At 40.2% G+C, this 101,635-nt stretch overlaps 12 protein-coding genes across 23 annotated transcripts; 9 read left to right on the top strand and 3 right to left on the bottom strand.

Moving 5' to 3' along the window:
• Positions 1 to 699: 699 nt before the first annotated feature.
• On the bottom strand, positions 700 to 9,400 carry mon1bb (MON1 secretory trafficking family member Bb). 3 transcript variants are annotated; one of them, XM_063473906.1, is made up of 7 exons: positions 9,294 to 9,400; positions 8,524 to 8,637; positions 7,790 to 7,884; positions 7,107 to 7,700; positions 5,942 to 6,734; positions 5,396 to 5,543; positions 700 to 4,095 (listed from the first exon to the last, which is right to left on the bottom strand). In XM_063473906.1, exons 3-7 carry the CDS (start codon positions 7,866 to 7,868, stop codon positions 3,868 to 3,870), a joined length of 1,842 nt encoding a protein of 613 aa, XP_063329976.1. In that variant the 5' UTR covers positions 7,869 to 7,884; positions 8,524 to 8,637; positions 9,294 to 9,400; the 3' UTR covers positions 700 to 3,867. The 3 variants fall into 3 exon arrangements, with proteins under 3 accessions (XP_063329976.1, XP_063329975.1, XP_063329977.1); XM_063473905.1 differs by lacking the exons at positions 8,524 to 8,637; positions 9,294 to 9,400 and adding an exon at positions 8,406 to 8,512; XM_063473907.1 differs by lacking the exons at positions 8,524 to 8,637; positions 9,294 to 9,400 and adding an exon at positions 8,234 to 8,311.
• A 4-nt stretch (positions 9,401 to 9,404) lies between these two features.
• tcta (T cell leukemia translocation altered) lies at positions 9,405 to 11,219 on the top strand. Its single transcript, XM_063473915.1, has 3 exons — positions 9,405 to 9,740; positions 9,826 to 9,877; positions 10,726 to 11,219. The coding sequence occupies exons 1-3, from the start codon at positions 9,530 to 9,532 to the stop codon at positions 10,766 to 10,768; spliced, it is 306 nt and encodes a 101-aa protein (XP_063329985.1). The 5' UTR covers positions 9,405 to 9,529; the 3' UTR covers positions 10,769 to 11,219.
• A 196-nt stretch (positions 11,220 to 11,415) lies between these two features.
• glyctk (glycerate kinase) lies at positions 11,416 to 17,924 on the bottom strand. Of its 6 annotated transcripts, XM_063473912.1 has the most exons (7): positions 17,644 to 17,924; positions 15,897 to 16,022; positions 15,682 to 15,794; positions 15,138 to 15,524; positions 14,902 to 15,053; positions 13,967 to 14,142; positions 11,416 to 13,867 (listed from the first exon to the last, which is right to left on the bottom strand). In XM_063473912.1, exons 4-7 carry the CDS (start codon positions 15,491 to 15,493, stop codon positions 12,977 to 12,979), a joined length of 1,575 nt encoding a protein of 524 aa, XP_063329982.1. In that variant the 5' UTR covers positions 15,494 to 15,524; positions 15,682 to 15,794; positions 15,897 to 16,022; positions 17,644 to 17,924; the 3' UTR covers positions 11,416 to 12,976. The 6 variants fall into 6 exon arrangements, with proteins under 6 accessions (XP_063329982.1, XP_063329981.1, XP_063329984.1 ...); XM_063473911.1 differs by lacking the exon at positions 15,897 to 16,022; XM_063473914.1 differs by lacking the exon at positions 15,897 to 16,022 and having other exon boundaries at positions 15,682 to 15,756.
• A 118-nt stretch (positions 17,925 to 18,042) lies between these two features.
• On the top strand, positions 18,043 to 24,177 carry wdr82 (WD repeat domain 82). Its single transcript, XM_063473903.1, has 9 exons — positions 18,043 to 18,422; positions 19,056 to 19,153; positions 19,653 to 19,719; positions 19,816 to 19,915; positions 20,043 to 20,159; positions 20,249 to 20,404; positions 20,541 to 20,610; positions 23,607 to 23,749; positions 23,979 to 24,177. Exons 1-9 carry the CDS (start codon positions 18,262 to 18,264, stop codon positions 24,006 to 24,008), a joined length of 942 nt encoding a protein of 313 aa, XP_063329973.1. The 5' UTR covers positions 18,043 to 18,261; the 3' UTR covers positions 24,009 to 24,177.
• A 1,750-nt stretch (positions 24,178 to 25,927) lies between these two features.
• On the top strand, positions 25,928 to 31,555 carry LOC134627635 (twinfilin-2). The gene is made up of 9 exons (XM_063473902.1): positions 25,928 to 26,218; positions 28,448 to 28,626; positions 29,207 to 29,302; positions 29,403 to 29,507; positions 29,646 to 29,660; positions 29,845 to 29,970; positions 30,060 to 30,210; positions 30,479 to 30,600; positions 30,995 to 31,555. Exons 1-9 carry the CDS (start codon positions 26,122 to 26,124, stop codon positions 31,160 to 31,162), a joined length of 1,059 nt encoding a protein of 352 aa, XP_063329972.1. The 5' UTR covers positions 25,928 to 26,121; the 3' UTR covers positions 31,163 to 31,555.
• Positions 31,556 to 36,348: 4,793 nt separating this feature from the next.
• Positions 36,349 to 38,858, top strand: cisha (cytokine inducible SH2-containing protein a). Its single transcript, XM_063473899.1, has 3 exons — positions 36,349 to 37,079; positions 37,452 to 37,615; positions 37,836 to 38,858. Exons 1-3 carry the CDS (start codon positions 37,060 to 37,062, stop codon positions 38,330 to 38,332), a joined length of 681 nt encoding a protein of 226 aa, XP_063329969.1. The 5' UTR covers positions 36,349 to 37,059; the 3' UTR covers positions 38,333 to 38,858.
• On the bottom strand, positions 38,767 to 48,438 carry hemk1 (HemK methyltransferase family member 1). The gene is made up of 11 exons (XM_063473898.1): positions 48,180 to 48,438; positions 46,588 to 46,761; positions 46,410 to 46,501; positions 46,235 to 46,328; positions 45,997 to 46,134; positions 41,444 to 41,508; positions 41,243 to 41,292; positions 41,051 to 41,156; positions 40,135 to 40,230; positions 39,735 to 39,845; positions 38,767 to 39,585 (listed from the first exon to the last, which is right to left on the bottom strand). The coding sequence occupies exons 1-11, from the start codon at positions 48,243 to 48,245 to the stop codon at positions 39,513 to 39,515; spliced, it is 1,065 nt and encodes a 354-aa protein (XP_063329968.1). The 5' UTR covers positions 48,246 to 48,438; the 3' UTR covers positions 38,767 to 39,512.
• A 51-nt stretch (positions 48,439 to 48,489) lies between these two features.
• On the top strand, positions 48,490 to 56,600 carry nprl2 (NPR2 like, GATOR1 complex subunit). Of its 2 annotated transcripts, none has more exons than XM_063473897.1 (11): positions 48,490 to 48,548; positions 49,542 to 49,633; positions 49,740 to 49,908; positions 49,995 to 50,103; positions 52,775 to 52,911; positions 53,223 to 53,320; positions 54,456 to 54,492; positions 55,048 to 55,141; positions 55,232 to 55,349; positions 55,463 to 55,605; positions 55,695 to 56,600. In XM_063473897.1, exons 3-11 carry the CDS (start codon positions 49,747 to 49,749, stop codon positions 55,760 to 55,762), a joined length of 966 nt encoding a protein of 321 aa, XP_063329967.1. In that variant the 5' UTR covers positions 48,490 to 48,548; positions 49,542 to 49,633; positions 49,740 to 49,746; the 3' UTR covers positions 55,763 to 56,600. The 2 variants fall into 2 exon arrangements, with proteins under 2 accessions (XP_063329967.1, XP_063329966.1); XM_063473896.1 differs by lacking the exon at positions 48,490 to 48,548 and adding an exon at positions 48,624 to 49,295.
• A 1,925-nt stretch (positions 56,601 to 58,525) lies between these two features.
• zmynd10 (zinc finger, MYND-type containing 10) lies at positions 58,526 to 68,041 on the top strand. The gene is made up of 12 exons (XM_063474499.1): positions 58,526 to 58,614; positions 62,007 to 62,115; positions 62,229 to 62,345; positions 62,420 to 62,473; positions 62,613 to 62,750; positions 62,836 to 62,924; positions 63,029 to 63,123; positions 63,323 to 63,495; positions 63,915 to 64,040; positions 64,127 to 64,248; positions 64,338 to 64,463; positions 67,960 to 68,041. The coding sequence occupies exons 1-12, from the start codon at positions 58,526 to 58,528 to the stop codon at positions 68,039 to 68,041; spliced, it is 1,320 nt and encodes a 439-aa protein (XP_063330569.1).
• A 664-nt stretch (positions 68,042 to 68,705) lies between these two features.
• Positions 68,706 to 83,492, top strand: LOC134627055 (ras association domain-containing protein 1-like). 3 transcript variants are annotated; one of them, XM_063472973.1, is made up of 7 exons: positions 68,706 to 68,977; positions 71,234 to 71,588; positions 72,560 to 72,684; positions 81,704 to 81,808; positions 81,902 to 82,187; positions 82,276 to 82,391; positions 82,485 to 83,492. In XM_063472973.1, the coding sequence occupies exons 2-7, from the start codon at positions 71,270 to 71,272 to the stop codon at positions 82,629 to 82,631; spliced, it is 1,098 nt and encodes a 365-aa protein (XP_063329043.1). In that variant the 5' UTR covers positions 68,706 to 68,977; positions 71,234 to 71,269; the 3' UTR covers positions 82,632 to 83,492. The 3 variants fall into 3 exon arrangements, with proteins under 3 accessions (XP_063329043.1, XP_063329042.1, XP_063329044.1); XM_063472972.1 differs by having other exon boundaries at positions 71,230 to 71,588; XM_063472974.1 differs by lacking the exons at positions 68,706 to 68,977; positions 71,234 to 71,588; positions 72,560 to 72,684 and adding an exon at positions 79,107 to 79,555.
• Positions 83,493 to 84,277: 785 nt separating this feature from the next.
• Positions 84,278 to 90,127, top strand: tusc2a (tumor suppressor 2, mitochondrial calcium regulator a). Its single transcript, XM_063473895.1, has 4 exons — positions 84,278 to 84,397; positions 85,696 to 85,925; positions 89,192 to 89,312; positions 89,412 to 90,127. The coding sequence occupies exons 2-4, from the start codon at positions 85,783 to 85,785 to the stop codon at positions 89,475 to 89,477; spliced, it is 330 nt and encodes a 109-aa protein (XP_063329965.1). The 5' UTR covers positions 84,278 to 84,397; positions 85,696 to 85,782; the 3' UTR covers positions 89,478 to 90,127.
• A 6,080-nt stretch (positions 90,128 to 96,207) lies between these two features.
• hyal2a (hyaluronidase 2a) lies at positions 96,208 to 101,075 on the top strand. Of its 2 annotated transcripts, XM_063473893.1 has the most exons (5): positions 96,208 to 96,240; positions 96,387 to 96,459; positions 96,895 to 97,867; positions 98,343 to 98,432; positions 100,067 to 101,075. In XM_063473893.1, the coding sequence occupies exons 3-5, from the start codon at positions 96,938 to 96,940 to the stop codon at positions 100,457 to 100,459; spliced, it is 1,413 nt and encodes a 470-aa protein (XP_063329963.1). In that variant the 5' UTR covers positions 96,208 to 96,240; positions 96,387 to 96,459; positions 96,895 to 96,937; the 3' UTR covers positions 100,460 to 101,075. The 2 variants fall into 2 exon arrangements, with proteins under 2 accessions (XP_063329963.1, XP_063329964.1); XM_063473894.1 differs by lacking the exon at positions 96,208 to 96,240 and having other exon boundaries at positions 96,261 to 96,459.
• Positions 101,076 to 101,635: the final 560 nt, after the last annotated feature.

The raw sequence follows: 101,635 nt of genomic DNA, 5'->3' as shown, positions 1-101,635 counted from the left end.
TCTCTACATGCATGATTCCCACTGTGAAGCATGGAGGAGGAGGTGTGATGGATGCTGCTTTGCTGGTGACACTGTTGGGGATTTACTCCACATTGAAGGCACACTGAACCAGCATGGCTACCACAGCATCCTGCAGCGACATGCCATCCCATCCGGTTTGCGTTTAGTTGGACCATCATTTATTTTTTAACAGGACAATGACCCCAAACACACCTCTAGGCTGTTTAAGGGCTATTTGCCCAAGAAGAGTGCTGCCGAATGGCCTGGCCTCCAGAGTCACCAGACCTAAAACCAATCGAGATGGTTTGGGATGAGATGGATCGCAGAGTGAAGGCAAAGGGACCAACAAGTGCTCATCATCTCTGGGAACTCCATCAAGACTGTTGGAAAACCACTTCAGGTGACAAACCTCATGAAGCTCATCGAGGGAATGCCGAGAGTGTGCACAGCAGTAGTCAAAGGGTGGATAGTTTGAAGAATCTAAACTATAAAACGTGTTTTGAGTTATTTCACACTTTTTTGTTTACTACATAATTCCATATGTGTTCATTCATAGTTTTGATGCCTCAGTGACAATTTACAATGTAAATAGTCATGAAAATAAAGAAAAAACATTGAATGACAAGGCATGTCCAAATTTTTTATTTTAATAAAAAAATATATATATATTTTAATAGAACTTGAAAATCTGTTCTGAAGGGCTTCCACCTTTTACTTAATGTTGTGATTTGACGCTATATAAATAATATAGCGCAAAATTCAACAACAGCTGCAACCAGAAGGGCGTGAGTGGACCACCAAAGGAGGGAATATGGTGTTCTCTATTGCATCAGTACTTCTTCATATCTAGTATGTATGGAGAATGACCCCACCAGTCAGGGCATGTGGAGACATGCTGACAGTGACAGTTTGAATGGAACAAGCTGCATTAGGTCTCTTATTTAGAGAACCAAGGTTACAATGTAACCAAACATCCAGAGACTTTTAAGTCATAGGACTGGAAGACGCTTACAAGAAGTTCATTCAGCCTTTTTTTTCCTTTTTCCAGTTTGAAGCACATAAATAAATCACACATATGACACAAAACTATTTCTGTTTATTAGCTGAAAATTCTGCCTTTGTAAAACATACCTTGAAATTATGTTAATATAATGGCATGTTGCTCTCTAAGACCAAGTAGACTGTAAAAAATGATATAATCCTTAATGCTGAGGGTGCAATAAAAAGGAACCATAAAAAAATCAAACAGCCCTTCAGGATGGAGCCTTGTTTTAAACCACTGTTTTAAATTTCAACCATACATTTTTTTCTGGCCACATCACTGAATTACTGAGTCTCTCCTGAAGGAAAGCTTTAACAGTCTTTGCTCGGTGAAAATCTTCATTATCGTGACTTCATCATCATCAAAGCCACTTTCAATCTGAGGAATGAGAAAAGTGCCCAACGTTTCAGTGTAGACCTGTTGATTTACTACTGAGGTAATGAATGCCTTCTCTGCTGGTCTTTTACCTGACACGTCACGATGACATTAGAACAACGCCAGGCAAAAGTTACAGATTTATCAGCGAACATCACTTTCATCCGAACATCCACAGTTAAGGATTGCCCCTCGTTATCCCACTCTAGCCTCGTTTTCGTCTGCGTTTTGATACTGGTGCAAATTTGACTCATTTCTTACGGCTCTGTCATAAACAACAACTCCAGTGTCTACATTTTATATCTTAAAGGCGTATTGCTTTGAGTTTACATCTTACCCGTATGTCTTCCTTTTATAACCTTACCATTTTGTTTGTATTTGCTACAAAGTTTGGTTACAGCTGACTGGGAACAACAACATGTTTTACCACAGTCTGTGCCGGCTTACATTGTTACATGTTCCCTTTCATTATTTCAGCTGACAGCCCTTTTGTTGGAGCCTCGCTCCTTTTCAATCAGCAACAGCTGGTTAAGCAATGCAGATGCTCTCTTTTAACTACACACCTTGTTGGATATTTAGATATCTGCAATTATATGTTTTATAAGTGGGAATAACAAAATGCTTCTATATTTTTATCGATAAAATTAAAAATGGGCCATTAATTTTAAACCATTTGGTTCATTCAAGGTATGTCTAATGAAGCCAGAGCGTTCGACTACCAAACAAAACTTGTTTTGCGTCATATCTATGATTTGTTTATTTCTTAGAAACTACAAGATCATTTTTCTTGCCGTGGGTTTTAAAGCCAAATTGCTTTGAAGCTATTTTGGTGACAAGTTGCTCCAACATGTTACCAAGATGCCTTTCCTTCCTCTAAAGTCATCACCTACTTTTAGCTTTGACTATATTGAACAGTACAGCTGCACAGAAACAAGATGCTAACACTTGTTAGCAGCCTGGACTTGTTATGAGTCATGCCACATTAAAGCTGGTGGAATGCAGGACTTACCGTTAGACTACAAAAGGTGATTCTGATTGTTTGAGGCAAAATTCCTGGTGATAAATATTCAACTAGCACTAGTTTGGTTTCTGCAAAGCTGCACTGCTTTATAAAAAGATGGAAGGTTCAGAATTTAAGAATCAAAGACGTGATATCAATAACAGCTTAATTCATTTACCAGTTGTGTCATTTGGGGTTTCTTGTAAGGACATATATAATGTGGCACTAATTAAGGCATACTCCCCTCAAACCATAACTTTAAAAGTAAGTTTTATATATTTCTGTCATTCTTATTTATTGCTTGGCTGTACTGTACATCCCCAAAACGGCATGTTAAGCTCACCTGTTTTTCCCATGCTTGGTTCTTTCCAGAAAACAGTCATCTGATTTTTTTTTTTTTTTTTTTTGTAATAGTCCACTTAAATAGGACAACTGCTTTTATGCATCCTGGGATTTATTTTGTAACACTACAGACAAACTCTTAAGACTTGACAGGAAATTCCTCATTGGACACAAGGATGAAACAACTTTTCAGACCACCTTTAGAAAACTATTATGCAAAAAGAATACCTGAACTCACTACATTAGATGTCATACTAAAGGTATCTGCAGAACAAAACATGTGAGCTCATTGGCATCTTCCCACCTTATCAAGAAACTGATAAGGTCTGCCTTGTTTCAGTGGAAACACTTAACAGTGACAATAATCAGGCTGGGGTTTCCTACTAATCTGCTGCACAAAATGAAACATCAATAAAACTCAAAGTCTCGTTTCGAGTCTAAACATCAGCAAGATGAGAAATGACATGTTTTCAAATTCTGTGAAGGAGGGAAAACATTCTGCTTGTGGCCTCGTGTGACTCACACCGGGCCTATCCCTCCTCTGGCAGTTCCAGTTCTTCTTATTCCAGTTTATGCTGATCCCAAAAAGCACACACTCTAACAACTTGTATATCCTGTTTTGTGACATTATGTTATGCAACATAATTTTCGTGATTAGGGCGAGGAGATAAAGATTATGAACGATCTTATCTGCCAAAGGTAGTTTAACTTAATTTTTCCTCCTCATGCTAACTCATTAAATATGTAACATATGTTCCATTCACTGTTCATGAGGAAAAGTTCCTGTTGCTGTAATAAAACAATATAAAAACGCTTAAATAGACCATTGCAAATATGTTCTGCCACAATTCATTTTAAAATCTACTAATGCGCTTCTGCCCTGTTTCTGCTCAAAAGCAGCAATGTGATGACATGCTTCCTGGAGAACTAATAACACCGGTTTCGAAGACACCGGTCCTCCTTAAATAGTGTAAAACGTAGTGTTGGATTCCAGTGGTCAAAGTTTGTCGGTCTCATGAGTGTCAAGAGGGTTGAAAAATATCTTGAAACCAGTGTACAAACTATTTTTGAATGAGGCAGAGCCACTTCTATTAGTGCTAACAGAGTCCTATAGAAGAGATAAGAAGCCATTATCTGTGGAGTCTTGCTGGTCAGATTTGCCTCCTCGAGAGCTTTTGCTGGGGTTTGGAGTGGTTGAATACTTTGGGGGGTATCTGATGAACAGACGGTCCTCCTCCTTTTTAATCCATCTTAGAAGCTTAGTGATAGCAGTAATGGCACAGGCCTTTGTCACCAGGGGGCTGAAGCAGGTGTACAGCTCAAATTTACTTGTGACCTTGAGTAAAGAAGAAAACAATCAAGAGAAGACTGTGAAATACATTTAGAAATAAGAAATAGAGCTATTACATTTCTTGCTATGTTAGATGAGAAGATCAATGATGCTTCAGTTAGGAGCTGGTTATCTTAGCTAAGGAAAATACCTGAAAGCAAGCTAACAGCTTTTTTCAACGCCTTCTGAAAAAAGCTTCCCAATGAATGGACTATTAAGCCCCAGTTCCAAGGATTTGTGCTAAGCTAAGCTGCCACTTACTGCCAACTTTTTTTTTTCTTCTTTTTTTTTTAAAGGTACACCCGTTCAACTGCTCTTTAATGCAAATATCTAATCAGCCAATCACATGACAACAGTTCAATGCATTTAGGCATGTAGAGATGGTTGCATTTTCTGCTGAAGTTCACACCAAGCATCAGAAATAGGAAAAAATGGTGATTTGAGTGACTTAGCATGAATGTGCCGTGGGTTTTCATGGCAGACGGCAAGGCCTGAGCATTTCAGACCTTGCATCCCCCCCCCCCCCCCCCCCCCCCCCCAAACCATCTCTGAGGTTTAGAATAACATGAAAAAGAGAAAATATCCAATGAGGAACACTTCTCGGGGCCAAAATGAATGGCAAATGGTCAGAGTGCTTCAAGCTGGGCAGAAGACATCTCTGAATGATCTGAACATTGAAGCAGATGGGCTTCTGGCTTCTGTGAACGAAACACAGGCTCAACTCAACACGGCTCTGTTGAGTCTCGATTTCTTCTGCAACATTCAGATATTAAGGTCAGCCTGCCTTTGGGGGATGGATTCTTGGTACACTTTGGGCCCCTTAGTACTAATGACCATTGTTTAAACACTATGGCCTACCTGAAAAATGTTGCTAACAATGTCCCTTCTTTTAGTACCTCCGTGTACCCATCCTCTGATTGCTGCTTCCAGCCAGAATCTCAAATAGTCTGGTTTCTTGAACATGAAAGGGAGTTCACTGTACTCAAATGGCCTCCACAGTCATCACATCTCAATTCACTTGTGGTGGAACGGCAGATTTGCATCAAATCTGCAGCAACTGTGTGACGCTATCACATCAATATAAACCAAAATCTCTGAGGACTGTTTCCAGCACCTCGTTGATTCTGTGCCATGGAAAATTAAAAAAGTTCTGAAAGCAAGAGAGGGTCCAACCAGGTACTAGCAAGGTGTACCTAATAAAGTGGTCGTTGACTGTTTTGAGTGTAGTGTCGATCTTTTGGAAGAATCATTTCAAAGTTGGACAAACACAGTAAGAAAGAATACAACCACAAACTAATGTACGTACCCAGGCTAGCAGAGTTTCCCTCTCAGCAACATGATAGATAAGCTTAAGGGGTCGTGAGGTGCTGTGGATGCGGCCGTGCATATAACGATAAAGATCCAGCAGTCTCATTTTCTCCTCTTCACTGCTGTAAGGTGCCTCCATCTCTGGGCTACATACAGAAAAGCATCATAGGACACAAGTTACACACAAAAAACACCCAAAACATGTTCAATAACACTGTAGTGGAAAGAGAAACACACAATGCTTGATTTGTAAACTATTAAAACTCCATTTCTAACACCGACAGGACAATGTTGCCTAAAAGCCTAAAAATATCTTAGTGGGCAACTTTTGTACTTCTCACACAAGATTATTATCATTAGCAGCAAAAGGTTTTTACACTGCTTCTACACAGCTAGAAGATAATAAAATGTTATGCAAGACAAATATCACTAACTAACATGCAGCGCAAACATTCAGCATGTTTGCATTTTTAAACTCTAGGTTAGGCTCATATCAGCCTTATGCAACTGCAAGGACAGCAAGCATACACAAACAAACACACACCTGGTGAACTGAGTGAGCTGGCGGTAGTTGTCTGGCACATCAAAGGGCTTGTACATGAAGTGTCTGAGGTCTGAGACGCCCACCTGGCTCACACTGTACGTCTGAGCTTTGGCAATGAGGTTCAGGGAGTTCTGAGCCATCATAGCCTCCTCTATCTTTCTCTTGCACTCAGCTACAGAGTAAAAAGCCTCTTTGTCTGTCGAGAGCAGCAGCAAACAAACAGTGCATTCTGGAGGGTCCAGGTAAGAAATGTATGCATAAAAGTAACAGTCAGGATTAAAGAGCGGGAGGCAAATGGGGGTCCAGATCTCGCCAGCCTGAAAGGCAGAGGAAGCTCCAATGAGGTTAAGCAGAAGGTGAACGTCAGCTGGCTCCAGCCGCGAGTCCTCAATGACGGTCTTTTCTTGGACGATGGTTAGAAGCTGGTTCTTGGCAATGAGGATGGAGAAAACCAGATTGGGTGTGATAGCTTTCTGCAGGATCTGGCTGAGAGAGTCCCTGAGAGAGGAGGCTAGAGGCAGGCAGTGCACTGCCGATAGCAGGAAGCTGGGGTCAGAATCCACCAAGTTGAGGAGACCATCCAGGATTTTTTCTGAGCCCGCTAGGAGTCTCCTCAGGTCGTAGTTTTTCTTGTGTTCAAAGATGCGGGATATACTGGCCTGGGTGAGCATGCTGATGATCTGATAGTAGACATAGAGGAGCTCTCCCCGCAGCTGCTGCTCAGACTGACGACTGCTGGAGACGCAAACCAGAACTAGGGGCCCTTTCTGGAGGAACACTACGGTGTGCTCGTCTGAGGGAAGGGGGAAAAAACATGAGCAAATGTTAGAAAAAAACAAAACAAAAAAACAATCAATGAAAACTAAAACTGCTCCTAAGGATACCACCGATCCCCTAAACTCATTGTTCTCGAAATAAAACAATACAGGGAATGCACTGCTTATTATATTTCAGATACTGTTCTCTATGGTGCAGGAGCTTTTTGACAAGCTGGCAACAATTTTGCCCTGTATAGTAAGTCAGAGCCACGCTTGCTCTTGTTGGTGTGTTTAAAAGAGTCAGATTTCCTTTTAACTTTTAATATGAACATGAAGTGGCTGGAAAAAACCATCATAGATAAAAATCTGTTCTAATTTGCATTTTGGCCGACGCCCAACATTCTCACCTGAATAGACTGAGCGAATGATATTATCTCCACTTTGGACAAAAGACACCAGCGCCATCATCACTCCCATTGTTGATGAAAGAGCCTCTTCGCTGCCATATCTGGAATAAATGGGCTTACCGGCTTCGCTTAGCACAAAAACATGTTTCCTGTGCTGCCGCCAGCTGTCAGCTGTAACATCCTCATCGCGATGAGATGTAAATGACGAAGATTCCGGTGTGCCTGCCTCCAACAGCGGGGACGACCTCCCCTTCACACCTATACCTTGTTCTTCAAGCTTGGCCTTGGCCAGCATTGTTACAACAAATTCCCCAGAGTCGTTCTGGTCATTGTCAGTGGCATCATCTTCAGTTGTTCCATCAGTCGGCTGCGCGGACACGTTGTTTTGGCACTCGGTTTCTGTCTCTTCGGGCTCTAGCTTCATCACTTGGTCAGAAGGAGGCTTCTCATCCAAACCGAGATGCTCTGCCGAAACATCTGGTGGGTGCGAATTCACAGGCTCGATTCTGCTAACAGCGGCGCTCCCATTACTCTCTACTGAATCAGGAAACATGTGATTCTCCAAAAGGGAGAAGGAGGCTGCCAATGAGTCAGCTACAATGAAAACAAAAACCAACGTGTGATGTAAGTGATGAAGATTAAAATTAGACAAGCTTCAAAGAGTGATTACGTAGCTTATTTACCAGGTTGATTACTCTCTAAAGGACTATCACCAGTCTTCACTGCCGCTGCCTCTCCTTCTTGATGATTGGCTGTTTCCATGATACCATCCCAGTCTCTGGAAAGAATAAAGACAGAGAGGAATAAACTGCTTTATAAATCATGCATTGTAGTTTTTGCAGATAAAAATCAAAGATCCCATGCATCTCCAGTCTGTTATGAATAGAAGCACTCATACTGGACCAGTGGTCAGGTCACATGATTACAGAGGAGAGTTACTCCAACTCCAAGTTACTAACACTGTGGAATTTAAACCTGATTACAGCTAGCAGTCTGTCTAATGTTACACTACACATCAACACGGAGAAACTGGACTAAGTGGCCGGTAGAGAAAGAGCGCTAACGTCCGCATGATAATAACTTATCTACGTATGCACGATAAATTTCAGACGTCCTGTAATGCTGACCTTTCTAATAAGTAACTAATAAATGAACGCTGACTGTAGTTACACGGCTAACACTGGGTGCTAGCAAGCGACACATACAGATCAATTTCATGGCCTTGGCTTAACAGTGCTCATGCAGCCAACCGTGGCTATCTAAAATTAGCCGGATAAACAGAGAAAGAGTGAAACTTACGGTTTTGTACCGTCGACGAGTTGGACTGAATGTCTAATGTCAACACTGACTTTCATCAGCAGCCCCACTGCAAACAAGCTGTCAAGAATGAGAAGCAGAAAACAAATTTTCCCCTTACCGAAGCCGACATCCGGAATCTCTGATGACAACTTCAGCTGACCAATCAGCGCGCTCGCTGGCATCGGTTAGTCCCGCCCCTCCCCACTCTCTCGTTGTGGGCTCGTAACAGAAACTTGAACAGACAAATCTCAGATAAACGTGCAGCACATGTATGGATGCTGCTGTAGCAGATATAATACAGCGAAACGCTTTCTGTGACAAAGAAAGGACGGAGAACTTAAAAACCCCTCAATGTGAATTAAAACAAAAATGTTTTTACGTCTATATTGACCAATAAAATGTTTTTTCTGGATTAAACTAATACTTAAATCCAGTATTTTTTCATTTTCCATATTACACTGGTGGCTAATACTAAAGCTAGCATGTACTCCCCACCTTGAACCCTCTGTCATCTGTCATTCCTATAGCACACCTCATTATTGTCTTGCTGTACTCATACATGTCTTTAACCAGGATCCCTGCTGACCTCCTTCTGACCTCCTTCTCATACAGTACCACAGTTCCTCTCCTGGCAACCAATCATGTTTTCTTCAAATATACAAACACACAGTGCAGCTAACTCTGACCTTCTCTATACTTCTCCGTCAACACTCTCACTGCTCACTGATAGTCACCTCTCTCTTTAAACTAGCCTCAACGACTCTTTCCCACATCTTCATGGCACACATGAAGGGGACTGACGGTTTAGCTGAGGTTAAAAAAGGGGGGGGAGGGGGGCATAACACAACCTGGACAAATGATGTCGAAATATAGATTTTATCCACGCACATTTGTTTAACTTCACTGTGTTGGTGCTGAAAGGCTCTGTTGTGTACGTGATGAAGTAGTCGTCCTGCGTACTACGTCACGTCCGATTGCCTCTCCTCTTCTCTCCGTACGTAAACATCATAACGGTAGAAATGAGGAATATGACATCTCCAAACCAGAGTGCTGATTTATAAATCACTAAAACAGACACCGCAGCCCAGTCATTTAATTTGACACCAGTTGAATAAGCGGACGCCATGGAGGAGCCGTGGGACTTTGAGTTTCTGTCCCGCATCGCTGACAGCTGCTTGTCGTTTCTCTCCGAGTTTGTAGACGATTGGCTCGCCAACGACATGAGAGTGTCCATATTCAAAATACTCCTCAGCTGGTTAATTTTTAGTCTAATCGCCATTCACTTCGCGTGGAAAGTCTATGGGAATACAGTGAACGATATGTATTACAGACAAGGTGAGTTTTTCCTCCTGCTTACCGGTGCGCTGCCTGCTAAGTGAGCGCTAACACGCTAGCTTGATCTGTGTGTGTTGATTTTCAGGGACCGGACAGAACGGAGGCACACCTGATACAGCTGCACACACGAGTGGATGGTAGGTGGCCGATTTCGTGGTCACGTTTGCATTGCACAAGTGATTAATAAGAAATCGTGTTCATTACCACCGCACCATCACCAGTCACTTTATTAGGTAAACCTTGCTAGTACCCAGTTTGACACTCTTTTTGCCTTCAGCGTTGCCTTAATTCTCCATGGCTTAGATTCAACAAGTTGCAAGTTGACATGATAGCATCGCACACTTGCTGTAGCTGTGTTTTGGCTGTACAGCCATTAGATGATGAGTACACTGTGATCACAAAGAGATGAACATGGTCAGCAACAATACTCGGATAGGCTGTGATCCTCAGGCCCAGAACTTGACAAGAAAATATGCCCACACGTTTACAGCACCAACATCAGTGAGCCCATGTGAATTGTAGCCTCAGTTTCTGTGCTGTACTAAGCTAAAGGGAGTGTCACGTGGTGTGGTCTTCTGCTGCTGTGGCCCATCACCTTCAATGCCCTACATGTTGTGCATTCAGAGATGCTCTTCTGCATAGCCTAATTCTGATGGTTGGGTATTAGAGGTACTGCCATCTTCCTTTCAGCTCGAAGCAGTCTGGCAATTCTCTGACCTCTTTTTGGGCACTTTGGCCCAAAAAGCTATAGCATACTTGACATTTTCTCCTTTTCAGACCGGTGTCTCAAAATCCTAGACATGCTTGTATGAAAAAATCCCAGTAGATCAGCAGTTTCTTAAATACTCAGACCAGCTCGTCTAGCACTTGTGCCATGCAGTAAGTTGCTGCCACAGTTGACTGGACAGAGGTACCTAACAAAGTGACTGGCAAGTGCATGTTTCACCACACTTAAATGGTTTATTGGATTTTGTTATCTTTGCAGGGAAGGTAAAGCAGGGGATGGTCCAAAGATTCATCGGGATTAATGGGAGCTTGATCGCTGGACTTTACCCAAGTGAGGGCTGGACAATTTGTATGTCCCACAGAGACACGAAATGCACACCAGTTTTTGGTTTTTTTTAGTAACAAAGCGTTACCTTCCATGGATTAAAGATGGTGTTGAGACAGCTTCACCTTCTGCGAATCACTTAGCCATGCCAGTGGACATCACTCTAACAGTGTTAGAGTGATGTCCACTATTCATACAATGTTTAATTTGACCTCTTGATACTGCTCACTGAGCAGGACCTTATTGTGCATAAAGAACTAAAAGGACGTGTTTAACTGGTCACTTGGTGATACGTGATCAAGACTGTACTTGAATAGTACATGAAAGGAAAACAAATCATCATTTTCCAAGTAATGACACAGGATCACATGTATAGTTTTTGTAATATATATACATATATAATACGCTGATTTGAGTATTGCATTGACTTGTGTATGTGAATATTTATGATCCAAATAATTTGCAGTGAACTGTGTGATTTTGTTTTTGATTTTTTTTAATCTTTGCTGTATTATAAATGGTCATCTATGGTCATTTTAAAATCAGACACAATAAAAGCAGATCATGTTTTATATCTTCAGTCTTTATTTTAACAGGCATTTTGCATTCTTATTGAAACTGCAGAGTTTTAGGAGTATCCACCACCCTATAACTTATTCATTTTACTGTTTACATACATACTGTTCTCCTCAAACAATATGCATGTAAAATAATCATTAAAAAATAAAGAACAAATTTATAGCAAAACCTAAATTAGTTCATAAGCACATTTAGTTCATTTGAAATCTACATTAAGTAATATTTTGACAAACAGTCAAAACATTTTAAAATAAAGCACAAAAACTTGAGGGGTATTGAAACAATACATTTTTCACCAAGGCCACTTTTTAAGTTATTCTGTTTACCTCTGGAAAGATTAGCAGAAGTATACAATAAAGGACTTTTAATTGTCACTGAGATTGTTGATCGTAACGACAACGTGATGTGTAATCTTTTCTCGTATGTGCAGTAGTTACCAAGGGGGAAGAATACCGTATCTGAACTACGCTATATGTCAACAGAACCCCAGTAGCCTACCACGAAGCTTAATGGCACAATGTGTAAAGCAAGCTGCCTTTTGCAAGAAAAAGCCAAAGGTGCCAGTACAACATGTCAACTCACCACTAGTGCCTCTGTTTGAGGACAGTGAAAATACCTAGTTTGCACTGATTATGTCAGTTTGTTTCATTATGATAATATTTGTAAGTTAATGGGTCAAAATCAAGGTTATTACAAACTAAAAACTAGAGCTGGGTGTTATTTTATTTTTTTTAGTTAATTAAAATAAAAATACAAACTAGATTTTTGGAGAAAAAAATAAACCGACACAATTTTTGGAACCTGGAAAAAAAACTGAAATAAATTTAAAATCTACAGGAAATATCTTTGGTTTTAAAATTAATTACTTTAGTTATTACAATAAAATGTTTTTACCACAACTTGCCTGATGAGGCTTTGATGAACATATTAGGACGTGTAAAAGACTTTGAGTTAAGTCAAAAAGTTATTGTTTTTATTTTAATACCATTACTAAATCATGCCTTAATGATTACAAAATGACTTAAAACTAATACTGAAACTGGTCAAAACTAAACGTATTCAAACTGTAACTAAAATGAATAAAACCACTCAGGAAACTATAATAAATTAAAAACAACAACAAAAAAACTAAAGAAAAAAAATAGAACAACTGTAACAAAACATCCAAAACATCTAATTAAAACCACTAAAGGATGGTGGAGATTTTTAAACTGTACAAGTGTTTTTATTACTATTACAATGGCAGTGTGTATTTCCAGAAATGTAAATTATGTACTCAGTCCTTGTAAGATGTGGGAGGGAGCTGGAGTACCCACAGAGAACTCAAGAAGACACTGGTAGAACTTACAGACTCCATAAAGAAACGCAGCAACTTTTTTTGTTGTGAGACGACAGGGCTAACCCCCACTCTCACACTTCTTCATTTACTGTTTGCGTTGTAATACTTTTACATATATATGTGTGTGTGTGTGTGTGTGTTTTCAATTACATCTTTATTTACCAATACCAACAATCCTTCATTTAGATTCATAAATATGGTGCAAAAATGTCTGCATAGAGTTAAAAAAAACAGGTTCAGTTTCCTTTAATTTTTTGTGTTTTGGGATTATCTAATGTTAATAGGAATAGCTGGAATCAGTAGCATGTGCACATCCATTACATTCGTGCAAGTTAGGCCGGGTACGAGTAAACGCTGCCCACCAGAAAGACGAGAAAAAAACGTGTAAGAATCATTGTTGATAAGGAAGTTGTCGATGTCCAGGCCCTGAGCTTTCGCTTCATCGTACAAACCGCCATCAGTAATCGCCCCTGCTGCCTCAGTGGGTCCATCCTGACCATCAGTGCCCCCACTAAGAAAGACTGGCCCTTTAGGCGGAAGCCCTAGGCTTCTCAGTTCCAGCCCCACTCGCATAGCCAGCTCCTGGTTCCGACCACCTCGGCCTTTGCCTGTTAGCTCCACAGTGGGTTCGCCTCCAGCTAACAGACATGTGGCACCCCATCCCTCTGTACGCCCTTCTTCCAAAACCTGCATTGTACGGCAGAGGTCCCAGCTCTCCACACCAACTTCAGGGCCCAGCTTCAGCACCTCAGTGGCGATATCAGGAGGAGGTTCCTCTCGAGAACAGGCAAAGCGGGCCAGCAGGCCGTAGAGTCTAGACACAGACCGCACATCTCCACACACACTTGGCGAAAGGACTACAGGGAGGAAGCCCAGCTCTCGAGCACGGAGACCAGCGCGTTTCAGGGCAACACCGTTGGAGCCAATCACAGCATTGAGAACATGTCCCGATGTATCAGATTCCTCCTTATTCTCTTTCCACCTAGAATTCGGTTTGTCAAGGACTTTCTTTACTGATGTCGGAAGCAAGTTTAACAGCTTGTAACGCTCAAGGATTGACAAAACTTCCTCAGGCCACACCCGACTCATCACTGTGGGGCCACTAGCTATCAAGTCAAGAGGATCCCCAATCACATCAGATAGTATCAGTGCAACAACCTGTGAAGAAGGTATAAGAGTGATATTTGACGTACAAATTACAATACTGAGAATTTTAAACTCTGTTTAAAAGAAGGCTAAAAAAAACCCGTCTGTTACCTGTGCAGGGTGAGCATGATGTGCAAGCCCTCCACCCTTTAACAACGAAAGGGCACGACGTATGGTGTTCAGCTCCTGAATAGTGGCACCAGCACCTGCAAGTCTGCGGGTAACATCTAGCTTTTCTTGCAAGGTGATTGGTGGGATGGGTGCAGGTAGCAATGCAGAGCCCCCACCTAAACAATGATGAAAACCAGCATGCGTTACAGATATCTTGGAGTCGTTTTTGACCAGTATATGTCCATCAGTGTGTATATTAAACAAATATTTTCACTGCTTTTTTGCATTTGTGCAATATCTCTAAAATTAGAAACATCTAATTTTAGAAATTGTTAGTTTAATTATTTATTTATTTATTCATACATTCCCTCTAGGCTGTACTACTGTAGTTCATTATTATCGTGAACTAAACTCCCTGAAAAGCCTTTAGCTGATCTAAAATGCTGCAGAGAGTACTGACAGGGGCTAGAAAGACAAAGCATATTTCTCCCATATCGTCTTCTCTTCAGTGGCTCCCTGTTAAGTCCAGAATCAATTTTAAAATCCTTCTCTTCACATACAAAGTCTTGGATCATCAGGCACAATCTTATCTTAAATGCCTCAGGGTACCGTATCACCCCAATAGAGCACTATACTCTCAAACTGCGGGTTACTTGTGGTTCCTAGTATTTTAAAAGTCGAATGGAAAGCAGAGCCTTCAGCTTTTCAGACACCCTCTCTACTTTTAACATTAGGCTTAAAATTTCTTCTGACTGTTGGGGCTTTCTTTGTATTATTGTAGGGTCTTCACTTTACACTATAGTGTCTTGAGGTGACTGTTGTTGTGAATTGGTGCTATATAAACAAAACTGAATTTAAATTAATATTTTAATGATATCTGTGAAACGATTATTGTTTTATTATTTTTAACAATAACCAAGAAGTGCCATTCGTACCTGAAATCAGTACAAGAAGCAAGTGTTTCTCTGTCAGCTCACTGGCTAAATGCTTGATCTCCTCAGCTGCCTTCTGAGCATCAGCATCAGGTAAGTTGTGTTTAGCTCCCTCTATTACTTTGATGCGGCTGTTTTCTTTTAGCAGCAGATGGCTGTGATGGAAAAAGAAATATTATTAACTTTACTTCCTGAGTTAACACTTTAAGTTGCTTTTACCTCTAAATGCATTCGCTTACTCTTTCCCGTGCTGCTGTAATGTTTGCTGAATCCCATGTGGCACGCTTATGACTCCTTTCACTAAATGATCACCCACAATCCTCTCTGCCTCAGCAGCCATTCCCAGCACAGCTTTTCCAAAGCCCACCAAGTGCAGGTTGTGTTTGAGCGCGAATGTGCGACCATCAATAACAACAGAGTCCTCCTTGCGATCAATACTTTGACAGACCACAGTATCTGGCTGCACGGCTTCCACTGCAGCTGCAAACACTTCACGTGCCCGCGTGTCCATTGACATTTTGCAGAACGTGGGTTTTCTCCTCGCCACAAGACGCAGAAAAGGCTGAGACCGGAACAAGGAAAGAACACGGGCCATTGATAATTCAGTGGATCTGAGCAGAAATGTCCTAAGGGATATAGGAGAATTGAACAGATTTTTAAAGAGAGCACAATTTAAACAAACCATAAATAACCTGCAAAGGAAAAGGAAATAGTCATGTATTATTAGGAAGCAATTATAATTAGAACCTTTTCTTAAATTTACTTTGTGTGCCTCAAATTCACCTTTTTTAAGAGCTTGTTTTGTGTTGTTCAGTCATCACACTTCTTGTAAGTCTTGTTTATGGTCAAGTCTGATGACTGCAGGAATACAGAGGAATACATTTTGCTTAACCGTTCTGAAAACAAAAAGAACACCTTTTTATTCTTATACTAGTTAAAACTATACTTACATAAATGCATTTAGGTTTGTGTTTCAGAAGATTCATGAGGCTGCCTACCCGAGAAGGTTGCAAATGTCATATGAAGCTGGTGTATTCCTGTGGAAGCCTGCTGCGTTTGGACTCCAGCTCAGAGGTTAGGCAGTGTGGCAACAATCTGGCCAGACACTGGCTGGAGTTGTGTACCTTTGGTGTAATGATTGACTTCAGAGGATAACAGGCCACATGAAAGTGCTGACACTGCAGCTGCGCATTAAATCGTTTTTGTTGTATTTTGATTTTTTTCTGCCACAGATTGCATTAAACTCAGTGATACCCATACTTTGTTCAGTGCTGTTAAACAAAGCAGCCTCTTGTGTAATGTATTTGAAAGCCACACCCATCTTTAAGCCCTGTAGACATAATTTTAATGTATTTATTTAGTAGGGACAATGCAGTTTAACATAGTTCTGATATGGAGCATGAATCTGATGTGGTGCAAACAGAGTTTATAGCTATTGCTAAATTCCAACCCTTGTCCCTTGTTGGGCTTCTTCATTCACGATGCAAAAACAAAAATTACAACATTCAGTTACAGAAAACCATAATACACCATGAATACAAAACTACAAGCAATACACAGTAAAATAAAGTAAAGTAAAATATAGTGTTGTGCATCTGGTTTTTAGGTAGTTTGCTTGTTTTCTTTTTTTTATAAATGAAAGCTCAGCCACTGGGATTGTGGTATTTTAATGTGATTAGATGTACATGCTAGAAATCCAGACAATAATGACAATATTATATAATGAGATTTTAGATTTGTTAAATTTGTAAAAAAAACAAAACAAAAACAAAACAAAACAAAGAAACAACCCCCCCCCCAGAAACACTTACAGGCCGTTTAGTTAGGTATACCTCTGTAATACCAGATTCTACCTCTTTCTTGCCTTCAGAACGACCTTAATTCTTCATGGCACAAATTCAAAAAGGTGCTGGAAACACCCTGGTGCACCACAGTTGCTGCAGATTTGTCAGCTTCACGTGCATATCTCCTATATCACCACATCCACAAGTTGCTCTACTAAGATCTGGCAACTGTGGAGGCCATTTGAGTTCAGTGAAATTATTGACATGTTCAAGAAACTAGTCTGACAAGATCTGAGCTATATGACATGGTGAGTTATCCTGCTGGAAGCAGTCATCAAAAGATGGGCAATCTTTGGTCATAAAGGGATGGAGTATCTCAACATTGCAGCAAAAATCAAGACTTGTGAGATCTGGAAACGTTCTGCTAACTTTCATGCCAATTTTGGTGAGCCTGTATGAATTGTAGCGTGAGTTTCCTGTTCTTAGCCGACAGGAGTGGCACACACTGTGGGTTTCTGCTGCTGTAGCCCATCTGCCTATTCTGCTCACCTTGGTTGTAACCAGTGTTCCTTATGTAGTGTGACCATTCTCCCTGGAGTGTTTTTTTTTCTACAGATGGTTGATGGTTGGGAAAGTCCCAGAAGTCAGTTTCTGAAATACTCATACGAGCTCGTCTTGGCACCAGCGACCATGCCACCTAACTATATTTGCCTTAACAAGTAGCAAAACAGGTGTACCTAACAAAGTGACCGGTGTGGATAACCTAAATATCATGCTACTTGTTATCTCAGTAAATCAAACCCCTATTGGCAAATTATTTTTCATTTACCCCTGCATGAAATGCATTGGCATTTAATAAAGCAGAATTCTTCCTCTACAACTAAATTTTAGAGATTTCCATAAAAAATAAAAATAAAAAAGCACGAGCGGCAAACAGAACATTTCACTTAATTAATCGTACCATGGACTTGTCTTTCTGTGAGGACAAAACTGTCGTTGGTACTTTCTTCTTCACTTCTGCGTCCATCCTGCAAACCTAGAGGCTGCCAGATAACTGGACCCAGCTGATAAACACACACGGATAACGGTGACAGCCAGAAAGTGCTAATGCTAAGGCAAGAAGGCTTTGCTTTTTAAAAACAGACATTCTAAAACAAACTCGACTACAGTAGCGCTTTAAAAAAAAAAGACAATAAGCTTTTAACTCCTAAACTGCCTTTGGTAAGCAAACTGTGTAAATAACGATGCTGTTACTGGTAAAATGCAGCTATCGCGATAACAACCTGCAATATCGCGTGGTTTCCTAGGCCCGAGTTTGTCAGGTGACGAATATATATGCGCGTCACTGACGTGGCGAAGGCGGCGCTTTTCCCTCCTCCTCCTCTCCGCCGAGGACAGAGAAGTATCCCAGGCGGGATTTTGTCGCTGTGTTTGAACTATCCTTCTTTAAGGAAAAAAAAAGAAGACCCCTTTCACATCTCCGCAGCTCATATATTTGTAAAGATTACATAAGTGGCACTAGTGATTCGGTTTAAATCAAAACGAGGGCGCGCTTACCCTCAGACACAGACAGGCCATCATGAAGCTAACGGACAATGTGCTGCGGAGCTTCAGGGTTGCTAAAGTGTTTCGCGAAAACACAGACAAAATTAATTGCTTCGACTTCAGCTCGAATGGAGAAACGATTATTTCCAGCAGCGACGATGACTCGCTAGTCTTGTATGACTGCCAGGAGGGAAAGTAAGAGCGAGTTCTCCGTATTTTTTGTTATTTTTTTACTTTGCTGTTTTTTGACGTTAGCTGTATGCTAGCTAGCGAGGCCTGTACTGCACTGCGTTAATGCTCAGCGTAAAATTGTCCGAGTGCAAGCAACATCAAATTAACAATAAATCTGTTAGATTTAATGTCTGCAGTTATGCACTATATTAGCAAATAAATATATAGTCACATTGCTCGAACCAAACTCTTAACGTTGAAAGGACTGTTCTCAGTATGTGTGTATTTGATGGGTTTGTGTTGATGAACTCTGGTAGGATTTACAGGGTCCGCTTATATAAATATAATCACCGATAAATGTAAAAGCTCATGACTGAATGACAGAGAAATCCTTCATTGCTAGGGACTGTGTGCCCTTTTACTGCGTTGTCTTTCTTTTTGTTGGTGTTTTTTTGGGAGGGTTTCGTGCAGCAGTTGATTCATCCCATATTTTCTCCTACGGGAGACAGTAAAGTTATTTTGTCTTAAATTGATGCAGTACATAAACACTTCAGATGAAGAGCTCAATGCTCAGTTTTAATGAAATGTTTTTGGTGTGTTTCTTCACTGGCGAAGGGGTTATTTTAAAAGTCCATATGGTTGTTTGTTTGTTTGCAGACCCAAGAGGACTCTCTACAGTAAAAAGTATGGCGTGGATCTGATCAGGTACACACATGCTGCAAACACTGTGGTCTACAGTTCCAACAAAATCGATGGTATGTTGATGCACAAGTGTTTTTTTTGTAGTTTTTGCTTGGTAGTGTAGTAGGATTGAGGGGTTTTTTATGTAATAAGTTTTCTCACATGGTCAAAAATAATAACAACAGCAGTGTAGGAGTAAACAAGGAGGCATGTTTGTTGTGCATTTAACATTTAAGCTATCACATTTAAGGTAAGGTGATATGTGTTTCGATGGTTGGCGTGGACAGGCTGCTGCATGCCAGTGGATGACTGCTGGATTGACTGCTCACTTTGGTCTGAGGTAGTTGTTTGTACAGTTTGAGGGTCTGTGATTCTGCCCAATACAGGAGCTAACTGTACAAGTGACTGCCTTGCCCACGGTTGAGTCTCCTCATCAGATCGACCTGTAATAAACTTCACGCGTGGAAGACAACATGTTTTGGTTTTTGCTGTTTGCTCTTGCTGTCTTGTTTAATGTATTAACTTGGCTGTGGGCTTCCTCCTTTTTTGATTGTGTTTCTCTTTTTCTCCAAGACACTATACGGTACTTGTCCCTTCATGACAACAAATATATCCGCTACTTTCCGGGGCATAACAAAAGGTGAGAACTGGATTTTATTTTGGTTTGAATTGCAGTGTTACATTCAAGGTTACCCTGTTGTAATTTTTTTTTCTTTCTTGTTTGTTTTGTGACCAGAGTGACATCTCTCTCCATGTCTCCTGTGGATGACACATTTATTTCTGGCTCATTAGATAAAACAATCAGACTGTGGGATCTGCGATCACCCAACTGTCAGGTGAGTACATTTGGTTGTAGTTAGGTGAGCTCCAAATGTTGTTGTACTTGTATGCAACCTATTGTTTTATATTGGAGAAGAGCTGTATAACTGACACTGGCTTTATCATGTCACCTTGAAATTTCAGGGTCTGATGCACCTGCAGGGGAAGCCAGTTTGCTCATTTGACCCAGAGGGTCTGATTTTTGCTGCTGGAATAAATTCAGAAATGGTTAAACTTTATGATTTGCGGTCGTTTGATAAGGTAAGAGGCATTAATTCATTAGATACGTTTTTTTTTGGTTTTGGTTTTTATTGGGGGAAAAGTACTGAGTAGTCACCTATCATCCACAGGGTCCATTTGCAACCTTTAAGCTTCAGTATGATCGAACATGTGAGTGGACAGGACTGAAGTTTAGCAATGATGGAAAGCTCATTCTTCTCTCTACTAATGGTGGAGCTCTGCGCATCTTAGATGCTTTTAAGGGTGCTGTGCTTCACTCCTTTGGGGTAAGAGACAAGTTATTACAACACAGAAATTTACTGGATAAAATAAAGCTCAAGTGTTTAAATATGAAAAATAAAAACCAATCCAGTAAAATGGATTGGACATGTATAACTGAATATACTGTTCATGTACACTCAGGGTTACAACAACAGTAAAGGTGTAACACTGGAGGCTTCATTCACTCCTGATTCTCAGTTTGTTATGATAGGTAAGTTAAGATGACCGCTTCTGTCTTGCTGTTGCCTTAGTGTTTAGAATAAAATCTTTTAATGCATTTATTTGTTAGTTTGATTTATATGTAAGTAGCGTGCAAATAAGCAAATTAACAGATGTACAGAAACATACCCCTGAATTCTGTTAACGATACATGGCACACATTCTACATTTGGAAGGCCAGATTTACTAACAGGTTGCACCAGTGCAAGCTTGATTTTTTTTCTTTTCTTTTCTTATTGTAAGTACTTTTAGTATTAACAGTTTTTAACCTTATTGCATATGTATTTGTAGAATTAGTAGAATACTGAATTGCGTAAACTAATCGAATAACCTTTACGACATGCAGTTTATCACTCATTGCCTTGAATACTTAACACCATAATAAAAGCTTGTTTGTTTTTGTTTTTTTGCAGCTGGAATTATTATTACAAATAGATGGGGCAACTTATTTTTAATAGAGAGACACCTGTGTACAAAAAACATATATAACACGTTTTATTTAATAGTGCCTTTATTACTGTAGTAATCCACTCTTTTACAACTGGGAAAAAATCCTTGATGTCATAATCACACTATCGCAATATCAGCACACACCCAAAGCTGACGTTGCATTCTATTTACCTCGAAAGTCAGATGTCATAGCTGGGAGTGACTTCACTCTCGAGGTTCTAGGAAAAGTGAGGAAAAGCAGGTGTTGTGCCCTGGCAAGGTAGAGCCATTCGTGCATGACAAGCAGCACTGCACGGTGCGTGGTGCATTTCCACTTAAAAATACCACCACAGCACTTTCATGGATGGTATCTAGTCAGTGGTCTGCAGATAGCTTATTTAGTGAGTCACAGATACACAACAGTGACAGTTAAGATCGCAAGTTTTACATTTTTACTTCTGCTTGCATTCACTGTTGCTGAGTCATGTTGGTGATTGATCTGCTTGCTCTGACATTGGGTTTAATCATAAAAAAATTGAAAAAGTAATTACTGTCAGCTTTAGAGGACACAGGTATCGTGGGGATCACAGGAAAAACAAGAGTTTTTTGTTTCAAACAGGACCTTAGAATTTTTCTTATATGAAGAAATAAGATTAGGAAAATATTCCAGCCAAAGTTTTCTTAGGTGGAGCCTGTGAACCTCGAGGTTAGTGGATTTCCACAGGCGTTCTACCTTACGACAGTTTCTTTTGGATTTACGAATTGATTCATTTATCCTTGAAGTAAGTTTTGTTAGTGGTATGAAGGCAGATTTTATTGGTGCTACTACGTTAAGAGTAAATGAGCAATGATTATTAAAACATGTAGCAACATCAACATCAGGGCAGTCCCTCAGCAAAGATGGATTAAACAAATCACAGAACTTCTGAGCAACATCCTGAGTAATAACTGGCTTTATGATTCTACATTTAACTGGTGATGGGTCCAAAGGAAAACTAAGGTTGAAAAATGCACAGCAATAAACACTCAAATGAATATCATTAACACATAAATTACTGATATTAAGGCCAAGAGAGAAAACAACATCCAAGGTGTGGCCTTTTGTGTGGGGGGGACCAGAGACATGTTGAATGAAATTAAGCATTAGTAATGGATAGAGTTAGAAGCTGTGTTACAGTTAGTCATCCTGTGACACAGCTCAGGACCTCAAGTTTCTCTCTCTTTAAATCTTTAATAATTAAAGATAAAAAGTATAAAACCAGAGAGAAACGCACCAGCAGGACGAGTAGGGCGATAAATTAAAACACAGTGAAAATATGTTTGATGAACCGACCTTGACTGTTAAACTTTTACCTACTCACTCTTGGACTTAAAACATTAATATATAATATACAGCATCATGAGTTTGTGTATGTCTGATATCAATCTCATTGATGCATCTGGTTTCTTTATTTTATTTAGTTGTTTGGAAATAAACAAATTGTCTGTCTACTGGGGTAACTCCGATCAGGAAGTGGTCAGTCTGTCAGCCCTTGCCATTACAAGAAGTCCGTTATCTATTAAGTCGCCATTTGCATAGCGAGATCATCACGCTTTATGCCAAGCCTGGAAACCCACCGATCAGCCACCCAGCTGGTCAGCCGGGACCAGGAGTTAATGCTGGAGTTCATAGATCCTCTCTCAGCAAGAGTGAGCACTACAGAGTGAATTCAACGGACCCAAAGTGGTAGAAATTGAGCTTGCTATAGCCTTTTTCCATTAGTACCTACTCGGGTCAGCTCGGCGAGGTTTTTAGGGTTTCCAATTAGGTCATAGTACCTGGTTCCAGCTACTTTTTTAGTACCTACTCGGGGTTCCAAGCGATCCGAAAATGAAAACAACAGACTTCATGTCACCGATTGGCTAGTCAGTGGCGTCACACTGTTTGTACTCTGACGAGCACTGGTTCGGAGAGTTCCTGATTCAGAGTAGTATGCAAATTGGGTTGTTTTGTTTTGTTTAAATATGCTTGTGAATAGGTGATTGGGGGTGTTTGTGACACCAAACAGATATGTGTGCGTGCAATAAGGATCCTCCCCCTTTAAAGGAAAAAAGGGGAAAAAAGGCAGAGTTAAGTTCACAGTACGTCAGTCAATAATAAAACAATCAAATACAACCCTTTAACTATTACAGTACAGTATTTAATAATGTTTTGAGACCAGACATTGTAGGTAAATGTAAAAATTGTGTATCAATAATTGGGCAGTTTGTCAATTACAGGCTTGTCATTGCTAAGGAGGATCATCATGAAAGATTAATTGATCAGGAAGGAAATAATTACCTGTGATATTCACAATCAACAGACTTCAAGGTGGTGGTGGTGGGGCACTAATATAAACACTAACACCATAACCAAAAGTGTAGATTCTATACTGATCTCACTCAGGACTAGCAGAACAGAAATGAGATTTGATTTTGCACTAAAATCCACCTTAAATGAAATTAAGACAATTGATAAAACAGTGTGAGATCAAAGGAGACAGGCTGAACATTTGTCACATTTCTGCACACCTGTTTCAGGCTCAGAGGACGGAAAGATCCACGTGTGGAACGCCGAGAGTGGAATGAAGGTGGCTTTGTTAGACGGGAAGCACACGGGACCGATTACCTGCCTGCAGTTCAATCCGAAGTTCATGACGTTTGCAAGCGCATGCTCTAACATGGTCAGTGGAAGCAGCAATGTGGGCTTAGTTTAAAGACAACAGCCCAGAGAATGTAGCTCTGCTAGGTCTTAATTTTTATACTGAGGTTGAACTGTGGGATAGTTACCAGTATCCATTTATTTAAAAGGAAAAAAAAAAAAAAAGCCTGTTTATTCTTTTGTACTGCTGGCACACAAACGGCTTCATATTGATGAAATGTAACCAGAATTGTTCATATTTAATCTTTCAGGCATTCTGGCTCCCCACCATTGATGAATGATGTCGGGAAGCAGAGTAACCAGCAGGGGTCATCGCAGTCAGCTCCGTATGGACCTCAGAGGAAGTGTGAAAAATCAGATGAAATTTGTAAATAATGACTTTACAGAAATGATCAGTTGTGCATTCTTTTTTTTTTATAAATGTTTTTCTATTTAACATTAAAGAGTTTCTAAGAAGTTGGTTTTTGTGTCTGTGATTTTTAAATGAGTTGGATTTTTAGAATGGGAGGGTTCCACAATCACTGCCTACTTTATTAGGTATTACCGGGTTGGAGCCCCTTCTTGCCTTCAGAGCTACCTTAATTCTTTATTGCATCAATTCAACAAGGTGCTGAAAACAGTATCACCAGAGATTTGGGTTCATATTAAAAAGACGGCGTCACACAGTTGGAGCACATTTGTCTGCACCACATCCTAAAGGTGTGGAGGCCAGTTTAAACCAGTTTGAGATGATCTGAGCTTTGTGACGCGGTGTGTTATAATCATGGAGGCAGCTATCGTAAGATATGGTCACAAAGGGGTGGACATTGTGTAGCAGCAATACTTAATTGGGCTGTGGTGGAGGGGCACTACCAGGAGCCTTGAGCAACAAGAAATATTTCGCAGTCTGTCCCGGTGTAGTCTTCTACACAGATGGCTGTAGGCCATTTGCTTCAAGGTTTAAAGGTGGAGTGTGTTCAGACATGCTCTTCTGCATACCTTGGTTGTAATGAGTGATTATTTCAGTTACTGTTGGCCGTCCTGCCAGCTGAAATCATTCTGGTCCTTCACCTCAAGTATCTATGAGGCGTATTGTCATTTTTGTTTGTTTTGTATTAGAGATGGCTGTGTGGGAAAACCAGCCTGTCTGCCACCAACAACCACAAAAACTACACTCCGTCTCTTAAAATTACCTTTCTTATGCATTCTGATGCTCACTGTAATCTGCACCAGGTTGTCCTTACCATGTCTATGTGCCTAAATGCATTGACTGGCTCGTTAGAAAGTTTTGTAAATGATCATTTGAGCAGGTATACCAGTCATGGCTGGATGAGTGTATTAAGATATATATTTACAAAAGTATGACTTTAAACTCACTTAACAAGGGTTTTCTTTGGCATATTTGTCGAGAAGGACAGTTCAAATAGACACAAGGAAAATTAGTTGAATTTGATCGTTTTTCTTTTACACAATATATTTTATGAGGTATTTTATGATGTTTGCACACGTACTGGCAGAATTTGAGCTAGTGCAGGGCTGGGTTTTTATTTTTCTGTCCCGACTTTGATTTAGTGAGATTGACTTTCAGGTGTAACATGATGTAGCACAAACAGCTGGAGATATTTTTAGCCTCGACTTGTCAGATTTAAAATATGTTTCTCAGACTAGGAGAGTGCTGTTGGCGTGACCAGGTATTTTAGAGCTACAAAAACATCTTTCACAATCTGTGCCAACGGTCAAGGTTGATAACAAGAAGCTGAACTGTTGTGTATACTTTCTGAGACATTAATGGGCAGTTTTTCACACCGTAACTCAAATTGTTTATAATATTTTGTTGTTTTTGTGTTAAATTCTAGTAATAGGTATAGCATTGGTGTGGTTCACTCCCACATGTGTTAATGGTAAAACAACAGCATCCTACACAGTCCTGCATTGTGACCGATAATTTGCCCGCAGCAGTAAATATTTAAGTTTTTCTTTGTAAAAATAACTTCTTCAGTCATTCAGAAGTTGGTAATCAGGTCTGGAGGTCATGCTCTCGTGGTCCACTGCTTGGTCTTGGTGTGTGGTGGGCTGTTCACAGGCCGGTAGCTACTCAGTGGGAGCTAAATTTAGGAGAGGTGATCAGGTTCTCTCTCTCTCTGTGCACATGATACTGTCCTAGTTACTTGAGCAATGTCCCTTCTCATACTGTCGCACACTCTCAACAAATCCAGACGCACAGTGATCCTCTTCTTCAGGAGCTCTCTCCTCGTACTCATCGATTGAAGCGAAGGACGCGTACACGCCGGACTTTTAGTTGGACTTGAATAATTTTGGCCTGGTGCTGTGGAGCTTCCACTTCTGTCTCCTGCTTCTGTTTCTTCATCCTGCTACAGCCAGCCCCTGGCGGGAGAAAAACACCGCTGACCCGCCATGTTTCTTGCACTTGTGGTGACACCAGAGTTGAGGCAGTTCTTGGCCAGGGCAAGAGGTGGAACAGTGCGCCTCATCAAGGTGCGCATCCAAGACGGTGAGTGACCAAGGACAGTGTACAATGGAGATGCCGAAAATAAAAACCTCAAGAGGACCGACATTTTATCATTTTAAATCAAATCATTTTAAACCAAGCATCGTGTTAGTTTTTGTGTCTCTTTGAACACACCAAAAATCTTCTGTTAAAGCGTTTTGTCTCCTTTGAAACTGAGCTACAGACGCAACTAAGATTTCTTCTTCTTTCATAAATAAATTGTTAGTTCTATTTAATGTTTAAACATGTAAATCGCAGTATTCTGAAGCCTGAGGTGATGCCTTTAACTGCTCTGGTTTGTCTGAAAACCAGCTAAACTGAGATGAAGCACAGGATGGTTTTAGTTGGAGAAAGTGATGAAAAGAAAAATGTAAGCAGTTGATCATTTGTCTTATTGCTAGAGGGCTAGATCATTGACGTCCCTTTGTGACCACTAATCATAGGTTATCTCCCTGATCATCTATGAACAGCTACACTTTGTTTCCTGTAAAGGACTCCTTTTTTTTTCTTAGAGGCCAGGAGGGTCGACGGGCCTCAAAACATTTCAGCAGGACTTTTAGAATTACCCTGAAATCAGCAGTAAATGTGTTCCTAACGACCTTCTGGGTTTTTCATAGCTCATGGTGGTTTCTCAGATCTTCAAGTCATCTGTGGATGAAAGCAAAAAACAAAGTTGGGAATTGCAACACACCGTGTCTGACGTCTAGGAAAAGCAGACTGTTGGCAGCTGTTGTGTGACAGCAGTCACTCAGCGTGTCAGCTGAGCAGCTTATGGAAACAGTCAGTTTGGCAATAGGTGTCCGGGTGGCTGATTATGGAGGCAGACAGAAATGTTCATGATGTGTTCACGCCTTGTTTTTGGTATCTGATCAATGGCACGCTGTAATTTGATTCAAGGTGAATGCATTCTGGGCCTTTTTTTTCAGGGGGGCTATCTTTGTGGACTGTGCCTATCACGTTGAATATTTGGAGGGACACAGATGGACAGACTCAGCAGAAGGGCGTCAGGCCTGTTTTACTTCCCGACTAAAGCTCCGTGTATGACTCCGTGTGCTATTTTGGAGTGACGTGACACGGTTGCACACTGCTGCAGTAACCATGTCATCGGTCTCCTCTCATGTTTGTTCCAATGTCAAAAAGAGAAGCACGATCATTCAAGCTGATTTCATCACTGCTGCCTCAGGAGGGCACACAGTTGTGTCCTCTGTAGTGGTGGTGGAGTCTAACCAGTGACTAGAAAAGAAGAGGCCCTCCACCTACGAGTGGATAGTTTAAATGCAGTTTTATACTAATATGGAACTGGGGAGATGGGAGAGACTGGCTGATGGAAAATATGTGCGTGCAGAGCTGGAATGCTTTGCAGCTCAGAATAGCAACATGCCCCCAGAGACGGTCAGGAAATCCCCCTGCACCCCTGAGCGACATCAAACTTTGGGTTAATGTGTGCGTTTCAGAGTGTTTGTCACTGCAACGGACAGATTTAACCCGCTATCATTGTGTCAGTCAGAAATGAAGCCAGAGATATTTTTAGCACGGCGTTGCTCTTCTCGTTCTTTCTCCACAGCAGTTGGGGCTCTCAGAATCACAATAGTCACGTGGCTTTATATAGGATGAAGTTATTTAGTCTGCATTATTCCCACATCCAAGTTTTGTATCCGAAATTGTTGCTTTTCTGTAATATGACCATTCTAACCGTCTTAGGAAGGAAATAATGAGCGTGTTTTTCACGGTTTTCTCTTTCTGGTGATAGCGGATGGCTTCAGAGAGCACATTTCTGAAATTTTACAGACCAAACAATTAATCTTTTCAGTTTAAGTTCTGTCTTTCTTCACATGTTTTAGTTGTTTATAAAAAAAAAGCGCTCTAGCTCTTTAAAAATGAGAGAGACGTGATTAGAAATGTAAGAAGCAATTCATCTCTAAGAAATTGCAAAGCAATTGTTGCACAGACCTGAAAATGAGTTGTGTTTCAGAAATGTTGGAAAGTAGTGAAAGAGTAAACATTTGGTCTGATGTAACGTTTCTCATGTACTATAAATAGAGAGGCACCTTCTGCTGTAGCATGCTGCTGAATAATTAGCCAGCAACAAGTGAGGTCAACTTCACCCTCATGCTTTATAATCACAAACAAGAATGCTTTGTGTAAATTTACTGTGAGTGCGGACTACAGCGTCTGAATGTGCTGTGTGAAGGCCGTGCTGAGGTATGTGATGAGTAGTGGTCGGATTTTCAGAGCAGCTGGTGCTGGGGGCCTACAGAGAGCCAGAGAAGAGCTGGGACCAGGATTATGATCGCTTTCTGCTTCCTCTCCTCGATGACCAGGAGCCCTGCTACATCCTATACCGCCTAGACTCCCAGAATGCACTGGGCTACGAGTGGGTCTTTATTTCGTGGTCTCCAGACCAGTCTCCAGTAAGAAATACCAGGTTTCTTTATTCTGTGCCAAAAAAAATAAGCCACGTGAACACAGCGTTGCTGAGCTTTTATGAGAGGATGTATTGCTCCCGGTAGAGGGTAGTGACAGACTGAAGCAGAGGTCACAACATCCTTTTAACTTAAATTTTGATATTGATCCGATACCATGCATCAATTCTATCATGCTAGTATCAATACCAGCACTGGTATCAATACTATTGATATTTGGATCTATTCCACCACCTCTAAAAATTAACGCCAATGACCTGAATAATTCTATATAGACATTTGAAGCATGCTATTAGGCCTTTAGTAAACATGAAATGCAGCTAAGTTTAATAAAATGAAATGCAATTTTAAAAAGCTTTATTTACAAAAAAGATGCCTAATTTGTGAAAGGCTATCTCAGTGCTAGGAGATCCTAGCAATAAATGAATAGATCCTCATCTCCATTAAACTAACTCTGCGCTGTCTGTGATCATTCTTGCTTATTTATGTGGGCCCACCTCTTTAACATAAACTCCACACTTTCAGATTTTAAAGCTGGCACATTCATTTCCCTCTCTGACGGCTGCAGGTGAAACAAAAGATGTTATATGCTGCCACGCGAGCCACAGTGAAGAAGGAGTTTGGCGGTGGCCACATCAAATACGAGCTATTTGGCACAACTGAAGTGAGGACCAGCTAAATTTATACCTCTCCGATGACATGTTTTAGCAGCGTTTGTCTCGAGCTTCCTGTAAAAGACTTGCTTGTTGTGCTTTCAACACTAGGAGGACATCTGCTTGCTGGGCTACCAGCACCATGTGTCATCCTGCTCAGGTCCTGCCCCGCTCACATTAGCTGAGCAGGAGCTCCAGAGGATCAAAATTACAGAGGTAAAAGGTCAACATGCTTTCAGGCGTACTGTCGTCATTGCAACGCAGCTTTGCATGTGAGCTGCTTCTTCTGAAACATGAGCTACAGACTGGTTGTTTCATACATTGAACTTATAACTGTTGTCGTTGTCTTTTCAGGGCCAGGTTAAACAGGTATGTGGATGAACTCTGCTGTAATACTGAATGAATGTGAACCAGTGGTCATACCAACTTATCCTTTTTTGCAAAAGTCCTGCAGCCACAAAAAGTGTTGCTATTGAACATATTGAACACTTTGAGAATTTTTTTTCCAGAAGCTTGAAAACACAGATGCCCCTCTGCTTGCTGCCCTCTGCAGGTGACGACAGAGATCAGTGTTGAGAGTAAGCACCAGACTCTTCAGGGCCTCGCGTTTCCCTTAAAGGATGCAGCCAAAAGAGCCCTACAGCAGCTCGCCCAAAAACGCATCAACTACGTGCAGCTGGTGAGCCAACTTTAGCTCATATTTCAGAGTTCCTTAAAAACTAATATGAGGAGTGGTCTTTTAGCATGCATTTGTTCGCTGTGTTTCAGAGGCTGGATGTAGAGAAGGAGACAATTGAGCTGGTCCACTCTAACCCGACAGAAACTCGAGATTTGCCCTGCAGAGTTCCCAGAGACACTCCCAGATACCACTTCTTCCTTTACAAACACTCCCACGAAGGGGACTACCTGGAATCTGTCGGTATGATACTGATCCTTGCACTCTGATAATCCTCCTGCATTTTGTTTCTGTGGAAAGACAACTGTACACTTACTGGCACTGACACCACATTTATTGTGGATATTTATTGAAAGCTTTTAATACTAAGATTTAAAACAAAGCTACACTGTGTACAAAGACTGTGAGCAGTGCGACCAAATACCGATTCTATTTGTGGAGGCTAAAGTATACACTTTAATGAATCTTAAATGTGTATTTATTAACTCTCATAACGTTTCCCTGTCTCCAGTGTTCATATATTCCATGCCAGGCTACAGCTGCAGCATTAAGGAGCGGATGCTGTACTCCAGCTGCAAGAGCAGACTATTAGAGGAAGTGGAGAAAGATTACCATTTGGAAATCGCTAAAAAGGTATAACAGATGGATAGATATGGGGATGGTGGGTTGGTATATTAGATAACATTGTTTCATAATGGGTTGTAGCTACTGCTGAGATCATGTCATCGTGATCATTGTTTTTGAGTCTGGTGGTTTTAGATTCAGCATGTTTACTTCATTTTAAATCTCACTGGTACACATACATGCAGGATTTAGGATTTATTCAGCTGAATTATCTCATAACTGTTAAAAAATAAAGTATACTGAAGCAGTAATTTTCTTTAAGATGATAAGACTTTACCACCTCTGGGGCCTCTGAAGTCCTGACTACATATATTGATGGAATGTCTAAGACTTCAAGCCGAAATATCTTTAGTGAGCTTCTGAATACAGCCCGTTTTTTGGGGGGTGGGGCTATTTTTTGCAGTTGGAGATTGACGACGGAGATGAACTGACGGCCGACTTTCTGTACGATGAGGTCCATCCTAAGCAGCACACCCACAAACAGGCTTTTGCTAAGCCCCGAGGCCCTGCAGGAAAAAGGGGACACAAGCGGCTTATTAAGGGGACAGAAGAGGCCGTGCAGGACAGCTAGTTCTGTTTGCAGATCCTGGACTTCCCCTCTCTTCCTCCAGACCCATTAACACCTCATTAGGACACAGTGATGCCTTTTCCCTACCGTCTGTGTGTTGAAACAATTGTGATACACAGAAAATGTGTTTTTAGTGGAAATGTTCTGATGAATTATCTTGAATGTGCCTCTCTGGATCAGTTTACTACAGACAAAGAGCATTCAGAAAGATAGATAGTGATTTTATTTTTATTTTTAAAGCAAATCTGTTCTTGAATAATATGAAATAACTCTGCCGTTTACAATATAATACAAAAGGACTGAATTAGAAATGTATGGGGAAATGTTTCAGACATCATCTTGCCTCCATTACAAGTTTTGTATCAACCGTGTTTGTAAGAAGAGTCATAATTAAAAAGAGAAAAAAAAGTGACATGAAAAGAAATTCAAAATAAAATTTTGTTTATACTGTGCTATTGTTTACACTTCAGGGTATTTCCACTCAGCACTTTTCATTGAAGAGAAGTCAAGCTCCGGCTTTTGAAAGACCTCACTGTGTTGCGTGAACTAGATAAAAATCAGTTCAGCTTGAGCGCTGGCCTGTGGATTCAAACCATACAAATCTGCATCCAAGGCCTGCCGTGAAGACTTGGTCAAAAGATTCATTTTCATGGCTGCAGTCGCCTCAGCTGAAGAATCAGCCTGAGGATTATGAAGAAACCGTAAGCTTTTCTTCATAATCCTCCTCCACTGTGTCTTCCACACGATTCCACAAAACACAATGCTACTTTATCCCATTTATTACATTGTTTATATTGCTACATTGTTACTCCTGAGTGGAATGGCTATTCTAATATAGGTCAAGTTTTCTAGTAACAGAATTTACCCTAATTAGTAGATGTAGTGCCTTTGATCATACTTTCACTACCATGAGCATCAGCATGACTTACAAGCAAAGGGTGCTGCTGTTTAACAGGTGTGTGTGTGTAATGCTTATTTAGGGCAATCTTGCAAATAATTAACTACAGCTGAGGAAAATGTCATTAGTTTTTGTAGCAATAAAAAAACTTTGAGACTAAAGATACTTAAAGGAACGCTGACTTGCCACACTCCAAACTGTTCATGCATTTTAGACAAATTCCCAAAAGCCAGCGTCGTGGTGTCGCAGGAGGAAAAAGTCCAGCAGACGTTAAGGTTCTTCAGCCTGGATTGAAGCGCTGGGCGGACTGACCGACCAACCTCTCATTGCCATCCCACTTACCTGCACCAAGGCACTGCTAATGTCTTTTAAACATTGCATCAGCATATTCATGGACATGATTTAGTTTTAATGAAGCCAACCTTGTGTTTTCTCCAATGTAACACATTATCACATTTATTTGGAGAAAGAAAGAAAAATCCACAAAAATAATGCCAGAGGAACAATTTCACAGCTTTGGTCAGTTAAATCTACTAAATCAAACAGTTAAAAGAAAAAAGAAAAAAAAAGCAAACAATTTCTCTAGTCAGCGCCTGCCAGCAGTTCTTTTCAGGACTGTTTCTCTGAACAAATGTGGATGCTCAAGGTTTTTTTTTTCTCCCAACGCAGCACGGATGAATTTATGTTGCCGATTCCAGGCAAAGCTTTTCTCAGAATCCTTTTGAGCCTTCTTTTCTTCAGTTGAGCGCAGGACAACAGTTATTCATTGTTTCCGAGACATCACTCACCTACTAAATCATTGCAAGTTCTGGGTATGCGCCGTGTTTTCTAGTGGTGGAAGTATAACCAAGTACATTTACTCAAACAATGGACTGCAGTACAAAGTTTGGGTACTTTCAACTTTTAGCCCACCACATCCCAGAGGGGGAATACAGTGCTTTTTATTTGATTGCACTTACGTGGCAGTCGTAGTTCTTTTAAAAATAAAGATTTTCACCAAAAAAACATGTAAGGAACTTGTGAAATTTTATGTTTTTTGTGAAAAGATGTTTTACAATTAGAGCTGACAGGATTATGCGATCAATAAATCAGTCAATAGCTGTGAAAATTTAAGAAATGAGGGAAGTTATCAGTTTTCTTTTCAGAATGCAAGGCTAAACAATCACGTTTAATGGAACTGAATGTGGAAGAAAAAGGAGCTCAACTTTAACAAACTACACTGAAGTATCTTGCTTTTACACACCTGCATGAGTCATGTATGCTCCTGAGATCCTTCATTGTCATATGGAGGCATTAAATGCAGGCTTTTTGCACCTTACACTTCATTCTGCTCAATAAAGTCTTTTAAACTTAGTTAAATGGTGCTGACTTAATTATGAGGACATACTTTCAAAAATAATGATGCTTAGGTTTTTTTCTTTTTTTATATCCCAAATAGCTGGGATATATTGAAAATGCAAACCAAACCAGAGCTGGGGTCTCATGAGGATAGGATACTATAAAGGTCACTGGGATATTTTCCACATCAAGCACATTTCAGTGCTTGTGCATTGTGACAATGTGTGTAGTCAGATAACATTTTTATGGCCTGATATTACTTCATATTAAGGATCTGAGCTTTGCTCAAACAGGAAAATTATATTCCATACACACATATGCGATTGGCGTAGGGCATTGGTTTTGGAGCTATTGCTGATAAGCATGTTTGTCCTGGAATGTGAAAATTAAGAGGTCATTTACAGCTGGAAATTCTTAAAATGAATACATTTGTGAACAGGTGGCAATGCAAATTTATGACAATACTGCACAGCACAGACAACGAGTACACAGAGCTGATTTATTAGGCAGTGTAGCCCTAGACTATCAGATTTATTGATGCTTACTGGCAGACTATTAATTTTATTGCAGTATAAAAAGGGCAATATATGTCAGTGTGGACCTGAAACATGACAAACGTGCCAAACAAAGGCTGGGGCATTTAAGAAACACATGTATGTGTTTTGTCTTTATTTTTTAAAAAACATTGGAAAGAAAATAAGTAATTTCTGTTTAAAATAAATAAATGAAGAGATTTTTAGTAGGTGTAGGTGCGGTGTTACAGAAGATGTGCAATAATATTCTCTGCGGGTCGAAGATGGATAGGCCGAAACAACACGTGAACCCATCTGACTTCGAGTAGCTTGAAGATAAAGAGGACTGTAACTTTGAAATATTTTATTATCACTTAGTGTAGTGCAACTGAAGAGAAGCATAAAACGAGGTATGAATCCCTTCTGCTTTTTCTTTTAGGACTTAATCCAAAAACAGGCAAACACATAAACTATGCGCACTACTGTCTCGGCATTAATGAGCACAAAAGTGCAAGTAAATGGGGAAGTGCAATCCACGAATGCTGCCCTCAAGTCTACACTAAAGCGGATGTTGATGGTTAGAACATGATTTAGCAAGTATTTTGACAGCTGAAGTGTAATTTTAAGTTCTTTAAAGCTAAAACCACATTTTCTGTTTTTAGACTTTCAGATGTTTCTTTACTTGAGATTTCTTTTGTCTTCCATGGTAGTAACAGGAATTTTTGCACACACACAACCCCCTCCCCAACAACGGCATTTTAACACTGAAAAAAACAATTAGTCCACGGATCAAGAAAATAGCTGCACTCCACGTACACAGGAAGCTCACGCACGCGCGCGCGCACACACACACACACACACACACACACACACACACACACACACACACACACACACACACACACACACACACACACACACACAGAAACCACAGCCTTTCTCTTTATCTTCATGCTTCTGGCTTTCTAGAAACTTGTGCCGTGACTGCAGTGGCCTTTTCAAAAGCAAAAACTATACAATTACACTGCAATTTAAATAAAAAGAAGAATCTCAATTAGAACATCTGCACTTCTTCATCTTGACATTTTCACTAAAACTGTTTGCCTGCTTCATAAAACCACACACACACACACACACACACACACACACACACAGCTGTTCCCTCTTACATTTTAGCACCGTGTTATGACCTTCTCAAAACTGCTCACACAAACTTATGAAATTATCTGCTGCAATTTTTTTTAAAAAAGAGAAAAGCAAAAGAAGGAAGGAATGCTTTTCGAACGTCTGTCTAACAAACCTGCCTGTTTTTATCATGCAGAAGGGGATTGCTATAAATTACAGACCATTTATAAACAGGCGTTCAAACAAAGTGATTTATGAGGAATGTAATTTCTTTAAATCTAGTTTCTTCTGTCTGTGTGCTTTAATGAACTACATGTGACTGCTGTAACCTGCCTGCTGCTGCTGGTTTCTTTTTACTATAGCAATGATTATATCTTTAGACTTTCTGTTTCCATGATACATATGTAAAATATGATTGCAGTACCATAAAAAATTATATTTGAAAAATGTAGATGTGCTTTTTTGCCTAAGGCCTCAAAAGGTATTTGTTCAACCTCATCCAGCAGGGACAGATAAAGTCCACAAGACTTCTTAGAAAGAAGCTCATTTCAGGATTTCTGAGAAAACGCTATTCAGGATCAGCACGCTCTCCTGGGTATGGCTATGATTATGACGCAGCATATTTCAAATATTACTCTGCTTCCAAACTACCACATATGTCTGAGCGATGGCTCCGAGTATTATTGGAATAAATATTTTTGAAAAGCCGGACAGGATGTGCCACAGATTTTACAACAATACGCAAAAACCCGGCGTCAGAAATCATCTGCAACAGCCCTTATTTGGCCATATTCTCGTAAATGAAACAAGATATCAACGCCTACATGCATTGGAGTGTAAGCTGCAGGCCGATGCAGGGATCTCTTAGATACATTCCCGGGAAAATAAATACCAGGAGAGCTCAAATAAGCAGAAATGTAACTGCAAATGAACTATAGTTTAATCTAGAGCTGCATGTGTGCAAACAAGCCACAACAGAGCAATAAAAGAGAAGATTATCAGAAGCCACAAACTGAAGCACAATCAGTTTTTCTCTGTCTCTACGGCAGTCTTAACCCGGTTTATATATTTTTTTTAGTTTATTGTCACAATAACAACTTGTTTTCTCGAGCGTAATTACTCTAAAGCTCCTAGAAAACCTCTCGCCGTGTTTTTCCACCAGGATCGAGGGAAATCTATATTACTGGAAATAGCCAGTGAGCATTCCTATTATCTTTAATGTCGAGGCGGTGAATTCCCAGAATGAAGGCTCTGTCAGGGCCGCCCGGCGGGGCGGAGTCAAGCTCTGCAATTATTCCTGGAAAGCGACTAGGCAGAAGCTGCCGCGCGGTTCCTGGGAGCGGAGCGCAGGTTCAGCGAAGGCGGGGAGCCGCCGGGTGAAACGAGGGGAGAGATGCCAGAGAAAAACAGCGCGGTTCGGGGCGGTTGTCCTGGGAATTAACCGAAACACAAAAAAAACCCACACATGTATGTGCGAACCCGGTTTGTCCGTCGAAGGAGCGCTAATAGAGAAGCTGTAGCCCTGCCGCGAAGCGAAACAACCGGCGGCGGTTGGAGCGGAGTGGGAGTTTGTGCGGCCGGCGTGACGTCAGAGCCGCCGGTGCTGCGAGTTCTCAGAATAGACTTCTAGGAAACGGTAAATTTTAAAAGCCAAGCCTTTACACTCTGTCCTTCACACATCGGGATCTCATTCTGGCGACAACACACTCCAACGCAGTGCTGCGGAGAGCTGAGCTTTACAGTAGAGCCGCTTTTAGGTCGTTTCTATTATATTTTATTGTTGTTCTCCTCTCCGCTGATCAGTGTTAAGGACAGGAGCAGAGCCTGTTTGCGTGTGCGCGGAGCTCTTCGGGTTACAATCGAGCTATTCATACATGAAACCCATGTCACCGCGGATTGTTTGTTAGCCAGATTTTTCTCTTTTTTTCCCCTCCTTTTTCTTTAGATATATTTTAGTCTCTGTATGTTTTGGTTGTTTTCTGAAGAAAGTCCGATTGGATTTTAGCCCAGAGAAGTGAAGAAATAGAATGATTCTTTGTGTACCCGGGTGAGTTGACTTTTCTTTGTTTCTCTGCTTTCTCTTTGCTCGTCATTGTAAAGAAAGCCAGCCGGGAAATTTCAGTTGTTATATATATGTATTATTTGTTGCTAAAATTGCCTTGTTATTGTTGTTCAGGTGAAAACAAGAAAAATGCAGGCCTGTTGCAACATGTAAAGTAACCTTTAAAAAGACTAGTTATTAACCAGCAAAGCTGAGTTCATTTTTTTAAGTCAGCAGTAAAAATAAGATAAAATGCGATAAAGTCAGTTTTTTAAAAAATAAATAAATCAACCAAAAAATATTAAAATTCCAGGGTTAAAAACAAGGAAGCTGTGTTTGTTTATGCCTGTTAACCAGTATCTTCCATCTGATTTCCAGTCCTGGAGCTCTCCTGCCCACTACCCCGTCCACTGAATCCCCGCGGGGTATGCGGGCAGGAACTGTAACCCCCACCCCCTGCCTCCAAAGCACCAGTCCACGATGGGACCCCACAAAAGATCTGAGGGCTATTGCCAGCAACTTCTGCTACCTAGAAAATTCAGGTGTGGTTTAAAACATGCTTCACATTTGCTCTCATTCCAAAAAAAGGAGGAAAAAAAAGCATTCCTAAAAATCCTCGATGTGTTCCAGGTATTGTTTGGTACATTTCATTATCTGCTCTGAGAGATTAGTTGATTGTTCAGCGCTAAGTAAACATCAGGCTTCATGCAGGACAACACGATCTGTTCCCAGTGACTAATATTTAGGAATTTGTGTGTGTAGGATGGTACTGGGGAGCTGTGACTGCAGCCCAGGCCCACGCTGCTCTTCAGGAGGCATCTGAAGGAGCCTTTTTGGTACGGGACAGCAGTCACCCTCTGTACATGCTGACCCTGTCAGTCAGGACCGCGCGGGGCCCCACGAGCATACGGATCCAGTACAGCTGCGCCCAGTTTCTGCTCGACTCCAGCTCCCCGGCCAGACCCAGCCTGTCATCCTTCCCCAACGTTCCCAGTCTGGTGCAGCACTACATGGGACCAGAGAGAAAGGCAGAGGAGGGAAAAGTGGAGGAGGAGCCCCCTTCAAAAGCCTCTCAGCAGGGCATCCAGGAGACCACAGTGGTACTAAAACTCAAGCAGGCTCTGTACAAGCCCCAAAGCCTCCCCTCTCTTCAGCACCTCACACGCCTCGTCATTAACAGACAAACTGACTGTCCCGATCAGCTACCACTCCCGAGGCCCCTGCTGCGTTACTTACAGGACTATCCCTTCAAGGTCTGAGGGGAGGCGGCGGAGGAGGAGGAGAAAGAGGAGAGGAGGTTCACTGAATCACTATTAACGGCTGAATCTCAGCTTACTTAAAGGAAAAAAAAAAACACTGTTAAGTGGGCCCTTTGTGCCCGTAAAAGACATTGCTACTTCAGCAGTTGGAGGCCAGTTGCAAAAATACTGGACACAGGGTGATGTTTTTGGTGACAAAATGTGTACAAATTCAGTTAATACTGACTTGTCTGGTTTCAGACTTAAATTGTTTAGGACTGGATGTCAAAGCACCCCAGGAAAAAGGAATAAACAACAACAAAAACTTGTAAGAAGCATGAAGTACTGTACTCTGTTTTATGATGGATGTGGAAAATTGTCCATATCTTCTCCCCTCCCTCATCAGTTCTGGATGTATATAGTTTCCTGAGAAGTACACTGATTACACTGAGACATCTTTTATGCCATTTTATTTTTGTTTTCTCAGTACAGCATCTTTTTGTACCTTTTACATGTGTACATTTTTCTATTAAAACCACCAGCTGGACTCTTGGCGTGTCATGCTTTTACATTTGTATCCACTTGTTATTCATCTGTGTTGTTTGAAATGCCAAACGTTACTGTCGTGGTAAGGCTTGCGATCGCCATCACCAACCCCCGCATGACGACTGCTCTTGTGACACTTGTTAGGAAATATTTTCCCTTAAATCACCTTTGAAACACAAAGACTTAGTGGCCTTTAAACTCTAAGTATGTGAGAGAAGCAGATTGTGTGAGGAAGTAAAGGCCATGCTGCGTGAGCTTTTGCTCAACAATGCATGCCGCTTGCATCTGAGTCAGCGAGCGGACAAGCTGAGGGGAGGACCGTTCGTCAGCGGATTCACAGAACTACTGAATGCTTCCTGGGAGGAGGGTGAGCTTCTGAGAGGGAGGGTTCCGAGAAAAGCTTCGGTAATTACCTTCAGCTTTGGAGCCTGCGTTTTTTTTGTGCCATCTTGCACACATTTTTTATTGTGACGCAGGATGTGATCACGACTGTTACTAGATTAAAAGTGCAGCGGTGACATGAAAACAATGGGCGCTTGTGCAAATTATGAATGCTGGGTGTTATCAGATCAGTGTGAGCGCGTGCTTGGTGGTTCAGTGGGGGTAGGGGAGCTGAGGCAGCGGCGACCTGAGCTAAAGCCAGCGTAATAGGATCTCAATTTCTCAGTCCAGATCCTGCTTGTGGTCCTTGTTTGACTTCTTCCTTCTGAAGGATGCAGAACCGAGGCCTAGGAAACACAAAAAACGAGCCGGCGTCACCGATGCCGAAACCCCAGACACCTGAATCAAATCACAGCGATGGCCCTGAAAGTGGGCTCACGCAGAATGATTTCATATGAAAACTGATATTGATGTAAAGCAGTTTTATTGAACAGACCTGCCGGTGATGTCATGCCGTGCCTCCTTAAACTGCAGCCCGTCCACGTTCCCCTCCACCCACTGTCGAATGAGTGGGGGGTGTCTGGGGTCCACCTCCAAGTAAGCACGACTGTTTCTCACCAGGAAATAAAACAAAAAACCCACAGAAATGGGGTAAAACTAAATCATCAGCAGGACTTGATTTTGAAAAGTAACCCTGAGATGAGAGCAGCACATGCCTGGAAGTGCACTGCATTCACTGGAAGTCTTTTAGAAAGCTTAACACATTAAAGAGGCAACACGATACATGTGTTTTTCAGAACATGCTGTTCTTGTGACAAGCCGCTTTTGCCTTTAGGAATTGAACACAGGTGTGTCCGTCTGTGTGTGAGAGTTGGCGTTTTTTTTTTGGTTTTTACCCATAACTGGACAGAATCTGGGGAGCCAGGGTCAAAATCTGCTTGATCACTTTTAGGCCGTCTTTGCCTCCGTCTAAAGCAGCCGGGTCTTCAAATCTGGGGAGCAGCACACAGCAAAAGCACATCACTATAAAATAAATCATACAATGTCACATATTTTAAAATGTTATCTAATGGAATCTGATAAACTTATTTATTAGATTTACATTTTATCAGTGTAAAGGTTTTTGTTAAAGGGTCTTACAAAAACAGAAAAAAACCAAAACTCCAAAACTGGCCTACGTATTTAATTCTTTTTTTTTTAGTATTTACAATTTATTTATTTCACTGAAATGCATAATTACAATATGAAGCAAAATAACATGCAAATTACAGCTAAAAGTAAAGAATGAGTGCACATTTCCTTCACTATGATCATTTCTTCTAATTTCAAGATCCCAACATTGATTAAATGGTCAGCTACTCATAAATAACATATATTAAACAGTATGTTAACATTGTTATATTGGTTTTATTGTATTTATTAAACAGGTTTAACAAATACAATGTTTAACAAATTGTAACAATTGTACAATTTTTTACAAATACAACGATATTTGTAAGCAACCTGAAACAGTAAATTCTGCTTGGTTTTATATTCCCAGAGATTATCTTTCATAAATCTTTTATAGTTTCATATATTTCCACCTTCTCCTATAAACCCAACAGATGAATGCTTAATGACATTGTAATTATTCACAATTGTTGTTGTCAATTATTTAAACAATGCAACCTTAATAGCTCACTCTAAAGATTTGCACATTCTGCATTTAATAACAACTTTTGTGAATCCAACTGAATAAAGCTTTTTTTAATGTTAAACATTGACAGGTTAAATATATATAAAATGAGAATGACTGATTGCATTTTTAGTCACCTTAAAATTTCAGGTTCAAGGGACGCCATGTCTTCTGAAAACAGGTACGGAGGGTTACTGACCAAAGCTGTAACTGGTCTAATGAGTCTGAGTAGAGTTTCTGCATCTGACAAACACAAAAAAAAGAATCTTTTTATCAGCAGAGGGATTAGCTTTGTTATTTAGAAAAAAACATGCAGAACTTTCACTGACCCTTCATGACATCGATGTGATGAATCTGTAATCTATCGTCAAGTCCCAACCTGCAGAGGAAAATCCTTTTTCAGATTTTATGAAATCTTTATAATAACGTAATGAAATCTTTATAATAACGTAATGTAATCTTTATAATAAAAATAAATCAATGCTAAAAGACATTTACAACATAGTTTTCATGGGTTATGCTGCAATTACCTTAGTGCGTTCTCTCTTGTTAAATCCACCGCATCCTGGCTCTGATCCAGGGCAACGCCTTTAAGCTGGAAAACAAAACACAAGAACTAACTTTACGCAGAAGTTTTCTCTGTTTTCCTGTAATTGTATGCACGGGAAAATTGGGACATTTTTACTACTTTATAATCTGATAACAGAAGAGAGTCTAAAATATGCAAACACAATATCACAGTATAACTGGAGTGCATGTTTGATCATGTACATGTGATGTGAGGATAGCAGCTTATCAACTGGAAATCTATAACTAATGATTTATCATATCGGTTATCCTATTGATTTTTTTTTTCACTGTTAATCGATGTGGCTCGGCGACAGGGGAGGGGTGGAGCAGGGGGTTCAGTGTGTTGTGTCAGGGAAGGTTGACCCACACAGCTGTTCTCCATCACCGGGTCATGCCTTCCCTATTTCAGGAGGATGCCGGGACCGGACGGGAGAGCGGTGTGTGCTGCGCAGAGCGAGGCAGCTGGAAAGCTGCACCTTAACTCTGTAAAAAACACTTAACAAACTGTAATGCTGTGGTTGTCCGGTCCTTCGCTGTTATAATCTATTAATAGTAAATAAATAAATCATTATTAAAAAGTGAAACTTGACATACGGTCATCACAAGCCTCGAAAAAACACTCAATTAGTTCAGCCTAAAGAATCCACTGTCAAATGTTCTTTAGAATAACTCAATGACACATAAAAAGCTGCAGCCTTTGTATCTATGCTCACTGTTAGGTTAAGGCAAGAGTAACAATCATCTATTTAGACTTAAGCTGACAATAGTAGTGAGCAACACTCCAATGGCTATGGGTCAAAAAGCTCAAACAGCAGTTTAAGTGTATAATAAGGCCATGACATTCACCTGTGTCAGAACCTGACGTTCCCGAGGTGAGCATGGTGTTCCATTCCTCCAGAGGAATTTATTCAACTTAGAGAATTAATGCCAGGATTGAAACTGTTCTCATAACACATGACTGCCCACCAACTTACATTGTTGTTTTTCATAATTTGTAATTTTTCTCTAACTGATGCATCATGTTCAGCATCTAAACAAGCTGACATTTGCTTGTTATATGGAATTAGTTTCGAAAATGCTTGGTGCTACAGGAAATGTCACAACTTCCTGAAGAGAACATGAAAGTCTGTACACAACGTTACAGATTGCAAAGAGGATCCTGATCAAAACCACAGATGTTCAAAACACAACCTCATCTGACAGATGTTGATGAGGAACAAAAAACGTCTGGGTCTTGAGATTTTGCAGACACGACCACTAACCGCCAGACATTCAGTTGTTAGCTAATTTGGACGCATGACTGTCATGGTGACAGTGTAGGATCAAGTGAATAAGGCCCCGGTCACACAGGCTTAAAGACCTGTCAGTGACCATCTGGCAAACTCCGGGTCATGGAGGAATAATGAGTTTACCCTGACCCATTGCAAGTGGTTGCTGAAGGCTGATGGCAGTCGCTGGGAAAATAATTGTTAAAGCTGCAGCCACACATGCCTAAAGACCGGACTCTGACCCCCTGACAACCACCTGTTGCTAGCGAAAAACATGTATTCTCTGACTGGTTGGCACAAAACTCGTTGTGATTGCTTTGTGTTACAGCATGTTGCTGTGATCATAGCTTGAATGGAAGTGACAGACCTGTCTACAAACTAGTGCGAATAATTCCATGATAAAAAATTCGCGACACAATTTTTTTGATTCGATCCTTCGTTTAACACTTGGCTCTGAAGCATGTGTTAAACATTGTAAACGCAAGTGTTTCCCCCTCATTTGCGACTAAAAACAGTCCTACAACAGATATATTTCATCACAGCATCCCTAAAAATAACTATAATAATAGTAGTAATGATAATAGATTTTAATATTATTTTCTGACATTGTCTTCTAACGCTATATTTTGCTAACTCCTCTACTGAAGAGTGAAAACTGCCCAGCGTTGTTGGTGTCATGATGTTGCAGTGCACTCACACAGAGGCGTTACTGCCTCAACACGGCAGTTTGTCATTAATGGACTAAACAAGTTTTTCGTTGCTGCGGCAGAAAGAAGATGGAGAGGCAATTTCATGACACAAATAAGTGATGCAGATTCAAAACACACTTTAACTTTAATATAGCAAAAGTGCAAACTGTTCTGATAATGCAGGGGCGATGTTGTGACTTATAAAGTGTCCGCTTATTTTTATTTGTTCTCTAAATAGCGTCAAAAACGTTAGCTAATGTAGCCTAAATCACTCGAAATTATTAGCTAATTTTAGCTTTCTGAGCCATTAGTCTGCTAGTATATCGCTAGCTGCCAGCAAAAGGGGCTGATGTAGTTTATTATTTTAGTTTGTTATAGATGTCTATTCCTGTATTGCGCTTCATTGTTTGTCTACAGTACAGCTCCAGATCCAACTGAGAGCAAGTCAAAAGGAAGTCTATGTCCAGTAGCAGCCTGTATTCAGTCTGAATATTGTTCTAAACATGGATCAGTTTATGCCTTTTATTGGTTTTAAATTCTGTTTCGCTGTTACATTCAACCTTTGGGTGACAGCACAAAGTCTCAGAGAGGGGCATAGAGGGAGAGGAAGGGAGAAAGAGAGAGAGAGAGAGAAAAATAAACAGGCAAGAGTGGACATGTATATTTCAAAGGGAGTGTAGCTTCTGTTTTGCCCATTTTCTTTCATGACGATTTTTTTCTCCTTGTGTCTAGGATGGTTCTTTTCAGGTACTCCAGCTTCCTCCCACAGAATAAACATGTGCAGTTAGTGGGGTTAGGTTAACTGTGAGTGTGAATGGTTAGTGTTGCCAGTGTTAGTCCTGTGACAGTCTGGCAACCTGTCCACCTCTCGCCCTATGGCAGGTGAAATAGCCTCCAGCCTCTCCAAGATCCTGACAAGGATAAGTGGGGGAAATTGGATGGATGCATGGATAATTTTATCTTTGTGTGCTTTCCAGTAGCACACTTAAAAATATCAGTGGATGTTCTAAAGAACATATTTACTGATATGAATAGTAGCGTTGGAGAGGATTCCTATCACTCTAAACATGGCTTGAACATGGCTGCCACTATATTAATGTGACAAACTATAAATCTATTCTCCACTCTTGAATTTGCAATACGTTTTACACAGTCAAAATCAGCAAGCCTCCAGAAGTTTTCATTATTTATTAAAATATGCAGATGAACTGTTAACTTAGTCTGATACCAGACTGGTTAAATTACACAGCATGCTGAAGGTTGATGGCATTGTCCTATATAATACCTGCAATAATATCAAATATTGTGTTAGTTAAATTGCAAAAATATTTAAAAATATAAAAATTAAATCTTTTTTCACAAGCCAACAAAAGTGCACACAGGCCATAAAACTCCGATCCACTGACCTAAGGGTTGTTAGGTGGAACACTGAATTATTATTAATATTAATTATTAAAATCGACACTATCATAACGTCTGGATTTAGCAGCACAAAAACTTGCCTCTTGTTAATGTCAGAAAGCTTTCCAAGAAAACAAAGTAAAGGTACATTTTTATGCCTTAGTCTAGACTTCATATATGTCGTATTTTTATTTAATTTGAGAATGTAATTTTAATATTACACGTGCACACCATCAAAGGGTTTATTTGGTTTGGGTTTTTTGGGGGGGGGGGGTTTGACAAATGCATGCAGTTAAAATTTAAACATTGCAATTTCTAAAATGGAAACTAATGAGGTGAGGTGTTCTGGGCATGTCCCACCAGGAGGAGGCCCCGGGGCAGACCCAGGACACGCTGGAGAGATTATATCTCTCGGCTGGCCTGGGAACGCCTTGGTGTTCTCCCGGACAAGCTGGAGGAGGTGGCTGGGGAGAGGGAGGTCTGAACTTCTCCGCTTGGGCGGCTGCCCCCGCGACCCGGCCCCAGATAAGCGGAAGAAAATGGATGGATGGATGGAAACTAATGAGCAGTTAATTTTGAAAGGTCTGTGTTTATTCTCTTTTGAATATTTATTATCACTCATTGATAAGACAGAAGTGTTTCTTATACTATTACTTATTTCCAGTCTGAATCACACTTTTTCAAGTTTTATTACCGCTCAGCTCGTAGTTAGCGAGTATTTGCAGACAAACATAAAAAATTTTGACGGCTGCCAGCTCTACCCCTCACAACCCATCAAAGCTTGTCAGTTGCACACGTGGTATAAATGTAAAAATTAATACTTCAGGCGACCTACTTCTTGAGTTATCGCATTCACAAGATTTTCAGAAAACCTGACCTCAATGAAATTCAATTTCAATCAGTGAGGGTAGAAATGAGAACCAGTCGGAGGAATACACATTTTTCCCTAGCAACCAGTGGTTATATGATGACCAATGAGAAACCTCAATACACTGCATATATTTCACTGGAGTAATGAAAAATTTGACTCACTGTCAGTGTACTAAGACCCAAAGTGAGGGGTAATACATTAATAAGTTAAACAGCCTTTTTCCTGTGGGGTCCCTTATTGTAATTCCACTCGTCTGAAATCTTACGACAAACACAAAATTCTACCTGAGGCAGACTCTTCAGCAGGCTAAGAGAAATGGCACCAGACCCACATCCCACTTCCAGGCACGTAGGCTCCGTCTCAGCAGGCACTCCCATCTCAGTCTTCATCTGCAGATCATTGAGCACCAGCTCGACCAACTCCTGCATCAGCAAAGATGAAATAAAAATCACATTTCGGCTTATGTGTGATCATTCGCTGGGTCTTCACTGTGAGCATGCACTGCCTCGTCTTTCCTTTTACCTCCGTTTCAGGTCGTGGTATGAACACAGGAGGCCTCATCTTCAACGTCAGGTCCCTGAAGTCCCACTCTTCAATCACATACTGCACGGGCATCCTAACCCAAACATGCAACAGTGTAAATATTTTCATTGAAAATCACTTAAATGCATATAGAGAGATCTATGCACAAACTCACCTGGAGAGACGTGTGGTGCAGAGCTTCCATATCTGCTCTGTTTGTTCTCGGCTGAGAAACTCTGTTAATCTCTCCTGCTCAAGACTTTCTATCTGGATAAAGAAACGCTATGTGAACTTGATCCACGTTTACTGCATGTCAGTGCAAGTGCTGAGGCAATGTAGATTTAGCAAATTACAGTTTTAGCTCCGAGGAGATGAGCAACGATGTACTGGCTGGACTGCTCAGGCTCCGTCACACCTCTCTCCTCAAAGCGCCTCTTCCATAAGTTCACCGCCTGAAGTGGTGTAATCCTGCCTGCGGGTAAGGCTGGAGCGCTGCATGTACGGACAGCTTGGGACCTCCAAGGTACCTAAAAGCGTGACACTTAGGATTTATTTTTATAGCGAGCATTACTGCCTTTATTTTGATAGTGAAGCAGTGTGGAGTAGAAAGGAAAGAATGGAGAAAGGACGAGGGAAGGCACACAGTAAAGGGCTGAGGGTTGAACTCAAACCCAGGCTGCTGAGTTCCGAACCATATGGCACATGTTCACCAGCTCAACCAGGGAGCCAAACTGGCACCTGTTACATTTAAGTTTAAATAAAATTTCCAAGTATCCAGAAATCAACTGCGGTTTTTTAACACTGATGTTAGACTCCCATTAAGCATTTACTCAGGGGAATTTCCGGCAACTTTGGAAATCATCACGATTTATTTTAGATCAAACCTCAGACACCACTCACGATTACTCATAACACATGTCTGACTGACAAGTCATAAATAATTTTCACTTCCTCCCTATAACCAAGGGGTTAAGAGGGAATCTGTAAGTCAAGTTAACTTACATTACTAGATCTCCACATAGTTTAATGTAATCCAGTAAGAGAGAAGTGTTATTATTAGTTACTGTATGTGTATGGACAATAATCCTTTTATTTATTTATTTGAGTTATTGAAGCTTATATAGTATTTATTTAGTATAGGTATAAGATATGTGCCATGATAGATCGATAGATACTTTACTGATCATCACTTTACTGATCCTGAAGGGGAAATTACTATGTGATAGTAGCAGCATAAAGAACTATAACCTACAATAAAATTGCTTGAAAGTACCACAGGCCCATAATAAAGGCCTTATAATGTGAAGTAGTGCAAACTTTTATACGCAACAGCGATTTTAAAAAATGAAGCAAAAGAAAGACAAATAAATACAAAATAAGGCTGGGATTGTGCAAAAAAATAAATTATACTAGCATATAATAGTGCAAACGGCTTTAATAAATAACAAGTACAATTTCAAATCCAACAGACAGCAAGCAGCAGGAAGGTTTGATACTGATAAGTCCGAGGAATACGGACAGGTGTGTTCACCTGTCAACAAGCAGGAGAGCTTTTGTAAAGCTTTATCGAGAACTGCAGGAATGTTTTCCTGAAGTTTCCTAAAGGCTTGACTCAGTCTGAGCTCTGCTGCCTCTGTAATGTGTGTGCCTGCCACTTTATTTTGTTAAAAAGAAGATAACAGAAAACAGATTTGGTCCAGTTGCGTCAATGGAAATCAACTGATAAACAGTTCAAGAAAGTCATTTAACCTGGTCTGTGCTTACAGGTGCGCCAGTTTGTAATGTGAGTAATATTTCCAGTTAGGAAGGCAACAGGAACAGGTTTGGACTGTTGGTTGGTTTTTAAAGCCGTGACACTGTCATGCTTTTGTTTGTTCAACACTTTGGACGCAACGTGTCGACTTCCCGGAAAAAAATAAATCAAAAAAATAACTTGACCAGTTACCTTTGGTCCACCACTCCAGCACCCAAAACATCTGTGGTAGCTTGTACTCAGCGACCTTGTCCACATGGTTAACAGTATTAAGTCTTTACATCGTTATTCATTGGGTTTCCGGAGTCTGTGCGCTCTCGGGCTGAACTCGCTGCATGGCGGCAGTAGTCTGTTAGATCAGCATGCTACACTTTACGGTCCTGTATGAAATTCAAACATTTTTCTGTGTCGGAACAATAAGCTAACTGGCAGGGCTCGTACTGTGTCCTGCACGCGGCACAGAGAGCGACTGCGGCGCAGTCTGCGCAGCGCTGACGCCACTGAACGACGTTGCCTTCACGGACTGTAAAACATATAAAGCTACACCGTCACAGACGTTAGGTCTGTAAAGTAAGATGGTAAAATAGCATATATAAATGTAAAAGTCATTAGCAAGTAGTAAAAGTAATATTACATTTGGTAAATACTATTAGTCGAAACCTTTAAATTGTCTAAAAGGGAAATTTTCCTTAGTGTTGTGCAATTGTTCAGGGCCCAATACTTTAAAGCGTTTATATACGACAACAGAGTTCGTGTTACTTTTATATTAATTTTAAAACATTATTGGTGCTACATACGCCACGACTTCCTCTGTCTTATTGTTGCCTTTACAGTTTTTGCGACGTCAATTTTTATTCCAAAGCTAAGTTACTGGGTGTCCCTGAAGGCGATATTATTGTTGTTCTTCCCTGTCTGGTTTTTGCATGCGTTGATGTGTCGATTTATTGAATAGTTTGATGCCTGGGTGACCATAACCTCTGCTTAATACATTAATAACAGATTTTATAGGGCGTCTTTTAACTTTAGACCTGCGTTTAAGTACCTAAGGACGTCGCTAGCTTGTCTTTAAACGTTAAAGCTACATGCTAGCTCATGCTGCTGTAAATAAACTGGGAAGATCCACAGGAGACACACAGGAGATACCTTGTTAACGCAATTTGGGGCAAGTTAATAGGGCTCAGTAGGGTTTACACACCTCTGGATTAGTTCTCCATGAGGATAAAATCTATGATGGGCATGCCCACTCGGATAGAGTGTATATTTTTCAGTGAATTTCACCCTACTCTGGGTCCCAAGATAACATATCAGGTAAGTGTGCAGATGGTCTGGTAAAGTAGTTTTATTTTATTTATTTTTTTTATAGCCACTGTCGTTATGATTATCTTTATAACTGCCCCAGTTGCGAGCTTGTTCATGTCTGAGTGTGTTTTAAACGTGCGAGGCAGGTTTTTAATCCTTCATAGTCATTTGGCATTGACGTGTACTCTGCATAATCCTTCTGAGCTCATGTATCGTATTGAGTATAATTTGTCATAGTGTGTCCTCTCCTAACAGGTTCCAGAAGAGTACATCTCACGGGAGCTCTTTGACACCGTTCAGGTTTATATCATCACCAAGCCAGAGCTACAAAACAAATTAATAACAGTGTATGTAGTCTTATGCTGCTCGTCTGTTTCCCTATCTTTTTTGAAGTCCTTAGTATTTAGATAACAGTGTATTAACTTAATCAACCAATCTCTTTTTTTATCTTAGCACTGCAATGGGAAAAAAGTTAATTGGCTGCCCAGTGTGCATCGAACATAAGAAATATAGCCGAAATGCCCTCCTGTTTAACCTTGGCCTTGTTTGCGATGCCCAAACCAATACTTGCAGCCTCGAGCCTATTGTTAAGAAGCTATCTGGATACCTTACAACTCTGGAGGTAAAGAGTATCACATTTTCACATGTTCATGTGATCGCTTTCTTCGGGATGATTTCTTAGAGATTTTCTGTCTTGTTGTGTTGCAGCTGGAGAGCGGCTTTATATCCAATGAGGAGAGCAAACAGAAGCTTTTACCCATTATGTCAACTTTGTTAGAGGATCTTAATGCCACGGGAGCCTGCACCCTACCCATTGGTATTATTTGGCATCTTACTGGCTATAAGTTTTATCTGTGGCAAGGAGCAATATATCTTTTTAATATATAGCTGTGGTCAGACGTTTACACACATTCATCATGGGCATGAATGTCATGGTAATTTTGGACTGTTTCATTGAACTATTCTTTTTTCCAGGGTGGAATTATTTTAAATCTTTAATGAGTTAAAAAAAAACAACAAGAATTTGGCGCACAAGTTAGAACTTATTTTGGATTTTCTCTAATCCACACAGGGTCAGAAGTATATACATAACTTAAATATACACACTCACTTAAATCTTTTAATAAGTGGTGCTGAAGTTTCTACAATGTCTTTTAACTCTCTGAGACTAACTTCTTGTTAGTGATCATGATTTACATGATTTTTCTGGTACTTTCTCTTTTCCAGCATAAAAATGCTTGTTTGACATCACCCATTAGATTGCCAATACTCAGAACAATGGGTATAGGAAGCGAAATTATAGATTTCCCTTCCACAAGTTTGACTGCAGATTCCAAGATAATCTGTTTAAACAACTACATGTAAGTACAATGTATTCTGATGTGTCAACACTGCTGAAGTCTGGAAGATTGTCACCATCACATAAGAGGAAATTGGTTAGGATTTTCAGGAACAGCCCAGGAACCACCAAGGCTCAAAGCAGCCATAAACAGGTGCCAACTAAGAAAGAAGCCCCTACTCCATAGTTGGCAGCTGCCCACACAGATAAGCCAAATGCCTTCTGGAGAAAGGTTTCATGGACAGATGAGACAAAGACTGAGCTACAGTACTGTAAAAAAGTAATTGCTCCCTTCCTGATTTGTCACATTTACATGTTTTAGATCATCAAAAATTTTTTAACTGTAGACAAAGACTAAAGACCTGAGTAAATACAAAATGTACACAGCGTTTATAACTGAATCCTGTACAGTCTGTGGGTTTCAGGCTGTGGAGGTCCAAAGTTCAAATGTGCTTCGTCCTCCTACCGTCTACTTTTATAGCTAGGTTAACGTAAATATGATGTTGTGTAATTAAAAATCAGTACATACAGACGCTGTATGTACTGACATACAGCTGTTATCCGGGTAAAGTTAATTACTCCATCAAATATGTCTTGATGCATGCTCAATCATGCAGGTAAGTAAATCCCAAAAGGTTGATTCTGCTCATCTGGATGTAGCGTTTTCAGTGGAAGAAATGTTTCGTCACTCATCCAAGTGATTTCTTCAGTCTCAGCTGACCGCAGGTCTTTGATCAATGGGCTTTGATCAGTGGTTGTTGATCAATGGTCATGACAATTTGCATATTAATGATCAAGGAACTGACCTCACAGCCCATTGTTCATTCAGTGGGCTGGTTTCAGTTATTGTGCAAATGTACTGTTTATAAGATTGGGGAAACCTGCAGTCAGCTGAGACTGAAGAAGTCACTTAGATGAGTGACAAAACATTTCTCCCATTGAAAACGCTACATCCAGATGAACAGAATCAACCTTTTGATACTCCATCAAATACATATTAATATTAGATAATAACTAGAGTAAATACAACATGAATTTTTTAAGTACATTACGGATGCATGCTGTATGTTCATTCCACCCCAGAAAAAGAAAAGCTCAGAGAAATCTTTAAAAGCCCAAAATTGTAATGATCCATGTACTTAGTGACATGTGCTCTGTTACTGTGCTGCAGATCATACTTAAAGGATCATAAACTATAGAGCTGCAGCTGCTCTACTAGACAAATCATGTGATTACGGCATTTCTAAATGAACTCAAGCATCTAGAATAGAATGGCCCATTATGTTCATTGTACACGAACAACTAAATTGTGGGTCCTCCACACCAACTGTGCCGGAATAGAATATAAATAGTAAGACAGCAGGAATAAATAACAAGCAGGAGAAATATATACAGGGCAAGATAAAAGCTGATGAGGGTTACTCAGGCCATGGCTCAAATTGGTTGGTTGGTTGGTTGGTTGGTGGGTGGGAGGGTAGGGGTGGGGTAGTGTTTGTCAACAGTCCGAATGACCCAGGGGAAGAAACTGTTTGTCTGGAGGTGTGGGACCTGATTTACTGGAGGTTCCGACCAGAGGGCAACGGGTCAAACAGGGATGGCGGGACACGAGGGGTCACCTGTGATGGCCCTGGATCTCCTGAGACAAGAGGATCTCCAGGAGTGGCAGAGAGCAGCCAGTTATTTTTGGGGCAGTATTAATTACCCTCTGCACAGCCTTCCTGGTTTTAGTAGTTGCCCCTGCGTGGCAGACATCCAGGCAGTAGGAGAGCACACTCTTCACTGAGGAGAGCTTTGTTATGCATTATGCTCCCTAACAACAAGTTTTCCAATATCTCTGATAAGCCCTTATCAGTCAACCAACATGCTGGCTGGGCTATGGCCCAAAGTGAAATTATGTGGTTGTTTGGATTGATTAGTTAATGTAAGTCAAGACAAAGCAGTGCCACTATGCAAGCGGCTTTGCTCTGACTGTTACTCTTTTTAGAAATTCAGAGATGGGAAATGCAGGCTGATGTTTCTGAGTCAAAATTCTTTTTAAGAATTTACCAGCTGCACATAGGCAGTATTCACATGTTGGTTGGCAGAAACAGTGGTCATCAAGCGATTTTTTTTAACTGCTCTGACTCTAGCTTGTTGTATCCTTTTTAAGATGAGTCTAACACCATTCATCTAAAGCTGATCCAGCTGCGAAAAGACCCCCCAATAGTTCAGGAGTACGACGTGCCAGTCTTTACCCAGTGCAAAGACCATTTTATCAAGTCTCAGTGGGATCTCACCACTCAACAGGTAGGCTTTCAATGTCAACAACCTCTGGCTGCAGCTCTTGAGAGGTATTTGATAGCACTCTAAGAAGTGCTTGGAAGAAAGATCAGTGTTTAAACACTTGTTATCAGCTGTGCTGGAAGTGATATAAGCACGTTTTTATATCCTTTGTTTTATGATTTGAAAGAAGGCATTAGTGCAAGACAAGATGCCCTTTATTGGTACAATACTGTTTTATTGCTTTTATAAGTTAACATGTTTACAGCATTTAGTTACACAGTAATGCAAAAAGCACTACGTGCCTCTAACCCTTATCTATTTGCTGCTAACTGCAGATTCTTCCCTACATCGATGGATTTAGACACATCCAGAAAATTTCTGCTGAAGCAGACGTTGAGCTGAATCTTGTTCGTATTGCAGTGCAGAATCTCCTGTAAGTATTTTTCAGTAAATACAGTTGTACTCTTTAGTAACCTCACACACGTACTGCTTCATCCCACAACTTTGTTTTATGTTGTTGTTTTGATTAACTGATAAACCAAGTGTGAACGCCTCTGTAAATGCAGAAGTTTTAATAGTTTGCTCTGGACCATTCAGGTGGGAGCTAACACAATCCCACAATGTTCCCAGGACCTCTTGTAGGTTAACATCCCAGCAGATTCACTTCAAGGTCAGGTCGTACAGTACTCAGAGAAACCTTAAACACACACACACACACACACACACACACACACACACACACACACACACACACACACACACTGACAAGAGCTCAGTTAGCATGTTAAAGTTCATGACAGCACAATTAGAAAAAGACTGAAGAAGTATGGCTTGTTTGGAAGGACTGCCAGGAGGTAGCTTCTCTGTAAAAAGAACATGGCGGCACAGTGTAGGTTTGCAAAGTTGGATATGAACAAACCACAAGACTTCTGAAACAATGTCCTTTGGAAAGATGAGACCAAAAGTGTTGACATTTAACCAGAATGAACAGCGCTAAAACCAAACACGGCATATCAGCACAAACACCTCACACCAGCTGTCAAGCACAGTGGTAGAGGGGTGATGTTTTGGACTTTGCAGCCACAGAACCTGGTGACCTTGCAGTCATTGAGTCAACCATGAACTCCTGTGTATCCCAAAATATTCCAGACTCAAATGTGAGGCCATCTGTCCCAAAGCTACTGTAAAGCTTGGCCAAAACTGGGTTATCTGACAGGACAATGATCCAAAGCACAGCAGCAAATCTGCAACAGAATGACTGAAAAATAAAAGAATCAGGATGTTGCAATCACCAGTCAAAGTCCAAACCTCAACCCGATTGAAGTGCTGTTGTGGGACCTTCAGAGAGCTGTGCATAAATAAATGCCCACAAACCTCAGTGAATGGAAACATTATAACACAATGACGCGAGAGACTGATAAAGTCATAGAGACAACGATAAGCTGAAGTTATTGCAGCTAAAGGTGGTTTTTCAAGCTACCGAATGAGGGGGGGTGTACTTGCATTTTCACTCTGTAGTCAAAATACACTTCAAAAAGATGTATTTACTTCTCTTTTTAACTTCACAGGTACTATGGTGTTGTGACTCTGGTGTCAATTTTCCAGGTATTAAACTAATTTCACATCACACATATATGAGTGTAGTGGAACAGTTTATCAGGGACCATTAGGGCCGTCTGCGGGATGTTAGTTTTAATTGAAAAGTTGTAATTTTTTTTCATATAATTCCTTCTGTATTCTGGAAATGTTTTGTTTTTTTCTGTTTTTGTGAAAGTGGATTTTCTTGTGCAGAAAAGCTTTTTGGGGGGGGGGGGAGCAGTACAGGTTGTAAAGTCGTAAAGCAAGCATCAGTTCTGAAGGCCATTCTGATAAAAGGGTTCATTTATTTCAAAAGAAAGCCAATTTATATATTGCACATTGCTCTCTATGCACCACTTTGAATACAGAATGTTAGGGCAGGTTTTTTAAGTGAGGGAAGGCTAACTGTGCAAGGCCTTTTATTTAAAACCTTAATTTTAATCTTTTCTTCTTTTTTTTTAACAAGTACATTAAATTATTGTCTCTAGTCTTCTGATATTCTGCTGTAAAAAGCAAGCTATTAAAAAGTGGCTAATACTTCCTGATGACTTGTTCTGGTTGCCTTCTTGGGTCTTTCTCTAGTACTCTAATGTGTACTGCACCACCCCAAAAGTCCAGAGCCTCATAGATGACAAGTCCATTCAGGAGGAGTGCCTTAACTACGTCACTAAGCAGGGTTAGTTGGGGTCATGACCATTAAAACACAAGTGTTAATCTTTATTTATTTTGTGACGTTAACTGTGCAGCTTTGCCCTGTCACTGTCAGGTCAGAAACGCGCAAGTCTAAGAGATGTGTTCCAGCTGTATTGTGGGCTAAGTCCGGGAACAACAGTCCGAGACCTTTGCTCACGCTACTCACAGCAGCTTCAAAGGGTCGACGAGAGGTTAGCGTCGTTCAAATGATCAGTTCCTGAAAAGACTTAGCGCTCCTGAAAATTCAGGTCAGAGTGGCACTGGCTCATACTGTATGTGTGTCATGTCACTTGTTTCTCCTAAGGAGGCTGATCCAGTTTGGACTAATGAAGTGTCTTATTCGGCGGCTGCAGAAGTATCCCGTGAAGGTGATCCGCGACGAGAGAAGCAGGCCTCCTCGACTCTATACCGGTTGTCATAGTTACGATGAGATCTGCTGCAAAACAGGCAGGGTTTGAAACCTTCTTTGATTGTTGGACAAAACTTAAGAACTGATGGTGTGAAACAAGTGTGCTTACAATGTCCTGATTTTACAGGGATTACTTACCAGGAGCTTGATGAACGTTTGGAAAACGATCCCAATATTGTCGTGTGCTGGAAGTGATGGGGCAGAAGGGTACAGCAGTGCCTAAGCAGCCAAAGATGCCTTGAACTAGAGAAGGAGGTTTCTTCAATTAACAGAGAAAATAATGAGTAGCATTTTGCAGTTTTCTTAGCTTAGTTTTGTTAAAAAAAAAAAAAAAAAAACTTGAAACATTGGATGTCACACTCATTATGTGGCTATACAATCCATTCATTAAATGGAAAAAAGGCTAAAAATATCTATTTATGTGGGTTTCATACTTCATACATATTTTGCTATCTTTATTGCTTTGACTCTACTTATAACCCCAAATTCATCTCATTTCTACTGCACAAATAACATTCCAACATAAAAACAGATTGCACTGCCACATACCCTTTAGCTGATTCTTCTCATTCCTGGAGGGTTGAAGATCCCTTTGCAGTTAGTTAATGCAATATTATTAGCATTATATATATAAAACTGTTGCTATAATTTAATGGAATGCAAAAAACAACATTGAAACACACTGGCATGTATTTGAATTTGTACTTTATTTATATGCTGCATTTTTGCTCTAACGGAAGCACTGAAAGCGTTTCTTACTGCAGGATACATCCACCCATTCACACACAGATAAGGGGCAGTTTGGGTTCATTGTTTTACCCAAGGATATTTAAATATGTCGAATGGAAGAATCACTGACCTTCAGATTAGTAGGTGATGAAACATATTATTTATAACTGTTTACAAAATAGTAAAAACTTTTTAATGTAACTTAGCGGCAGTAAAATTAATCGTGGGAGTGAAGCCCTGGAACAAGCAGGTAGAGTCTGATGTTATCACACTGTGAAGAAAATATTTGAAATAAAATGCTTTGAAATTACACCCGCCATCAATAAGTTTTTAATAATAATTTCATGTACTTTTATTTAAAAGGATGACTTGAATTTCATGTTTGCAAGTACTTTTTACACTACCATATACACTCACCTTAAGAAGCACACCGGTTCAGCTGCTAATAAGATAACACAAATATCTAATTAGCTAATCACGTGGCAGCAACTCAATGCAGACTTGTACTGAGACTTTTGTAGACCTGACAAAGTTCACAGCAAGCATCAGAATGGGGAAGAAGTGACTTTGAATGTATCATGGTTGTTGCTGGTCGGAGTATTTCAGAAACTGTTGATTTACTGGGATTTTCCTACACAGCCATCTCTAGTGTTTACAGAGAATGGCCCCCCAAAAAAGAAAATATTCAGTGAGCGGTACTTCTCTGTGCAGAAAGGCCTCACTAATCCCAGAGGTAAGAAGAAAATGGCCAGACAGCTTTGAGCTGATAAGAGGGCTACAGTAACTCAAATAACCAGTCGTTACAACCAAGGTATTCAGAGGAGCATTAATGAAAGCACAACATGCCAAATCTTGAAGTAGATGGCCTACAGCAGCAGAAGACAAAGCATCGGGTGCCACTCCTATCAGCTAAGAACAAGAACCTGAGGTTACAATTCACACATGCTCACCAATTTTGGACAACAGAAGATTGGAAAAATGTTGCCTGGTCTGATCTCAATTTCTGCTGCAACAGAGGATCAGGTTTTAGTGCAAATGACATGAAAGCAGTTCTGAAGGCAAAAGAGGGTCCAAACCAGTACTAACAGGGTCTAACTAATTGTCTGGTGATTTAACAACTTTCTAATATGTACAAACTAGAGTACATTATATGTAAAATAATTTGTTTTGACCAACAACATGAACGATTTAATCCAAATAATATGGTCTGATTGATTTTTGCCATGAGGACGTTGTAGACAAGTGCAACTGCTACATATTTTTATTTTTTTAATTTTATTAAATAAAATTCAGCCCTGAAGGACAGACAGTTTTAGTAAAGACTAACTTTCATCCAAGGACTGTGAGGAAAAAAGCAGGAAAGTCATCATCATGAGTCACCTGCAGGTTAGACTGTCTCTCTTTTGCTGCATACTCTGGAGTATGAGCAACAGGGGAAACTTCGAGTCACCAAAAAGAAAATCACTGGAATATGATGAAGACATCCATTAAAAAGGAACTAGCTACTCTAAAAACTTTGAAACCAGTTGTAACAGGGTGAAGCTGGTGATCAGGTTAATTTACAATAAGCTGGTTGTCATAGTTTTGTATTTTGCATTACTTTTTATTCTTTTTTTGTTTGTTTGTTCAGCATTTTCTTGTTATCCATTCATTTTAGTTTTATTATTACCATCCCGGTTGAGTCCACCTTGAACCTTGAACCTTGGGCTATTGTGAGAGTGTAATGGTTCATTTAATGGATAAAATCCTCCTCAGCCTATGAGCAGACTATGTTCTGCAGGTCTAGTATCTTGATATTACTAGGACCCTCTTTAGGAATTTTTTCTTTATCTTGCTTTAGTTATAATTTACTTAGTTTAATTAATTAAGTTTAATTAATATGATGTCTGCAGAAGGAAAAAAAAAAGTTTTCTGGCGCTTTGCTGATGTTGTCATATTTCACAATAACTCACCTTGGATTATTTTTATTGACATAACTGATTTTTTGTAGGTTTGGCCAGAAAGAAAATGTACAGCTGTATTATGTTGTGTATTTGTTTGAGGTTCTGCTGCCCCTCTATGGCGGGAAACACAACCTGCACCGTTCCCTTGGTTTTCCGTAACCATGACAACTACCGGAAACACTTCGTGTTGCTAACTTCGAACCGTTAACATCACGAACAAGTCTGCTCAAGCTCCAGTTAGACAAGTCATTTATTTCTTTATTGCGTAATATCTTTTCTCAACGTAATGGATACATCTGTGATTCTTCCCGTTGAAGCGGAAGGCTTTATCCAGAGTCTGGAAACTTTCTCCCTCAAGGAAGTGGGCTCAGAGAGGTGAGACGAACCAACTAACTCTGCACCTGAGTTAAGTTAGCTTGTAAACACGATGCAACGTACAAAAAAAGGAAAAAAAGAAAGAAAACAATGTGATAAATAAATAGAGACTATATTAGATGATTTCTCATTAGCCAGTACAGATTGTAAATGCTAAATAAGGGAGCTTAATGTGCTTTGTTATACAAATAAAATAAAATAAAAAATCAACCCAAAGCACTCAGTGGTGCAAATTAAACAGCAAAAACGTCTGAAATTGAGCAAAACGTCAGATCCATATGTAGTTATAATATTGTTATCATACATAACTAAATAATGCTGATTGCATTTTTGCCGTGAACCCATGCAGACTGTAGGTTTGAGCATTGGAGGGGGCCCTCACCCAAGAAATTCACATTTGAAACACTTACTTATTTCTGGTGATGCTTTTGTCCATCAGTTTTTGTCAATGAGAAGTAACCATCACAATATAACTCTGACCTTTTAATATTCATATTGAATATGAAAGTGCCGCAGCCAGAGCTTTTTTCCCCCCTCTTCTCTTTAATTCAACCAAATATATCATTCCTTTGTGAAATAAACACATAAATACATATACCAATTATTTGGGTAATAAAAACATCAAGAGCTAAAAAGAAATGTTATAATGTGCAGCTTAGATGGGAAACCATCTGCTACACTTAGGTCCATAAATATTTGGACAGAGACACCTTTTTTCTAATTTTGGTTCTGTACATTAACACAATGAATTTTAAATTAAATAGCTCAGATGAAGCTGAAGTGACTTTCAGCTTTAATTCAGTGGGTTGAACAAAAAGATTGGATAAAAATGTGAGAAACTAAAGCATTTTAATCCCTTCATTTCAGGGGCTCAAAAGTAATTGGTCAAATTAAATAACTGAAAATAAAATGTTAATTTCTAATATTGAAAAACCCTTTGCTGGCAATGACAGCCTGAAGTCTTGAACTCATGGACACCCCCTGATGCTGGGATTTCTCCTTTTTAATACTCCACCAGGCCTTTACTGCAGCGGCTTTACTTTACTTTACTTGGATATTAATACACCTACCTCCTGGAGAATGTTGTTCACTTGCTTAGTTGTTGTGAAGGGTTTTCTCTTCACCATAGAAAGTGTTCAGCTATCACCCAGGACTGCCGTTTTCTATGGATGTCCAGGTCTTTTTTTTGTTGCTGAGTTCACCAGTGCTTTCTTTCTTTCTCAGGACCTAACTGTAGATTTTGCCACTCCTAAAATTGTAACAATTTCTCAGATGTTTTTTTTTCCTCTGTTTTCGCAGCTTAAGGATCGCTTGTTTCACCTGCATGCAGAACAAAATCTTCCAAATGCAAGCACAACACCTCAAATCAACTCTAAATCTTTATCTGCTTAATTGATAATGACATAATGAGGGAATTGACCAAACCTGCCCATGAAATTGCCTTTGGGTGAATTGTCCAATTAGTTTTGGTCCCTTTAAAAAGAGGACGGCACATGTTTCAAAGGGCTGAAACTCCATTATATAACTGTAATTGGAATATTTTTCAGTAAACAAGTAAAAACACAAAACTTGTGTCAGTATCCAAATATATATGGACCTAACTGTACTTTGGGATTTAATGCAGTACATTAAAATACATTATTAATACCCTTACAGGTTCAATAGACACACAAGAATGTCTCTTCTGGCCTAGTTTTCTGCTTCGTTTCAGACACAAGTAGTTGCCTTAGTATCCCAGTCTGACTTCCTTCTTTTTCCTCTTTTGGCTTTTTCATGGTTATCAGCCTGCCTGTGTATGGCACCATAACAGAGGTCATGCAGCTGCTGCCTGACATCACAGCACTGTCTAGCTGTGTGAATATGTGTTTACATCGACTGCGTCTCCCCAAAATCTGCACATATAAGGAAACTTATCAGTGTGGTCAAGTATAAAAAAGAAACACATTCAGGACTCTACAGCTCATGACTTGTTTCTATTTTCTCCACTTCCTCTTTGCGTCATTTTGATAGAGATAGAGATTTTTTGTCAGATCTTTGTTCATCAACTTCTGTTGGTTACTTTTAGTTTCTTTCCTTTTTTTGTGATGACAAATCTGGTCCTTTTTTGAGGCTTATCAGTCATTTGCATGTTGTGGTGAATCCCCTGAGGTTCTGGCCATGTAGTCGTCTTGTGATCTTTGATTAAGAAATGTGTACATCTGCATCCTGTGGATGTTCAACCACTTAAACCTAATATGTCTCTGATAGATTTTGTTATTAACCCACATTATTACCGTCTTCACTTGCATGATTAGCTCTTTTTTTTCTCCTGAAAATAGCTTTTAATCTATGTGATCTATTTTTTTTGACTGGTTGTCAAAAAGGAAACATCTGCCAAAGAACACTGTTAGTTTTGACTCCTTGAAATCAGTGTATGTTTCAAGTTCTTGAAATATAGATTAAAATCTACACAAACTAAAACTGACACTCTAATTTGTGTAATTTGATGCACTTTACTCAAGCATTGTTTCAAATTGAATGCACTGAAGCAGAGAGCCTGATAATATGTGTCTTTTTAAATACTTAAGAGAGAGATGATCTGGTCCAGACAGATAAGATTCTCTGTAAAGAATATTCAAATCAGAATTGATACTTCATTATAATAAAGGCCCTGGGCCTTGACTAAAAGGAACTGAGAGTCAAATCAGACTTATTTTAGAGCTAGCTGGGATTTTTGTTGTGTGTTAGCTTTTGCATTCTTGTATTTTTGCTTAGTTTTGGTTCCTGCTTTGGTTTATTCTTTCTTCTCCTGTGTCTTGGTCAGATTGTCCGTCCTCATTTGATTCCCTGGTTTCCCATCTCACGACTTGGTTTTCCCTCTGTGTCTTTAGTTTTGGGGTTTCCTGCCAGTTTTTTGCAGCACCCTTTGTTCACATTTTATGAGTCAATAAAGCTACTTTTGCATACAGAGATTCTGTGTCCTGCTTTTGGATCCGCTCCTCATTGCATCCTGATAAAATCTGGAGGTAGCTTCCTCAAGTTTGAATTTCTCACTGGGGACAGAAATTAGACCCCCTGCTGCCACTCAATAAGTATACCCTAATTCTGTGCATTTCGATGTGATTTTCAATGATTTACACACTTAGCTGCTGTAACTGATTGCATTCAATCGCTAACATGACCCCATTCAGTCGCAGACTGTCTACAGACTGATTCCATCTTATGGCAACATATAGAGCAGATTTTGGTGACAGTGTTGGTATGTTGACAATCTCAGCAGCAAAACATAACTTTATCTTATTGAATGACACAAATGTCATATTATGAGTATTGTGACAATATCATGTCATGGGTTGTCTGGTGATTCTGACCTTTAGAAGTGATGCTTTTTTATTCTCTTTGTGTGCTAGCAGATGGTTCAAGCAGCATGATTATATTGAGAAACTTAACATGCAGGCAATACTGAATGCCTCTGCCATGCACGATGAGTTTGTCAAGGACCTCCTGGTTTCATTTGGAAAGGTGACTGCCACAACTGCATATAAATGATGCTAAAATGTCAGGAGGTTTTACACAAGCCCTTTTACAATTTTCTAAGAAGTGCTTAGAGGGGAGTGTTTCCTTTCCCGTTCCAGATACACATCCTGGTCCATGAGATGATCCTTATTGAGGTGTGGAAGCAAAAAGTGTTTCCCATCTTATGCCAGCTGGAGGATTTCAATCCAGAGAAGACTTTTCATCTTTACATGGTGGTGAGTGTTAAATGAGATGTTAAATGAGCAGCTCACATTGCTCATGTTTCATGTGTTCTCTTATGACTCTTTAGATCCACCATGAAGCCACCATCATAAATCTACTTGAAACCATAATGTTTCACAAGGTCAGTAAGAACTCAAATAATCCCTACATATCTTAAAACATTTCACACACCATGAAAGCATGGACTGTCATTCTCTGAGAACATGGTTGTAAATTAAGCATTATGGCAAGTGTTCAAGTGGTTGTGTCTTGTTATGCAGGATTCATGTGATGCAGCAGATGACTCTCTTCTTGACTTGGTGGATTACTGCCATCGAAAACTCACCCTGCTGGCGAGTGAAGTGATCAAGGATGTTGCTGTGACCTATGACCAACACAAACAGATATCCTCTCTAGAGGTGAGAATGTATGTTTCGTTTTTGGTTTGACACATTTGCCGAAGTCTGTCGCGAACTTTTGAACGGTTTGTTTCGCTTCTTGAAGGAGCTGCAGGTGCAGAGTGCAGCTTTGGAGTTTGAAATCTCCCTGAAAGCCGTGTCAGTGCTGCGCTACATTACAGACCACGCAGACAGGTATGGCGCCCTGGAATTCACTTGGTTATGTTCTAGTGGAAGTATACTCAGTATTACACTGAGAAACACGGTGCAGCTGATCAAATGAATGTGTTTCTTTGCAGCATCAGCATTATCAATCAAATGCTGTGCACCCATAACCTTCCTTGTGTACTGGTTCAGCTGATTGACCACTGCCCCTGGCGTCGCTGTAGAGAAGGTATCACCTCAAACATGAGATTGGTGTTGATCTACTAATCGACATCACTGGTAAAAAAAAACGAAAAACAAAAAACAAAAAAAAAACTTTAAAGGCTTCTAAAAGCTACCCAAGCCAAGTTAAGCGACAGGAAGCTAAGCTTTCACACCTGCTAAATTTCCTTACTATTCAATAACCTACTCATTGTCTCCCACTGTAGGTAACGTGCAAAAGCACATTGATGGCAAGTGGCAGACGATACCTGTAGAGGATCATTTAAAAATGACCAAACTGGACGGTCAGGTCTGGCTTTCCCTTTACAATCTGCTGCTAAAAGAAGAATGCCAGAGAAAATACGACTTCAGCAGTTTCAACAAGAGCCAGCTTCTGAAGGTATACAGTGGATGATTGTTTTGTCATAACTTTAGATGCACTGATCATGCAGTGTTGTTGTCATTCATTGTCTGTGCTGATTTTAAATTGTATCAACTCGTCCGTCCAAATGGCTGCTGGATAGTAGCTGTAATCTGGTGTTTGGCAAGTGTGTGAGTCCCGGGTTATTGTCCTCCAGTGTCATATCTCATCTCCTCCCTTGTTAGAGCACACATTCAGTTTCCAAGGGTTGTTTTGACCAAGATGTTTCCTCCTATTATGCGCTTTCTCATCCTCTTCCTGCTCCATTAATTACATAACCAGGCAGCCATGTGCATCCTCCTGTAATCACATTTTATTCTTATGCAGTCTGTGTAAACTGATGATTCATACATTGTTATTCTTGCTTCACTGTATTTGTTGTCATTCATGTGCCACAGCTCAGAGGTTTCTTGACGGACGTCTTGATTGATCAGTTGCCAAATCTGGTGGATCTGCAGCGTTTCCTGGCTCATCTTGCTGTTTCAGATCCAGCCCCTCCAAAAAAAGAACTGATTTTGGAGCAGGTGCAGTCACACTCACAAATGTTCACTTATCCCTGAACCTAAACAATGTGCCTGTCCATTTACACTTGGCTTTACTCTATTTATAGATCCCAGAAATGTGGAACCGCATTATCAGTGAGAATTCTGGAAAGTGGAAGGCAATAGCAAAGTATCAAGTCAAAGAAACATTCAACCCATCTGAAAGTGACTTGAGACAACAGGCCCAGAGGTAACACTGAAAACACAGGTCTGACTGATTAGAGAAGGAACAGAGAAAGGACTCAGGCGCTCTGAATAATCAGCGCTTGTTTTAACTAGGCTGGCCCAGACGTACAACTTGGACGTAATGGAGAGTTTACTTCCTGAGAAACCAAAATGTGGATCCTGTGGGAGAGAGGCCACAAAGAGATGCTCTCGCTGCCGAGGAGAGTGGTACTGTCACAGGTACTGACAGACCCTGAGCTGAGCCTGAAGGCAAAGCTCAGGGCTTTTTAACACATACATGGAAGTCCTGCACCTTCCTAGGACTCTGTCAGCACTACATGCAAAACACCAGGACACGACCACATGGTTATTAGCTAGAGCTGGGCGATAGAACGATAACGATATGTATGGGTTACATCCCTGTTCATGAAATAAATTATACGTTTTGGAAGTAACTTTTTCTCGATAGAAAAAATAAACTATTGCGATAGACCTTGCTCTCTTAAAAAAAAAAGAACAGCCAATCCAAATTAAGTAGCGCAGAGCCGAACCAATCACAGCCGCAGCGTCACGTCACGTGACTTGTTACGTACAGCACAAGTGCCAAGCCGCACATGTGTAGTTGTTTCGGAAGCAGCCAGCCGGGCTGCCCAGGTAATGGAGGAAATGAGTGTGCCGTATTCCCGTATTCAGCAAGTGAAAATAAAATAAACAATAAAAAGTTGAATCAAATGGACCATTACGGCAAGGCTGGGATGGTCCATTTGGTAAAGTAAATCCGTTGGGCATCTTTCTTCGCCTTTAGACAATAATTCTGATGGCAAAAGAACCAAACGGGACAGGTTAAAAAAAAAAAAAAAAAAAAAAAAAGGAAATGAGTGTGCCGACTAGAGAAAAATCAACCGAGAGCGTGGGTGACCAGGTTACCGAAGAGAAAAGAGATGATGGTTCCAATTCCGGAGAGATTGTCGAACGGAAGGGCCATAGACGTTCCGTAGTGCGAAGGTATTTCGTAGTGATGTGTCGGTCGCGACGTTTGACGTGAATGACGCGATCCGGCTCCTTATCGCGAGCCGTGGGGTTTTTTACTTTCCTTCTCTCACCCTCTCTCTCGCACTTTTTTCCGCTTCACTCCGCACGCGAGCCTTGTGCTTTGCGCTGGGAAGAGGGGGGAGGGGCGGTAGTTACACTCGCAGTAGCACAGGAACAGAGCGGGAGAGAGAGAGAGAGAGAGCCAGGGACAACAACGTCACATTAGAAAGGTATGGTAATCATCCACAACTATTTTCAGTTGCGGATGATAAAGGATTCAGAAAGTTCAGAAAGCTATACAACAAGGAGAGATTGAAAATTTCCTTTTAGTTCTCAGTTTATTTGATATTGACAAAAGTTAGTCAATTTTGTCTGTTCTTCTGTAAAACAAACTAAGATTTATTTTTAGAATTAATATTTTGTTTCTAAGTGGAATTGACAATTTAGTAGTCTGTTTTGTTTGTTCTATTTTGAAACTTAAACGCTTTAGCGGCTGCCTTTTGTGTAGTTTGCAATATTTGCCTTTATTTATCTGAAAAAGTCTCATGTTCCTTAAGTACATCTACCCTGCTGAACTTATTATGGGAAGTAAATATTAAAATCAAGACAAGCTGCTGATTATTTCACATTTTACTTGTGAGCAACGGCACATTTAAATCTTACAAATATAGTTATTTAGCTTATATCGTGATATATATCGTTATCGCCTGAAATGAAAAAAACATACCGTGATATGAAAAAATCTTATATCGCCCAGCTCTATTATTAGCCCATAATGCACCACACACAATCATAAATGCTATCAACGAAGTTGGCCACTTGCATAGGTTACGTTGTAGGCTACAAAGATTCCCTGCAGAAGTCCACATGTGAGAGTCACTAACAGTATTAAAGATGGGCTTAGCCACCATGAGCTCATTAGTTTTGGACTTTGCAGTTTTAGTTTTTGGTCACCACCGTTTTCATTTTTTAAAGCCAGGTTAGAAGCCAGTTACCTTATATAGATTAGAGGGTGGAGTCCTAATTTACTGTTTGCTTTTTTGGTTTACTTTTTCTTTTTGTTTTACTTTTAGTTTAGTTGTTTTTTGTTGCAATTTGCAATTTATTGAATATTTTTAACAAAAAATCAGTTTTAATTAAGACTCAATGCTTATTAACACTTAAGTACCGAAACAAATAAAAAGAAATGTTACTTTAAGCTGCAGAGCCACTTGAAAAATGGCTCACAAGTTTGTGTTCATAGAGCTTATTCAGTGAACTATAACAGTGCCATTGTTGTTATTCATTCTCCATATGGAGGAGGGTGCTTACGCCTCCAGTGTCTCAGTAATATCCGTTTAGCCTCGGTAAACTGCTTCCCTTTTTCCAAGGAAGTGAAGTCAGAGTTTTGAGGTTCAGCTGCTGAACCTAAGATAGAAAGCCTTGCAGAGGTTTGAAATATTTTAAGACTTCAAAAATAACCTCTTGCATATTATTCTAGAGACCCCCTGTCCCCCATATCTGCAGGAAATGTCCACGGGCAGTAATTTCATCTGTGTACTTGCTGTGGTGTCTGTGCCATCTGTGTATTATTTTCATTTGTATAAATTTATTACCTATATTTTGGGGTAAAAACTATGCAGGCAACACTTCCGTCCTTCAGAAGATATATCTAGAAAGCTACTACCTCTTTGAGCAAGGGTTACATCCCTGTTCATGAAATAAATTATACGTTTTGGAAGTGACCCCTTTGCCTGACGGTAGCGCTGTTAGTAACTGTACAACTGGAGTACTTGTAGGTCAGTTAAGAGGACCTCCTCTCCTTTTAGACAGAGCACATCTTGTTTGGGCATACCTTCAGAACTGACTGCATGGTAATTTATAAGTATCTACTATTTGACTAAAACTTAGAAAAATGTCAAAAAATGAAAACGATAAGTAATTCTAGCGTTTCTAGTTAGCGTGGTTAGCCAGCTACATTTAGCTACATTCATATAAACTGTATTGATTCCACTTGAGGCTTGCTCTTTTTGAAGTCAGCCTCAAGTGGCCATTAGAGGAACTGCAGTTTTTGCCGGATGCTGTGCTCTGTAGTTTCTTCAGCTCAAGAGATTTTGCTCTAGAAGCAAATGTCCATTAAGTGAACATTAGGTTTAACCTGTCTGGTCCCTGCCACCATCAAACCCCGTGCGATAGTGGATTACACTGATTTTCTTCACTACGGTGGCTGAAAAAAGTGTTTGTGTGAATGGGTGAATGTGGCAAGTTGTATAAAATACTTTGAGTTCTCAGGTAGAGTAGAAAAGCGCCATATAAAAACCAGTCCATTTACCACTGGTAGCGAATGCGTGTCATGTGTGCTGCCTCCTGCATGCTCACGTAAACCACACAAAGTACTTCCAGTACTGCAAAGGTGTCTGAAGGGGAGTAATTCCTGCAGATTACCACAAGTAAGACAAAAGAAATGTGCTGCTTCTCTTTTCAAAATATCAAAAGGTCACGTGTGAGAGCGGCTCAGTACTTTCCCACTCTCACGCATCGCTCCTAAGGTTTTGATAAAGTTGACGTAAGCCTCGCCGGGGCACTGAGAAACAAATTTAAACACATTTGAGAAACAAATGGAGTACACAGAGGTGTGTTTCTTCAGTATTGGATGCAAAATGCATATTTTTGTTTAGAATGTGCTAAATGTCTACGTTATTATCTTGCTGATGTATTTTTTCAGAGAGTGTCAAGTGAAGCACTGGCCAAAACACAAGAAAGCCTGCCAGCTCATGACTGAGACCACCGAGAAGATCATCAGCTGAGGGAGACCAAACGGCTCTTTCTGTGGCTGATGACAGAAAGAGAACAGTGTGTTTCCTTAGTAGTATATATTTGTACACAGACTCTTTTTTCTTTTATCATTAAAACTGTTCGATGCACCATTCAAGAATTTAGGATGTTGTAATCAAACTGCAATAAAGTTTTAAGCCTGTATGCTTCTGTGTTTGCCTGTTTCATCAAAGTGCCAGGGAAGCGCTGCATCTTCTCTTTCACCAACAGCACCGTTTTGACCTTTGTATGCAATGCAGAGAAGGTACAAAGCAAAATACCACATATTGCTTTTAGGTAGAGCCACCCAGTTTGAAGTAGTGATCCCTTTTTTTTAAGTCATGCAGACTCCACTCTGAATGCTGGATTGCTGACTTTGTGCACTCTGTGTATTTGGGAGGACAGGTTCTAGGATTAAGAAGTTGGTGGTTTTTACCAAATATCCATGTATTTAAACCTTTGAAGCTGTTAGTGGTGTGGCGGCAGATAAAGCTCAGGTCTGTGATGCGTTCAGATAGTGGCTTTAGGAGTGGGGAGGGGGACTTTGCACGCCCACTCAGCTGTGCTCGGGACTCAGAAGCACCCCCTGTTTGAAAACATTCCGGATGTCGGTGCAGCTCAGTCTCATCTCACTCTCTCTTTTTCATGATAGGCCGCTTCCTCCTGCGCCGCAGTCCGACTTGAACAGATGGGTAACATCTTGAAAGACGTGCTCCGGCTCTGCCGTGAAAAGGAGGGCCCGGGGTTTCGTTCGGTGTAAGCGGCCGGTGATGAGAGATTATTTCCAGAGATGTAGCCGAGACTGCACTCCTCCGTTATTTGGAAACCTTCAGAAATTTCAGCGGAAAGTTGTTTTTTCTTTTCGACCTCGGATGGAAGAACTTTTGAGACAAAGCGGTAGCCACGGGGCTGTTTTCTCCCGTGTTTTGGTGAGTTAGACTTAAAATCACTGGATTTTGTTTCACTTCGCTGTTTATGAGTGACTAGTTTAATATGCAGCTGTGTTGGGAATTAGGTTTTGAATGATCTCCCCGCGTGTTGTTTTTTTTTTCATGGACACGGAGCTGATGTATTTCTACTCGTGAAAAACTACATTTAACGGCACATGTCATTCTTTAGCTTTTTGTATTATTGTTAGGCTAAAATCTACATGACAGTGGTTTGAGGGGGGAAATTACTAAAGTAGAAAGCAATAGTATACGAAGCCTACTTAGTGCAAGTCTACAAATTTTGGTTGTATTTTATTAAAGTTTTAAGGTATTTGTACTCGGGCGTTTCCATGATTTTCTTTTTTAACAAACAAGCAAGGAGGGTGGTCCCCCAGGATTTCAAAATAAACACCAAATTAAACCACTTGAAAAATGATTGGAAGTTACGTGAGTGTGAATTATTTTGTGGACGCGCATCCTCCCTAATGCGTCAGGAGATGTGGCTGACCGTCAACAGTTAGACCACAGTACTGAAACAACCACGAAGTGACAAAGCTAATAAAAACTAGTTTGATTACAGTTACAGATGTTTTTTCCATACTGAAAGGTAGTAGGAAAGAACAATGCCACATACAGTAGGAGAAATAATTATTTGATCCCCTGCTGAATTTGTAAGTTTGCTCCCTTACGAAGAAATGAAAAGTCTATAATTTTCACCGTAGCTTCATTTTAATGGAGAAAGACAGAATGTCAACCAAAAATCCCCCCAAAATAAACCCCACATTATATAAAAGTTTTAAAGTGATTTGCATGTTATTCGGTGAAATAAGTATTTGATCCCCAAATAAAACATCATTTAGTACTTGTAGAAGAAACCCTTGTTGGCAAGCGCAGTAAGTGTGTAAGACGTTTCTTGTACTTGGTCACCAGGTTTTCTTCCCACACACACATATCTCAGGAGGGATTTTGGCCCACTCCTCTTTACAGAAACTCTCCAAATCCTTTAGGTTTCCTGGCTGCTGTTTGCCCCCTCAGTGCAGTGAAATCGTTCTGTACCCCAAAGCATAATGTTTCCACCTCCATGCTTGGCTGTGGTGATGGCGCTCTTTAGATTGCATCAGCATTTCTCTCCCTCCAGACACAGCAGGTCGACTTGATGCCAAAGAGCTCCATTAAGGTTTCATCTGACCGCAGCACTTTCTCCCAAACCTTCTCTGAATCACTTAGGTGTTCTTGGGCAAACTTCAAATGTACATGTGCCTTCTTGAGCAGGGGGACTTTATGGGTGCTGCAAGATTTCAGTCCATTACAGTGTTGGTGATGGTGTTTTCAGCAACTTTGGTCCCAACTGCCATCAGATTATTAACAAGCTCCTCCCATGTAGTTTTGGGCTGATCGAGCACCTTTCTCAAGATCATCCTCACATGAGGTAAGATCTTGCATGGCACTCCAGACAGAAAGTGCACAATGGATATTTTATATTTCTTCCATTACTGAATAATCGTACCAAAAGTTGTCACCTTCTTGTCAAGCTTCTTGCTTGTTGCTGATGTTCTTTTAGCCCTTTCCAAACCAAAGAGACTTTGACAGCTCTCTGGGCTTGCCTATGGTGATAGAGAGTTTTGAATAGAAGAAGAAACTGATTATCTGGAGACAAGTATACTTTATACATGTAATGAGATTAGGAGTATGTTTAACTGATTGGTTGAACGATTAATTGTCACGTGGACACAGCCAATCCATGGAAGTCAGAGTGTGTTGTAGAAGATTAAATATTTACCTTACTCAGTGAGTTTCATGACTTGATACAATGTGGGTTTTTTTTCTGGATTTGTGATTGATATTCTGTCTATCTCCTTCAACATGAAACTACCGTAAAAATTAGATACTGTTCATTTCTTTTCAAGTGAGCAAACTTACAAATTCATCAGTTAATCAATCAAATAATCAGTCAGTTAATTGTAATTGCTTGTAAACATTTATTCTTCTGAATTTGCAGACTTGAGATTTGCATAAAAAACAGTCAGTTTTTAAATTATAATGCACTTTTAACAGTGTAATGTGCCAAACAGTCAGAATGCACCTTGACAATATAAAATTATTATGCTCTTTATGTGTTTAACCTAACTGTCCTACTAAGAGTACTACTAAGTACATTCATATTTGGTACCTTAGTACATTAAGCTGAATTAACACTAACTTCATGATTTCAGGTTGCACTCTGATTATACAGAGTCTGTGTTTTTTGTCAGTTAGTGATAAAATGGAGGAAACCCGGCACTGAGTGACACAATGTCTTGGGAGGAGTTCATCGAGCTCCGTGACCTCAGGTCGACCAAAGAGCAGATAGAGCTGACGGGGACGCGCGCTCCGTGCTCACCTCCGCGCCTGGAGAGAACCAACGCCCTGAGGATCAGCCCGGGAAAGGTCCCGGACCTGCTGAGTCGTGTAGGCATTATCAGAGTCCTGAGCAGCAGCCAGGACCCACAGCTCACAGAGGAGAAAGGAGAGGGCCACGACTTCCAACCCTGTAGCCACGCTCAGCCCACGTGGTGCGACCTGTGTGGAGACTTTATCTGGGGCCTTTACAAGCAGAGCCTGCGGTGTGTCAGTGAGTTGGCTTACATATGCTCTTTGTGCATCTGGGTGTGTGCATGTGTCAATGCTTTGTTGCATTTGCATGAAATGAGCGTACTGACAGAAAGAGGAAATTTACTAACACAGAGGAAGAGGCAACCACCAGCGTACCTGCAAGCCCAGATTACAGTCCTCCCAGCCTGATGACTTAAACAAGGCTTCATACTAAATAAACAAATGCTCTCTATGTTAACATTCTGGAAAAAATAAAGAGAATTGTTGCCTGTACAATTTTTATAATTATTCACATCTACCCAGTATCTAACCTGCATACACTTAGGGGTTTGGTCATTGTCTAGGCTGAGGTTCAGCTACACTCATATGTGCATTTGCAAAAGTGTCTAACTTCCTTTCATTACCCGAAACCCACCTAAATAAAGAGCAGTGGTTTGTGCAAAGCATTTAGTGTGGGGAAATAGGGGTCCCTTACTGTAACCTGAATATTAAACATTGTCACAGTCTTTGCAAAGAGACAAAGGCTTTCCAGCTGACTATATGTTTTCACAGCTGCATTCAGCTGACTGGAATTGCTATTTATATTTCTTCAAGTATTTGCAATTTATTTTATATACGTGACTATATGGTCTGGTACTTACATAATGCTTTTCTACACTATTGAAGCACTGCTGCATTCACCCATACACTAGTTTGTATGCATAAGCACTTTTAATCTAAGATTCACACTCCAGTGAATGCAACCGGGGCAATTTAGGGTTCAGGATCTTACCTAAGGATATTCCAACATGCAGACCAGAGGAGGCAGGGAATCAAAACAAAATTGTTGTTTTACTAAAAACAGTGAATAACTGCAGGTAAAAACTGTAGTAACCTTTGCCCTCCAGCAGAGGAGAGGCAATCACACTTACAAAACATTATGACTTTCATCTTGCACATTCTCATGTAAGGCAACATGAGTCTAAACTCTATGACTTTCTTCATTTACAGATTGTAAATTCACATGTCACTACCGATGCCGTGCCCTGATTCAACTGGACTGCAGCTGGGAACGAGGTTCCTTGGCTGACCCCACATGTGTCGTGGAGCACACCATAGAAACGGACACAAATGTGGTAAGGAGCTTTGCATTAGGAAGCTGACAGCTGACACGGCGCCCTTTATTACTTTACTACCACCTTTGTTCTTAATCAGCTGTGTTGCTAGTTGGTTTCACTTGCTTTTTTATGCTACTGTCAATGTCACGAACTTTACACCGCATAATATACATCATTTCTTAAGACCTCTGCACTCTGCATGTTATGCAATGCACTGCCTGTTTGGATTGCATGTTACTGTACTAGATAGGAAAGAAATCAGGAACAATAACAATAAATGCACACAGTTCACACCCATTTACTAACTGCACACGATCAACTGAAAGTTGCACCACTCTTTCAGATTTAGTTGTATTTACTGTTAGCATTGCAACTCCAGACAGGACAAACATTACAAATATAACATTGCTCAGGGGAAGTAAAGTCTTTCAAAGGGGAAGCTTGTCTGCAGAGGAACAGAAAATGTTACAGTGAACACCTTTTGTAAAATGTGGCTTAGTTTAGTCAGTCACAAAAGTTAAATGTCAGTTTTTAAAGTACTTAAGCCTGTTGTAAAACCTATGTACGAATATGAAACATTCAAGAAAAAAAACCAAAACACACTACAGCAACAAATTTTTTATAAGAATCATTGTCTATTAGGCATTGCATAAAGTACAAATACAGACAGGTATTGTCCAATCTACAGCATTAGTTTTATGTCTTAGTTCAGAAAAAGAAAGCTTTCATAGCGGTAGTAGTAATAGTAGTTCTGTCTGAAGTTTTTTTTAATACGAAACTGGTGTTTTTCCTTCCCAATGTCACCATGTTCTTGCTCATAAGGGGGGTCGTTTGATTTTGGGGGTTTTCTTTGTATTATTGCAGGGTCTTTACCTTACACAATAAAGGCCTCGAGGCAACTGTTGTTGTGATTTAGTGCTACATAAATAAAATAAAATTGAACTGAATAGTACTTTATGGATTCCTGTGAAAAAAAAAGTACAGCCCATGATTCAGTAGCTTAGGGAACCACCTTCAGCAGAAATAACTTGCGCAATTATTTTCTGTATGACTTTATCAGTCTCTCACATACACATGAGGGAGAATTTTGGCCCACTCTTCAGTGATGTTTCTCACAGTTGAGGTTTGTTAGTTTATGCACAGTTGTCTGAAGATCAGACCACAGCATTTCAGTAGGTTGAAGTCAAGTGTTTGACTGAGCCACTGGAACATCTTGATTCTTTTCAGCCATTCTATTTTAGATTTGCTGTTGTGATACAGATGATGGATGGCCTCACATTTGACTCTAGATTATTTAGGTGTGCATGGTTGACTCAGTGACTGCCCAGGTATTGTGGCTGCTGTACAAGCACAAATCATTACCCCTCTACAACCATGCTTGACAGTTGGTATGAGGTGTTTCTGCTGATATGCGTTGTTCTATTTTCGCCAGGCGTGCAATGTGGCCAAACATTTCCACGTTGATCTCATCTGTCCAAAGAACTTTTTTCAAATTGTACTGTCATGAATTGTAGCATTTGACTTGCTAAATGAGGCCTGTAGAGTCTGAGGTTGGAACGCTTTTTATTTTGCTGAGCATTGCTCTGTCTCTGAGTTGAATTTGCTGGAAAGATTGTAGGATTATGTTAATACACACCTGAATGCTTCAGACCAGCAAACTACCAAAACATCTGCTTTTATAGAGGTGCTCACTCTTGCTGATGATCAGTTATTAAATTCATTTGATTAGCAACACCTGGCTGCTATTTACCCTCTTAATTTCTATACCAGCAATAAGAATGTACTTAACTTTTGACATCTCTGAAAACTTACCTTCTTCAGTAAACTGTAAGCCCAGAACAAGCAGCTAAACTATTTTAGATTTTCCTATCATATAAGTATGAAGTACCAGGAATTAGTTAACGGGTTCAGAGAAAATCTTTTATTCTGTTTTTAATGGGTTTTTTTAACCTGAATTCAAGGCCAGTTAGGCTGCTGTATTCAATAGTAGAAGAAATCCCATCACAATCTTTTTTTTGTACCATGGTAGTATAATCCATTAAGTGGGAACTTAGTACAGTAGATATCCAGCAGAGCAGATATCTTTTTATCATGTTAGCTGTTATTATTCACTTTATTAAGCGCCTGTTACTTATCAAAAGAATATAAATACAAACATAAACTTGAACAAGCTGACACCAAGGCATGGCTAAAAAACATGTTGGTATTTGAGCTTTTGTGTGCACACTTGCAGTCCTTGTATAATAGCATAATGACTAGCTGCCAGGAAAATAACAGTCAAATTCAGAGCATTAAAAAACAAATCACAGATATCTACTGACATTTTTGCAATACTACCCTCTGCAAACTATCATTCAAATGTTTCACTCTTAGCTCAGTAAGAGTGGGCTGCTCAGGTTAATATTTTGAGCTGTTAGTTAATATCTGAATAATAAAGATGACACCGAGTCATACCTGTGCTATAGCTATGCACAACCAGTACATGAATGTATGTTTATTGCAGTCATATTGACTGCTTGAGATGTCTGTACACCAGTGTGCCACCACTAACTTCAGATGCACCACAAATATTTTTGTTTTTGGTCTGCTCAATCTGAGAGCAGTATGGAGGTTTTCTGGGTTTAGCATCGGAAAACTCATTAGTTCACATTAGCAGGTTTTCAGTGTATTTCCTACTAATACATATCTGATCATATTTACCCTCACCATATTGATCTCTAAATGCACAAAGATGAAAACAGATGTTTAGAAATACTTGAATCACTGTGCTGCTTGCTCTTGAATTGAGGTTCTTCTCAGTGTTATTTCCATATAACATGTTAATACCTTATAACATAACATATTGTCTGTGAAAACTATGTGTTATAGATTGGATGTTTGAGGTGAACAGAGGCAAGGCTTTCATAAGACTTGACAAAAAAAACCCAAAACTAAACAACTCGTGTGCTACAGTTTGAATGACGGTTATTTTGTAGCAATTTTGTCAACATGTCTGATTTTAGTTATTTGGTAGCTAGATTTAGCCACAGAATATACAAACTTTTAAATAAGTCTTTTCATCTTTAGTCACTTCACAGTAACACCCCCTCTGCTGGTTTGGGAAGTTTTTCCATTGCTGCACACAAGAACTGAAAATCTGGGCTGCAGCTGGAGCAGTTTTTTTTTCTCTTTTAATTAGTAATCCAACACAGAGCTGCATTTTTCCCTAATTACTTAATGTGAGACCAGAAACTGTTTTGACACTTAAAGCTGATTTTGCTTTTAGTCTAGCTTTACAGCTTTACAGAAACCCAAGATTTTACAATAAGATTAAACAAAAACCAAAAAAAAAATTGCATTTGGTCCTGATTCGCTACAATATGGTACATACGTTATCTGTCTGTATCAACAGCTATACTTTTTCATTCATTTAGGGTTTTTATTTTTTCAGACTGATAAGCATTTTTGGGAGAAAATGTCATTGCAACATTTCAGTGCTCACTGTGATATATTTAGATTGCTTGTATTTTCTGAACAGCCATCAAAAAAATAAAAGATATTATATCTATATTAATTAAAATCAGGGGAGGGGAAGAAAATACCCAAAATAAGCAACCGATGAATAATGTGAAACGGCATTTTGGTGAAACTGTGACTGTGAAACAGTAGTATCATTATTAAAACAGGAACTGCCTTCCACTCCGTGTCAGCTGGGTAGGCTCCAGCACCCCCGTGACCCTAAGTTGGACGAGTGGTTAAGAAGGTGGATGAAGTGATTTAAGGATCATGCTTTTTCATGTGACGTTTAATGTGCTCATCATGTGGACTGTTTCATAGCTTGAACAACTGTATAGTTTTATGTTAAGGGACGTTTGGGGTAATTACTTTGGCTTATCTCGACTTGAGTTTAGACAAACTACTTAGACGGACGAGACAGAAAGTCTGTGTTCGAAATGAGATGGATTTGCAGGAAGTGGATACTCATGACAGAGTCTATTTATGCTTTTAGTGGGGGATGGGTAGTAGAAACAGGAAAGCTAACTGCTATACTTCTAGCCTACTTGTCATAATTACACACCAAAAGCTAAAATAATTCTTTAGAAGTCACCAACTTATATTTTGGTATAATACAACAAATCGTCAAATTGAGCTACCAAACTTGAAACACAGGTATGTCTCAAGCCCTGTAAGCTTTTATCTATATCAGATGTTATGATGTGTTTCCTAGCAACCACCTACAAACAGGCCTAAATGACCCATATTTAGCATTTGTGCACTTACAGTTGTGGTCAGAACTTTACAGACTCATCGTGGGCATGAATGTGATGGTAGTTTTGGTCTTTTAATGATTTCTTTGAACAATTCTTTTTTCCAGGGTGGAACAATTGGACAGCATACATCTTTAATTCCTTTAAAAAACAAGAATTGGGTGCAGAAGTCTGAATTTTGGATTTTCTCTAATCCACATGGGCTCAGAAGTACATATACAACTAAGCCAGTATTTCATTAAATGTTCCTTAGCACCTTAATCCAAAGCTTTTGGTTTCCATCAACAAGCTTCTGGCATGATTCTGTCTGACCACTCTTCTTGGTTGACTTCATTTAATTGGTTGGTTTCCTGGCACAGACGTGTTTTCAAGCAAATTTTCAAAGGGGTTGAGGTCGGTGCTTTAAAAAGGCCATTCCAGAAGCTTAATGCTAGCCTGCTTTTTCCATTTCAAAACAAGCTGTGATGTAGCTTTGGGATTATTGTCCTGCTGGAACAACAATTCTGCACAATTTTCATCTGTACAGCTGTTGATTTAATTTAGGTAGTCCTCCTTCTCCATTATTCTATCCACTTTGTGCAATATACCAGTACCACTTGCAGCAAAACAGCCACAGAACATGATGCTACTGCCACCATGCTTGACAGTTTTTGTTTACTCCTTCAAATATAAGTCTTATTGAGGGCAACATTTCAATCTTTTTCTCATCTGACCATATGACTTTTCTCCAGAATGCATTTGGCTTGTCAATGTGGGCAGCTGCAAATTTCAGTCAAGCTTGAAGGTATTAGTTTTGGAGCAGGGGCTTCTCTATTGGTAAGCATCTTCTCAGCCCATGAGTCCATCTTTCACTGTGGACAGCGATGCTGGTGTTCAAACAGTTTCCAGGGCAGGCTTCAGGCTTCATGCTTCCTGGGTTGTTTATGAACATCTAAACCATATTTCCTCTCATCTGAGGGTGAAAGTTTGGTTCTTCTTCCCGATCTTGGTAAAGTGGTGACACTAATTACAGTACAAGTCGTTTAGAAATGCCTTCATGAAACCTTCACAACTTGTGGAAATCTACAATTTGCCTTCCCAGACTTTTTTTTTATTATTTTGTGTCAAACAAATCTTTTTCATGTTGGCAAAAAGAAACTATTAGTTGTAGCCAACTATGCCCACTAATGAGAAGATATCAAGCCTTGGCCTTGTCAATTTAAGTTAATTCAAAATTAAATGACTGTATGCATACTTCTTACACTGTGTGGATTTGAGAAAATCCAGAATAATTCAAACCCGTTCTCCCAATACTTGTTTTTTTAAAGTAACTAAAGGTGCATCCCCACCCTGGGGAAAAAAGGACAGTTCAAAGAAGTCATTAAAAGTCTGTGACATTCAAAGCCATGATGAGAGTATTTTTCACAAGAACCACCTTTTAATTTTACATTTAATGGGTCTATGTCTAATAAGTGTACTAGTACACCTGTTATTTTAGACCTTGTGCAGCTGACATTGTCCCTTAATCGTGCATAAATGTAAACACATTTTGCTGTATACAAACTTGTAATCAGCCCCATATTTGTTTTGTATTTATATAAACAAAATCTACCAGAGGTGGTCTTTACTTTTCTCATTGGGAATAAGTATATCAGTTTGCTGTAGGGCTGTAGCATAATGAATTGCATTATGGGAGTTGTAGGCTCCAGTGTTATGGGATATTTTTTTTATCTACATCTTGTGGAGCCCATTTTTCTAAGTAAGAAAGTAAAATAATCAATACAGCACCATTTAAATTTTCTATTGATCAACACTGAATAACGAGACATAAAAACATAATAAAGCTACATAACTGTTAGATACGTTAGGTTGGCATGGTAAATACAGTTTTAATATTTGTATTTAGTGCAAAAGTTAAAAAATGCTAGCAGCGAGCCCCAGCATCACATGACTGGGTCAGCGGTCCGTGGGGACACAGCAGCTCCAACAGCAGCACCCCCACCCTGGGGAAAAAAGGGCAGAAAGAAGGGTGAAACAGGGCTGCCCCGAGGAGAGGGCTTTGGTATTTCCCGTGCTGTCCAATCACTGCCGGTTGAGGCGGTTTGTGTATTTCCAAACTCAGCGGACCTGGGTGGGGCCTCTTCGGGGGGAAGGAAGCGGGGCATCTAGGGCGGGGACCTGCACACATCCTGTTTCACACAGAGTTTGTACAGCGGAAACGTGGCCGGTAGGCTGAGTTTGAGGAGAAGATTCGTGAGATCTTGTTGATAGTCGTCGACATTTTTTAGCGGTATTTTGTCCTGCGCGAGATTATTTAACATTATCGTTAAAAGCTAGCGACTGTTGCCGGTTAGGACTTTTTTTAAGGCATAGTTCAGTCAGTGAATTCCAATTAAGCTCAATCGAGAGCGATTCGGGGTAACAGCTTAGTAAAGTTAAAGGTTCCCGACTCTCTTATTGGATATATTCCGGTAGTCAGCATGACCACCGCGGCTAGCAGCTCGGATAAAACTCCCTCCTTTGAGATGACCTGGGGCAGCTCCACCAGCAGCGGCTACTGCAGCGACTCGGACTCTGACTCCGAGTTCGAGCAGTACTTCACCGCTCGGACATCTTTCTTCCCCAAAATCCGAAAAGATACTGTCAGTCCCGCAGTTAAGCAGGTGAGACATTTTACAAGTTTAAAAACACATAGGTTTCATAAAAAATCCTTAGCTTTAAAATAAAGGGGAAGTGAAACTGTGGGTGTTTCGCAGCAGGACTGTATTCTCGCGTTATTTCCCCATTTCTGCTTATTAGCTGTCAGTGTTGAGTCTATGATTGAGTTGTGTTTGTGTTCTTTCACTTCTGGGATGAGTTGCTGGGCGTCCTACTTTGTAGATGCTGCTGGGAATGAGTTGTTTTGCTCAAAGGAACCCCAGCAGACTAGATGGTTGGCAGGCCTGCAAGGCTCAAGGGTGGAGTTCCTCTAGTTTTAAGTAAACAGGTTAAAGACTTGTGTGAACTTTTTAAAATGCAAATGAGCACTCGTTACGTCTAGATTACACACACACCAGTATATATGTGTCTTGTTGTAACAAGCACAGACCCACAGATGACCCAGTGACGCACTCAAGTTTCCAGCCAAACACCCACCATTCATTGACTCGTCTCTCAGGTTGTTCACATTAATTTCTCAGTCACACATGAGTCATGGAGTGTTTTGGATTTCTTCATTTTCTTATCTTTTAGTCATACGCACACCCACATGGGTATCGGGTTTCTTTCCTGTGAGATGTGGGTGCAGTTTACTGTAGAAATATTTGCCATAAGCCATCCTCTGTCTCTGCGTTAAGGAAATAATAAATAAAAAAAGTTGTTCGCACACCCTACACAATGTTTACATGACTCTCCCTTTGCCAGCAGGCAGAGGCACAGTTGTGCATAATTTTCTCCCACCACATATTGACTTTATTGATTTGTTTAACAGCAGCATATTAACTCAGCGGCCCATGGATCTCCCTAGGGATTTGCAGTTATGGATCTTTACATGCTGGATGTCTAATTAACAATCTTTCTTAGGCAGTGTGTGGTTCAGCAAATAATTAAGCAAAAGGTAGCCTATAAGAATTCACATTTGTTTTTTAATCTTACATTTACTGGCAGTCCTGCATCTACAATATTGGCTACTGCTCCTGAGAAAACCCCTACCATGAATAATTATAGTGTAAATTGGAAGACACAAGAAAAGCCTGATTTTTAATCTGGCAGCCCTGCATCTGCTGGGGGGGCAAATGTGCATGACTGAAACATGACTGGGAGTTTGCGGTCGCTGAGGCAGCTGACTTCACAGGATGTGCCTGCAAAACAGAGGAGGGCATTGTCTCTCCCGCTTGCGAGAGCCTGTGAGGGGTGGCTATTTTTACATGAACACCAAGTTGAGGAATGCAGCGCAGAGCCGTTGGCCACAGTCATCATTGCAAACAGCTGCAAGTTGCAAATCCCCTCCCTTTTCCTCCCTCTTCCTCCCCCCTCCCTTCTCCCATCAGCCCTCCTACATGGAGGCATCAGAGCCGCTGAACTGGATTGGACAGTGCTGACATCATTGTGTTCGCCTCTTTTGCTGCGTTGTCCGGAAGTTAAAAGTCTGATGCAACTGGTGTTTGCTGTTAGAAATGCAGAACATCAGTTAAAACCAGCTTTTACTCTCGTGTTTCAGCAGCATTGCTGAAGAAAAAAAACACGGAAGACTTGTTTAAATCAAATTTGACTGACATTACAACTTTTTTTTCCCTCCGTTGTTAAAACACCCTAAAAATGAACACTGGGCTTTTTCAACACTAATGCAGGGTTTTTCCTGCATATAATTTTTTTTCCACATTGACCAAAGAGATTTTGGCCAACCACCAAAGGGAAAACAACAGAACTGTGATTTTTTTTAAACCAGTTGTTTTTAAATGGGGTTTAATTCACTTGAGCTTAAGATGCATTTTAATTATCAAATGTCCAGAAAAAAATAAAAAGGCAGAAAATTTCTTAGATTTTTCTTGAGTAAGTGGCCACAGACTTTTACTCTTCACTATATCTGGACAAACATAGTCACGGTGTAGTCTTGTGTAGTCATGTGTAGTCTTGTGTAGTCACCCTCTCAAAGGATTATTTTGAGCGGGAAAATCCCTGTAATGCTGTAAGACACAATCATATAAAGGACCTTTCCTCTGCTAATCAGTGTTTTGTTCTGGTCTCTGGCTTGTCCCTGCTTTTTTTTTTTTTTTTTGAGGTGAGCACTGACACCTGGTGGTTAAAGACTGTAACTCTTCTGTTCCTTCCAGGATGAACAGATTGAATTGAGTAAGCAGGAGCTGACAGTGGTGGACATTCAGCAGAAAGTGAAGGAGTACAATGCTCAGATCAACAGCAATCTCTTCATGAACATGGTGAGCAGTGATTCTTCACAACAAATCTCTGCTTTTCCCTCCAAAGCATTTTTATCTTTTAGTTTAATATTTGGTTTTTTTTTCCTTTAACAGAACAAGGATGGGTCCTACACTGGCTTCATAAAGGTGCAGTTCAAGCTGGCCCGACCCGTGTCTGTTCCCACCCCAAAGAAAGGAGGCAACGACACAGGCGGGAGGCGGGCCAGCGGAGTGAAGCGGCGCACCTCTTTCTACCTGCCGAAGGACGCGTCCAAGCATTTGCACATAAGTTCTCGAACTTCGGCTCGTGAGGTCATCGAGGCTTTGTTGAAGAAGTTCACCGTTGTGGACAATCCCGCCAAGTTCGCTCTATTTGAGCGCAGCGAGCGTCACGACCAAGGTATTCTGCTTTAACATTAAATCGTGGTTTCTTTTCTTTTTTTATTTAATGTGTTTGGTGATCACTAAATGGTTTCTTTCTCCTCCAGTGTATATCCGTAAGCTGTCTGATACCGAGCATCCCCTCCGTCTGCGTCTGTGCGCTGGACCGAATGAGAAAGTCCTCAGTTTTGTGCTGAAAGAGAACGAAACTGGCGAAGTCAATGTGAGTAAAACACGAACAGCTCTACATCCAACACGTATGGATCGTTCACCTTCAGATATACCAATTTAACTTCTCTCTCGCTCTCGGTTGCAGTGGCATGCCTTCTCCATGCCTGAGTTAAAGAACTTCCTGCGGATTCTGCAGCGTGAAGAGGAGGAACATATCAAGCAGATCGTGCAGCGCTACGCTTTGGCTCGCACTAAAATGCAGGAGGCTCTGGCTGGCTCAACGCCCGGCTGAGATGCCTACGCTCAGAGGGGCTTTAGCGTGCACCTTTCGGCTGGATGATCACCAGAAGTTGACCGGCCGTCGATGCATTCAAAGATCCCAGAGAATCCAACTGCAAACGCCTCTTGGTGAACGAGAGTGTGAGACAGGGCGCGAGACTATGAGAGCGAGAGAGAGAGAGAGCGCTAGCGCGAATGTGCATGTGAGATGATGCGAGAGATGAGACGTGCCTTACACCTGGAGAGTCTGATGTGCCTGAGAGAATGAGTTGAGAGAATTGATGACTGGCAGATGAGACAGTAATGTCTTTAGCTTTTGGTTACTGTAGAATTATCCTGCACCTCAGCTGTGTTATTTTTCCAGAAAACCAAAATTGGTAATATTTCAAATAATGCATTTAATCCCCTTTACCTTCACTCAACAACCCACCATAATAATGATGCTTCTCACCCTCGGGTTAAACACGTACTTGCTGTAAGGTATTTGGATTTTCACTTGACCTAAGCTCAGAGTCTGCCATGTCCTCTCTTACACCCCTGATGGGTGCAACTCTGAATTTCACTGACAATTTGTGAGTGTGACTGATGTATGGACATTTGTATGGAACTATGAATGTCTGCGAGAACAGTGCCCAAGTCACCCTGGTTGACTGGAACCTTGAATGAATATTGCTTTGCATGTGTTTAACTGGAAGTTTCCTGTCATTCCTTTATATCTTTGTTTTGTTCTGTCCTTTAAAACAAAATGTTTGTCTTCTGTCACTCTGTTCACTTTCACTGTATGTAAGTCTATGCACAAATTTACTTGTTGTAGCAATCTTAAGAATGTCGTGACAAATGTGCACTGCATTTAGTAAAGAATTACCAAAAAATCTATTATGTTTTTGTATTTTTTTTTTTTTTTTTTTTTACAGGTGCAGTGCTGTGAAAAAGCATTTGCCCCCTCTCAAATTTTCATCATTTATTGATTTTTTTATTGCATATTTATCACATTTAATGTTTAAGATAATAAGCTCATTTCAATATTAGACAAAGGCTTATCCAGGGCTGGGTTGTGGGGCCAGCAGCAAACAGAGAGCCAACTCACCCAGGAGCCATCCTAGGCAGATACCCGAACCACCTTAACACTTTTCAATACAAAATGCCCCCCCCCCCCCTTTTTTTTTTTTTTTTTAAAATGATGACTTTATTTATTAAGGCTAAAAAACAACAAAAAAAAGCTATCGAAACCAATCTGGTCCTATGTGGGAACTAATTGGGACTAATTTTGGTACACTGGCCACTCCTGGGAAGGTTAGCCACTGTCCCAAAGCTTTAAAATGGCTTTATAACCCTTTCCTGACTAATAGATGTCAATGATTATTTTGTTGCTGTTCTGGACAGATCTTTAAAACTGCTTCCCTTTGTTAAACAAGTCTTATTTAAGTTATGTTTTGATTCGACAGGTCTGACAGTAATCAGGGTTAGGTTAGGGTTTGTTTGTTTTTTAACGAAATGGGAAATGGGGGGCAAATACTTTCTCACAGTACTGTATGCATAATATACATTTTTAAATTCAGATGTAGGTATGAACACCCACTTTAAACATAAAGATTTCATTTAACGCACCTTTATGGATAAATTCTTTAGTTAAATATTGGTGACGTTTTTTCTTTAATAGGCGGTCAGATCAGCTGATCTCCATCGTCATCGTCGGTCGGACAGCGTCGGCCAGCGCTAGCTAAACATAGCTAGTAGTAAAAGTTATGACAGGACATGTCAGGTTTAGTGTACCATAAGGTAAGATGTTTGTCAGAATCCCGTGTATAAAGCAGCAGTGTGTTTGCAGACTCGTCTGTGGTTTATCCAGCGTGTTATTGTTTAACCTGCGTCTGTAGTCGGAAGCTAACAGTCTGTTAGCTCACCTCACCTAACTGTGCAGGTACCGTTAGCCGGTAGTCATTAGCCACATGTAGGTCACCGCACATGAAACGGGCGCCGTTGCAAAATATTAGACGGTGTACAATATATTTTGAAGCCGTGGGTGTGTTTTTAAGTGACTGTAGTAAGGTGTCAAGCGTTTTGAGTGACACTTAATGCGTTTAGGTTCGGCTTTTTTGTGGCCCAGTTGGTTAGCTTACGGTGAAGCTACCGTAGTGTAACGTAACGATATAAAACAGACGGAACTGTCTCACACACGAATAAAATTGAGATATTACTATTATTATTATAGTTAAGTGTTTGTGTAGGTTTTCAGCCATCCAGGTGATGGTACCCATGAGACCTTCCAAAGGAAGGCGACTGGACTTGTTTAGGTGTGACACCTTTACCTCTCATCCAAGAGGCTTCCTTAGCTCTCATTAAAAATTGATGGAGAGTCCCGGGTGTTGAACTCATGGTGGGGGTTTCCCCCTTTGGGCGCGGTTCTTTTAAAAACACCTGAACCTAAAGAACAAAATACGCTCTTTTTTGTATGATCATGTTCATATTTTAAACCAAGAAGACAGATGGTTTGAGAGAGGAGTAAAGGAGGGCATCATTGAACAGAGGTGGGAGCTTACCACACCAGTTATCAATGACTTAATGAAGCCTTAAGATCCCTTTCCATGCGCTTCAATCCCCACTCAGACCTTGCTTCAGGTGACTTCAGTAGGGTCAAATGATGGGTTGAGGCAAGGCCTTACAATAGATTCGACCCTAACCCTCAGTGATGGGAATGAGCCACACATTTTGTTTCTGCGCCTTGGCTCATGTGATGACTCATATGATCACTAGTAGGTCCACGACAGAACCATTTCTGAAGGACTTTCCACCTTTTTTTTATTTATTTATTTTATTTTTTTATAGAGCTGAAGAAGCCTCTTGAAATATCTCATACCCAAAATAAGTCTAGTTGCCTTCTCTTTCAAGCTTTCAAGATTATACTTAGATGTTTCTGAGTTTACCTTGGCCATTTTCTGCCAACAGAGTCGTTTATGCACTAAAATAGAGCCAGCAGTCAGTAAGCAAACAACGTTTTAACAGCTGGCAGCTGAGTAAACCGTTCACTCGGACACCAGACAGTGAAATTTACTTATTTATGTACTTTCTCTTTTCAGGTTCTGACCTTGGTAAGCAATTGAGCATCTGGCTACCAACCAGACTGAACGCTCTAATCTGAGACTAACTATGCCTTATCTCTGAGAATGGGAGGAAGTGGATCCAAAGCCAAAGGTGTCTGGCCTTTCTCAGGCAGCGGAGGCGAGTCAGGAAATGATGGGAACGAGCAGTCTCTGGCCCGGCTGAAAGGCTCTAAGAATGCAACGCCATTTGTTTTTACAAGGAGAAGGTAAATAAATAATACAGTGGATATGCTGTTGAAAGGACGTTTTCTATCCCACCCTTGAGTTTGAAAATAATCCATGCACACAATACTAAAACATACATTTGCTATGCAAATTACACTCGCCCTGAGACAAAATGTAAGCCTAGTTAGAAGTTCCAAAATATTATTTAAATTACAAAAACAGCTCTTGAGGAATACTGTCAAAATGGCATTTTGCTCTTGTCCTAAGTTCTTAATAAGCAAATTGGATGTCAAATATTAAAGGTCATCTTTAATGTTAATTTTTTGTTTTGATTTTGTTGACATGTCTTAAACTATCATATCCCACTAAGTCATTTCTTATCCTGATAACAATATAAATCAGAAAATAGTGCATTTACTGTAAATTCTGCGAAAGGTTTATATAATCACCACGTGGAAAGTACTATTTCTTTTGTAAATTTTTAAAAACAATTGTTTTGGCCTTTTTCAGCTTTATTTGAGAGAGACAGTGAAGAAAGGACAGGAAAGCGGGAGCAGAGCGAGAATGGGGAAGACCGCTCTCGGCCGCTCCACACACTGAGTTAAACTGGCGCCGATTTCTTTTGTACATTTAACTTAAATAATCAAAAGTGAAATAACTATGGGCCTTGTGCGGAGTTACCCATAGTGACACATACTAGATGACCCTACGCATTCCCCGTGACTCAAGTGCTTCCCCAAGGCCTCTGACTATCATTACTGCTCCTGTATGGTTATATCCTGTTGTCAGGATAATAGCCTGTCTGAAAATATCGACTGCAGATTGTTCAGTTTTGGATGAAGTGCAACGTTAAGCTCATATGGCGATGTGTTTTTTCGAATTGTTCACATATGTTGTTGCAGCATAATGTGTTACGTCGTGGATTTCCTCCAATACTTTGACCCGACACTTGTAATATAAATGAGATTAAAAAAAACTTGTGCTAAGTGCTTTTGGTTGGGGATTGCATACCTTGAGTCGAGTGTTTTGACCAATTCACAAAATCTATTTCTAGATATAAGTTGTAATGACTGCCATTATCTTTGTGAGTCTTTATTATGTGGTGTACCACAGGCAAGAACTTGTTCCAACATTTCAGTCTGAGGTTTATTAACACTTGATGGCTCTTTTTTTGTTTCCCATTTGTAAATTGTCTTCGTGCTCTTTTGCGTGATTTTTTTTTTTTTTTTTTTTTTTTTTTTTTTTGCATAGGTGGTAGAAAAGTTTTGTTGTGTCAGTGCCTGTGGTGGGCACCGGTGGTCCACATCAGACTTTTCATTACCAAACCATGTCCATGTTACAGAGTTAACCCCCACATTTAGGAGTGAGCTCTGCAATTTGTTTTGGCTGGTCCTTCTGGGATGTCATGGTGACTATTGCAAACCATCATTTAAGGCAGCGAAAAAATTCTGTAGTAAAAGCAATAAACAACAGAGTATAATATGAAAATGATAAACGTTTTAATATTGTCATCTGACATATTTCATTGTATCGCAGAGGCCTAAATCAAAGAATAGTAATTATGCACTGCAATATTTGCAACTCTGTTGCCGAAACCTATTTAGCATGACACAACAGTGCCATGACAAAGAGGAAGGGACATAACTGAGTCATGTGCTAACACCAGGGGTGTGTTTTCCAATCTATTTTGATTAGATCGAGTGTGTCATTTTAACTGCAAACCAGTTACCCATATTAGCAAAGTAGGAAAAAAATAATTTCAAAGCTTCCTTTCATTCTTTTATTTATATACAGTGGTCTGAAAAAGTGTTTGTCCACTTCCTGATTTTCTATTTTGTGTGTGTTTGACACACCTGAAAGTTGCAGATCATCAAGCAAATGTAAATATTAGACAAAGATAACACAAGTAAGCACAAAATGCAGTTTCTAAATAAAGTTTTAATTATTAAGGGGGAAAAAATCCAAACCTGCATGGGTCTGTGTGAAAAAGTGATTACTCCCTAAATCTAATCACTTGTTGGGCCACCCGTAGCAGCAACAGACTGCAATCAAGCATTTGTGATACCTGGCAAAAAGTATTTTACAGCGCTGTGGAGGAATTATGGCCCACTCATCTTTGCAGAAATCACCCACATTGGAGGGTTTTCAAGCATGAACCACCTTTTTATGGTCATACCACAGCATCTCAATCGGATTCAGGTCACACCACTTCAAACCACTCAAACTATATTTACTTGCATCTTTTTCGGCAAAAACACTAATTCTATCAGTGTTTTGCAACCCAGTTAGCATGCATATAACATAGACATGTTACAAACATAAAAAATTATTAAACAGCATTTCTGTGGTTCTTGTCACATGAAGCAGATTCTGAAAGTTGCTTAAATTAATATAAGTTGGGTCTTATATGAGGTTGAATGAATAGTCAAAATGAGAGTCACTATCTTTAATAAATTCTTGACCGTTAAATTAAATTCTTTTTTGTACTTAATGACAAAGTGCACAGCAACTAAAATAGCTCAAAAAGTGGATCTTTGATGCCTGGGCAGATCTAATCGGCTGATGGTTTACTATTTGTTATTTTTAAATACATACCAGAAAACTATAAAATAAAGGATGATATTAAAAAAGAAATTAGATTTTTTTTTTCATTTTTATATAATTTTTAAAGCCTGTTTTGTCCTCCATTTGTAGAATGACCCTTATCTACTCACCCATTCAAATGCATTAGAGGCTAATGTATGTATAAGAAAGCACTTCTATCTTTCTGTTGTACAGCTCAAAGTAGGGCAATGGCACAACTGATGGGAATAAGTGATGGGAAATTAAATTAAACAATGAACACTATCACGGCCTTGAGTGCAGAGACTACAGGGACTACCCAGTAGCATATTTTTTGTGCCAGAGTGGCATTTGTGCATTTACAGTTTTATAGGCCACACTTAGAATTACTTTATTACTGAAATATTGTCCCACTTTAAACTGTCCACAGTAAAGTTTCTAGATTATTCTTGATTTCAAAGCCAATAACTTTAATTCTAGTGGGGTTAAGCATTAATGACAAAATAATCCAGTAAATAATTTTTGTTACATTTAAAAACCCAGAAAAACCAAAAAGGCACATTAATAAATACATGAGGCTCAAACGTCGGAGGGGAGTGAGAAATTTGGGTTTTGGTTTTTTGTTTTTGTTTTTTTTGTTTTTTAACTTGACAACCGTTTTAGATGCGACTCTCAGCAAGCAAGTTTCACCTACACCTCTCTCTATGTTAATCCTCACACAATTGTCCACCTTCTGTGTTGGCAGTTCTTTGTATTATGATGAGGACGGTGACCTCGCCCATGAATTCTACGAGGAGACAGTCGTGACAAAAAATGGCAGAAAGAAGTCCAAGTTGAAGAGGATCCAGAAAAATCTAATTCCACAGGTGAGCTAGGGACACACTTTTGCAGTGACAGGGTGATATATAGTCAGTGCCATCACTACTCCTCCTTTTTTTTTTTTTTTTTTTTTTTTTTTCTTTCAGGGAATTGTGAAGCTCGACCACCCGTGTATTCATGTAGATTTCCCCATCGTCCTCTGTGAGGTGTGACACGTTGCACAGTGACTGGTCTGCAATGAGGTGCAGCCATAGGCCCTCTTTGCTGAGTATCGTTCAAGTCCCGAGAGCTGCAGTCAAGAACTGGTGAATGGGTCTTGCAGAGGAAAAAGGAAAATTCAAACTGTCACATGAAAAATGATATATTGAATTAAATGTTATACATTTGAATTCAACGAGTCTTTATTTTGACATTCACAAAAATAGTGATGGTACAAGTTGTGTTTCCACTACCCAGCTGATATGTATGCAGACTTGGAGAATACTTCGTGTTTCTCCTGTTGAGGTTTTTTTTTTTTTTTTTTTTTTTTTTTAATTTTGCAGGGAAAAACATCTGTGACGTGAAAAGGGTTTAATGGTTCATGCCTTCTGTGAGATGTAGACTCTGTATGTGTCTTTGTACATGTGCTAGTTTTGGGTTCATGTGTGAACTACGAATGCAAGATGTATTTGCAGGGTGGGAATGATGAGGGATTATGGAATTTGTTGTATATATTTATGTTCTGTATTGTCACGTCTGAGTTAGTCTCAGTTATTGGCGCTCAGACCTGCACTAGTGAACATAATGTACTGTAAATAACATCAGATTTCTTAGTTGAAAATACTTGAATAAATGGTTTACTGAGCAAAATCACTCAAATCTTCTTTTTTTTTTTTTTTTGTTATTTTTCATATTGGCTTCTGGTGCAGTTCATCTTGTTTGTTGTTACTGCACTGGGATGTTTGACCTTACAGTGCAGAATAATAAGTTGGACACCGGAAGACCGTGTTCTCATTTATCATATTAGGAAGTGAAGTTTTTCCCCTTACATCTGAGTTTAAGTCCTGGATTTACACTAGTGTGCGAAAAGTCTTTAGTCACCCTTCCTTTCTTTGTATTTTGCTGGGAAAATGGGAAATCGGTGCAGCGATTTATTGAAATATGGAAACACAACATATGAGGTCAAAAACAGTTTTTCCACAGTTTTAACAAGCTTGAAAATCAAGATTTGTTACGACTACCTTTATTTTTCCACACGGCCTGAACTTTTGCATTCAAGCTTTATTCTTCAGGAATAGTTCTCCAGGTTTTTTGAAGGACTTTCAGAGTTTTGGTTTTTGGCTCCCTCTTGTTCTCTGTTGATATGATCCCACACTGCTTCATTAATGTTGAGGTCCAATCCATGGTTGAGACTTCCACTGTGTGTTTTACTTTCCAGGTATTATGGCAGGTCATTGTCATCCTGAGAAATGAAGCCTTTGTCAATCAAATGCTTTCCAGATTGGTTTGCATGGTGGATCAAAATCGTATGTATTCACTTTCATCAGTTTTGACAAAGATCCCCAACACAACTGGCTTAAATGAAGCAAAAAATCATGACAAAGCCTCTACTGTGTCTTATAGATGAAGTTGAAAGGCCTACAGAAAAACCTGGAGAGCTGTTGCTCTAGACCACGTGAAAAAACAAAACAAATCTCTGGTTCATTGGTGTAAAATATGAAGAAATGAGGCCTGACAATTTTTTTTTCACACTACTGTACAAGGAAGATTTTGTTACTTTAGTATTCTGGTAGCCAGTCATGATTCTTACATGGCTTACATGAGTGTAATGTGGTAACTTGAGACTTGTTGGCGTCTGTGAAATAGGAAACATCTTGTGTTTTGTACTACAGTAAAAACATTTTTTTTGGTGTCGTGCTTCTCTTTTCTAAGAAAACAAGACTAAAATGTCATGCTATTTCTGTGAACTTTAGAAAGCTAACAGCAATTTTTATTTTTAGCTGAAGAGGAAGTAGACAAGATTGAATCGATTTTATACATGTTCGCAAGAAATCCTTTAAGTTGCTAACTATTCAGAAAATATTAAGTGAAGTGCAGATTGCGTTCAACCAAATGGTGACTTTTGAATGTGGGGTCAGCGATCCCTGTACTTGTGAAACAGCTGTAAGCATAACCCTGGCATCTCCAGATTCTGGCTTATATTTAGATTTTCCTCGTTGCCTTCTAGTATTTCTGTCTGGCCGTGCTTTGAGGCTGCCGGTGAAAATCAAACTTCTTTTTTTTTTCCCTTAATTTTTTTCTCCCATTTTTATAAAAAAAAAAAAAAAACTAAACTCAAGACTTCTGCAACATAAAAGCCACATGTCCTCTAGATGGCAGCAGAAAGCTATACCTGCTTTAACTTTTTTAAATCATGCATATTTACTTCTTTGTGTGGAGTTTGCTTTCCCAAATAGATAAGAATGAAATTAAAAGCTCAGCCTCAGATCGTGACAAGTTTTGGTTGTTGTTGTCAGCTGGCGTAGTATCAACTTTTAATGGCAATGTAAACATATTTCACTGCGCTCAGATGACAAATCCCCACAATAAATGGGTAGGGTTTCCTTTGCAGGCATTCTCTGGTGTCTGTAATTGTGTGGAATGCGGTCGGAGCATTTTGAGGCCAAAGGTCAGCCCCTTTGATGTGTTTTCTCTCCACTGGTCTTTGATGTTTCGCTTAAAGGATGAACGCTTTCCTGTAAAGTCATAAAAAATGCACTAAGTTCATGAATATGACACCAAATAGCAGCGCTCTGATCTGCGCAATGTGCTCCCTGATGTATGCAGTGTGTTTATACGGGGAAAAGTTGTCCATGGGGCTGAGGCTGAGAGAGGCAGTCACTATAAATTATCAGCAGCCTTGAAATAGAACTAAACCATACTTTGAATTATGAACAGTAAAATAGATATATTGTTTACATGGGAGTAATTTAACAAACTGTAGTGCTTTAAAGTAAAACAAAGGCGCTTACTATAGCCATTTTTGTGCTAGTTCTCACATGGATTCTGTTACATTTGACTGTGTTACAGTGAGATCATATGTAGTCATTACAAATAAGTTGAGGAAACTTGGTGGTAATCTCCTATTCTAATAAAGCCACAAAATCAGGTTATAGTTACAAATGATGTAATGTATGCACTCCTCAGAGACTGAAGAAGTCATTTTGATGAGTGATGAAATTTTTCCCCCACTCAAAATGTTACGTCCGTATCAACGTTTTGGGATATGTGCTCCTCAGTTTCAGACTTTGTTTGCATTATGAGCCTTTAAATGTGGGTTTTGTTGTATTCTTATATAAACTGGATGTTTGGATGTTACAACCATTTATAATTCCTCAGTTTAAATTTACCAAGTCAGAGGATTACCCCAAATGTATCACAATTCATAAAGTGTTTGGGACAAAAAGTGAAGATAGTAGGGTGTGTTGGCAGTTTCCCTGCCATTGTTTTAGCTTCCTGACGATCCCTGACTTCAGCTGATGTAATGTTCAGGAGGCAGAGGTCAAAGGGAAGCCGAGAGTAGACGGAAATGAAGCCATTCCTTTGTTCCTTTCCCTCCCTGTTCATTCACACGGGTCTGTCCGTGGTCCACTTTTTCCTTACTCTGCAAAGCCCTAGAGAGAAGCTGATGACATGGTGAGGTGAGTCAGCAAAGCTCAAAAGCAAAACAAGAGGAATGGATTTTTGCACAGGAAACCAGAGAATTTCCAGGCTCCCCCACCTCTTCCTAGTCATGTGCTCAGGGATCTTTCAGTTAACATGTATCTCCTGGGGAAAATGTTACCTTTTCCAGGAATGCCGTGTTTCAGATCTCACTCATTGAGTACAGACGTAAGCAAAAGTTGTACCAGTTATTAGAAAATCACCTTCAAGTACAGCGCACATATGGATTCCCCAATTTTTCCCGAATCATTCCAGGTTGTTAAATTTAGTTAATTACGTGTCGGTACATGGCCTCTACTATCTCCTCTCCACTGCCATATCTACTGTGCTTGGCAACATGACAGTATGTGGTACTTGGTTCCTCCGCTAAGCCCTCGCCAGTGGCTGTCATCACATGCTCCAGGCAGCAGTGAAATCTGCGTGCCAGATGCCTCTTGCCCGCTTTCTGAAGTGTGTTCAAGACATTCAAGTCTGCATGAGTGGAAGGAAACTTTAAAATACTTAAGTACCAGCAACCAAAAGACTTGAGGTAATAATTTTACACTAGTCAAATAAAAAGAAGCTTTGAAAAATACACCGGTGGTAAATTAAAAAAATACATTCATCAGACCAGTGAGATATATATCTCAAAGGTAAATGTTATACTTTTAAACTGAACTGCATATGAAAGATGATGCACTGTGTAGCCTAAACAACCAAACTGTAAATTTATTAAAACATACTGTTGACATTAAAAAAAAAAATCAAGTTTTCAGAAGAGTCTGTGCAGTTCATTGAAAGATTAAGTAAGGCTAAGCAGCAGCCAGGTGCTACTAATCAAATGCACTTGATTAACTGATTATCAGCAAGCATGAGAACCTCTATAAAAGCAGAAACATGGACAGTTTGCTGCCACAGTTGTCCTGGGATCAGATCCCTCAGCAAATTCAATCTATGGGTCAGACTGTGCAATCCTCAGAAAAATTACAAAAAATTTCCAGATTATATCTTAGACTCTACAGGTCTCAGTTAACATGCTACATGTTAAAGTATATGGCACTACAATTAGAAAAAGACTGAACAAGTATGGCTTGTTTGGAAGGGTTTAAATCACAAGATTTGGTCATGCTGTGTCTTTTGTGTCCTTTGGGCATATGAGATCAAAGTGAAGATGTCTGGCCATAATGCAGAGTGCTGTTTGACAAAAACCAAAGTATGCCAGCATGTCATCACAGCATTTCAAAGAGGAGAGATCATTTGGAAGAACCAAACATGATTTATTGAGATAGAGAAATGAGTTTATTTGGCAGTTAGACTTCAATGACCCATCATGGTAGGACGGATTCCCAGAGGTGACAGGATTTAGGACAGGACTCCCCAGAGCCTGAGGTGGAGATGGGGAGGAGGTAAGCTGCATGAATGAGAATCTGAAAGGGAGAATGATGGAGAGCACAGATTTAAACCATACAGATTGGAAGCTGATTGGGACAAAGAAGGCAGGCAAGAAGATGATTGGAATCGAGTAATGATAACAGTAATGAGTTTGGCAGTGTGAGAAAGTGGTTATGAAGTACAGACCAGAAGCGACCAAACACTCAGAAAAGGAGGATTACAGATGTTACAGAAAAATGAATGATTACAGATATTCCATACTGAACTTATGGACGACCTTTATATGAGCACAAACACCTCATACCAACTGTCAGCACGGTGGTGCCAGGGTGATAACTGGGGCTTGTTTTGCAGGCACAGGACACTTTGCAGTCGTTGAGTCGACCATGAACTACTCTGTATACCAAAGTACTCTAGAGTCAAATGTGAGTCCAACAGCTAAAATTTGGCTGAAACTGGGTCATGCAACAGGATGATGATCCCACGCACAGCAGGAACTCTACAAGAATGCCTGAAAAAGAAAAGAATCAAGGTGTTGCAATAGTCAAAACCCAGCTGTCTATCCGCCTGAAATGCTGTGGCTGGACCTCAAGAGAGTTGTGCAAAAATGAATCCCTGGAAACATCAACAAACTGAAGGAACATTGTAGAGCAGAGTGGGTCAAAATTCCTCCACGGAGATTAGAGAGACTGATAAAGTCAAACAGAAAACAAACACTTTAAGTCACTGCTGCTACAGGTGGCTCTACAGGCTACTGGATTCTTTGGTGTACTTAGCACATTTCCAGTCTTACTGAGCGCTCAAAGAGATTTAGATATATCATTATATCATTCTCTTGGTACATTTTACTGTGTACAGTATAGAGCAGTTATGACTGAACAGCTTTGGGGTGTTTCTACAGTATTACCACCTTAAGCAAAAGATTTGAATATTTAAATAATAATAAAAAACCCCGGATGCTATATCTGCTCTTTTGTTTAAGCTATTAAAGTGATCTCACTGAATAACTGAATGTAGGATGTTTTACAGTGGGACAAGTCTCACAAAAAGAAACGAAAAGAAAAATCAACACTAAAGGTCAGCAGGTATGAGTCAAAGGGGTTTTCCTGCCCCTGTTTTTAGGTCTGATGTCTGTTTTTAGGTTTGTGGGAAGTGTAAAGGCTATAAAAAAAATTACTATTTCCTTCAAGATGGTACTTTACCAACAAGCATCTTACCATGCTGGAACAATGTTGGCCTATACTTTTGTAATTGTTGTCAAGTTCACCTAGTGAGCACATCTGCTCAGATAACATCCATACTGTGGGTTGGCGCAGAGGTCCTGTTTGTAACCTATAACTGAGAATGTTTTCTGAGCCTTATTTACGATAGAAATTAAGTTTGTTGTGTTATAGACAGTAACACAACACACAATAATATGCAATTTTAGGCCTTTTAAGGTGGAAAATGCACTTAAAAAAACTAAATAAAAATCGCCTTCATCAGATTTCTCAATATCCTTAACAAGATTGTCATGCAGCTGAAAGGTGAGTTGTAGGGATGGTCTTATATTTAGGGATGTGGTACAGTGCCCTGCTGTGACCTTTTGTAGAGCTTGGCATCCCTGGTTACAGTGTATCTGTTTCATGGAGAGTGGAGGCGAACTTTCTCGGACCGACCCATTCAGGCGCTGACACGAGGGTTAGCCTTGAGGAAAAAGAAAAACAGGACGCAATCAAAGCACGTCTCACTAAGCTGATACTCGAAGCAGTTTGAAGTAGTGACGTGAAAAAACGAATTAGAGCCGCTGACTGAATTTTTTTTAAGGATGTCCGTTTCCCTTCTCCGGCCCCCCCTTTTTCCTCAGACCGAATGGAACATCCCATCCCGAGAGTGGTTTGGCACTCGGGACTGAACGAGTTGCAACTGACAACATCGCAGGGGGTAAGTTGACTTCTGTGAGTTTTACATACCGCAAGGAGCCGGAGAGCCGAGGTTATAAGACACAGCACAGCTGCATGTGCTGCTGTAAAGTTACCCCGTCGTCTTTTTCTTTATACTAAATTTTTTTTTCCTATTTGTTTTTAAAGCAACGCCAAAACGCGGAGTGAAGTTGTAGGCTTCTGTCTTCGGGGGGAATGCTTCCCCAGCCTGCCAGTAAAGGTAAGTGTATCCATCTGTAGGGAAGCTGAAGTTGATTAACTTTACCTTTTTATCATTGCTAATAAAAGAGCTGCAAACTGTAATTAAATTGAAGGCAATTTATGTTAACAGCTTGCTAGAGGTAGAATCCAGTTTAGAGAAGCCTTTAACTATGAAAAGATGCTTTTTTGGATAAAAATTTTATTACCCTTTTTCCTTTACTTTCTTTTATTTATTTTCTTATTTTTAAGAAAACATTAATATTCTGCAGACATTTATGTAAATTAATCTGCAGTGGCAATGTCACAAAAGAGAAGCTTGTGTTTTATGTCCATGTAATTATAAAGTTGGTTTTAAATAAATAAAATAAAAAACGTTTAAGGTTTGTTTAAGAGAAAACACTTATTAAATGTGCATTCAGGAAACTAAAATGTCATTCCCTCCTGTGGATTGTAGAGCAGAGTGTGGCAGTCCTTTTTGTCCATCCACATCTGAAGACATGTTGCACGGGACTTTGTCAGCTTGGAAAGCTCTGCTGCTGATTGTCCCGCTGTGGGACTGCCTCTTTGCTCTGGGACTGCAGCCCACGAGATGGCCACTGTATTCCCGAAAGCCTCTGCTCCTTGCTTGGAACGCCCCGATTGAAGATTGTGCCCCGCGGCATAAAATTCATTTCCAGCTGGACCAGTTCCAGATTGTGGCTACACCCAATGAGGGCTTTGTTAATCAGAATCTGACCATCTTCTACAAGGAGCGCTTGGGCTTGTACCCCTATTTTGAACAAGATGAAACACCGGTGAATGGGGGACTTCCGCAGGTGGCCAGTCGCACACGGCACCTGGAGAAAATGCCAGAAGATGTTAAGAAGTACATACGTTCAGAATGGGCCACTGGTTTAGCTGTTATCGACTGGGAGGATTGGCGTCCCCTCTGGATACGTAACTGGGAAGCCAAAGATATTTACCGCAGACATTCTGAGGAGTTGGTGCGCCAGAAGAACCCAACCTGGCTTCCTGATCAGGTGAAAAAAGTGGCCCAGCAGGAGTTTGAGATATCTGCCAGGCTGTTCATGTTAGACACACTGAAGCAAGCTAAGAACCTGAGGCCCAACCAGCTGTGGGGTTTCTACCTGTTTCCTGACTGCTACAACCACAACTACGTGCGCACTCTGGAGAGCTACACGGGCCGCTGTCCTGATGTGGAGGTGTCTCGCAATGACCAGCTGAAATGGTTGTGGACTGAGAGCACAGCCCTCTTCCCTTCCATCTACATGAGCAGCTTGCTGCGCTCATCAGCCGCCGGACGCCAGTTTGTGCGGAATCGCGTGAAAGAGGGGATGCGTTTGGCCTCATCAGGCGATGGCTTGGCACGTCCTGTCTTTGTGTACACGCGGCCCACATACATGAACTCCCTGGAGCAGCTGACCGAGGTGACAGTCTAACTTTGGAAACAGTGCCAGTGCTGAATTTGGTTCCTCTTCCTGGAACTTTTTTCCTGCTTTTTCCTTTAAGACACTAATGAAGTTTTGAACCAGCCATGTTACTGACTATATTCCGAAACATTTCTTCTATCTTTTTCCTGCTAATTCTTAATAAAAGCCTGACATATAGAACCGTCACTGAGCACTAATGTTAATGCATGCTGTGTAGATTCATCTCTTATCTGCTGCTACAGTCCCTTCCTGTGCTGCTGGCATTCAGACACCCCAATACTTTTCATTTGTGCAGAGTAGGCAGGATGGGTGTTGGTCAAGTTAAAAGTCACTCTAAACACCCTTATAGACCATTTGCTTATGGGAGAATGAGAACAGAAGAGCTGGCCCTCTACTTCACATACAGTAGCCTATGAACCTCTGACACTTACTTAGCTGACTGTTTCCTTGTTTGACCTGTAATTTTTTGCAGACTGACCTTGTGTCCACGATCGGGGAGAGTGTGGCCCTGGGAGCAGCTGGAATAATCATGTGGGGAGATATTGCTTATGCACACAACAAAGTAAGCATCCACACATCAATTGCGAAATGAACATATCAATCACTCAGATACGGTGTATGCATTTTTTTGGAACAGATGTTATCATCTTAACTTTTGAGCTGCTCTTCTCGTCTGTGACATGCGAAGGCATTTGATACTAGGAGATATTTCTCAAAGTTCAGGGTTTACAGTTAATGTCTTAGGCCACATGATCAGATACACAGGCGCTGATTGTCACAGATACGCTGACTGGGACTTTGACTTCGATTCCATTTTGGGCCATTAAATCCAAAATCTTGAAATCATCATTAAAAAAGAGATGTTTTGCAACTGCAGCAGTTGACATGTTTATTTCTTTTTTTCAAAGTTTAGTTTTCAAACTTATTGGACAAGGATATGTTTGAAAAGGCTCAAATCATGTCATAATATAACAACAGACATGCAAAACTAGACTTTTGTAACGATTTGAAGTGCAAAAGGCCCAAGCATAAAGACACTTCAACAAGACAATTCAATTTTATGTGCAGTGAGCTAACAGAACTTTTTTCTGTAATTTTACATGTTTATTTCTTTCAATTTAAGCCCAAACAGCACTTCTATATTATGCACAAAATCTTAGATTGTTGTCGGAAAAAACACTTGTTTTCCTTATATTAAAATATCTCAGGGATTAAATGTGTAGGTAAAGTTCTTTACACACCAGTATAGAGGAGCTTCATTGGTCCGACCCACTTAAGATCAAAGTGGACTGTTCATGGCCCACAATGTAAAATCATTTTGACATCCATGGATTAGAGTGACTGTTAATCTAGCAGTCCCCAGCACCACTGGATGAGAGCATGGGTAGGATCAGTAGGAATGTAACTGAGTACATTTACTCAGGTACTTTATTCAGAATGAATGTATTTGTACTTTAAGTGTTTCCACACAGCTTCCTGCTTTTACTCCATTATGCTTAACCAGCTTGGATAAATAATCTCTTTCACGCCTCCAAGCTATAAAAACGCATATCCCAGACTATTGATGCGTTCTAGCAAACAGGCTCAACAGGCTATTTTATACTCTTTACACTGGCTCCCAATAGATTTAGGATTCTGGCATTTACATACAGAGCACTTTAGTTATCCCAGCTGCTCGCTGTCTTCATTCACAAGCTCAGAATTTGTTAGTTGTTCCGCGTACGTGACTAAAGACCAGGTAGAAGAGAGCCGTTCACTCTGTGGCACTACATTTATAATTATTATTGTTATTACTCTTTTATTTTTTTGTAAAATACACATTTTTATGGGCTATTATGACACTTAATTTTCCTATTTATTTTACTCTTTGTTGTGTACGGCGCTTTGTGACATCTGTCTGTGAAATACGCTTCATAAATAAACTTGTGCACACAACAAAGTAAGCATGCACACAATGATTGTGAAATTAAACACATCACTTGGATACGCCACATTTATTTTTAACCACAGATGTTATCATCTAAACTTCTGAGAGCATGCTGATTAATAAACAGCCTTTACTCACTTACTTACAAAGTGTATTTATAGCAATTTGTACTCCATACCAGGAATTCCGGAGCTTTAGTTACTTCATATTTTTCAGATTAATTGCGCAGTACTTGAAGATTTCATGTATCCACTTATTTCTTCCCTTAGACCACCTGCTCTGATCTGGATAAATATCTGCGGGGCACACTGAGTAAGTACCTCCTGAACGTCTCCACGGCAGCAGAGCTATGCAGCCAGACCCTTTGCGGCTCTCACGGCCGATGTCTGCGCAGAAACTCAAACAGCGACGTTTACTTGCATCTGAATCCCCTCACCCACGGCATTGTCGAGAAGAACGGCAAGCTGACGGTCACCGGTGAGCTCAGCAAAGCGGATGGGTTAAGTTTTGAAGCAGACTTTGAGTGTCAGTGCTACAGCGGGTATCAGGGGGAGCTCTGCGATCAAACAGACCCGCTACACCAAAAAGGGATGGCGACTCGAGCCACAGCATCGGCTCTGCAGTGTTTGATCTTACTGATTGTCTGCCTGCTCATCTGTTAATACCCACTATGTAACTGTAAAAGTCTAAAAGAAGAGCACAAGAGGAGAGGTGAAGGGAAGATAGGCGTGTGTGGTTTTTTTCTGTTGCTGTATATCGTAAGAACCGCTGTGGAAATTCCAAGGTAGTGTTTGTTTCTAACTTTTAATCATTTAAAAAAAGAAAAAAAAACTTGCTGGAAATGACCCTGTTTACATTGTCCTCTCACTCACCGCTTGCCAAGGTGTCCATGCTTCTCGTAGAGAGGATGCTTCTGTGCTAAATGCTGCGAATGAGTAGATGTATGTGGTGAAAGGGGAAAACGATTCACTTAAATCTGATAACAGCACAATATATTTGAAGTGCCTAATTTCTTTTAAATTTTCTTTAAATGTGGCCTCTTTCTGACATCTGATGTGTTTATAGAGGCATTCACAGTGTTACTATTTATTTGAATGTATTTTTTATACGATATTCTTGTTCAAAACATGACTACTACTTTTTTAAAAGGGTGACACATCTCCACTCTACGAGCCTCATGTTTCAGTGGCCTTTTGACTCCAGAAGCACAGTGTTTCTCATATTGATGTCTCTCATACAAAAATGGCATTTGTCGGTGTAAATAAACTTCTTTGTTGAGGTTGTTGTGTTTTAATTTAAGGCTGCCTAAGCGACACTGGGCGAGGGGCCATGGTCACAACAGACACAGGAGGGAGAACTCAGGTGTATTAGTGGTTTATGGGGAGGTCCAGGTTTTGCGCAGGCGGTTTAGTGGAGAAAGTTTGTGCGGAAAAGCCATCCAGGCTCAGACAAATATAGCATCTCCAATCAGCCTAAGATGAATGTGTTTGGACTGTGGGAGGAAATTGGAAAGCTCCAGCCAATGTGCAAGTTCAAACCCAGAACCTTCCGGTTGTGAGGCCATGGTGCTAACCGCTGTGCCAGCCAGTTTTGGATAAATAAACTGCTTTATCGTGCTTTGTGTGTATTTTTAGTAAAGTAAGTGTGACGCTTTTCTTTTTTGTTTTGTAACTACATAAGGAGATAATATAGCTGAGATATGGTTTTGGGAATAATACAGGTATGATTTTGTTGTCAGCAATTGAGAGTGAAGCCTCTGTGGGAAGCCTCTGTGGCCAGGGGAGTCCGAGCGAGCTAGTTCTCAGGGAGGGACTCATTTTGCCAGCAGCAGCCTCATA

This window comes from Pelmatolapia mariae, linkage group LG5 (assembly GCF_036321145.2).
Source record: "Pelmatolapia mariae isolate MD_Pm_ZW linkage group LG5, Pm_UMD_F_2, whole genome shotgun sequence".
Lineage (NCBI taxonomy): Eukaryota > Metazoa > Chordata > Actinopteri > Cichliformes > Cichlidae > Pelmatolapia > Pelmatolapia mariae.
This window is presented reverse-complemented; position numbering and strand designations above follow the sequence as displayed.

Coding starts and splice junctions, on each gene's coding strand:
- mon1bb (XM_063473905.1), bottom strand. CDS start 8,461: ATGAAAGTCAGTGTTGACATTAGACATTCAGTCCAACTCGTCGACGGT. Junction 7,701..7,789: donor TTTAGAGAGTAATCAACCTG/GTAAATAAGCTA, acceptor TTTTCATTGTAG/CTGACTCATTGGCAGCCTCC. Junction 5,544..5,941: donor CAGCTCACTCAGTTCACCAG/GTGTGTGTTTGT, acceptor TTCTGTATGTAG/CCCAGAGATGGAGGCACCTT.
- tcta (XM_063473915.1), top strand. CDS start 9,530: ATGGAGGAGCCGTGGGACTTTGAGTTTCTGTCCCGCATCGCTGACAGC. Junction 9,741..9,825: donor CGATATGTATTACAGACAAG/GTGAGTTTTTCC, acceptor GTTGATTTTCAG/GGACCGGACAGAACGGAGGC. Junction 9,878..10,725: donor GCTGCACACACGAGTGGATG/GTAGGTGGCCGA, acceptor TTATCTTTGCAG/GGAAGGTAAAGCAGGGGATG.
- glyctk (XM_063473912.1), bottom strand. CDS start 15,493: ATGGCCCGTGTTCTTTCCTTGTTCCGGTCTCAGCCTTTTCTGCGTCTT. Junction 15,054..15,137: donor TTACAGCAGCACGGGAAAGA/GTAAGCGAATGC, acceptor TTTCCATCACAG/CCATCTGCTGCTAAAAGAAA. Junction 13,868..13,966: donor ATCATGCTCACCCTGCACAG/GTAACAGACGGG, acceptor CCTTCTTCACAG/GTTGTTGCACTGATACTATC.
- wdr82 (XM_063473903.1), top strand. CDS start 18,262: ATGAAGCTAACGGACAATGTGCTGCGGAGCTTCAGGGTTGCTAAAGTG. Junction 20,160..20,248: donor ATTTGCGGTCGTTTGATAAG/GTAAGAGGCATT, acceptor TATCATCCACAG/GGTCCATTTGCAACCTTTAA. Junction 20,405..20,540: donor CTGTGCTTCACTCCTTTGGG/GTAAGAGACAAG, acceptor ATGTACACTCAG/GGTTACAACAACAGTAAAGG.
- LOC134627635 (XM_063473902.1), top strand. CDS start 26,122: ATGTTTCTTGCACTTGTGGTGACACCAGAGTTGAGGCAGTTCTTGGCC. Junction 29,303..29,402: donor AGCTATTTGGCACAACTGAA/GTGAGGACCAGC, acceptor TTTCAACACTAG/GAGGACATCTGCTTGCTGGG. Junction 29,971..30,059: donor GCATCAACTACGTGCAGCTG/GTGAGCCAACTT, acceptor GCTGTGTTTCAG/AGGCTGGATGTAGAGAAGGA.
- cisha (XM_063473899.1), top strand. CDS start 37,060: ATGATTCTTTGTGTACCCGG. Junction 37,080..37,451: donor ATGATTCTTTGTGTACCCGG/GTGAGTTGACTT, acceptor TCTGATTTCCAG/TCCTGGAGCTCTCCTGCCCA. Junction 37,616..37,835: donor CTGCTACCTAGAAAATTCAG/GTGTGGTTTAAA, acceptor TTGTGTGTGTAG/GATGGTACTGGGGAGCTGTG.
- hemk1 (XM_063473898.1), bottom strand. CDS start 48,245: ATGTGGACAAGGTCGCTGAGTACAAGCTACCACAGATGTTTTGGGTGC. Junction 46,329..46,409: donor TGCACCACACGTCTCTCCAG/GTGAGTTTGTGC, acceptor TGTTTGGGTTAG/GATGCCCGTGCAGTATGTGA. Junction 39,586..39,734: donor CGGCATGACATCACCGGCAG/GTCTGTTCAATA, acceptor TGTGTTTCCTAG/GCCTCGGTTCTGCATCCTTC.
- nprl2 (XM_063473896.1), top strand. CDS start 49,200: ATGAGGATAAAATCTATGATGGGCATGCCCACTCGGATAGAGTGTATA. Junction 49,296..49,541: donor GTCCCAAGATAACATATCAG/GTAAGTGTGCAG, acceptor CTCTCCTAACAG/GTTCCAGAAGAGTACATCTC. Junction 55,606..55,694: donor TGAGATCTGCTGCAAAACAG/GCAGGGTTTGAA, acceptor CTGATTTTACAG/GGATTACTTACCAGGAGCTT.
- zmynd10 (XM_063474499.1), top strand. CDS start 58,526: ATGGATACATCTGTGATTCTTCCCGTTGAAGCGGAAGGCTTTATCCAG. Junction 62,474..62,612: donor AAACCATAATGTTTCACAAG/GTCAGTAAGAAC, acceptor CTTGTTATGCAG/GATTCATGTGATGCAGCAGA. Junction 64,464..67,959: donor GGAGAGTGGTACTGTCACAG/GTACTGACAGAC, acceptor GTATTTTTTCAG/AGAGTGTCAAGTGAAGCACT.
- LOC134627055 (XM_063472973.1), top strand. CDS start 71,270: ATGTCTTGGGAGGAGTTCATCGAGCTCCGTGACCTCAGGTCGACCAAA. Junction 81,809..81,901: donor GCAATCTCTTCATGAACATG/GTGAGCAGTGAT, acceptor TTCCTTTAACAG/AACAAGGATGGGTCCTACAC. Junction 82,188..82,275: donor CAGCGAGCGTCACGACCAAG/GTATTCTGCTTT, acceptor TTTCTCCTCCAG/TGTATATCCGTAAGCTGTCT.
- tusc2a (XM_063473895.1), top strand. CDS start 85,783: ATGGGAGGAAGTGGATCCAAAGCCAAAGGTGTCTGGCCTTTCTCAGGC. Junction 85,926..89,191: donor TTTGTTTTTACAAGGAGAAG/GTAAATAAATAA, acceptor CTGTGTTGGCAG/TTCTTTGTATTATGATGAGG. Junction 89,313..89,411: donor AGAAAAATCTAATTCCACAG/GTGAGCTAGGGA, acceptor TTTTTCTTTCAG/GGAATTGTGAAGCTCGACCA.
- hyal2a (XM_063473893.1), top strand. CDS start 96,938: ATGTTGCACGGGACTTTGTCAGCTTGGAAAGCTCTGCTGCTGATTGTC. Junction 97,868..98,342: donor CCCTGGAGCAGCTGACCGAG/GTGACAGTCTAA, acceptor AATTTTTTGCAG/ACTGACCTTGTGTCCACGAT. Junction 98,433..100,066: donor TTGCTTATGCACACAACAAA/GTAAGCATCCAC, acceptor TTCTTCCCTTAG/ACCACCTGCTCTGATCTGGA.